The 121,896-nt window shown below is 41.8% G+C and overlaps 3 protein-coding genes across 11 annotated transcripts; all 3 read left to right on the top strand.

Annotated features, from left to right (window-relative positions):
• Positions 1-373: 373 nt before the first annotated feature.
• TOP3B (DNA topoisomerase III beta) lies at positions 374-36,540 on the top strand. Of its 2 annotated transcripts, none has more exons than XM_023937546.2 (18): positions 374-498; positions 25,258-25,394; positions 26,076-26,207; positions 26,427-26,533; positions 26,951-27,025; positions 27,949-28,145; positions 28,795-28,951; positions 30,037-30,150; positions 31,139-31,229; positions 31,504-31,658; positions 31,833-31,938; positions 32,265-32,411; positions 32,793-32,966; positions 33,788-33,916; positions 34,097-34,246; positions 34,659-34,759; positions 34,991-35,192; positions 36,023-36,540. In XM_023937546.2, exons 2-18 carry the CDS (start codon positions 25,325-25,327, stop codon positions 36,502-36,504), a joined length of 2,589 nt encoding a protein of 862 aa, XP_023793314.2. In that variant the 5' UTR covers positions 374-498; positions 25,258-25,324; the 3' UTR covers positions 36,505-36,540. The 2 variants fall into 2 exon arrangements, with proteins under 2 accessions (XP_023793314.2, XP_023793313.2); XM_023937545.2 differs by lacking the exon at positions 374-498 and adding an exon at positions 33,581-33,660 and having other exon boundaries at positions 25,046-25,394; positions 33,757-33,916.
• Positions 36,541-38,659: 2,119 nt separating this feature from the next.
• PPM1F (protein phosphatase, Mg2+/Mn2+ dependent 1F) lies at positions 38,660-64,839 on the top strand. Of its 8 annotated transcripts, none has more exons than XM_086856314.1 (8): positions 38,660-38,977; positions 48,478-48,608; positions 52,114-52,313; positions 53,399-53,587; positions 54,721-54,864; positions 55,764-55,857; positions 56,948-57,338; positions 63,743-64,839. In XM_086856314.1, exons 1-7 carry the CDS (start codon positions 38,802-38,804, stop codon positions 57,322-57,324), a joined length of 1,311 nt encoding a protein of 436 aa, XP_086712440.1. In that variant the 5' UTR covers positions 38,660-38,801; the 3' UTR covers positions 57,325-57,338; positions 63,743-64,839. The 8 variants fall into 8 exon arrangements, 6 of the variants coding, with proteins under 6 accessions (XP_086712440.1, XP_086712439.1, XP_086712438.1 ...); XR_015277803.1 differs by having other exon boundaries at positions 38,699-38,977; positions 56,948-57,439; XM_086856312.1 differs by having other exon boundaries at positions 38,721-38,977; positions 48,475-48,608.
• An 18,925-nt stretch (positions 64,840-83,764) lies between these two features.
• On the top strand, positions 83,765-117,732 carry MAPK1 (mitogen-activated protein kinase 1). Its single transcript, XM_086856305.1, has 9 exons — positions 83,765-84,149; positions 100,000-100,182; positions 101,194-101,383; positions 105,658-105,774; positions 107,433-107,547; positions 108,094-108,225; positions 110,369-110,478; positions 111,195-111,322; positions 113,599-117,732. Exons 1-8 carry the CDS (start codon positions 84,007-84,009, stop codon positions 111,309-111,311), a joined length of 1,107 nt encoding a protein of 368 aa, XP_086712431.1. The 5' UTR covers positions 83,765-84,006; the 3' UTR covers positions 111,312-111,322; positions 113,599-117,732.
• The last annotated feature ends 4,164 nt before the right edge of the window (positions 117,733-121,896 follow it).

Below are 121,896 nucleotides of genomic sequence, written 5' to 3'. Positions count from 1 at the left end.
TGTTTCCAATAACAGTGCTACTCATTGATACCAAGATTCTTATTGCATCTGAACTAATCCACAACATGTCTGTGATGGGTCACAAGTGAAGATATAAAGGCACAGATATGAAAGGAGAGATGTGATAGGGTCTCAATTTAAGGTTTGCCATGGGCTGCATGTGACATTCTTGTAAGTAAACTGACAGTGTCCAGGTTTATAATAGCTAAACTCCTCAGTTTCCTTTATGTAAACATTTCACTCTAATGGAACATTATACCCAGGACCATGTCTCAGCAGACATACATGTATATGAATTGCATAAAGATAGAGCAATAGATAAATAGATATCTGGATTTAATAAACACTCACATTCTAACACTAATAGGCTGGTGAAATCTTACAGAGAGGGAGAGAGAAACTGAAAGAAAATACAAAATACTGCCGAGTACAGGCTGACACAACTGGAAGCACTCAGCATCAAAAGAATGAGGAGAAGGAAAGGCCAAGATGGATCAGGTATATTCTATGCTTATTAGTGCTTTCCCATCTTGTAGCAAGGGATGGTGAACAAGCCAGTGGGGTGGGTGCTTGCTATTTCTTCAGAGGGGAAATCATCCTCATCCAAATCAAAGAGTTTCATTTATGAACTGTGGAAGATTCAGACACATTTTTCCAAAGCCAGAGGACCTCTAGGAGTTTGTATTCCTTGAAAGTCAGGTAAGTACCTTTCAAAATTTTACTTTGACTTCTCTTGGAAGCAAGAATGTTTTTTCCAGTAGGGACTGATTTCTTCAGATCGACTCTTTTCCTGTATACATTTCTTCACATTTTCCCTCCCTGTTGTCTTTCACCAAAAAAGAAGAGGGGGAAGAAATGACAAACTCTATTCCCTCCCAGACAAATCTCTCTTCCAATTCTTGGTCTGGGAACCAAAATCCTGTAACAATGGCAGCTCTCTACTGAACTTGTTGAAACTGTGGCACTTGACAAGATATGGTCCTTATGGCCAGCAAGGAGGATTCTGCATCCTAGAACCTGTGTGGGAGGGCTCAAATAATCCCCTTCAGTTATTTCCCATGGCTTCAGAATTCAAGGTAACTAGGTGAGAAGACGGAAGAACTTTATGACAGTAAATGAGTAGCAAATCAAATAAAAAAAAAAAGGAGAGAAAAAGAATTTCTAATTTCCAGCTTGCCATTAGGGTTTGTCTTTTAAATGAGCATTGCCTGTTACCCAAGTAAGGTCAATGCAACTATTGCCCCAGCCCAGACACCCTTTTCCCCCTGTTTTCACAGTGCTTGGGTTTATTTTACTTCCCTCTGCTTGGCTCCATGCCATTTCTTTGGCTAACATTCACCTTGGCTGCATATACCAGGGAAGGGCTGCTCCCTGCTCTCTCCATGGTGTTCCCAGTGAAGCACACTCTTCCCAATAGCTCGAGCCGTTCATTCCTCCTGCCACCTGTGATTTGGTGAGCCAGCAGCTTCAGAAACAAACCCTCTTTTTAGCTGGCTTTAGTGTTCTGAGCTAGACCAAAGAATATATTTGTGACCTGTGCAAAGAGGAAGCAGTAAAACAAGAGGGCTGCCCAGGGCAGGGAGGTGGAGAGCAGCACCAGCAGAGCCCCCACACGTGCGCGGGCACCGCGTACTCTCCCACCAGGGATCTGGCAATCTTGCATGCATGAATTGCCTTGCAACGGCCACTCGGCTGTCATTCTGTCAGGCCCATTTACAAATCGCATAACAGGTTTAATTTTGAAATCTCTCTCTTCTCCCCCTCCCCTCCTTATTTTTTGCTGAAATGGATTTACAATGAAAGTATTTGAAAAGGAATAATTATTTGTATGAGCAAGAGCAGCACAATGCCTGCAGCGGCAGGGTGGGCTACCATCACAGGAAATTAGCTCTAAGTCTGAAATCTGCTTTTATACGTGTGTACATACTTAAAAAGAGCCAGGTATTTGCAAATACCTATAAAATATTTGATGGATATGGATACAACATGATTTTTAAATTCTTTGGGTATAGATCAGACAGGCAAAGTGTGATTCCCGCTTTTTACTTTTTTGTTGTGCTAAATGCTACATTTTAAAATAAGTCTCCAACCATACCACTGTGTGCATTTTATATCTGAAGTGAAATTCATTAAGAAATTGGTTACCAAAACCTTAGAAGTGCTTTCCAAAGCATTTCAGCCCAATTTATATTTTTAAAAGGGCAGCAGCTCACACTTTCAAAGTGCTGGAGAGCCTGTTTTATGCAGTAGTGGACACGAAGCTGAAGCTTTTTCTATAGTCTCTGTCCATTTCTCTCAGTGAATTGAATCCAGTCAAAGGTCAAACTGGCCAGAGGCACTTTTATTGTCATGGTAACCATGACTTAATCAAACAATCCTGAGATTCCAGGTTTGTGGGAACAGGCAAAGATCTGAAGAGACTGGAATGAATCAATCAAAGGGGGCAGGGAAGAAAATCCTAAGATATATGACTTATCCTTCCAAATCTATTACTCTGTCCTTAAACACACAAGAATTATGCCTCGGACAAAGCCTCTTTTCAGACCAAATACCTCTGATTTTTGTTTTCTTGTCCTTTGCATCAAATTTCCTAACATACCTCTGTCCTACAGCAATCAAACTCAGCCCAGATTTAACTAACAAAAGGAAAAGAGGGGAAACAAGAATTTAGGAATGATGAAGGTTATTTTGTAAAGACCTACTTTAAAAAAAAAAGAAAAAAAAAAAAAGAGGAAAACCGAGGCAAAATACGATCAATCCCCTTTGATTTGAAAACCTATTAAGACTTGTTAGCAGTGATCTAATGAAACTCTACAGGCAGTTAATGCATTTTTAAGGTTTTCCTCCTTTCTGGGCAGCTTCTGTGTCTTCTTGAGATGCCAAGGCTGTGGGGCTTGCTTGTGTCCCAAGCACTGGAGCATCCAGGGGTGCCAAGTTCAGTCAGCCTCTGCTCTTTGCTGAGAGCCTGGTGACTCCAGAGGCATCTGGAGAGTGCTGGGGGCTGGTTAACCTGGGGCTTGGCTGGGGCTAAGGCTGCTTTAAGTCTGTATGTTTTTAAAAACATCTTTGTTTTTATTCCAGAAGCAATTTATGTTTGTCTTAACTCCTGAATGTGCTTGTGAGTCCTGGCTGCATTTCTTGGTTGGAGGAAGAGGCAGACATGTGGCCTCTGCTGCACCACCATAATAATGGGGGAATGTCCTGTGGGTTTTTGGAACCTGACTGCAATCTATGTCCACATGCCATTAAGCCCCTCCCAATAATTCCTGCTTTGGTTCCTAATACAGTTAAGCTCTTGATATGGCTTTCTCTGCCCTGAGAAGTCATAAACAGTAAAATCATGGAGGTATGAGAGGAGTAGGAAACACTTCGCTGAAGTGTTGGTGGCAGTACATTTAACTTGTTATACCTGGTTTAGTGGAAATATCATATGTTCTTTTCCAGTGCTGGAGAAGAATAAGCCAAGAACCTGAAGTATATTTGCTCTTGGAGATTTTTCTGAAATTTGGTGTGTGGGGTTGGCTGTGCAGAGTGTGTGCTCAATTACACACTTTGTGATACACAGTAATGGAAACATGGGGAAGCTGTTGTCATACTGGAAAACTGCTTTTGTGATGTCACACAGAGATGTTCACCTCCCCAGCCTGCCCTCACATGCAAAGCAGGCTATTTTCTCGAGGAGATTGCTGCTGAAATTCTGGTGTATTCATGTTATTTAAGGAATGCAGGTCATGACTTGCAAACCCCAAACCTAAGAACTGTAATGACAATCAGAGCATGAAAAAACTCATTGATCATTGTTTTCAATGTAGAGGTGTCCTTACCAGAAAATGTGTCCTCTCAATGGGCTCAGCAAACAGACTCTAATGGGTGAATTGTCCAGAACACAAGCTTCTTCCTTGCTGCTGGATGATTGGGGTGTCACCTACAGAGATAGACGTTGGTGGGTAAAATATGCAAGAAAAAATTGCATAATAGAGCTTAGCAGATGGACAGAATTCCATGGATACTGCCAGGATACTGGCAGGAAAGAAAATAAATTACTGAAGCCTGAGCATCAGATAGGGAAATGAGTAGTTGAGGAGGTCTGGAAAAAAGAAACACTGACCTGTGTCCAGGGAAGATGTGATTTTCAAGTGTAAGAAGAAAAAGGTCCCCTTTTAGCTTGGCTGTGAGGAGGCCACTGCTACTCTGATAGTGCTTGTAGAAAGGAGACATTTCAATACACATGGGAGGAATGGAAAAGCAATTCAATGTAGAAAAATAGCAAAGTTTAGAAAACAACAGGAAGGAAGAGGCAGAAGGCTGATTATGTCAAGAGAGCCTTTTCTGAGGTCTGTACATATAGGAGCAAACAAAGGAAACAGAAAATAATAGCGGAGATGAAATGAGAGAGAAGTACAGAGAGATCAAAAATGGGAATTAGAGGACTGGATGAACAACTACATCAGCAAAGAGAAAGTGACACATCTGATGTGGGCTTTCTTAATAGCAGAACAAGAAGAAATTTTGAGAGGAAGAAAGGCTATGCAGGGCCTGCTCTGTGAATGAACATGGTCTGTAGTTAGAGATACTGGGATCAACAAAATTGAGGAGAATTCGGATGATTTTTGATAGGGAAAGGCTTTTCTTCATTTCTTGTCCAGTGTCTCAAATAATCCTTAAGACCAGGGAAAAGAGCAGCACAGATAGAGATGAATTGCTGCCTCCTGCAGCAGTGCTGAGCATCCTTTCTATCAGGACTATGAGGAGCAGCAGGCACTCAGCACCACTGGGAAAGAAGCCTCAAATCTTCTCTGCTCTGATCTGTTGATCTCCTCAGGACAAGACTGAGGAAATTGGTGAGATGAGGGACCATGGGCAGGTTATATACAGAGCCAGAACTGCACATGACCTGTGCTGAAATGAAATGCAAGTCTAGTAGGTAAGAGCCCCAGTAAAACTCCTTCCCCTCTGCAGAAATACCCTCCAAGTTAGCTTTAGCACTTAAGTACCATGGTTCCTGAATGCTACCTTTAAAGGTTAAAGCATATAAACTGTAAGAACAGCCAGGGGCAAAAAGAGTCCCGTTTCAATTTGATATGTTGAGGTCCTGCAAAAAGCCAGACTGGGGGGTCTCCAAGCTCTATGTCCTTTCCTTTCCTCCTGAACCAGAGATGGCCCCAAGGCCCAGGCTGGGCTGTGTTTCGCTATCCTTCTTCCTTTCTCTCCCTGTGTTGTAGTAAATTAGCCATTTCCAAAGGGCTCAAGCAGGGGAGGAAGTTCTCCATCCCTGACTTGCCTGCCGCAAAGGGCAGTTTTGCAGGAAGGAACTGAAAGTAGATCAGGAAAGACTGGTGCATGAAGAGAAGAGCTGCACTTCTCCCAAGGGTTCAAAGCTTGGTTGAGACAAACAACATCCCTCTGCCACCATGAGCAGGGACGAGTGGAACTGGTCCCAGTCACCATCACTGTCTTCTCAGGGGGAGCCCATCTGTCTTTCATGGTAGGTCACAGTACACCTGCCTTCCCTGGAGGGGTCAGAATCTGTCACAGCACACTGTGATCAACAAACAGGGTTTTTTTTTTTCCCTATTTCCTGACCTTTACCTTGTCCCTGTGCTTTGGGGCAGGTGCAGGCCTGGCTCCTGCTGTTTTACACCCAGGGCAGGGTAGTGCAGCCCTGTCGGTGTCACTGCAGCACCAACAGCAGGACGGTCCCGCTGCAGCGCGGCTGTTCCACTTGCAGAGACAGGAGAACACCCTGTGGACTTTACCCCACACTGTAATCCAAAGAGTACTCCTCAGTTTACTCTAACCCAAGCCTTCCTGCAAGCTGCTGCCTTTTGCAGTGTTATCTGCTGTGATAGCTGTGGTATTAATAGCAGGAACCCTCCTTGCAAGGAGCCGACTGCAGCTACAGCACGGCTCCCACTGTGCTCCTTGCTTGCACTGCTATCTCTGTGCAAGGAAACACTTCCAGCTTTACTCCACTGCTTACAGTTAATGGAGATCTCCATCCATTTATCCTGCCTCAGCATAAACAGTCCTGTCTGGAGGTGGTGCCTGCTGGAACTTCCTTGTGCTCAGAGATGTAAGTGAAGGTCTCCAGCACTTTCTAGGCAAGAGCAGGACTGTAGGTGACTACTGGGGAACAGAAGTGTCAAATCTTTATGGGAGCCCTGCCATAGAGAGGTCTTCTACAGTTGTGTTTCCCTCTCTTGAAGACATCTCTTTAAAAACCTCTACAGAAATAGGGAGGGGTTTGCAAGCGATCATTTAATAGATCTGAAAAGTCCAACTGCTTGGTAAAGTTCTTTCACCTTTAGTAAAACATGTTGGTACTGGAAGGCTGCCACGTGCTCTCCAGGGCTGTCCTTACAATGAGATGTTTTAGAATTGCTGCTGTTCAGGAAAGAAGAGTAGGTGTGTCTGACTAGGAAAGCTTTCTGAGGGTCTCTTTCAAGACTTGTTTTTCTTATGGGAGCAGAGAAAGGTCCAAGAGTCACTTCTCTGTTACCATGAGAGCTCACTCCTACTGTTGTAGCTGTGTGCAGCTGATGGGCAGGTGCCAGTCCTGGTGAGTCTCTCAGGAGGGAAGAACTCTGAATAATGCTGACTATTGGGTGCTTAAAAACAGACATTCTGGAATACAGGTTTTTTTTTGAGAAATGTTATCTTCACCAAGCAAAGCCTGTAAATTGTGTGTTTACCACACAAAATTTCACACCCAAGTCCTTTCCAGAGACCTTCTCTATCAGATATTTGTTATCTCCATCCTGCCCTCAGTGCATCCAGGGACTGTAGCTTTGCCAGGGAATTCTGAATTCCACAAGTTTCTGCTTCTGCTTATCTCCAGTCTAACACTTCCTAATATCATCATTCAGAACAAAATTTTACTGAGGTACTCTAATTTCCTTATCAGCCTTCATTTGATTTCAAAAATAGTTCTAAGTCATCAGAAATTCTGATCTATAGCACTGAGCTATCTCTACAAAGAGATCCCATGGAAGTATATTATAGACTTCTCATCAGATGTATTAAGGCATAGAAGCAACATTCAAAGATGATTGGAAAACTTAGGCATGGAGACATTTTTTCCAAATGACGGATGTGCAAAATCTTTTATTATGAATCTTGAGCCCCCAGAGAAAGGACTAGGTGGATGGCCAAAATGTCTTGCTAGCTGATGTAGAGAAAGTTCTAAAAACTAGTTCTAAAATTAGTTCTAAGAATTTCATATGTGAAGGTTAGAGTGGGAGGAACTTGACTTAGTTAAGTCAGAGAAAGATGTCTGATATCTAAATATAAATTAATTCTTCATCCTAAACAAAAAAAATAAAAACAATCAAAAAAACCCCATATAAAACCCCAAAAAATCACCACACCAAAACAAACAACCCCTCCAACCCAAAACAAAACCCTACAACCCTTCTAAGCACATGAAAATAGAATTGCACTTCTATATGAAGTGTGCAGTCTTATTCTGACCTCACTTTACAGCAGTGTGTGAATATAAAGTTCAGCAGAAGTTGATGAATTTACACCCCTTAGTGTCCACTTGCAGGGTGTGCAAGTCTTGAACCGGAGCCCCAGCAGTGCGAGCTGTGCAGGCAGGAAGCTGCACCAAGCTGCTTTTGAGGAAATCACACTTTTTGGATAAATATCAGTCAGCTGCAAACATTTTTCTCTCCAGGATGTGTGTGCTTTTCTAATGTCAATATAAAAATGTGGTGCTAGGAATTGGGAATATAGTTTTCAGATATTTGATTACTCCAGCATTAAAGCAGCATGATAATATTAGTGGTAGCCTTTAACATGAACTTTGTTCTGTAACTTCCAGGCTTCAAAAACTAATGAGGAGTAAAATTGGGGGAAAAAATGTCTTCCGACAGGCTGGTCTTCAGCACCTTTTTAATGGATAACAGATTTGCCATCATCACACATCACTTGGAATATATTATGACAAGACACACAGGCTAATATAATGCATTGTCTACACAAGGCTACTATGTATTAGTGAATTTATCTTTAATTTGATACAGGATGGTTCAGTTCCAGTTACAGAAGCTTTCAAACTGTTATCCTGGAACAACCTAAACCCAGCGCAGGTACTCAGTGTAACCAAACAACATCAGGAGCTTTGTTACAGAAGTTGGAAAAAGGTTTCTTTGCTTACACGAAATTCAGAAGGAAAAGCGTGAAAAGAGTGTCTAACTTTCAGCACTTAGTAACAAGCTTTCAGGGAAGCCCGGGACACAGCCAGGCAATCAGAAACATCAGTTTTTCGCAGAACTGGGTTCTGTTCCAAGAGATACAGGTAGCTGACTGCACCCTGAGCTGGGCTTTTCTTCATTTTCAATATTCAGATGTGAATCTTGGATGGGTGTTTTCAAATCCTCCAGCTGTCTGAATGCTGGGGGCTTGGTGTTGTCACAGGTTTGGCTACTAGGGGAGTGCATAGAAAGTGCAAAAGTATTCAAAGTTCTTTCCCAGGGAAAGCAGGGTGATGAAAGAGATATAAACTTAAAAGCAAATATCTTGTCTTGTTTAAAGACTAGTGCATGCAAACCATTGTATATGTATAAAATAATTTTGATCAACAGAGGAAGATTGGAAGATGCGAGGGCACACAATGCAGCAGGCACAGCCATCTCCACTTGCTACAGTCAAGACTCCAAATGTTTTTTCCCTGGCTGTAAATGGCAGATCTGGAAGTCCATCTCTTGTCCTGGTTTTGCCTTTTCAGTCAAAAAAGTATAGGGCAGACTTAAAACATTTTTAAAAGTGTTCTTCAAACTTCCCCAGGCAGGTCGATGGATAGTTGGAACTGCAATGACTCAGGAGCATTGAGTCATATGCTGGCATTTTCCTCCTCCTCTCCACCTCTACAAACAATGATTTCTTCCTTCCTCTTGATTAGCTCTATAATATACTCAGATTATAAAGTGAACTCGATTTTCTGTCTCTTGTATTATCTGTAGTGTCTCATTAGTCTCAGTACCATCATAACCCTTCTCTGAATCATCATTTGTATATGGATGTTTGACATATCAGCTGATTGTCCCTTTTTCTCTTTCCTTCCCCATCTTTTCTGAAAGCCAATGAAGCCATTTCTGTCGATACTTAAATATCACAATTTTTCCTACTATCACTAATAGTATAATGGCATTATGAAGAGCCTTTCTGCAGTGCACTTTTGTGTGACGTAATGCAAACAAAATTGAATTCAATGAAAACATCATTAAATGTTACCCTCTTACAATTCATTTAAGAATGAGCAGGAAGTTTGGACATAGCAAATGTTGTTTTTCAGGGTCTAAACATTGAATGAAGTATTTTCAGGACAGCTTCAGTCAGGGTAGATTTAACATGGAGAAGGCACTGTAAAGTTTATATGCATATGAGCATAAAAAAGGCTTGAGAGCACAGAAAATAGCTGTCTGTGTGCCACTGAGACCCTTGTGTCATAGAATTAGTCCTGGTTTTCTTCTTTTCATAGGGTGAGGTGAGAATAATTTCCCTAAGACTTATAAACATTTCTCCAGATATATGCTAAAATGGGGTTCAATATCTCCTGCTTCAGTATGTTGGACAGTCAAAGTAATTCTCCCTGTGAGCATTCTACTCTCTTGTGATGTAGTGTGAGATTCTTGCATGCATATTGCTTCCTTAATGTTTTCTTGGCACCCGTAGTCACAACCTGTTTTTCTCTTCTTCTGGAGACCTTTGTCCAGAGAGCTGCTACTTTTTAAAATCAAATAAATAAAGGCATTGTTACCTTTTCTTTAAAAAAAAAAAAAAAAAACACACCTCAGGATAACAAATTCTGACAGGTTTTTTAGTACTTGGTATCCACAGGAACTAGCACTGCTTTGCAAACATCCTCAGATTTTCAAGATCTTGTTCCACCAAATACAACCTGCATTTTTCTAATATTTTCCTTTGTTCAGCTTCCCTGTTGTCTCATTCCATGTGGTCTCACTTGAGTCTTGTTTTAACTATGATAAGTTCTTTTGTTTTCCTGTTCTATCTTATCTTCACAACCACATTTATTTTTCCTATGTAAAGCCAGGCAAAATGTCTTGGTGTTACAGTGCTGACGTAGGGGTGCCCAGAAAGCCAGAAAATGCTCCTCAAGAAACATGGCTTATAGATACCAGTGAGGCTGGGTGCTCACACAGCACTTTGCTGGCTTGGGGATTTTCCTTGATGCAGTTTTGCAATGCATTTGAGCAATTATTTTGCTGAAGCAAAGGGACACTTATTTGCCAGGCTTTGCTCATTCTGTGATCTCCTGAAAATGCATAGAATTAGGAACCATCTTAGGAAATTATAGCTCTTTCCTCTACAAGATAAGGAACCTGGAGTTCTGTTGGTATCTTGATGGATTTGACTTCTGCAGGATTTTGTTCTTGCTGGCAAAAAAAAAAAAAGTATCCCTAGTATTTCAGATTAGTTTAGGGGCTTAACTTAAGAGAAGTAGTGCTTGGTCTTGTCACCCTGCCTGGGAGTATTGCAAAAAGTCCTGCTGCTGCATTCCTGCTGCAAAGGTGCTGTGATGGCTCTGCCTGGGCTCTGCCCAGTGCTGGCAGGCAGTGCTAAGGCAGGAGAGCAGTGGCTGCAGTGTCAATGCTTGGGGAAGCAATGGGCACCTCTGCAGAAAAATTTACTGCCCAGCACCTGCCAGGCTCCCTTGTCCTCTGTATGTCCTGGGGAAAGGAAAAACATCGGAAAACAGGGAAGTGAAAGGTGACAACAAGCTCATCTTTCCTTGCAAGGGTGTGAAAGCAGGTGCAGGCTTGAGGCTGTGCTTTTCCAAATGCAATAGTTTTGTCTGTGCATCCCCTGGCAAGCCGCTCACTGGGGACACCCCGGTTCTTATTTTTTTAATTAAGCACTAACATGTGGTTTTTACCTTGCACAGAAATTAGAAGTCTCCCTTTCTATCACTTGCTTTATTTTAGCTTTTAGAATGGGTGAAGATTTGTTTTCCTTTCTGGAGTAGTCACGCTGTTATGATGGAGAAGCTGAAGGGTCCAATTACCCTCCCCTTGATGCTGTTTGTAAAGCAATTAGAATTGGCAGCGTGTGATTAAAACCAAGAAGTTATCACTCCTTTCTTGAGGCAGGAGGGGTGACTGTTTGCAGTTGAATATGCACCAAATCTACAACAGGAATGATTTCCTTACCCAGTATGTAGCCCCCTCTCCTCTGTTACTGACTGCAGGTATTCAGCTGTATAGGTTTTTGCGCATGAATTAACACTTGTAGCTAATAGCAGTAAACTCACAAATGGACTATTACTTTTTATAGCCTTTTAGCAAAGTCAGCCTAGTGGAGCAAAACTGTTAACAAATTAAGATATGTTTGACAGGACTTCAAGCAGGAATCATAACCCAGGAGTCTCCGGTTAGAACATAAATGTAAAATTGTCTGTAGAATGAAGCTGTATATCAGCTGTTGTGTGGTGGCAAGTGCTAAACCACAAAATAAGAATTGAGACCAAGAGTTTATCTTGGAGAGATTTTCAGAGCAAGGAACTGACTTCCTGTAATGGTTGTAAAGAGCTTGTCATATTTGTAGTGCTACAGGATATAAAATAACAACAGTCATAGTAAAAATAAGTTGTATTTGTCTACTTATGACACTGTACATATTTTAGACATTGTATGATGGTGAGGAAATCTGATCTTCTGAGAGGAGTGTCTTTAAACCATGGACAGAATATATTCGGCAGTGCAGATGCAGGGCTTTTGTGGGGTTTGTTACTTGAGCATAAACCAAACTGGAGTAAGAATGGCTGCAGGAACTATCAAATATGTTTAAAACAAGTCACCTTTTCCAGCAGACACCCTGCTACAGCCTAACAGGGTGTGGGATTTCTGGTGTGTGGCTTCAGCTCCATTGTTCTGTTTGTTCTTTTTTTTAATTGAGGGGGTGGATGTGGCTGCACAGAGGCTGTGTTTGCAGAACATCTGGATGAGCGCTGGTTCCTCTGGTGTGTGGGAGTTAACAGAGAGTAGCTGCCCACCTCAGAGCTTTCTGTCTCTCCTCTTCTGTGGCTTTCAACCCTGTCATTCTGCTTTTTATTATAGACTATCTCATATCTCTTACCTCATCAAGTCCCATCTCAAAGACAATCTTTTAGTCAGCTTCAACTTTTCCCTTATTTTGGAATAGGCTGATGGGGCTCTTGCATCTGGCATTGGTTCATTTTCTTCCTCACCTTTCCACTACTCAACACTTCATTTTATAAGGCAGAGATGCGACACGTGTCTTGAAGCCCCAGCATAAGCTGTACCCTACAGGGGGCTTTTCTCAGTGCATTCTTATTTTTGGGGCTTGTTGAATCTGTGCAGCATTGCATCATACAGCTGCATATGCTCCTATTGAGGAGTTCAGGAGAGCTCAGTCTGTCACCAGCTCTCCAGTGGCTATGCTTATTAGTAACTTAAAGCCAAAACTTAGACACATTCAGGCTGATTTTACTCCTCTTTCTCTGTCCTGAACCTTCACTTCCCACTAGGCTTGCTAAAACTTCATTCAACATAACTGAAGACTCATTCTCCTCTTAATACCTTGTGATATTCTGCTAAGAAGATCTAGTGTTTTCTTTCCAACATAATTATATTTTCCCAAGGTGTAAAATGTGTCTGCATCAATAGCTTATTAAAAGAGTGTAATAAAAACTATGACCCCCACAATTCTGCTATTAATAAAACAATTCCAAGCCAAGAAAGCTCCTTGATCCTTCTTATGCATCTGCTGGAACATGGTACAAGAGCAGAACACCATAAGCCAGTTTAATCCCTTCTTTTCACCCCCTAGCAATATACATTGGCCCAAGAGAGTAACATGAATTGAAAGTTTAATTTATTAATATGCAATAGTGATAATGTCAAAAGAACAATATATAAAGCCCACACAGAACAGGATTACACGGTACATAGGGGAAAGCCTAGAGCTAATATTTAATATAGCAAAACACAGCCAAAAATAACTTCTCGTCCAAGGAGCAAAAGAGGGAGAGCTCTGCAGGTGCTGGAGCAGAGGAGCTGTGCAAGCAGTCTCTGCCTTCAAGTGCACAGCTGGACCCAGCCATCCATCCTCTGGCTGAGCTTCCTCTCTGCTGGGAGCCACAGAGATTGTGGTGCTTTTCCCAAGTGCCGAAAGTTGGGCAGTGACTGAAGCTCCCAGCTATCACTTTTCACTTTGACTACTTTAAAGTCTCTCACTACTCCAGTTTAACAGTGCACACCAGAATCAGAGCAGCAACACAGGTGGAGAGCAAGCCACAGCAAAAGGGGAGCCTCAGAGCTCAGAGCACTTCTGCGAGTGAAGCGTGAAACCAACTGTTCACTTTAGCTGAATTGTTCACTTAAGTTTGGATGAGCAAAGTTTCACCAGTAGGCAAAGTACCTTGCAGCCTTAGCAGAGAAGATTAACATGTGGCTTTGCCAGAAATGAGCAATATACCCAGGAGTCTCAAACCAGTAACAGTCGTGTGAGTGGAAAGCTGTTCAGCCTCTTAGGGACTGGCAGGTTTCACACTTCCTAGAGTTTGCTTTCCTGCCCCTTCTCTAAAATGAACAAGGAAAGAAAGGACAAATGTGAAGAAATAAAATTCAGTACTTCTTCAGTATTATTGAGGGTTCAGTGTACAGCCAGGATAGCAGAACTCTTGGAGGACAAGTTGAGAGAGGGGTGATATGGGGAGCTCCCTGGCTTCCCTGCAGGTTTCCCACTCTGTCATGCATTTCTTGAGTGGTGGGATGAGGTACAAGCTGACCTCTATCCTTCCTGCTGCTTGGCACTGTCACCTCTCTGTACACACACACACACCAAAGAAATTGCAACAGCAAGTAAGTACCTGGTCAAAATATGGGACCTACTTGTCTCTGTTGATTGAAGAGTCTAGGTCTGGCAGCCAAGGCTCTCTTAGCTGTTGTGTCTGTAGATTCATCCCGTCTGATTCCTCTTTGAGTCTTCCACAGCTCTAATCTGCTTGCTGTCCTTCCCTTTGCTGGAGCTGATTGCTCCCTTCATGGCGTAGTCTGATTTAGAAGAGCCAGGTCAGCTCAGCAAAGCTCTGCTGCTTGAAACTAACTCGTCTCCTCTTGAATGCCACACAAGATGCTCAGCTCTTATACAGCAATAATTTCTAAAAGTCAGGAGGAGGCTGCAGAGATGAGAAATGAGGGCAAACCAGGAAACCTACCTCAGCTGAAACACCAGCAGCTGGGAAAGGCTGTGTGCCCACAGCCTGGCTCTGCTCCATGTTGTAGATCAGAGTCCACAAGCACAGCAGGAGAAAAAAAGCAGTTGGGGTTGCCCTGCCAGCCCTTCCTGAGGAGGGATAGACAGAGGAGGATGTTTGTAGCAGCAGTTCTTGTATGAGTTTGTTGTCTCTAAAGTTTTCTCACTGGTGTTTTTCAAGTGCCAGAGCCTGGGCAGGTTAACACAGGTCACAGCTGCCCTGTGCGGAGGTGTCACGTCACGCTGCCTGGTTTTTATACATGGGCCTTCTGTGATTTATTTGCTGCTTCTTTCAAAAGCTTTATTTCTCTCTAGTTGGCTAAATTAATGTATTTGTAGTAGTTCGAAATGGGTGACTAACAGCAGGCTGGGCCCCTGGCTGAGCGGAGGAGGAGAGTTTTCCCCCTTCTGCCAGAAGAGAGGGGTCAGGAAGAGCCTTGTGTCTGTCTGGCCTCTGCAGACTTTCAGGGCCTTTGTGATATTCTCCTGCTTTCCTCCTGTGATTGCCATTGCTCTGCAATTTCCTGTACTGTCACAATTTTTTGTTTTTTAGCTTTATTTTCATGCTCATGAAATCTGTGACTATTTTACTTTGCTCAAAGTGTGATGTGTGTCAGGGGGTTTTATCAGCAATAGTTAGTGCATTGGACTGACACTTACCCAAGGGAAAACCAAGGCTCCAAGGAGGAGTTTTGCCCAGGAGTTTATATATAATATGTGGGGCAACACAGGACCAAGTCACTTGGAAGGCCAGCTGTGAATGCTGTGTTCATAGTAACGCAGTCCAGAGCAGGGTGAGAGGTCAGGCAGCACAGTTATGCCCAGCATCAGGCTTCTGGGCATAACTGGGTGAAGCTGTTGATAGACAGAAAGTAGGGTGGTTGTATCTGTTCCAGTGACCAGAGGAACAAGGAGCTGGAGACAGGTGAGTCTCACTGGCAAAGTGAGTTTTGTATCAGTGGGTCTCCTGGTTTCTTCTTCCTCCATCATTAGGTAAGGAAAAAAAAATTGGTTTGCACAGTTTCTGTGGTTTTAAATATCTCATAGTATTGCATGAGTCAGATGTGGAGATATGATAGATGGGGTGAAAAAGAAATCTGTGAGACAGAAAATGAAGAAAAGTGCCATCCTGTTAGTACAAATGATTCTGCCCTGGGCTGAAGAGGGCAGGAGAGAATGACAGGCAAGTGCTCAACCAGAGTTGAAAGGCAAATCTGAACTAGAGGAAAAAGGAGGGAGTGATTCTTCAGTAAAGGAAAAAAATATTAAGATCTGACCTAGATACCAAGATCATTCCCATCCTGCCCCTCATTTGCTAGGTCAGGGGAGGTAATCAGGAGAACAAGACATCCGTAGGACTGCTACAAAATGCCTCCAAGGTTTTGAGCGTACATGAGGAGGCTCACCAGGAAACACAAGGTAGCTGTGCTGCACTACGTGTGAGCTTGAGTCTGCCTGGCTACTGGGTCAGGTTCAGGGGATCTAAACCTGTTCACTGTGTGTCCTCATTCCTCAGCTCCTCACAACACCAGGTAAAAGCTAAGAGGAGGAGGATGGTGCGTGTGGAACCACGGGTGACCGTTCTGTCAGCCTGCAAGTGAGAGGCTTTACTCAATGCTGGCTTAACAGCAGCACCTCAGCTCCCACCGTGCTCGGGATCTGACCTCCTCAGCTCTTTTCATGTGCTTTTCCCCTGCCCTGGGAAGGGTCAGCCTCTTGCTGTTGCTCATTTCAAAATAAGGGTGTGTAGCTCAGCTGAACAAAGTACCCTAATGACAAGCTGCCAGTAGGTGATGAGTTTAAAAATATCGAGAGATATGATGAGAAACAGCAGAAAAATAGAACTAGGAGTAATAAAATGAGGCTGATAAAGGAAGAGTCACCTGAAAAGTCTCCTGGGAGGTCTGCTATGCTAGGCATGGCCTCTTGGATAAATGTGAGCCTTCCTATGAAATCATTTATGAATTATGTGAACTGTTTGCTTTTAAAAGCCTCGTAGCAGAGACCGTCATCCATATCAAGTCACCCATTAACTCTTAATATTTCCAGCCTCTTTTCTTTGCCTGTTGCCAGTACCCTGATTACAAGGCTTTCTTACACTGATGAGTTACCTACTCTTTTCTGGCCCAGCAAGGCTTGCTCTGTATGGAGCTTATCCACAAGAAATTAAAAAAATATTTATTGCTCAAAATTCAAACGGTTTTACTTGGTCTTTGCTATTATGTTTGTATCCTGAACTTGAGGGAAAAATTTAAATGTGCTCAAATTTACAGCTTAATTCTAGCTTAATTTTTAAAAGTGATTTGGATACCTCATTCATGGTGAATTCAACCCATTTGAATTTGGATCCATTTAAATTCTGGACAAGGCTTGGATCACATATACCTCTGGGCTTAGGTCTCTGATTGTAACTGAATCCAGGCCTTTGTTCTTAAACTGTCTGGTGTGAACTGTGAAGGGAAAACATGCACATGGACACTGTTGGTAAAACCTTTAGGTACTTGAGGGAGATCTATTTCAGTAATGTTAGGGTTTTTTCATGGAAAACATTTTACATTTGTTTTTCACTGGTCTTTAGAGACTGACAGTGAACACAAACCCCCTCACACATAACAGGAAAATAAACCTTTCATCTCCTTTTTTTAAAAAAACCATGACATGCAACACTCTTTACCATTCCAGAATTAGAGAAAACATTAATTCAATCCATTTAAGTGATGAATGCCCACAAAATGAAACTTTTTTTTTTTCTGGAATGATGACTTTGGGCAGATTAGAGCAGCTAGGTAAGAAATCCAGCAAGTATTTATCAAAGGCTCCGAAGACAGTGCAAACTCTAGTGAGTTCAAAAGCAAGAGACTTTCAGTCTTCATACAACTGACAGGGTCATAACGTTTCAAGAATGCCAGGAATCCATGTGGCTGTTCCATTAAACACCCCTGATTAGTGAACGTGCTGATAAACTTAGAGAGTCAGAGGTCAACATTTCGGAGCCCAAGGTACCCCAGGTATCTGAAAAAGTCTCCAGAATTCCCGTGCCTCTCATCCAGTTAACCCCTTCCATCACTGCACCCATGGAGGCTTAAAAATGGGAAGAGAGGGTCTCACACACAGCATTTTCCAGACAATTCTGAAGAGATGTTGAGTTATTCTGAAAACTATCGAAAAATTATCTCGGGCACCTCCCGTGGAAGTGTTCATGACAGCTGGCTGTTCTTTGATTTCAGCTCAAGCTCAGAGTCAGTAAATGTGTAAAATCTTGTGTTGCACTGGCTCATCTGGCCTCTCTCGACTCCGGGTGATACCATGATGGCAGCAGGCTGTGCATTAAAACACCTCCAGAGTTATCACACTGCAAGCACGACAGTGGCTTCAAAATAGCCAGGAACAGTCACACCACCCTGTCGCTGCACTGAGCTCTCCGCTCTGCTCACGTTTTACAGCTCTTACTCCTGCCAAGTGCCTGTGGCCAGCAATTGGGAAATCTGTGAAAATATGGGCTGTGTGCCTGAGCAAAGCTTTTGCAGGACATTGGTTTAACTGCAGCACAATCAGGAGGGTCCCAGGAAGGCTGAATTATCCCAGCAGTTCCCCTGGGTGTTAGCCCATTTTCCAGGCAATTGCCCTAACTGGCAAGGCCCCTCCATGGACTTTGCTTCTACCTCAGTCTCCCAGGCAGAGATGCAGAGTTTAACTGGTCCTGCGATACACGGCTTTTCATTCCACCCGCTGATTATGAGCTGCTGGAGGCACTAAGCATTCGTGTCTGCTGAGGGCCACAGCGTGACCCCATCATTTTCTTTGAAAATCAATAGGAAAAATGTTGGAGAATGCAAAGGAAGGAGGAACAGTCAAAGTAAAGACAAGTGATGTCCTGTAATGGCTATAATGATTCTGAAACACACAAGGTCACAGATAATCAGGAATCTAATTCTCCTTTGAAAGAATCTGTCAAGTTACTTCCCTACCTCAAAAACAACTGCTGATTGATGTTATTTATGGGCTAACAAACTCATTAAAGGCAGTCTGAATGGAGGTTGTACAGCCTTTACTATGCAGGTGGAGTTCGGTAGCCTCAGCTGTAGGAAAAAAAACAAACCAGGTGAAGAGGTTTTCATTGTTGTAGTAAAACACATGGATAGGATGTGTTTCAAAAAGTGCCAACACTGCTGCAAGCCAAAGCCACAATGCAGCAGTTCTGTTAATCAAATTCTCAACGGTTTAGGCTTGAGAGATCTCCCCATTTAGCTGCTTCATCAGTTGTTCAGAATTATTGTGAAGTGGGGAGAAAAGACCCAGGAAGGATGGAGGTGCCTTAGGACTGGGCAGAAGTGTGCAGAGAGGTCAGGGCTGGGCAGGCACTGACATGAGCCTTAGAGAAGGAACCAATATTTGTGGCTCTTTCTCAGTGTAGATTGCAGGTAATACTTCAGGAAGAGGATGTTGAGCTCTGCAGGGCTGTATCTGGGGGGATTTTGAAGCCAGTTTGTACCAACATACACCCCAACATGCTGGCTACAGCTACAAAGCAGGACAGTCTGTATCTAACACTAAATGTCAGACCCCTTCCTCTCTGCCACAGTTCCACCCAGCTGCTTTTTGGTTTTATTTCAAATTGTAAAGAGCAAGGGCAGAGATGTTTCCTGTAGGAATGAAGTAAAATGTTTAATTACAGGTAACTGGGTTGGTTGACAAGAGCTCTTTGCCCTGGACCGTGTGTGTGCTTGGAGCTGGAGGTGAGGGATCTATGGCATGGATCCAGATCCAAAACAACCTGCAAACAGTAGAGATGCAAGGCAAATCTGGACTTCAGCACAAGCGTGGATGTCAGGTCAAAATGCATAATGCAAAATCAACTCACAGCTCAAAGGCCAGGGCCACAAGCGGGGAAGTAACAATCCCACAACTGAAAAATCTTGGGATTAGGCTAGACAGTAAAGTCAGCCAGGAGAGGGAAGAGGCCATATGAACCTCTCATGTAGGTATAATTTAAAATACATTTTAATTGTGACCTGTGTTCTGAGAGGTTTCTTGTAATGAGGGGTCTTAGAGTTTGTTGAGGTTTTTTTAAAGCTGGTCCTCAGTTTTTTTCACAGCTACTTCAACCTCAGCAAGCTCGTAGACCTGAGGGGAGATGGGTTGTCCTTTCCAAAGAAAGAGCAGTGTAGCTACACTAGTTTTGATCATTTTAACTTCAAAGATGTGGGGTAGAGAAAGACCATAAGAAAATGTGGTTGCAACAAGGAGAGAACATATGAAAATATTTGATGAGAGAGATGTGAAACTCAAGCAAAGATGAGATTTTGGCTGGCTCCAGCTGGGTTCAGCTGCCCCTTAGCACTGAGGATTCAATGCAATACAAAAAAGAAATTCCAAATTCCAAACACAATAAAAACTCTTGTTCAAAATGAAGCTATTTCTGCAAAGTGACAGGCAAGAATTTGCCTCACCCTTAATTTACACAACTTGGACATTTAGAAAGCAGAGACATGAACAGTGAGATAGACAGTAAACATTGCAATGTCTAAACCTCCCTGTATGGTTATGAATTACAAATTATGTATTTGCTCACATCCAGGTATTATTTTTCTGTCAGTGAGGTTGTTCATGATATGCTATTTTGTTATCTAGATTTTTCTATCATTCCAGCAAGAACTTTGAAATTGCAAATTTGGTCAATACCCAGTGCAGGCACAGTATGGCCAGAGCACATGAGAGTCTGTTCTGCCCTAGCAGTGCTAGGGTTCTGACAGGAAAACTCTCAACAGTCAAGATCCAATGATGTGTTGTGTGTCACGTGTGTGTGTGTGTCCCAGCAATATCCAGATTCATCAGCATTCACCCTTTTCTGTCCCTCCTTTTATTCAAAGTGGGTTTTTTTTCCAAAAAGTTCTTATAAGGGCACAAGCATAACTTTCACTCCAGCACAAAACACTTCATTTTGCTCTGTATGTGGTAGGCTCTGTCTCCTTCTTCCCAGCACTGAAGTATCTGGAGCCCAGATTCAGAGTCAAGATTTCAGGCACAATTTTGTGGCTTCATAGTTCTTATTTAGTTTTTTAAAAGGAAAAGAAAAAAAGCTATTTTAATAATCTGACCTGCATTTGAATGATTTCTAATGTCTGTGGTATCCATCCAGATGTGGTTTTGCCTGCCTGACCCTCCTGTCAATACTTATTAATTTCATGACAATCTTTTCAAGAGTGTTTGGAAACAAACAGGGAAGAGTTACTCTAAGGTCAAGAATGAGCCCAGGGAGGTGAAACAGGAATGATCATGCTCACTACAATAGAGAGGTATTTCAGCAGCTTTTTCTATCTTGCTCTTAAAGTGAGCTCTATGCATTTATCAGTAAAGTATCCCTGAAGAGGGAAGTCGCTACTCGAGTCCTAGAGGTGAGAGGAGGAACTGTGGCATGTTACTGAAGCAAATCAGTGAGTCAGTGGCAGAACAAGGAGGTCCAGGGCTTTAATCCTTCACGAGCTCTTCTGATGGACAAGTGAAACATGAATGTTTCAGTCAGGGTGAGGATTTTGACTGCTTAAATAACTGTGCACTGGAATAACCTGGGGGATAATTGGTGCTGAAAAACTTGGGAATCAAAAAGGCAGCAGGACTGGTGAGGCTGGAGTGTCCACCATGTGCAAAGTGCTTAACCAGAACTGTAGCTTTCTTGATTTGGTACACTTACCAAGTTGATGTAAACCAAAATCTTGCTAATTAATTAAACTTAGAAATTAATTTAGTTTTCTTGGAGAAAACTGCAGGAGAGGATGCTTACTTTGGGGTTTCATTGTTCTGCCCTGTTGGTACAGCTGGAGGGACTTCAGATCTTCAAAGGAAAAGTGGAGAAACACCAGCCAGATCTGGACAAAGTAAAGGATGGGGTGTCACTGTCCGCAAGCTCTGTGGACAGCTGCTGTGCTGCCAAGCACGGACTCTTCTCCCTGGAGTTTCTCCTGTGGAAATGAGGGTGCTTGTCGTGGGACTGGTGGGGTCTTTCTGGAGCCTTCTCAGTGTGGTGAGAAGCACTTCTGAGTACAGGACGGCCAAGCCTGATCTGGCAGTAGCACAGAGTGGCGAGAAGCCTCTGCGAGAGGCGGCGGTGTGAGCGAGGCTCCGCGGGGCTCCCCTGGCTGGCGCAGCGGGCAGGAGCCCATCCCCGGGGAAAGCAAGCGCATCTCGGAGCCGAGCGAGTGCGCCACGCTGAGCCCCTGCGCCAGGGCAGCGCCCCGAGGCATGGCCGAGGTGGGACGGCTGGCAGCGCTGGGACAGGCGGGACAGGTGGCAGCAGTGGGACAGGTGGCAGCAGTGGGACAGGTGGCAGCAGTGGGACAGGTGGCAGCGGTGGGACAGGGGACCGGTGGCAGCGGTGGGACCGATGGCAGCAGTGGGACCGGTGGCAGCGGTGGTAGCAGTGGGACAGGTGGCAGCGGTGGCAGCGGTGGGACAGGGGTCCGGTGGCAGCGGTGATACCCGTGGGACAGGGGAGGGATGGCAGCGGTGGCAGTGCGGGTCCCCGCCCGTCCCCGCCGAGCGCGGCCTCGCCCCGGGGCCCGCGGGCGGCTCCTGCGGCGGCAGCGCCCCCCAGCGGCCGGCCCGGCCCGGCCCGGTCCCGGTCCCTCTCTGTCCCCGTCCCTTCCGCGCTTCTGGGGCTGATGCAGCTCCGTGCCGGAGCACTAGGAACGGCGTGAGGCTTTCCGGACAATTTTCAAAGCGCTTCGAGCGACTGTGTGACCCGATGGTTGCTGGGTGTCCGGCAGCGGGATCCCTTCAGGCCGGAGGAGCCCCTGTGTGGCCCCAGAACCAGCCGCACACGCGTCTGCACCAGCCCGGGCTACGCGGGGACTCAGAGTGTCCGGAGTCCTTCTGCCATGTGGGAGAGAGTCCAGACTGTGCTTTCCCGGGTGAACGCAAGTTGAAATTTCATGTTTCGTTGAGCACTCAAAGAGAAAAGGAAGGTTGGATTTTGTAGAGGGCTTTTACCAGAGGAAATTAAAAAATATGTATATGACATATCTGAAGACTTGGTTTTAACTCGCATCCTGATTGTTCCAGATGTTCCCCAGATGTCAAAAGGATCCAGGCACTGAGACAGCAGAACACATTTGTTTTAATATGTTCTAACTTGAGTATTCCCAAAGAATTAAAAGGCCTGGGTTTGTTTTGATTTTTCCTTTCGCTAGTAACTTCAATATCTATTAATTGTCTACTAATCAAATTGAAGGTGAATTAGTTCCTTTTTATTTCAGACAACACGAGGCTGATATACATCCTGATCCTGGCTGCTTCCCAATCTCTTCTCTTTGAGTTTGTGTGGTACTGAGCAGCTCTGGGGAAAGTGCTATAAACATTGGCAACGATCGATGCACAACCACAGGGGTAAAAATAGAGAGCTGAGCTCTTCCACAAAGTGCTTATAAAATCCATCAACTTGGGGTTTCCCTCTTCAGCTATTCCCTTGATGGATCTCAGGATGTGTGGAAGAGTTGAAAGCTGCAGGAAAGGGTGGAACCAGCTTCAGTCCACTGACCAAATCTCCTTAACTGGGCCCAGCATCCCTGGGAAGCAACAGACAAGGCAAAGAGCCCCTCTACGACTTGGGGAAAGGAGCTGCAGCTCCCAGGGGAAAAACCCCCTGGGGCAGCCCTTGCCTTCTCCCTGGGGAAAGGTGGGATGAGGGAAAGGTGTGCTTCTGCCTGGCCTGAGCTTTCTCTTCCCACTGTCTTTTCTCTTCTTTGTATTTCTGCCTGAGCAAGACATCAACGTTCAACTAAAATTTAATGTGCAAAAAATGCCCTTTTTCACGAGTTATCCAATATTGTTTCCATTATATCATCAGGGTGCAAGGGAACCAGGTGCTCCTAAGGCTCCTAAGGTGAATTTATTTGCAGTGAAGGAGAAGTCATCAGTGTCCAACACCGTTTGTAGTGTTTCAGGCCTACGGAAACTGGAACCTGAGTGACAGTCTGGGCACAGGCACAGAGGTCCATGTCGCAGGAACAGAGCAGATACAATTATGCATCCATGACTGTGTGTTCTCTTAGAGAAGTTTGGTGACATTTGTTCTGTGCACCTGTGTGGATGAAGGAGCGGGGACATCCGTGCATCGTACGGCACGGTACCAGCACCTCCCGTGGCACAGGGGCTCGGAAGGCAGGGGTGGCGGTGCCTTCTGCCGATGTCCTTGTGCCGGGCACCGCGTGTGAGCCGAGCTGTGGCCGTGCCCAGCCCCGGGTCCGGCCCGGCCCCGCTGCCCGGAGCACAGGGGAGGCCCTGGAGCGGGCTGGAGCCAGCCCCGGGAGGGGTCTGAGTGTGAGAAAGTGAGTGTGTGTGTATATGTGTACGTGTGGATGGATGTATATGTGTGTATATATATGTATGTACATATATATGTGTGAGTGCATGTATATATATATGTATATATGTGTGTGTGTATACATGTGTGTGTACGTGTGTGAGTGCATGTGTGTATGTACATATACATGTGTCTGAGTGCGTGTCTATATATGTGTGTGTGTCTGCACATGTGTCTGTGTGTGTGTGTCCGTGTGTCCGCACATGTGTGTGTGTGTGTGTCCGTGTGTGTGTGTGTATGTCTATGTGTCTGTGTCCATGTGTGTGTGTCCGTGTGTCCGCACATGTGTCTGTGTGTGTGTGTGCGTGTGTGTCCATGTGTCCGTGTGTGTCCGTGTGTCCGTGTGTGTGTGTGTATGTCCGTGTGTCCGTGTGTCCGTGTGTCCGTGTGTGTATGTGTGTGTGTCCGTGTGTCCGTGTGTGTGTATGTGTGCGTGTCCGTGTGTCCGTGTGTGTCCGTGTGTCCGTGTGTGTCCGTGTGTGTCCGTGTGTCCGTGTGTGTCCGTGTGTGTGTGTGTATCCGTGTGTCCGTGTGTGTCCATGTGTCCGTGTGTCCCTGTGTGTGTGTATGTGTGTGTGTCCGTGTGTCCGTGTGTCCGTGTGTGTCCGTGTGTGTGTGTATGTGTGTGTGTCCGTGTGTCCGTGCGTCCGTGTGTCCGTGTGTGTATGCCCGTGTCCGTGTGTGTGTGTGTATGTGTCCGTGTGTCCGTGTGTCCGTGTGTGTGTGTGTCCGTGTGTCCGTGTGTGTCCGTGTGTCCGTGTGTGTGTATCCGTGTGTCCGTGTGTGTCCGTGTGTCCGTGTGTCCGTGTGTGTCCGTGTGTCCGTGTGTGTGTGTCCGTGTGTGTGTATGTGTGTGTGTCCGTGTGTGTCCGTGTGTCCGTGTGTGTGTATGTGTGTGTGTCCGTGTGTGTCCGTGTGTCCGTGTGTGTGTGTCCGTGTGTGTCCGTGTGTCCGTGTGTCCGTGTGTGTCCGTGTGTCCGTGTGTGTGTGTGTATGTGTGTGTGTGTATGTGTCCGTGTGTCTGTGTCCGTGTGTGTGTGTGTATGTGTCCGTGTGTCTGTGTCCGTGTGTGTGTATGTGTGTGTGTCCGTGTGTCCGTGTGTCTGTGTCCGTGTGTGTGTGTCCGTGTGTCCGTGTGTGTCCGTGTGTCCGTGTGTGTGCATGTGTGTGTGTGTATGTGTCCGTGTGTCCGTGTGTGTCCGTGTGTGTGTGTGTCCGTGTGTCCGTGTGTGTCCGTGTGTCCGTGTGTGTCCGTGTGTGTCCGTGTGTCCGTGTGTGTCCGTGTGTCCGTGTGTGTGTATGTGTGTGTGTCCGTGTGTCCGTGTGTCTGTGTCCGTGTGTGTGTGTCCGTGTGTCCGTGTGTCTGTGTCCGTGTGTGTGCATGTGTGTGTGTCCCGCGCCCGCCTGCGCCGCCGCAGCCGTGTGGAGCCGCCCGCGCCTTCCGGCGCCGTGACCCGGCAGTGACGCGGCCATGGCCGCCCGCTGAGGCGCGGAGCGCGGCCGAGCCCGGCGGGGCGGAGCGGAGCGGAGCGGGCGGCGGCTCCTCGGCGGTCGCGCTGTGTGGTTTGCGCTGGGGTGGAAGCGGGCCCGGCCGTGCGCTGGGGCTGCGGGTGCCGCCGTGCCCCGGGTCGGGCGGGCTGAGCCGCGCTCTGTCCCCTCAGGCGCGGGAGCCGCCGCGCCCCAGCTCCGCCGGCCGATCCCCTCGGCTCCGCGCCGCAGCCGCCGAAGATGAGGACCGTGCTGATGGTGGCGGAGAAGCCGTCCCTGGCGCAGTCCATCGCCAAGATCCTCTCGAGAGGTAGGGGAGGCGGGGCGGCGGCGGCGCTGGGAGCGCTCTGCGGGCACGGCCGGGGCACGGGGCTGTGTGCGAGCCGCCGGGGTTGCTGGCAGTGCAGCGAGGGTGAGAAACACCCTGGGCAGCGCTTGGTTATCTTGGGGCCGGAGCCTCCTGGGAACGGTGGCTTCGGACAGGTTCATAAAAGAACGGGATGTCCCATCACGTTCTGATTCTTTTTATGGGCTGATGCCTGTTTAATCTAAGAATAAAGGAATTCGGTTTCGATATTTTGTGTAGCTCTAGTGAGCTTTGAGCATGCTGTGTCTGGAAAGTGCCAATCAAGTAGCAAGTTGCTGTTCTGAGATTTTTGAAGTAAAAGTTTAATAAATCTGGAAAATAAAATTAATTAATTATAAGTGTGTGTTCTAGAAAACTAGCTGTATTTTTGTGAGGTTTCGTAGTGGGAGGGATAGGCTGGTGGAGATAATGAATAGTTTAATTTGAAGATGAAATATGCTTTAGGAAAGCCCTGAATTGATACTTAATGAAATAAAAGTTTGATCAGTTACTAAAATTTTGTGATCAGGAAGATCACAGCTGTTAAGATCTAAGAAAAGGGGGATGTAATTTGACAGAAAATAATTTGTTTCAATAGCTGGAGCTTTTTTTACCTCATTAATATTTATGATCCTATTTTCACAGGGAACATGTCCTCTCGCAAGGGACTCAACGGTGCGTGCTCTGTGCACGAGTACACCGGGTCCTTCATAGGACAGAGTGCCCACTTCAAGATGACATCGGTGTGTGGTCACGTCATGACTTTGGATTTCATAGGTATTTGCCTGCTCATCAGATATTTTAACTAATACAGCTTGTAGAGCTGCCAGGTCCTTCAGAAAAAGCTAAGGGGTCCCTTGGTATATAGTAAAGCAAGATGTGTTAGGGTAAAAAATTTTCCATGCAAGTTTTGAAAGCCAAGTGTTTTGCAAAGTAAAGCTGTTTGGTTTATAAATATTTCTTCAGAGCTCAACTTAATATACTTCTGCTTTTCAGGAAAATATAACAGCTGGGACAAAGTAGATCCAGCAGAACTTTTTAGCAAAGCTCCCACAGAAAAGAAAGAAGCTAATCCCAAGCTGACCATGGTGAAGTTTTTACAGGTATTCTTTCTTATGAGTAGTATTTAGAATTGTCAGTTTCTATGTTCCTAAATAAGAATTCCTCCAGGGAGTAGCTTTTTGTCACAGTTAGATCTATTTCATTAACATAGTATAAATGATACTTTATTTTTGCTGGTACTTACACTGTCTGAAGTCTTCATTAAACTCACTTCTGCCATCACCTTCTGATTTTTTTTGACTGAGTTCTTGATATCCGGTTTTTCAGAATTGGAGCATTGGCTGCAAGTTTAGCTTTTATCAGCAAGTGCAAGGCACAGCTTATAAATGCCTTCTTTGAAATAAGTTTTGTTGGTTACTGTTCACAATTCTGCTGAAACCAGAAAAAGAAATATATAGGTAGGGAGGTGGGAGGTGTTTTTTTGAGTTGCTGAAGAACTGTGCTAATTTTTCTCACAGGTGGAGGGAAGAGGCTGTGATTGTATTGTCTTGTGGTTGGATTGTGATAAAGAAGGAGAAAACATCTGTTTTGAAGTAAGGTTTCCATTTTTAAGACTCACAATACCATAATGTATGTCTGACAAGACTATCAACGCATTGTTTTATGAGTATACAGTAACATTCAAATTAAAGGTGTATTAAGCTTTAAAGGCATAGAGGGCCTTGGTGGAAAAACTCACTTGCTTTGAACTTTGTAAGATGTCAGTTGAAGAGTATAAATAAATTTCAGGGGTGTTGCTCATCTCAGATGAATGATCAGGCCTCTTAAATGTTAGAACATACCAGTGCTTCAAGAACTGGTCTGTATTCCACAGCTGGAGTAGGTTTTTTTTTATGTCCTTTTAAAATTTAATCTCTGTTATCTTTTGTTTATTAAGCAATTAGATGCTTTAGAGCGCAGAAGCTGCTTGTAAGTGTATGCTTGCTGCAGAAATTTGGCCTCTGCACATAAAAAGTGTAGAACAAAATCTTTGCTAAGATTTTTTTTTTAACATGCTATTCCCAAAAGTCTACATGAAGAGTATTTGTTTGGGTATTTTCTTTAGTTTAAAGAAAGGTGATTCATGAAGTGATTGTTTTAAGTTCTTCACATACTCCTGTATCATTACTGGTGCCTTAGCAATGTATAGAATAAACCCAGATGGACACTGGTACATGCTCACCAGAAGGTGCTGCAGCTGCACTGGTGAATGCCTTTGCTCTTAGCCAAAAATACTGATTTGCTCCCAGCAGTTGCTGTATAGTAAATAAACCCTTCAGTTTTGTTAATGCTTCCTATGCTCTTGACTGGATGGACAAATACTGGTCTGGCTTATCAGTTAATGTATTGGCATGACATCTTGCTGAATTAAGCAATGACACAGAAACAAATATTTCGTAGAGAGTGTTTTTTTATTTTTAGAGAGAAAGCCTTTATCTTTCAAATCCTCTTTAATTATGCTTCTGATTTTCCTTAGGTTCTTGATGCTGTTCTTCCTGTCATGAACAAACCTCGTGGCACGGAGAGGACGATTTACAGAGCTAAATTCAGTTCCATCACCGACACAGACATCTGCAATGCCATGAATCACTTGGGAGAGCCCAATCGCAATGAAGCTCTGTCCGTGGATGCCCGCCAGGAGCTGGATCTGAGGATTGGCTGTGCCTTCACAAGGTGACAGCACAGACTGCAGAGGGTTTTGTGAAAGGTTCAGGAATGGCTCTGTGCCCTCGTGGTTTAACCCCAGCCAAGCCCCACGCAGCCACTCACTGCCTCCCCACCCCTGGGGTCACCGAGCGTACTGGATAGGTAGAAATGGGAAAACTCATGGCTTGAGATAAAGACAGATTAATAGGTAAACAAAAGCTGCACACACAAGCAAAGCAAAATAAGGCATTAATTCACCACTTCCCAGGAGCAGGCAGGTGTTCAGCCATCCCCAGGAAAGCTGGGCTCCATCACCCATTACATTTATTTGGGAAAAGAAATACCATCACCCCAAGTGTTCCCCCCTTCCTCCTTATTCCCCCAGCTTTATATGCTGAGCATGATGTCACATGATCTGGAATATTCCTTTGGTCAGCTGGGATCTACTGTCCTGGTTGTGTCCCCTCCCAGCTCCTTGTGAGGCAAAATGATTATGTCTTAATTAGCTGTAAGAGATGGTGTTTTTCAGAATGCTCTTTTCCTAATGCCTGAATGATTTTATAGATTACTCATATTTTGTGTATGTATGATACCAAAAACTTCTGCTTTTCATGGGAATGAGGATATTAGTGTATACATTCCTCATTTGTTTTTTTCCCCCCTGCCCTTCTCTTAGGTTCCAGACTAAATATTTTCAGGGGAAATATGGGAATTTAGACAGCTCCCTCATCTCCTTTGGGCCATGTCAGACCCCAACACTTGGATTCTGTGTTGAGAGGCATGACAAAATCCAGTCATTTAAGCCCGAGACTTACTGGGTGTTGCAAGCCAAAGTAAGTTTTAAAGTACTTGATTTTACAAAAGTAATGCATTTTATTTTGTTCATTCATAAATTCGTAGCTGCTGACAAGAATTCACAATGCCTATAGTTTAATCATGTGTTCTCATTCTGTTCACATGTGTGTCACCACTCTCAAGAGCAGATTCCAGGATGTCAGTTTTGTATTAAAGTGCTTATTGTCTGCTGCTTATAAGAATTCTTCAGTGCTAATCATCTAAGCCTAAATTCTGCCAAAAAGACTACTTAAAATGGTTCTCTTTTGTTCCCTGGGGTCCTTGGACTGACTGTTGTTAATTTGAATCCAGGAATTAATTAGCCTGCCAACAAACATTGGCATTGCTGAGTATTGGAATTTTAAAGCAAATAAAATGCTCATTGTGTTAATTGGCAATTGAATCCTCAGAGTACTTGGGCAGCTTAGAGCAGTTTTACAGCCTCACTGCTGTCCAAGCTCTGAGAGCAAACCAACAGGGTTTTATGGCTTGTGATCACAAGGATTTTTTAAGCAAATAAGGGATTCATGGTAAAAGGTTGCCATTTTTGTATTTTAAAAGTAAAAAAAAGTGAAATCTGGCATCTGCCAGATGTCATCTATTGTGATGTTTCTTGTGTGTCTTGCTAGGAAATACTTGGTGCTATTTACAGAGGGGTTTGTGCTCTCTCGTGTTGGTCGCTTCATACTAATTTTTGTACATGGGGCTGAAAATATGACCTAGTTACAGTTTAATACAAATGATTGATTCTGCTAAATCAAAATGGTAAACTTTGAATTTCTCCCTATTTCGGTCTTTACTGTTCCCAGCACTAAATAAGGACAGTATTTCAGTTCAGTCTTGAATAGTTCTGATCATTCCCCAGACCCAGCACTCCAAGTGCTCCACCCGTCTCAAATGCCCCCCAGAAAAAGAGCACAACTTCATGTTTTAGCACTGGTTTCTTGGTGTGGGTTTGTCCTAAATTTGTCCTAAAAAATCCTGTATGTCCTAGGATTTGTTTGCTGGACTCTTGTTGGGAATATGCATTCTCACACTTCTAGGAGTAGAATTGGTAGGAATTAATTTTATTTTTGTCCAATAGGTGAACCCTGAAAAAGAAAGTTCTCTCACTTTGGATTGGGACAGAGTGAGGGTGTTTGATCGTGAGGTTGCTCAAATGTTCCTGAATATAACAAAGATGGCAAAAGAAGCAAAGGTAAGAATATTTACCAAGTGCCAGTAGATCCATAATTTATATAAAGGAAATAAAATTTAATATTTTGCTATTAATATTAATTAATAATTTTTGTTATTAATATTAATTAATAATATTTTAATATTAATAGTAAAATAATAATTACATATTTTAATTTAAAAGTGAATTGAGGCTTTTGGTTGTTTTTGTTAAAGAGTGTAGAATATCTGTATTTTGGTTTTTACTTCATTCACCTTTGTGTAAATGAGAATAAAAGGCAAGAGATTTTTTTATGGCAGATTGTACTGTGCTGGTGTGGTCATCTCAGCAGAAGCCTCTTGTTAGTATTGACTTTAGTAATGCTCATCACTCATGATAGGAACTCTTCATTACTAAACCTGCTAGGAAATACTGTTCAGATGTCTCCAAGCAGACATCTTATTTCCCATGAGACATTGAATAAATTGGAATTTAATTATGTGTAGGGCAGTATTCCTCCAGTTAAATATTTAATCATGTGTATGGTACAGTCTTTATAGCCAATTAACTTATAACTCTGCTCTGTTTAACACTTGTTTGACAGTGTGTTTGGATTTAAGTGCTTATAGACATCAAAGTTCAGAGACTGCTTGAAGCTTTTAAAAATTTGCATTCTTATAGTTAGGACTGTTGCTTGGAATGAGCACTAAATCCTTGTAGCACTTAAGTAGGTGCTGCTGAGGTAAGTGGGAAGTAAAGACAGCAATAAGCTGCCTTGCTATGTTCCCAGTTATAGAACTGATCTAGTACTGGCACAAAGGAACTTTCAGACTTTAATTTTAGAACTTGATAAAATTATCTCCAGTCAGATTTTCTAAAGTAAAAATATACTGGTGGTTACCATTTTAAGTGAACAAAGCAGATATGATAAGAATAGACAATGTAATGTATGATGCATATTTATAGACATGATTAAAAATATGCATTTACCAAATGTCAGAACTTTTACTGTAAAAATGCTGTTTTCTAGGTAGAATCTGTGAGTAAAAAAGAGAAGGTGAAGCAGAGACCACTGGCTCTGAACACAGTTGAAATGCTCCGAGTAGCCAGTGCTGCTTTAGGTAGGTATAAAAGGTCCGATTTTCACACTGTTTTAACGCAAAATATTTTGGCCTCTCAAACAAAACAAATAATACTTCATTTTGGGCAAAGGATCAAGTTTAGAAAGCTGCTTGTCAAAAGTGAAATGTTTGGCAAGATCAAGGTGACAAGAGTCTTATGGAATGGCTAAGCCATAATTTATTTAAATACTTGGGTAAGGTGTACATCCAGACACAGCAAACCATAATCACAGGGATGTGTGTATGATTTTTGTTTTCTCTTGTCCCCTCTCAGGAATGGGTCCCCAACATGCCATGCAAATAGCAGAGCGTCTTTACACTCAAGGTTATATCAGCTACCCTCGAACAGAAACTACCCATTATCCAGAAAACTTTGACCTGAAAGGATGTTTGAGACAACAAGCCAATAATCCTTACTGGGCAGAAACTGTGAGTACATGAAGCAAAAGTTGTATAATTCTCTAGTCTGTTTTAGACTAGATCTTGCTTGGTGTATTATGAACTATAGGCCTTCAGAAACTTTAAATATCTCCAGTTTCTTTTTTTTTTAATGTTGTGTTGTTATGGATTTGATCTAAGTAAGCCGTTTCTCTCTTCACCCAGGTAAAATCATTGCTATCAGAAGGCATCAATCGTCCAAGGAAAGGCCATGATGCAGGAGACCATCCTCCCATCACCCCAATGAGAGCTGCAACAGAAGCAGAATTAGGTACAGACAAATTCGGTGGTGTTGGGATACTGTGTGAGGAAGTCAGTCCCTTAAGGTGCCAGTTTCAAAATCACTGAGTTTCAACAGAACACAAAATTATTTGAATGGCAAGAAGTGAAGAGAGAGCAAACTTGATCCTCACTGAAACTTCTGGTGACAGTGAAGTTCAGAGTTGCTTCAGCAATTGATCCTTGGGACTATAGTACTGCTAAGAAAAAGAAGACAACCTAATGCCTATGTTTCTAGGAGAAATTTTTCCCAGAATAGTAGCTTCCAAGTTCTGTAATTTGATTATATTTTGTGGCTGAGGTGTTGTTTCTCCCCAGGTGGGGACGGGTGGCGACTGTACGAGTACATAACTCGGCACTTCATTGCCACCGTCAGTGCTGACTGCAAGTACCTACAGACCACCATTTCCTTCAGTATTGGTCCTGAAAGATTCACCTGTGTTGGAAAGGTGGTAACCTCACCAGGTAAGACAGATCAGGAGTAAGTATTTGCTGCATATTAAATTTTTTCCCCATTAATACACTGAATGGATATAAAAGTGAAGCTCTGGGGACAAGTGCAATTGGGAAAATTTTTTTGAGCTCTCAAAACCAGAGACCAGATCTTGTCCTAATTTTTGTACTTCATTTATGATAGATAAAGTATTATTTTTCATTTAGTAGTCTCAAAGATTTAATGCCACATTTGCCAGTGTGAAAACCAGTCATTTTACAAACAGTAAATGCCTTTTCAGGGATAAATTACACAAAGGCAGATGTTTTTCTTGGGCCACTGTAAAAAGAATGTAGCAGCACTACTGAGACTTTCATGGTAAACTGACAAGTTGTTTGTTTCTTTACCTACAGGGTTCACAGAAATTATGCCGTGGCACAGCATCCCATTAGAAGAGAGTCTTCCCCACTGTGAGAAAGGAGATCTTTTTCCAATTGGTGAAATAAAGTTGCTGGAAAAGCAAACCAGCCCTCCTGATTACCTGACAGAAGCAGAACTGATCACTCTCATGGAAAAACATGGCATTGGTAGGAACTTGATTAACTTACATTGCTCTGCAGTACATCCACCGAGAGTGCAAAGAGTCTGAGTCACTCCTCTGCACTCTCTGTCAGTAATGAACTCTCAGTATTCATTTGGATATATACAGTGATCATCTCTTCCCCTTCAAACCACCATGCTCATAGCTCCCCTCAGCAGATGGTACATTGTTTCTTCCCCCATGTTCCTTTCCCTTTCTTATCCTTATTTTTAGCAGTTTCTGATTTCTGGCCAAATGTTTCTGGCCAAAGCAGTATCCTTTCATAACGCATCCCTGTCACTTCTCTGTCAGAAAGAGCTGATGTGTGGAAGGAAGCACTTCCTCGTTCTTAGGAATGATTTCTTGTCTTTAGGTCTTGCTTTAGCTTTGCTCTCTTCAGTAATCCTTCTGTATCTTGCTATATAATTTACCACAATTCTACTTTCCTCTATCAGTCTGACTTGTTTCTTTTAATGTATTTTCATGAATTTGCCCCATCAGAGCAAACACAGCCTGTTACCCTACTGTGTTTTTCCAGAGTAAGTAACTGAGAATAGGTGTCTTCCCAATAGTAATTCCTTGGAAGAGATGAAAGGATTAAGGTTAAACCATATGTTTCAGACTTATCAGAACTACAAAGGAACATCAGAGTTACTGGAGAGAGAGAAGTTATGCACTGGAAGTTGGGTGACAGTAAGAAGGTATCTGAATTTAAGCAGTCTTAGGAGACCTGTAATTTGACATTAAACCAGGGAAGCCAGAAGCAAGTAATTTGATGAAAACTCTGTTTTATTCAGGGTGGATATATTGTTTTCCTTTGTGTGTCAGGAACTGATGCCAGTATTCCAGTCCACATTAACAACATTTGCCAGCGAAACTATGTCACAGTGGAGAGTGGTCGAAGACTAAAGCCTACAAACCTTGGCATTGTTCTGGTTCATGGTTATTATAAAATAGGTCAGTTAAACCTTTCCATCCTCTTACCCTCTTTTCCCTTTACTATATTGAAGGCTGATATCAATGTGTAAGTAACATTTCTGTCTCAAATAATGCTTATTTTGATGTCAGCTTACGTATGAACAGTTTTCTACCTCCATTTTTGACCTTTCATTGCTGCTGTCTCTGGTTTCCTATTAGATGCAGAGTTGGTTCTCCCTACAATCCGCAGTGCTGTAGAGAAGCAACTCAACTTAATAGCTCTGGGTAAAGCAAATTATCATCAGGTCCTGGAGCACACCCTTGACATTTTCAAAAGGAAATTTCACTATTTTGTGGATTCTATTGCAGGTAAAACTTTTTACATGTGAAGTTCCCTAGAATTACTTAGTTGTTGCACGGAAAATACTTATCTATTAGGCTCCTTTCAGAGGTTTAGGCTTTCTGAAAAGTTGTGCTAGGGCTGGAAGTTTCCAATCAAATTAATTTGCTCTCCAAAGGCAGTTGGACAGAATCATATCTCCAAAACTCTACTTCAGGTTTATTTTGTGACTGAGTGGTGAGTTTTTGAAAAGTTGAGATTAGTTGAACCATTGTGTTTCTACATGCTCAGTGCAAAATGCTGTGTATTTGTCTTTGTAGACAAAGATTTGTGAGTAAAATATTTTAATTCTCACTTCTTCACAGGTCTATAGATGATTTCATGCAAAGTTTCCTCTTAACAACTGTAATTCTAATGTAAGTGTGATTATTCCTTTTGCAGGTATGGATGAACTGATGGAAGTGTCTTTTTCACCCTTGGCTGCCACAGGCAAACCCCTTTCCCGCTGTGGTAAATGCCATCGTTTCATGAAGTATATTCAGGTCAGTTTGCCTCATACTTGGAATTTGAATTTCACTTGCTGGGGGGCAGTGAGTATAAACTTCTTTACTATTATTGAACTTGGATTTTAATATGGTCATCACAAGTGCCATTCTAAAACACAAAGGCTGATAGGGTTTTGCCTTGGGGAACAAACCAGAGAGCAGGTTTACCACAAGTTTTAAACTCTGTTGACCCTGCAGTTGCTCAGGAGATTTGTGCTCTGTTTCCAGGCCAAGCCAAGTCGCCTGCATTGCTCTCACTGTGATGACACCTACAGTCTCCCCCAGAACGGTACCATTAAACTCTACAAGGAGTTGCGTTGTCCCCTGGATGACTTTGAGCTGGTGCTGTGGTCATCTGGATCCAGAGGAAAGAGCTATCCACTGTGTCCATACTGTTACAACCATCCTCCATTCAGGGACATGAAGAAAGGTAGGAGTTCTGCAAACATGCAGGTATTATCCTGACTTTAAATAAATTAGGTAGTCTATTTAATGGGCTTTTTAGGAGTTTTAGAATCAGTGTTGCTTAGTATAAAGTGCTGTTCAAATTAGACTCTAGATACCTAAAATTCACATTAAACTTACCAAAATTTATTGGTTAACAAATTTTTGAATTTTTTTTTTCATAGAAGAAAAAACCTGCATGCATGACCTTCACAACACTCAGCATGCAGTGAAAGACACCAAGATACTAATGCTTTGCACATTTGAGTAGGCTTGGATAAGAGTGTAAACAAAGACCAGGTTTTGGGAATGTTTTGATAGAGATAAATGATGTGTCAAAAGCTGTTGAAGGATATAAGAAGAGGTAGAAGTTGCAGTTAGTTTAGTAACTGTGGGACTGAAACTTACTTAAAGTAGTGCACTGAAGCTTTTCGCCATGTTTTTATTACCATCTTTTAATTAAAAATATCTTGGACTAACAGTGACTAGTTCAAGTATAAAATAACAGTTAGGCAGGAGCCATACATTTAATTGAAAATGTAATGAGTTTTTATCACTAATCTGTCTAAACTGCCTGTACTGTACAGTGGCAGTATATGGAAATTCTGAAAACCATTATAGAAAAAATTTTCAGCGGGGGATTATTCTGAAACTGTGAAGAGGCAAGTTGCCATTTTGGGAGCAGTTCCTTTCTTTAGTGATTTAGAAAATCTGCAGTATGCTCGAATGTCTCTGGCTTCTGTGTCTCACTTCCTTCAAACTGGGTAGTGTGAGTAGTGAGATAAAGGGTGACATGGTTTCACTCTTCTCCTCCAGGAATGGGCTGTAATGAGTGCACCCACCCCACGTGCCAGCATTCTCTTAGTATGCTTGGAATTGGGCAGTGTGTGGAGTGTGAGAATGGGGTTCTGGTTCTGGACTCAACGTCGGGTCCCAAGTGGAAGATGGCCTGCAACAAATGCAACGTGATCGTGCACTTCTTTGAGAACGCCCACAAGGTCCGGGTGTCACCTGAAACCTGCGACTTGTGTGAGGCGGCGCTCGTGGACGTGGATTTTAACAAAGCCAAATCTCCCTTACCTGGCGATGAGACCCAGCATTCAGGCTGTGTGTTCTGTGACCCCGTGTTTCAGGATCTGGTGGAGCTGAAACACGCGGCCATGAGGCACCCCATGCACCGTGGGGGACAAGGGAAGAGGCAAGGCCGGGGAAGGGGCAAAGGCCGGAGACCTGGTGGAAGACTCAACCCAAAGAAACCCAAGGACAAAATGGCAGCTCTGGCTGCTTACTTTGTATAATGGCCACACAACAGGAAAATAAACTTCTTATAAAAATGTGTTTTCTTTTGAGTTAATTTTTAAGTATCTTTCACTGCTTTCCTGTTTTTAGAGCAGTTAAACACCTTAAGTTGCTCCCAAAACAAACTGTTCTGGATGATCCCTCAGTAACTGAGTAGGCCTTTAAGCTTTTAATTTGGATTCATAGATACAATTAGAGCTCACAAACAGTGGTGAGACTCAAGAAGTCTGTTTGAACTGTTAACTGATAGAAAGGAAATGTCTCTTCTGACATTTTTGGGGCCTTTGTCAGCAATGCAAGCTGCAGGAATATAAGAACTGATTAAGATCAGTGTTATGCTGCTGTAGTCTTTGTGGCATGAGACTTGCTTCATCTGACTTTGAATCTTCAAAAATAAGAAATGATTAGTAGCTGTCAGATTTTTAAATTACATCTGCAGTAGCAAGAGCTCTGCTTCAAGTCTGTCATTCTTCTGCCTAAGTGAATAATGCCAACAGACATACAAAATGAAAATTATAAATGTGAAGGGGTATATCTGCCTTGAGTAGTGATTCCCAAATTACGGCCTGTGCAGACAAGTTAGTGTCTCATGGTCAATGGGGCCCAGTTAAATATGACCTCCTCCTGCTTCTAGGAGACAGATTGAGTATCCATGCTGGTTTATTCCTCTGTGGTTACACAGCAGATTATATCTGACAAAATACAGTTTGTCCTGTCCGTTCCCTGAATTGTCATTTCAATGTTGGTTAATTTTGCTGTCAAAAGGAGGGTGTCCTCATGCTTTCATGTGGAGCTGTATCTAACCACTGCAGCGCTGAGTGCCACATTGCAAAATCTAGTTATACAAATACATAATATTCTCTCCTTTCCTTCCATGTGCTCATGGCTGAGCATGTCTAGTCATCTGGTCAAGTACAGTTTGTGTCATCTGTAGCCCCAAAACAGTTTCAGCAATAGTGGTTGTCAGATGGGAGGTGCAAAGCCTGCTGTATTTCAACACAGAATGTGAAGAGATCGACCTGAAATGGGATGCACTGGCAACAGAGAGGAAAGACAAGTCCCTACTAAGGTAACTTACAACTCTGCTGTTTTAGTTGGCACAGTCTGTGCATTTACTGAACCAGAGAACACAGCCCAAATACCACAGCACCAAGCTTGTTCCTCTGATCAAATGTTTGTTTATACAGTTACAGCTCAAACATGAACTATGTTTTAATCATACTGCTTAGAAGATACAGCCATACGTAGAAGGGTTTTTTTCTGTAGTTCTTTCAGGTAAAAGCAGGCTGGAGCAAATAGCTTCTTTTCATGAAAAACCATGACATTGTTTTAAAAATCAAGTTGATGTGGTGCCTCAGAGTCGCAGATCTTGGTATAAACTACAACAGCTTCCAGGGTGTTTGTACTGATTCAATTGTTCAAGTCCTCCCTTACCTGTAGCCTGGTTTGTACACCAGGAACTGCTCTGAACATACCTGTGTGCCCAGCTGGCTGCTGCTGGGATTTCTGTGATGCTTGGAGATGGTCCTGGAAATGTGGGAAACCTGTCATTGGTCATTCTCCATGGCTTCTGAACTGAGCAGGAGTGCTTTCCTCTTCCTCCAAGCATGACTTTTACTTTGCCATTGTTATTTGCAGACAAACTTTTGCTTGTAAAATCTCTTTGCATCCTTCTTATTTGTGTGTATCTCAGTGCGATTTGTCAGGGTGTGTAATTCTTCATAATCTAATGTAGAGTAAGTATTTTAGGATGGAAAAGCCATTCATCTGGGTCAGAACTCACCATGAATACTGTGTGCAGTTTTGGGCACCACAATGTAAAAAATACATTATGCTATTAGAAAGCATCCAAAGGAGAGCCAAGAGGATGGGTAAGGGTCTGGAGAGGAAGCCATAAGAAGGGTGGACGATGCTGTCAGGCACATGGTGAGGTTTTTGGGGTGATCCTGATGGTCCCTTTCAACTGAGATTATTCTAGGATTCCATAAGTGCTGAGCGCGGGGAGGGCTCAGTCAAGAGTCAAAGCAGCCTTCCTGCTGCTTTCAGCCCTTCTCTGATGGCAGAGGGCGTGTGGAAGGAGCTCCAGAAGCTGCGTTGGGCAGAGGGCGGCGCGGCCGCCCCGCGGGGCCCCGGGAGCTGCCTCCCCGCATTCCAGGAATTGTTTGCGGCCCCGCCCGCCCCGGCCCCGCCCCGGCCCCGCCTCGGCCCCGCCCCCGAGCGTCCCTTAAAGGGGCCGGCACCGCTCCCTCAGCTCCAGCCCCGCCCCTGCCGCCCCTCCCGGCCGGGCAGCGCCGCCATGGCGCTGGAATTGGAGCCGTCCGCGGCTCCCCTGAGCTCCTTCCTGAGGGACTTCCCGGCGCCGCTGGGCCCGGGGGAGCCGCTGCCGTGGAGCTCCGCGGGGAGCGGCGCCCTGAGCAGGGCCGAGGTGCCGGGCGCGCTGGCCGAGCGAGCCAGGAGCCTCCTGGGCAGCAGGTGAGGGGGCGGCGGGGCGGGCGGGGGTCCGGCCGGGCTGCCCCGGGGGCGGCTGCTGTGAGGAAGCGGGGCCGGGCTGGCAGCGGGGCCGCAGCAGGTGCAGGCGCGGGAGGCGCTTCCTCCTGACACGGGGCCCGCCGGGGGCGGGGGAGAGCCCTCAGCGTCTCCACGGAATTTTAGGTTTAGAGACCTATTTGTTATTATTCCCCTTTCTAAGTTACTTTTGGGCACCGTTAATAGCATGCTTCTATTCAGGCCATAGGCCTTCGGCCCCGTGCCTTCATAGTATTGTTTGTGTGTGCTTTTCAAAAATACTTCTCTCCCACTCTCGGTACGGATTCAGTTACAAGCCTGCAATTAGCGCGATTCCTGTGGTGGAGTGCCAGCAGCGTGAATTCAGGTCCCTCAGGGCACCTGTGTGGGTCAGCTTGGAAGTCTGGGCGGGAGGGAGTCCGTGAGGTGCCTCGCTGGGCTGCCAGGGGTAAGAAGCGAGCCAGCTCCAGGGGTGTTCAGCTCCCCAGCACTCCTAAGTGGGATGTGCTTGTGTGGGTTTCTCAAGCTGATGTTTTCTTAAAACTTCAGGATTATAGTCACACCACTGCTGGAACACACATCTACACCTCAGTGATGCTTCTGCCATCCTGTGACTGCATCCTCATAACCTTCATCCTGACCAGTTTAGACTTCCTCTTTAATACTGATAAGAATTTGAATGTTACTTACTTCTTTTGGCCAGTTAGTGCTTCATCAAGAACAAGTTATCTCCCACCAATTTCTTGTCTCCTGATACTCCACTCTCTTACTGTACTTCATCAGTAGGGCCTGTGCACTCCAGCTGTTATGAAGTTTCCACCGCAATCTGCTTTGCTAACCTGCTTTTAAGAGTCAGGAACAGGGGATTGTGGATGGTCTAAAAGAACGTGAGTAGTGATCAGACTGTGCTGTGGTACTGGGGTGTGGAGAAGACTGGTTCTGGTTTGGTATATGCTGAATGTTACTTGGTTATTAGAGGAAATTTATAGATAGTAAACATGATTTGAATTACTTGCCTTTTTAACTATCATCTGATGAATTTATGAACACCAAATAGATTTTTTGTTGTTGTCATTGAAAGTGTATAGGTGATTTTTAGATATTTAAATTATCTGGGAAGTTTGCCTTAAAAATCAAGTTACTCCTACACATTACAGAGATGATTATGAACATAAATACTCACTTAAACGGTATGCCTAAATCTGAAGATGAGAAATCCATACCAAAGAAATACAATTTCTTACTCTGTAGTTTAAAAAGGCCCAGATAATCATTGCATTATTTAGTTGTGCTTTGAATAAATTGCTCTTGAACAAAACACAGCTGTTGCATTCCACAGCGAGATTGCAAATTCATCACATGCATTGAATCTTTGAACTCTGTGGAGTAAGAGTGGTTCTGGGTGAGTGCTTTAAAGAACAGGGTAATGCCAGTCTTGAACAAATATTTATCACATGGCACCCACTGTGCCACACAGGCCAGGCTGATGCTCTCTACCATTGATTTAGAGAGGAAAGTATAAGGCTGTAGAATTATGGGATGTGTTACTCCAACTGCAGTGCTTTAAAAATCAGTATTTCTGAGCTGTGCATCTGCTGACATTCTGTTGTTGTCTGTTGGGCACCGTAACAAGCAGAAACAGAAGAGGAATGATGGTTTTGCAATACTTTCACCTCACCTGTCACGCCTGGTGTTTACACAGAGAGTAGCCTGCCAGTGTCAGAAGCTTCATTTTTCACATACCTGCCCTGCAGCCAGTTTTGGCTCCACAGCCTCTCTTGTGGAGCTGCCCAAGTCCTGAGCTGGCAATAAAAAAAAAAAAGGAAGAGAAAGAGAGCTAAAGTAAAGCAGAATTGAAGTACAGCAATCTAATTATTAATTCTTCTTTTCATAAAATATTTTTGAAAAACAAAATAGATAAGAAAAGTGTTTTTATGAATTGTCATGGCTGGCTGCAGGCAGCTCTGTGTTTGGGTGAAGCCATGAGTTTGAGTGTAATGTAGTATACCTGAAGTGTCAAATGTAGGGATCCCTGCAGAATTTTAACTCAGTTTTCGACTCCTATAACATAGAGAAACCTCATCTTGCAGTTGCAAAAAGGCTGCATTTTCCTGCTGGGTAGGCGAAGTTCTTGCATGTGGAGAAAAAGACTGATACAGCCCAAGGCCAAGACAGGAATCTTGCATTTTGAAATTGCAGGCCTTCCTCTTATAATCCCTGTAATTAGGAACTAAAACTGAAGTCTCTGATTGTGTGAGAAATTGCCAACATTACTTTTATCCCCACCATGTTTGTTACTGTGGATCAATTCAAAGTGCAGCTTTGAAGGCTAAATAAACTTTTCTGTTGATGTGAATCCTCAATAAAATAGATGAGGGAATAGTAAGGAAATAAGAGAAGGATGTTAAAGATTTTAAAGAATGGAAGAGTAAGGGCAAGGACTGACATCAGAAGATATTTAAATGTTTGTATAAAAGTTGAAGATGCAGAAGTGATGCCAGATTAATGTGCAGGAGGCCACTGTAGTTGAGATCCAGCCATCTGCATGCTGTCATGGCAGCATCCCAAACACATGGATGGTGACTCGGTGAAAAACACACACCCTCAAATATCACTGTGTTATTCTACGTAGTTTTAACACTATGAAGGAGTTATTGGATGTACCTTGCTGGCTTCTGGCATTGTTGCTTGATCTCTGTTTCCTGAGTGAGAGATTTCTCTAACACTCCAGCATCACAGAATGTATTTTGCATGGTGATTAGTACTGATGAAGGATTTCTTTGTAGATCAAAGTATTATTGGGAATCAAGTTTGACACTCAGTTCTGCTGTTCTGCTTTTCATTTCTGTGTTGTCAGGTACTTAATTCACACATGCACAGATGTTTGGGTCATGCCCAGAAGGGCCCAAACCAATCAAGGTCCATAGGCAATAAAGGCCCAGCAATATCCTTGGCTCATGAGACAACATATGGTGATGTTTAGCTTGTTCTTCCAGTTGCTTGGAGGCACAAACCTTTGTGCCTTTGCAATGAGGAATGTTGTTCCTCCACTACTGATCAGGATTTCTGTTGAGAAGAGAATGGGCCAAAAAGTAACTTCGGTTTGGTCCAACAAGGAGTTTCTGAATGCTGTTGCTTGCTCCTCCAAGGCTGCACACATCTTTTTATATGGAAGCAGCTGGATACATCAGGCTAATCCCTGAATGTCCTAATCTAAAATGAATTATTTTAATTTCTACAAATGCAGCTACCATAGTGGAACAACAGCTAAGCATTTTGCTCTCTGGCAGGCCTTGCCTCTAAATCACTAATCTAGTGAAATTTTGCAGGTATTTCTACTTTGAATAGTTCATTTAAATTGATGAAACTGCCTGCTGCTAACTGCAGCTAAATACATAAATAACATTTTGACGAATCAAAGCAGCATAAGTAATCTTGATTTGCGGAATTTTAATTAACATACACTTTTGTGTAATTGCTGTGTTCTGGTAATCTATGAAAATAGGTGAACGTGAATGAAGTGGCCATTAGTTACTTCCCAAGCTTTAGAAATTACCCTGAAATATTCCTGACTTTCACTGCAGCAGAGTATGAAATGAGAACAGACCCCCAAATATAGAAATTTCATCTTCCCCTTCATAGGAGCTGAAACTTGTGTGGCCATCCTGTGACATATCCAAAGAACAATGTGAAATTCCTGCAGCCTTCCTGTTGGAGATTTCCTACAATAACAGTTGAGAGACTTGGGTTTCCTGTTCTGCCCCCTCCCAAGCGATGTGCTGTTGCCTCAGCATCCTGTTTTGTGTCTTTGTGCTTTACACTGTAGTGCTTACACCAAGGTGTGGCCCTGGTGTCTTTATTTCCAGTATTCCTTCTTTTAGAGTAGTTAATTCAGCAGTTCTGATATTTTGATGTTTTAATGTGATTTAAGTATGAGGAGGGGAAACGGAATCTTACTTGGCTTCTGATTTCCCAATCTCTTTTTAAAATGCTCTTCAGTCTCTTCCTCTGTGGAAACTACTTTCTACTTTGACCTCTGCTTTTAATAAATTCCCTAAAACTTACTTCCTTATTCCTAATTTGAACAATTTGATGTAATGCACGGGTAGTTCTCCTTGATTTGGAACGTGTTTGCATATTTTACTCATAACCTGTGTGAAACACCCTTTCTGTTGTTGTTTCAGGATAAATACTCAATTTTAAAACAGTGTGTTTAGAGCTTAATTGAAAAGTGGCTTTTGTGGAATTAAGCCTCTCCTGTTCTGCTGTGGGGTTTTTCTTCCTGCTGAGAATGAAATGGGAGTAGCAGGTGACTCTTCATTGCACATTTTGTGTAAAAACTGTTCAGTAATGACTGAAGGGCCTGAACAGATGGATTCTGGATTCTAAAGCTGCTGCTTCTGGTAGTTTCATAAGAAAAGCTGGGGAAAAAACTGCTTCATGTAACTATAAGAGATGGAAATTCTGTGTGTGGCACTGTTTATGTATTTGTTTTGAATTCCCTCTTGCTCATCTCCTTTAATGACCTGATGTCATTAGCACACGAAACAACTTCCTGTGCATTGTAGAATGTCAGATGTTCTCTCCTTAGTGGATATATACTTGTACTTTTCTGGCCACCATCACCCTGGGAACTCTGGGTAGTGCTCTAATAAATGCTAATGCTTAAAGCTGCTTGAGTGGAAACATTCTGTAGTTGATTATAAGAATAAAAAGAGAAAGGGAAATAAAAGTAGCAGTTTGGAGGGAAAATACTGAATACAAGCAGCTTTTGTTTATGAGGAAACTTGTGACCTGCTATTATTTTGGCAGTGTGAGAGGATCTTTCATTTGCTGGAGAACTGCTGGCATTTGCAGATCTGCACTAAACCCACTGCTGATAGAGCTGTAACATGCTAGAAACACACCCTGAGCTGGCAGTGGCAGAGCTGTGCTCTGTGTGATCTTTGGCTGTTACAGAACCCATGGAGTAAATAGGGGCACATCTTCCCTTGGACATAAGTCAGCTGCAGCTGCCTTGTGCTAGAGCTTGTGCTTTCAGATATAGCACTTCTTTCTCCCCAACATGTGTGTGTATGCACACTCTGAAAGGAAAAGAGGATTATACACTGGTGCTCTGGCCTGCAGTACCACTGCTGCCTTCTTGCCATGACTTTGGTAATAATGTCTAGAAACAAAATCATGTCACTTTTTTTAAAAATCTGAAAGATGAGTGATCAATATTTGGCCAGGACCGTTGTAATCTCTTGTGCTTTATTTTATACAGACAGATTTTCTGATAGTACTGTGGGACAATGTGTGCATTTGTGGTGGGGGGAATATGAATTCTTTTGCTTGTGAAACAGGTAAATAAAAATGCAAAAGTCTTTGTGTAAACATGGGGTATTTGCTGTGTCCTAGAGAGGCTGTGTGCCACCCTCCAAGGTGCCACAGAACTCATTCCTCTGCTCCCAGTGCTAAAGAGAAGCTTTTTGGGGTCTGCCCAAAAATCTGCTGTATTACTCTGTGTCCTCAAAGCCACTGTAAGCTGGGCAGGGAGCACTGCAGGAATCTGTCACCTGTTTTCAAGCTTTTGTAAAAAGTTTAGTTTTAGCTGAGGCTCTGGCCAAGGTGTGGTGGCCTGACCTTTGATGCTCTGGCTGCTTCTCCCATACCAAAAAACCTGTTTGCTCAAGACTTCTGAATATACCTTTTAATAAAATAAGGGAGGAGGAAAAGAGGTGGGAACATCTTTGAGCTGGTGACTTGTTTGCAACACTTGCTGCAAGTGTACTGGGCATTTAATGACCGAAATAAAAACGAGTCAGAAGTTATCTTACTGTGTTTCTGCTTACAAAAGAGCATGTATATATTTTGGGTGTTTTCTTTCTGAAGACTGGTACTAAAAGGATCAGTAACAGTCTTATGATTGTCCTTATGTACATGATTACACTGTAGCTGGACACCACTGTGGTAGTGTGACAGTTGGTCTTTTGAAATTAAATAAAATAGATAACTAAATTGTATTGCAAAAGAGAAACAAGGTGAGCAAGAGAAGTAAGTTCTGTTCTGTAACTTATGCCAAATCTAAAGTATGCAAAATATCATAATTGCATTTTACTTCTGTGTGTAACTTTATTTTGGCCCAGAGGTATGTGTATCAGCAGGAACTTTGCATAGCTCCTTTCACCAGTACTGTGTGTGCCCAGTAGTCCAGAATCTTTCAAGGAGGAGGGTGGCAAATAAATTTAAGTGTCATCTTATTAGTATAGGTATTGCTTTAACTTGCCTCTTTTAGCTATACTCAGGTTCTTGAAACGAGTCTTGTATTTTACTGTGAGTTGCTGGATGATACGAGCTCCATGTTCCAGCCACTGTTGATCTGACTTCAGCTGCTGGTGAAGCTATGATGCCTCATCTGCACTGTTACGACATGCTTTAATTCTCTTGAAATATTTTTAATTGTGGTCAAAACATACCCTTTGTTAGCAAAGAAATAGCCTGCAGCAAAGAAATTCATGGTCTGTTTACTACTAGCCTGTGTGTGCTGAGGCTGAGTGTTTAGTGATGTATGTCAGAGAGATGGGGCTAACATGTTTCTTCTAAGATTCTCTTGAAGTAGCATCCTGTGCATGGGACACACCCCACCAGCTTTCCTCTTCTTCCCAATACAGTTGGTTTTCCACTTAGGAAACAACTACAGTGTTCCTTCTGTTTCATGGAGATTAAATTATGCTTGGTTCAGCTCATCACCGGGGTTTCTTGGGCTTCTTTGAAAGGAAGATTTTAACAATAAATGACATTCTTCTTTGCTTACAGGAAATGTTTGAAGTCTTCAATGGTAATTGCAGTAGGTTACTTTTACACTGGTTGCCATAGGTACTGTGGCTGTTTCCAGATACTCTCCAGCCAAGTGAGACCTTGTAGCTCACAACTAAAGCAGCAGTCCTTGCTGTTTTTTAATGACACATTCTGTTAACTCTTAAAAAATCTCTGATTTAGAAAGTGAACTTAGAACTGGTGAACTCTGGACCTGAATGAAAGATGCCATTCCTTGGAGCTCCATTTACTTGAGCTCAAGTGAAAACCAGTCTTGCCAATACGGTAATGTGATAATAAAGCGTTAATAAAGTAATCACAAATATGTTCTCTTTGGAACTGAAATTGAACTAAATAGGTTTGGTAATTTTTTAGTCTTTGTCTTTTTTTAGTGTGTCAGAATCAATTGTTTGATGTTGCTGTCTGCATAACAAAATCCCAATAAATAACCACTTTCTTACAGATTTGAAGAACTATGGAAGGGGAGGAAATAATTAGGAAGCAAAGATGAAGCATATCCGTACTGAGGAATCACTGAATTTCCTTCTTAGGAACTGGGTGGCAGCTGGAAAAAGTTGAAGGATGTGACATAATTCATAATTTTTTTCTTTTTTTACAGGCATCCTGGAAGCAGAGGTTTATACAGGACTTGTGCATTATAGCATTTAGTAGATTTCCTTTTGTTTAAGCTGCTTTTTATGGACCCAGTTCAGCAATCCTGGACTCTGGAAAGCAGAAATGTACAAGGTTTAAAATCAAAGTATTAAGCTCTCTTCTGATGCTGAGCTGTGAACCCAGGCGAGATTTGATTTTTTCCTCCAGCATAGCAGAGAAATTCTGAAGATGTCTGAAGCTGTGGCTCTCACTGCGCTGTTAAATGCATTGCTGTTTTCTTTTTGTTTCTTGTCTCTATTCTTGGAGCTGAAATGTGCTTTGACTAAAGCTTCTGACTTTCAGTGGTATCAACAACACATCTGACATTGTTTGTGGGGCTTATATTTTTGTAGTCCTTTCTTTTTCTCTTATGCAAACAATAACAGGAAGAAAGATTTTTGGAGGGCAGGGGGTGCCATATCTGTTTTGGGTGTATTTCTTGCCTGACCTTTTAAAGGGCTGTCTGTCAGTGTCAGAGTTCTTATAAGCAGGCATTGTTACTTTAACTGAGCTAGGAAAGGAGCTGACTCCCCTAAACATATTAGCCTTAAAAAAGAAATAAAAAGTCACATTCTGTTTTCCCTTGATGTGACATGACTGCAGCTAGCACTGAAAGGACTGCTAACACATTGCCATCTATTTGAAGTACCGAAATAACTCATTAAATTGGGCTGTCACTGCCACAGAATGCGTGGCATAAAGCAGGCCTGTGTTGGAGCCTGCTGACTGACACAATGCTTTCTGTTTGCTGCCACGGGAGGTACTCATACACGGCTGTGAGGATGTGACAAGGCCCCTCTTTCAGGAGCACAATGGCAAAATGCATTTCAGCTTGTTGTCACTGGGATCTAAAACCCTGCAGTCTTCCCCTCCCTGCCCTTCTGCACGCACTAGCCACTCATTGCTGAGCAACATCACAGACCAGTTGCTTCCACCATTTCATACTCCCCAGCAAACCAGTTTTATGCAGAACTTTCTAAATGTTTCCTGGCAAAACAAAGTCTTGTCCTTGACTTGCTGTAGGTGCCTTAAATGTGATATTTGCTTTGGTTCTGTAATTTGATACCGTGTGGGAGTCAAACACTCCATGAACAATGGATAAAGTGGCTTTTTATGGATGTTGTTGCTTATTCTTCATTGTGCTCATAGAAAATGGCTGAAACATGTGTTTTATACTGTAGTTATTAGTGCTTGCCATGAGACTATAGTGAATATAGGAATTATTTTATAGTAGCTGCCTTTTGGACTTGGACAGGACTTATTCGTTTACAGATTCAAAACCATTATAGCAAGTGTGTTCTTCTTATGAAGCATGTGGCTTGAATAAAGCATTGAATGAACAGGAGATGTTGAACAGATCATGTAGCATTGTCTTCTAGATGCCCACCTAAAAGCTTTGTCTAAATCATAAGTCTTGGAGTCTCTTCTCATCCTAGTCACAACTCTTTGCATCTTTTACCTGGGTGGTTTCTTTGGAAAACTTCCAGTCAGAATAAACTGAATGATAAGGGCTGGAGGTTAGCACTAAGCATGACTTTTCTTGTGAGGGAAAGGAGAGTTCCAAGTAAATTTTTAGAGATTTGCATCTACCACAATGCTGAGATCTTGCTACTGTCTGTGGTGAGATTGTTGACTGCAACAAGAAATGCTGTGTAGTAAGTAGAAACAAAATGTGTGTGTTTAGAGGCTGGAATTGAAGGTAGCAGTTTCCATCTGAGAGCTCAAGAGAGAGGTACCATCTGTGACTGGAGTGTGAGGCAACAGTTTGAAAATATGATTCATGCACTTCTTCCTCTTTACATTCTTGAGAAAGCAGTTGTCTAACTGAGGATCTTACTAAAGATTTGTGTGAATAAATATTGAACATATGGTTTGCTCTACTAGTTTACTAATGAAGTTTGTATTATCATGTAATGATTTCTGAGTCTGAGGTTACCAGCCATACACTGTGAGGTTGTAGCTCAGTTTAAACTAATGCAGTCTATTTTGCTTTCCCTTCCTTTTCTTACCAGCAGAGATGTTTCACCACTTCTTGCAGCATCATTGATCCATGCTGCAGTTGATGAAGTTCTCCAAACAGACTTGACTGAATTTAAGCTGCAAAATGTGGAAACAGAGGGAGAAGGAGATGAGGAAAGATTCACCTGTAAGTATACTTCTTCCAACTGTGGTTTTCCCAGAGGCTGTCTTTCAGAAGACTTCAGTGTTTTGAAATGTTTCCCAGATTTATTTGGTTAGACTGCCTGGCAAGCAGCAGTGAATGGAACTTGATTTGCTTTTGCTGTGTATCTGTGGGATGAAAGGAAGCTGTGCTAGTTTTGTGGGCAAAATGCAAACACAGTGTTTGGAGCCCTGATTGATCCTGTGGATTGGCTTTCTGGAAGGGAAGAGTGTGTCATTTTCCTTTTGGTGTGACCTTAGCTAATTACTCCTGTGTTTTGACATTGACATAACCACAGTTGTTGTACGGTCAGACCAACACCTTAAACTCACCCATATAAACCATCTTGCTTTTGTCTTGGCAACCAGATTCTGACTTCTCCACATCTTGAACATCCTGAAACTTTAGATCTTTCTCTCGGCAAGTTGCTCAGTAGTCTCTATTGAGGATTTCTTTTCTTCCCACTCTCACCTATAAAGGTGGGATGCTGAGGGAAAAGGAGCCTTGCATATATCTTTTACCTGATGCCTGCATTTTCTCCTGAGTGAACTGGAGAGAGAACAGACCTTGTTGTCTGAGTACTGGGTTTGTGCCTTGTGTAACAGATGGTCCTACTGCATTTACGTGCTGGAGTGTTTAACATTAGACTTCACCAAACCTTCAGTCCCAGTGCCAGGAATTTAAATGGAGCAGGATGCAGGCAGAGTAGAAGATAAAAATGGAATAGAGATGTCTTAGGCAAACCAGTCTGTTCTGTAAGAGAGAATACTCACCCTCCTATTTCCCTAGGATGGCTTGAAAGACACTTTAGTGAGCCCCAAACAGCGTAGTGCAATGACCAGGATATGACATTTCCCAGAAACTTCTTTCAGCATTCATGTCCAGGTCTGAAACGGCAGGAGGGGGAACTCAGTTAATTAAGTCATGCTGCACCCTGATTGTTATCCCTCACCTTAATGCCTGTGGCCTTCACTTACTGCAGCTAACCTGACCTGAGGCAGGACTCTGCCTTGAGGGGGAGCTGGCAAATACATGAATTCAGTGTGACCAGGTCACTGTAGCCTATACAGGAAAGTCAAAGGCAGCATATTGTTACTCACCTAGGATAATTATGTCAGTTTGCACAAAGCAGTTGGAAACTGTTATCAGAGCATCCTGCAGTCTGTGCTGCGGACTCTTTGTTGAGTCCCATGTAATTATCTTTGAAGTGAACTATAGCAGTAATGTAAGACATGAATCCTATACACTTGTGAGCCTAGGATTGTAATCTCTAGTTCTGTGTTTTATGTAAATCTTGGGCCACAAACCAAAATTAATCCTATCTGAATAATAAAGAAATAACATCTAGAAACAAGGAGTAATGAAGAACTTGATAGGACATGGATGTTTTCTTGGTCACAAGCATCTGATGTCTCTGGTTACTATATATTGGGGATATTTGTAGAATTTTCAGGCTGCTGTTTTACTCTGAAGGCCATAAAGATAGGACTGGAGTCTGCTTTTAAGATAGTACAGACACAATTGGAAAATCCTTGGATGAGTTTCATGTTGAACTACTTCACATTCTTTCTCACTATTCCTTGTTGACATATGCCCTGGAGCCCTTCCTGTTCTGATGGTTGAAACAATCTTTAATTTCCATTCTATATATTCCTGTCTATTTTGGTTGTTCATTCTTGTCACCATTGTCATTTAGATCAAATCTCTACTGACCATTCATTCCCCTATTGAACAGGACGGCAATCTGCTCTTTGTTCAGGTACTTGCATTGCCTGATCTCAGTAAGGAACAGCTACTTTAAAGGTGTTCATTTTTCTGCACCCTTGGACTGTGCTTGTTTTCCCTTATCTTGTAATTGCTATTACATCACTTTAACTGTACAACTAGAAGGAAAGCTGTTCCTCGTGCTACAGCACAGTATGGACTCTCTTCCTGCACTGCAGTAATAAATCTGCCAAAAAAAGCATTCTTGGAATGAAAGAGAAGTGATTATGTAAAAGCAACAGTGGGGGTGTGTGTGCACGTGTGAGTACCACTGCTTGTGGTACACTGCAGAAGCATTTTTGCTGTTAAGGTACTAAACTCTTTGTCAGAATTCACAAGCTTAATATTTAAACAGCAGTATGTATCTTTGAGTCAGTTTTAGTGTAGACATTTACAGATCTGTAAAGTAACAGCTGTAGGCAAGGCTGTCTGAGATGCTGTCCTATTTTGTTATTTTTTGTATGGGATGATTTAATATTTGAAGGTTTTTATAGCTTGTCCATTAACACCTACATATTAAGCAAATTAAAAGTAATTTTGGTTAGTATGTAGTGGCTGCTAATCAAAAGTGTGTGTTTAAATTTAAGCTTTCAATTCTCCAGGCCCAAAGATGCATTTGAAACTGGCCAGCCACTGTTGCTGAGGGGAAAAAAAACAACTTTAGAACCAGGAGTTATAGAAAGGAATTCTGAGGCAGCTTTAATGCTAGTAATATTAGCAAGAGTCAGGATAAAATAGATATAGGAAAGATAGTGCATGCACTGCAGTTCTTTAGATTATACACTAGTGACCAGCAAATTATTTTTGCTCTATAAATCTTTTTTCAGTGTGTTTTGAAGTTAGTTGATTTAGCATTGAGGCAGGTTTCCTATTCAAATAACAAAATTTTATATTGTTACCTGTTTAGAGGGATACTGTGTTGCAAATCTAGACACAATGCCAAGCACCAAGCCATTCAGTCTGATGAACAAGTTTGGGTTAATTGATCTTTGGGATCTATCCAGAAAAGGATTTGAGTGTCTAGCTGGAGCTTTTCACACTGTGCCCAATAGTTGTTTACAGTTCTGCTCTGTAATGACAAAGCTGGAGAGTAGTGGAAGTGTTCTGTCCCTGCAGCTCCTACAATCACGAGTATTCAAAAAGGTAAAGATAACAGCTTAAAATTCTAATTTGCTCAGCTCAAGTATGAGTCGAGCTATTGACCTCAGCAAACATTTTCAGACTTCCTTGCTGTTTCAGTGGAAGTGGTTCAGTAGGACATAACCTGACCCAAAGCCAGGCCAGTGCTTTTTCATCCCTTGTGTCCAAGGCAACAGCAAACTCATCTTGAAGGTTTTTCTGCCCATTTGATGATTCCCTTTTCTTTTTCAGTATGTATGAACTCCTACCACCATATCTTACTAATTTTACTTAATAATATTTGTGTCTGATTTTTGGGGGTCTTTGTTAGGATTCTTGTAATGTAATCACCTACTTGACAAACCTCTACTTTGAAGAACTAGCAAGTAAAGAAGTTCCTATTATCCTTAAAGTTACACTGTTTTTCCATTGCAACTTTCTCTCCACATTATTCTCAGGACCTCATTTTAATTCTTGCAGAGCCTGTAAAGGCAGGGTGCTGGCAGCGTGTACGTAGCTGTAGGGAAAGAAACTTGAAGGAAAGACAGGCCAAAAGATGGGGTCATAGTGGGACACAGCACTTACTGTTTTGTCTCTGTGCTGTCAGTGCTGGATGGGGAGTCGCTGCAGCGCTGCTTTTTTAACAAGCTGCGGGACGTGTGCTCCGAGTGGCAGAAGCAGTTGCCACCGCTGAGGCCCCTGACACGCTTCCTGCTGGTGTCCATCCACGCCATCCGCAACACGCGGCGCAAGATGGAGGATCGCCACGTCCTGCTCCCGGAGTTCAACCAGCTCTTCGGTCTCTCGGTGAGTCTGGACACAACAGGGGAAGCTGGCTGGGCAGCTTTGCAATATTGCTGTAAGCGCAGGGCCCTGGTGATGGACAATCTGATCATTTATTGTATGTGCACTGGAGCAAGGACTAAGTGACTCAGATTGCTGGGGGCCAACTACTGCCCTGATAAAGAAGTGATGCAGGGAGGATCTTGTGACTCTGGGATTTATGTCATAAGTTAGGAGATGGGAAGATAGAAAGCTCACCTAGTGTTATGTTGCTGGAGTTAAAATGTTCTTGTGACTGACACAACTTATATGTGGATTGAGAGCAGCCCTGAGGAGCAGGACTTGGGGGTGCTCGTTGATAAGAAGCTCAATATGACTCAGTGCTATGTGTCTGCAGCCCAGAAAGCCAAACATGTCCTGGGCTGAATCAAAAGCAGTGAGGGCGGCAGGCTGAGGAAGGGAAACCTGCTGCTCTACTCTGTTCTGATGAGATTTCACCCACAGAGCTGTGTCCAGCTCTGGAACCCACTATGTAAAAATGAGATGGACCTGCTGGACTGAGTCCAGAGGAGGCCACAAAGATAGTGAGAGTGCTGCAGCACCTCTGCTGTGAAGACAGAGAGCAGGGGTTGTTTAGCCTGGAGAAGGGAAGGCTCTGGGGACACCTTATAGCAACTTCCAGTGCTTAAAGGGGCTACAAGAGAGGCTTGGAGTAACCTGGTCAGTGGAAGGTGTCTGTCCCATGGCAGCGGGGCTGGAATTAGATGGTCTTGTAGGTCCCTTCCAACCCAAACCATTCTATGATATGGAGAACAGCATTTGTACAAGTGCCAATTCATGAAACTGCTGGAGGGCTATGTAACCAGCAGTCTGCTGCTTCAATGCCAGGTTATTTTGAAGGACATTAAGTGACTAACAGCAAACAAAGAAAAGTAATTGGCCTGCCAAGTACCCACTTTATCCATTTTGTACATGTGTAAATGGACTTTAATTGCCATTTGTATGGAAGAAAGCCCAGAATAAAAAAAAACTTTACTTGTTGGTACCAGTCTGTGAGCTATTTTGGTTTTGAACATGAATGTCTTCCTCTCCCTCACTCCCTGCAAAAGGATGACGTTGATCGTGCTTACTTTGCGGTGTTTGATGGCCATGGTGGAGTGGATGCTGCCAATTACTCAGCAACCCACTTACATGTCAACGTTGGGTTACATGAAGAGATTGTTAAGAATCCAGCTGAGGCCTTGAAATGCTCTTTCCAGAAGACAGATGAAATGTTTCTTTTCAAAGCCAAAAGAGAGGTGAGTGGGTAGAGATTAATTCCATTGTATTTAAATAACACTGAGAACTGTTGGACAATGTGGTATTATTCAGAAAACTTTGACAGTACAGTTTATTTGAATCACTGGCTTCTTTATGAAATTATGCTACATATGAAGGTTTTGTTTGATCAAATTATTTTGAGGAAAACGAGTGGTTGGGAGTGCAAGATGAGTAATTGAAAAGAAATGCTAAAGTGATTTAAATGATTCTGATATATCAGTTATTTGAGAGAATATATTTAATTACTGGTGCCTCCTTGTCTAAACCAGGCAGCCTCTAGATGTTCTGTTGTCCTACCTCTGACCTGGAAAAGAGATTTCTTTCTTCCTGATAATATGGTTGCTATCTTCCTCTTTCTTGTCCCACCATTAGTGTCACTGGTGATTATAGGTGAAAAATGTGCTCTTGGATTTAAATCAGACTCCTCAGTTCATTAAACCTATTGATTAAACCTTGTATTAAGTTGCTACGATGTACATTCTTTCTTCAAATCTACATTACACTGTTTGAAAACTCTTACTATACCAGTACTGTGGGAGTACTAGTTGTCAATGTCTTCATTTCTGTCAATGAGGTATGAAAGAGGGACCAGCATTTCATAAGATCTGACTCTCACTAATCTTCACAGGGAATCTAGCACAGTTAGATGTTTTTCCTTTGTTGACATTCTCATTTAAATACCCAAGGGTAAGGAGATCTGTGTGAAGCAAGAGATCTGTAGATGCTAGTGGTAGAGAATGTGAAAGGGATTGGAGGGACGTGTTTGTTTGTGAAATGTTCATTCTACTGAAATCCAGATCCTCCTGCTTTTCTGCATGTCTTTGTTTTAAACAACAGAGCTTTTAGTCTTCTAGATCAGTTTTGGAATTAATAGCAAGAGAAGGAGGAATATAAGAGACAGTATTAATCATCTGCATATTAGAAAATATGTTCATAAATAGTTTATTTCAAGTCTCTCTTCTATCTTGTACCTTTTTTCAAGTATGTGATTTAGGATTAGCAGGTCTAATCTACTGCATTTAATATGATTAAACCTAAGTTTTCAATATTGCCATATATCCTAGTAGGGTTCATTGAGTATTCACCTGACACACCTGTTTTCCTTCTGTAGAAGCTGCGGAGTGGCACAACAGGTGTGTCTGCATTGATTGTAGGGAACAAACTACACATAGCATGGCTGGGGGACTCTCAGGTGATGCTGGTGCAGCAAGGGAAAGCTGTGACATTAATGGAACCTCACAAACCAGAAAGAGAAGTAAGTCTGACTTGTTTTTTTCCTCTTAAGAGTGTGAAGTCAGATTCTCTCTTGAAACTTTTTGGAGTCAAGCCTTTTAAAGTGTTTGGTACTTTACATTATTATGTATGTATGTTAAGATGCATAGAATTAACAATTTCTTGTTTTACATCCACTCCTGTGTCTTGACAAGGTGATCCCTGCGCCTTACCTACTTGGAAGTACTAATGAATGGTACTGATAGTCCTGACTTCATTTCCTGCTCAGACTATTCAAAATTTGCAGTAATTTAAGACTTTCACAGGATTTTTGTGTGTGAATTTAAATCTGCCTTTTACAAAACATCTTAATAATTTCAGATTAATAGCAATTTAAAATGTTACCATAATGCAAATCTTTCATTATATGCAGTACTGTCATTGAAAAGCTAATGCTAATCTACTGGCCTAACTGGCTTAAAGTACATTGCATTTCCTATCTATTTTAAATAGCCAGATATTTTATTCCATGAAATTGGATGGGGACTTTGCAAGTTTAGCTGGCATTGCATGACCCTTTGCCTTCATTGCATAAATATTTGTAATAACTGAGTCATTAAAGGAGTATCAATGCAAAGACCATTGTTACTTAGCTTAGTTATCATGTATTTCATTCTGAACATTCACCCAATTGCTGTATGGAATGGGAAGAAGTGGCAGGAAAATTTACTCATCCATATGGGAAAGCATATGATGATACAAAAACTTGAGAATTCTGCCTTTTTCTGGACAAGCCATAGCAGGGATGGAAAGTAGTGGCTTGTTTCCAGTAATCCTGTGTGTACATTTCCATGCTAGATTCTGATATGTGTGTTTGCTATATTCATTGTAGAAATACAGAAGCTGGAGCAGCAAACAAAATGTATTCCACTTTTTTTTCAGGATGAGAGAGCAAGGATTGAGACTCTGGGTGGCTGTGTAACCTACATGGACTGCTGGAGGGTTAATGGTACCTTGGCTGTTTCCAGAGCAATTGGTGAGATAAACCATCAGAATCAGTAAACTTTGGATTAAAATTGATTGAAACACACCACCTGAGACTGTTTACTGTAAATGGTGTCTTGTTCAGCATCAAACAAATAGTAAACGACTTGCTGCCTTTGCCATAAGGCAGGGACTTACATGGCTTGCAGCTACATAAATATATTGGTTTTACCATGAGCATCAAATATTGTTTTATTTTACATACTAGCCATGATAGTCCTGGTTTTTTTTCTACAACTAATGCCTAAACTACTGTAAACAAATATGCAGATTTAATTTGTAAAAGTGGAGGAAGTAAATGTTTGTCTAGCCTTTTTATGTGCTCAAATATCTGAATTGTGAGGGAATTTTGTCCACTTTAATATGAATGTATCTTTCTCCTGGCTGTGAATCTTTCTGCTTAAGTCAAATCACTGCATTCTCCTTCAATAGCCAGCAGTTCAGGGCATTTTAATTGTAGTATTCTCACAATCTTATTAAACAAGCTTACTTTGCTAATTGCCAATTTGGGCAAAAAGAGGAAAAAACGCTGGGCAATACAATAGGTAAATGTATGAATGGGAGCAGATTAGTATGGAATTTGTATAATGCTGTTTGGATCAGTAATAACCCATGTTTGGTAAGTATGTCCATACAAAACTGATACACTAAACACAGTGACCAGATTCTTTGGGCATTGTGATGTACATCTGGATAGGTGAGAAAAATCACATTTTCATGGTATTCTGAAGGATGTACAGAAGGCACATCTGCAAAATGAAGGCCTGACTATCTCCTTGCACAAATGTATTTCTGAGAGAAAAAACTTGGGAATAAATTCCTTATTTTCCCTGCAAAATTAGGGGAGCGTAAATTAAAGTAACTCCTTAGAAACCCACTGGATTTAGGTAGGTTCCAAGCATCCTTAAAGAAACAAAAGGCTTCCATGCTTATTCCATGGTTTTTGTCTACTCTTGTCCTGCATCAGGTACTTCTGGAACATAATCTGGCTGTCCATGAGGATGGTAAAAGCAATTGGTGTGTAAAGAAGTACCTGTATACATCTAAAGTAAAAAAGCCTTTGCTTTGCTTGTTTGTCTCAGGTGACATCTGCCAGAAGCCCTATGTCTCTGGTGATGCAGATGGAGATTCCTTCGAGCTGACTGGCTCAGAAGATTACCTGCTCCTTGCCTGCGATGGATTCTTTGATGCCATCAAGCCCCACGAAGTTGTAGACTTGGTCCTGGATCATTTGATGCAGACTAAAGGTGTGGGGCTCAAAGCAGCAGAGAGACTGGTGGCTGCTGCCAAGGAAAATGGATCCAGTGACAACATCACTGTTCTGGTGGTGTTCTTGAGGGATCCTCAGGACATCCTGGCAGATTGTCTCAGAGACTCTAAGAGCCCTAGGGTTGATGGTGATGCTCAGAGCTCACCCTTTAACTTCCTCAGCTGCGAGGCAGTGACAGAATCTGTTTAGTCCAGAATGTTCAAGTAAGTTCATGTAAGGAACTGCTTTCCACTGAAGAAGTCTCTAATACAGAGGGCAAAATGTATCAGGAAAAAAGACAAATGGACAAATGTGGAACAGAAAGGCAAGATCCCTTTTACTGAGTCCCCATTTGTCTTTTCCTTCTCCTTTTTTTCCCCCCTCCCCTCAAAAAACGCTGAGCAGATGTGAAGATTTGTACAGCTATTTCTTCTCTGGGAGCAGACACTAAAGTGTGTCCCAGGGCTGTTGGTCATATCCCTCTGTCCTGGAAGTGGTAAGAAACTATAATATAGGTATAAGCTAATGGATGAAAATACGCATTTCATGAATTCTGAGTGAAAATTTGAATTAGTGCTTAGAAAGAGCACTGTATGTTGTACTTAACTGTGATGTTACTTTGGAAGGTGGAGGGGAGAAGCTGTCCCCACCAAGAAAAGCTTCTTCCTGTGTGTGTTCTGTAGGAACAGGCTTGGGGTGCAGGGACTGGGTGACACCAGTGTGCTGTGTAAGGTGCTTTTGGTTTGTACCAAAGATACTACAAGAATGATGTGGCCTCTTTATTCAAATAGAAACAGTTAACATTTGTGTATATGGAGAGGAGAAAATAAAACTGGATCTCCAGAAAAGCAGAAAAACTAGCTAGAAATATCCCAGGGAAAATGATAGAAATCAGCTGCTTTCTGGGATGCTCTGGTTTATAAACTGGAATCTGATATTTAACTGCACTGGATTATGTCTCCCTAACAAACATGCTCATTGGCTATTTGGCAACCTGAAAAGACCCCCTCTTGTGGTATTTGAGAGAGATGTTTACAGTTTGTGTGCTCAAGCAGGTAAATGTGCTCTTCCTGCCACTATTTTGTGTACTACAGCAGATGAGAAATTTATTTTTATCGTGTTTATTTGTTAATTTTCTGAACTTCACATTTGGAGGAATGTTTTGCAGTGTTACTTTATTTTGTTGTGGTTTTTATTTAAACTGGAATTTTCAAGTGGCTCTGTCTTTATTATCTGGTGTACAAAAACTGACTACCCTCAAGTGCCTTAAATATTTCACCCAAGGATTGCTGGCTGCTTATCATAATCTGGTGAGCCAGTTCCTAATTTTTAAAATGTGACTTTTTGTTTTCATTGATGTACTTAAATGTTTCAGTTTGTGAATTATTTTAGTGGTAACTAGGTTTCAAGAAAACATCTTTCATTGTTGCCAAATCTTGTGGTTTATAGTAAAAGCTTCGCTTGACTTTCTCCCTGCCCTGTGCAGAAAGCTCTAGAGATTTAATCATATAATAACAATCTGAGTAATTATTTCATTTAAAAAGTAACTTTTGGCCTTCACAAGAAAATTTAGTAACACAAACTAGAAACAGTTTAGTCACAATTCTTTATTAATTGAAGGTTAATTTGGCACACTTCATGAACCTCTTGGGTCTGAATAACTTTCTAAGGAACTGCAAAGCTCAGAGGATGAAAGAATTGTAATGAATATGTAAGGGTGTTACACAACAGCTCTATTCATGATGTGCTAGAGCCTGTGGTTGTGTTTTGTCTTGCCTGGCTAGCAGGAATCAACAAGATCTGAAGGCTCAATGGTAAATTTGTTATTAATTTCAGTGTCTAAACAAAAAGTGCTTTGCATCTGGCAGCAAGATTGTATGCCACATTTAGAAGCACATGTCATTGCAATATGTCAGTCCTGTTGATTAAAATATGGTGAGCATTAATGTTGCTTGGGAAGGAAGTTTAGGTAGAAGAGCTGGAATGGCTCAGAGGAAGAACAGAGCAGCACTATGTCCATAGTCTCTGGATCCTTTGTGGGATGATGCAGTGACCCAAGGCTTTTGCTGGAATTCCTGTGAATGATCCTACAGTTTTTAACGTAGGAACTCCTCAGTGACCTCTCTCACAGCAGCTCAGACAGTGACTGCCTTGTTTTGCCACAGCAGCTTTTCTGTCTTAAAATATATGGGGAAGGATTTCCCTTATGGCAGCCTGGTGGGGTGGGCATCAGTGTTTGTAGTGAACCTTCTTCAGTTAAGGAAGCCCTTAGACTTGTTCAGTAATCCCCTTGGATTTATCAACTCCTCTCTCTTTGACTTCTAGCCAGATACTCAATTGTATGCTAAATCCTGATGACCACTAGTGTCTCTTGGTGTCTTGGAAATAGTTCTATTATTAATATAGTAAGAATCATGCAGAATTGTTTGATTTCATTGTTATCTGAGGGTTATCAGGAGAAGGAAAAATTATTGTATTTATGAAGGAAGATATGAAATGTTGGTAAATTCATGATATGGTTTAGTTTCTGAAATTTGTCAAATTTCCTTAAAGGTGAAGGGGACTGAACAAGCCAAACTCTTTGTAATGTTTTTTTTTTTTTCAACCCTTTCTGGGCAGATTTGCATTACAGAGGAAAGAAAGTCTTAATTCTTTTGATGGTTGCTTGAATCTATGTGAGAATATCCTTTTTTGTTTCAGATTTGATAATTTCTGTTTTATGAGAGCTAAGTGGAATGGGCCTTTAGAAAGCTGTCTGTGGCAATCATAAAATCTAATTCTCAAGCAATGCTCTAGGGAAGAAATTCTGCATTCTTAAAAGCAGTTCCTTTACATTTGCATTCATTCTGACTGACATAGTGCTTCATTTCTTTGAGATGTAAATGGATAGGAACAGTCTTTGAGAACTCAGATTACAATGTGGATTAAAAGTATTTCTCTCAATTTCAGACTTCTTACTACCTTTGAAAAGTCTGGTCAGGTCAACAGAAATTGTAATGGGTCAAAAAAGGCAGTTTGTATCCCATTGCTAGAATAAGTAATTCCTAATGTGTCATTTGCAGGAAAATCCCAAATACGGTTTGGGGGGAAGCTGTAGAAATTAACTGAAGTATTCAAGACAAATGTTGAATAATTTTCGTGCCTTACTAGACTCCGAATGAATGTCTGCTGCTGCATTTTAGCACTCAGCAGAAGAAAAATCGTTTTTTAAAGGAGCCTGAATTTTTAAAATAGAGCACACTTAAATTCTTTTGTTCTTTGACTGGAAACTAGCTTCAGTTGTTCTGCTTAGTGGGTATCCAACACCTTTTTTGCTTATTCATGCTTCTACCTTCCCTTCCTTTCCCCATCTTCTCCTTCCAAGCCACACACCTATGACAGTGAATATTCTGGGTATGACAGAGACAAGATTAAAATTTTACAAATAACATTTGTTGGGGGGGTTCATTTTGGCTTTTTTTTCCTAAGAATACAGATGATAGAAACATGGAAAAAAAATTTAGAACAGAGGGAGATTAAGTAAAATCCACCCTCTGAGTGATGGAGGAGTGAAAGAGAGAGACAGGAATGCATTTAAGTATTATTAATGCCTATTTTAAAAAGGAAGTGGGCTGGAAAATAGAGCTACAAATGTCAGTTCTTTAGAGTGAAATACCAGTGCTTGAAAGAGTTAGAAACACACCCATTAAAAAGGCAGAGCTCAGCTGTGGTAACTCTGTCTTCAAAGAGCCAAAGAAGAAATAGCCCTGAAAGTGTCCAAGGTGATTTACTGTGACCCCTCAATGCTATCTTGGTAGCTAATGCTCCTAAATGGGTTTTTCCAAACATCCTCCCATGTAAAGTGGTGCTAAGAGGGAGCACCCAGCCTCTGCAGTTCCTGGTCACTGTGCAAGTGCTGCTGTGAGTAACTGTGGAGTGTGTTAATGAGTGGAGGGGATGGTTGAGCCCTGCAGGATGAGTAATTGGGCACCAAGTGGTTACAACAGTGCTGGCAGCAGAGTAGTGTTAATCACAGTGATGACTTTAATAGCATTCAATAGACACTTAATTCAAAGTCAGATGCAATACTGCTCTTTTACAAAGCATTTCCAGTGTCATTAACCTTCTGTCATGAGGAGCCACTAAAATTTCCACTTTTTTGTTACATGTTGGGAAAAGTGCTTCTCTTGCTTTCTGCATCCTGGAGATAATTTGGCTGATTGCACTGAAAAACCTATGTTCAGTTGATAGCTTAGATCACTTCTTTGGGGTTGAAGCTTCCCTCCCAGACAAAAAAAAAAAAAACAACAAACAAAAAACCCCCACGTAAAATTAACCTAAATACTTGAAAAACTAACCTAAAAAAGATATTTCTAAAACAAGTGGCTAAGAACTTTTGTAAATGTTATTTGTGAATGGCATTGCAGAAAAGATGAGCAGCAAATACCCTTAATCTATAAAGGGCATAGACAAAAAAGTCAAAGTTAATATTCCAGCTCTATTCTTAGTGCAAGTTTGCCTCTGTTGGTTAAATTATTTGTATTCCTGTGGATGCAGGTACTGAATGTGCAGCACCAGTCATTGTCTCTTTTTACTCTTATAGTGTTGAAGTATCAAGGAAATGCTTTAGGGAGAAGGTGGGGGGATGTTAGCCACAACAGAGCAGATTGCAGATGATTCATGTATAATTTAACTCTGGTTAAGCCTGAATTAAATTTTCCTGCTTAGTTCTATTACTGTCCCTTTTGCAATTGGGTCTGTGCCTTCAGACAGATTCCTACTAGGAAAAAATTTCCATTTCCTACTAGTAAAAAAGTCCATTCCCCCTTTTTGAGGAGCAAACCCTTCTGATGAACAAAACTCTACCCAGGAAGGATTGAAGAAGGAGAAAAATGAAATTTCAAATGAATGCAGAACTTCCCAATCTGCATGAAGTTATGTACTCTCCCTAAACACAAATTTATAGCAGGTCTGGTTGCATTTAAGTAGTGCTGGAGACCAGGGAGATTTCTGCCAAGCTCATCATAACCTTTCAAACAGCACCAAAACCGAGAGGCTGGTCCTCTCTTCATTACTAAATGTAGCCAAACAACCAGCCAGCCCTATGGAATATTTGTTTTGCAGCATTGACAGCCCTTAAGAGCTAAGCCAGACGTGCTTTCTGTATGTATTTTGGTTGGGCTTAATATATTTCTTGGATTTTATTTAATTTAAAGCTATTTTTACTTACGTAAGTCATGTCAGCTGAGAAGTAAACAAATGGAGAATTGAAGGAGAGACTGTTCCTCTGAACATGTGTCATAGACACTTGTTAAAATAATGCCTTAAAATGAGCTGGTAGGTTTTTGTGACAGATAACCTTATCTCTGCATGGAACAGAAACCAAAATCTTCCAGAGAATCACTTAAACCTTTGTTTTGGTGTGACCCATCAGACCTGAACACTCACAAGCGTATCAGTGTCCCTGGTTTAATGTGTGTTCCAAGCTGTGCATGCTGCTGCTGGTGCACACAAAAATAAACAAGGGACAGCTGTGCTGGCCACATCGAAAATTTAGCAAGATGCAGCTTTTGTTAAGCAGAGGAGGATAAAATCAATAGGAAAAGAAATGTTTTCAAGCTTCTTGGAATGCAAACAATGGAATAAAAAAAAAGCAGCCTAGAAGAGTTGGCAGTGCGCTGTCGGCTGAAAACCACTGTTTCAAGCAAATTAATTTGGCTGTTTTGTAATGTCTGTTTTATTTTGATAACAAACTCCTCTCAGTTAGTTTTATGTCTTATTATGTGCTCTTTAGTGGAAGAGACAAGATACGTTCAGCTCCTTAGAAAGTTAAATATATCTGGGCTTTGTGACTAGCTAGATTCTGATTATGGAATTTTCTTTCAACTATTAAACCTGATTACTAATTTCCAGGAGATATTAATGTATCAAATACTGAAGCTATTACTGATTAAATGGTTCTGGATTTCCATGCACAGGAATGTCATTGGTCCTTCCTGATCCAGTGGATCACTCCTTGAAGTTATTTATCCTTTTTGAGGCCATACATTAGGCAGGTAAAAGGTTTGTTGCTTTGGCAAATAGAGCTGAAATGTGTGACCATCATTCCTGCCAGGAACTATTTATCCTTTTACTTAAGCAATGATGGTTCTTTCTGGGTGTCCAAGGCTAAAGATATAATAGGTAGGAAACCAGGGTGATCCTATGGGGACCTTCTCAGGGCAATAAAAATACTTCTTTTTTTTGTGGTGCCCTTTATAACTCTGTGAAAAGGCATTCAGCTGAATATTGCATGATTAATGCTGCTTTCTTTGTCTGTTTTTTGCACTTTTTTTTCCTTCGGTGTATTTAATAATAGCAAGATATTTGTTTTATTTGGGGTCAAAGCTTTATACTGACAATAAAAAAGGCCAGTATAAAGTTTTTAACTCTAAGTTCCTTTAACTTAATGACTTTACTTTTAACTTCTTCTGAAAGTCAGTTTTGCTCTGTGTCCTCTCTGTTTTCTTCCCAATTTTCTTTATCTTATGTCCTTTTACATTGTCGCCCTCTCCCTCCCTAAAATGCTGCTTTTTATGCTATAAAATCTGTTGGCTGTTAAGTTAGTTTAGTTACCACTTTGTAATTTTCACTTCATCTGTGTCCATAGTGAATTTGGTCTGATCTTTGGAGGCCTGCAACACCAAGAGTGTGAAAAGAACCATGTCAGCTAGGAAGATAAGAGACTACAATAACTATTGCTTTGGCATGGACCAGTACTGGATATGTAAGAAGAAAATCCTGTTATTTGTATTGTACTCCATAGGAACACTTAAGCTTATTTCAGGTAACAATAGCTCTCACCCTGATTACCGGACTTCAGAAACGTTCTTGTCTCTGTCCTTCCTTATTTCTGCAGATTGTTTGTGTTTTCAAACATTTGCACTGTTGAGAGTGGGGGGAAAACTTTCTGCCTTCCTTCCCCTCCCCAGCTCTCTCTCCTGCCCCAGTTGGCTGAGCAGTCAGGATAGGAGCAGCAGCACGAGCCTGAGACTCAGCAACCTCTCAGTCAGTGCCATTCTTCAGGGTCTGCCCTGTACTGTAATGCCAGCCTGTGCTTGAGGAGTGGTGAGACCTCTGTAACTACTCCTGCTGACTTAAAAATATATCTTCTTATCAGTATTAAAATAGTACAAGAGCAGAGCTGTTTCTTTAGGCACATTTCTTGCCACTGTGTTGGCTGATGAACCTTGAATGAAAGTAAGAGGGCCAGTGACTTTGAAATAGGAGCTCTTAGCCAAGTTTTGTAGAATCATAGTCCTTATTTATTTTGTATGCTGTCTGCACTTGTGACCCTGAGCAGAAAAGCTGCAGTACAGCAGGTTTTATAAGCTGTGGCTTAACCAGTTATCTAGTCTCTTAAAACTCTTATTTAAGCTGACTGGTTTTATGCACAAGTCAAAAACCTGTTGTCATTGATCATTAAATGCTATGCATATTGTACATTCATTTACATGGATTGTTCTAATAGTGCTTGTGTGTATTATGCTACGTTACCATATTTTTTCTATATGTATGTATTGCATGAGGTTTAATTGCTGGGAATTTTTTGTACTGTCACTTTTGTATTCACACAATGCCTCATGTATCTATTTGCATATTGCAAGAAGATGTTTCAAAACAGTGATTGGAAACAGGTGGGGATAAGAACTTGCCACTGTAGGATCCAATGGTTCTGAAGTATTAATAAAGTATAGTGATTTGAAACACTGTTTGTTTATTTTCTTAAAGATCTATTTCATTCTAATATTTCAAATACCTCATGTTGCAACTTTTTTCATATAGGTCCTGTTGCACATCTTTGAGTGGTTGCCCTGTCTCACCACCTTACCTTCTTCCATAGGGCTTTTCTGGGAAAAGAGATCAGTGGAAGCACTAGAAGGAAGTAATCCTTGGGATTACACAGTGTGATTAATTGAAAAGATGAACGTTACTGAATCCATTTCAGGACTGTGTACTTCTAATTCATTGATTTGATCTGTTCCTTCTTTTTCCCAGCTGACCACAGTGACAATGCAGGTTAAGTGGGGTGTACTGCCTGTGTCTTGCAGCAACAGGATAATGATCTGAAAGACCCTGTTGCAGCCAGAGATGGTGACAATTTATTTACTTGCATACTTGTTAAAGAAGTGGTCTTTGACCATTGAAGTGGAAGGCTGGGGCATGAATTCTTGGAGTATGTTAGGGCTAATATATTACAAAACACAGAAAATTCTAAGAGGGATAGTAACCTGAAATACAAGTAAGGCTTGGAAGCTAAGCTAACCTGTGATTGTTTCTGAAGTGCAGGTGTTCATATCCTCAGAAGAGGAAGACATAAGGATTGCAAGACAGAGATGGGACACTTGACAAAAGGCAAGGTTTAACAAGGGGATCTGAGAGATGCAATCTTTCAGGAAGTTTGTCTAAATGCTTTTGTATTTATCCTAGAGAAGAGAATAAAAGTCTACAGGAGCCCAGAATGCTGCATCACAGAGAAACAGATAAGGATTTCTTGAAATACAAAAATAAGTATAACCATAATGAGTCATCAGGTGTATTTTGGTCAAGATGTTGTGGGCATGTTTGAACCTACTTCAGATCAAGCCTCAAGTCTCTTAAAAATATCATCCATTTCATGGTTCTAAATGTCTTTTTTTGTTTTTTTTTATTTTATTTTTTTAACAGTAAGAATTGCAGGGGTGAAACTTCACTTTTAATAATCTCTAAAAAAGCAGCAAATTCCCAGAAGAGTGTAGGCTGGGGATTTGCTTGACTAGTTTTAGCAACAGTTTTCCAGCCTGTGATTCACTGGGCTCACCAGGGAGCACAAGCAGCAGCTGACTACCACTGTTCTTCTCTGGTTTTGTAAAGCAGCTGTGGGAATCCATCAGCCAGGTAACTCCACAGTCCAAAGGCAACTACAGCTGATCTTTGCCGATAACACAGAGCCGAACAAAGTCACTCCAGTGTCTCATGGGAATCCCTGGTGCTTCCCAACAGAGGGCGCTGCATTCCTCTAGGTTTGAGCCCATTCCAGCTGCAGTTGAGAACAGGACTGGACACCACTGTTGTTTCTTCTTGCTGCTGCTCAGTATTGGCTTTGCTGTCTCCTTTTGAATAATAGGAGATGAAATGCAGCTATTGCTGATTCTTGGCTGTGCTGTCATACTCGTGACTGTTTTCCTTCTCATCCAACAGATCCCCACCTCCCATGTGTTCAACATGGGGCTCAGAGCCAACCTTCTGCTCCAGAATTCCAGTCATTGCAGGCTCTGTTGCAATGTTGTTGAAGGTTTGAATAAGAAACAATAAGCCTATGGAAGTGAATGTAAAGGAATAGCCCTTTGGCCAGTTTGGTCAGCTGTTCTGGCCATGCTCCCTCCCAGCTTCTTGTGCACCTCCTCACTGGCAGAGCCCAGGAGACTCAGATGTCCTTGATTTAGAGTAAGCACTGCTTAGCAACAACTACAGCATCAGTGTGTTATCAACATTACTCTCACACTGAATCTAAACTACAGCACTGTCCCAGCTACTAGGAAAAAAAAAAATTAACTCTATCCCAGCCAAAACCAAGGCTCTGCCAACAGCCTGGAAATGCCTGTCCTTTCCACCTGGGAAACGGAGTAAGCAGAAGTGCTTCTTCAGAGCTGGGAGGACTTTAAGAAATAGGGGTTCTCCTAGTAATGCAGACTTCACATCTCTGCCATTTGGTGAGGGATAGATAAAACATTTTCTTCATCTAGATAATGTTTGCTATTAAAGTAGCACTAATGTAGATTACAGGTTTTCCTCTTACTGTCGCTAATATTTTTTTTTTAAAAAATTGATAATAACCTTGAATATGCCATTCAGAAAGCTGTTTGTAAATTACATGTAGAGACTGTAATGGGTATTTACCTGTTTCACCAAACCGATGCTGCAGTTTTCGTCATGTAACTGTGCAGGTCTTTTATGGTCAATATCTCTTACAGTAAAAAAAAACCCCGAACAAAACAAATAACCTTGGTGGGTTTTTTCAAAGTGTTAAGCTGTTCTTGCATGCTTCTGGTTTGGATCTCTAACAAAATCTGTTATTGGTTGCACTACAGCAAATTCTTAATATCTTCTTAGATGCTTTTTGATGCTTTTGTTTTGGGTGTTGTTTGGTTTGTTTTGTTTTTTTTACTGGAGTCAAAATGTTTTGAAGTTTGGGTTTGCCACATTCTCATGTTGTTATGTTGAGCTGTTTGGAAAGGATCTTAAGTTCTCATTAGAATGAGAAAATATTTAAATGTTTAAATGCTGCAGCTGTTACCTAGCCTTCAAATAGAAGTAGCTCTTGGAAAGAACTATTTTGAACAAGCCTTGACAAAGATAAACCTGCTCATTTTATTCAAGAGTTCACAGTATGCTTGAGGCACATAGTAAGACAAAACCAAGACCTTTTTACATAGCCTAGAAGAAGAAAATTCCAGCTATACTGTGATGAGCCAGGCTAGCTCCAGAACTGCAGTCTGCACTTTGGTGATGTTCTGTTTTCCTTGAAAGGCTTGAACCAACCACAAAAAACAGATGTCCCACATCATGTTTTGGGCTGTAGAGTAAGCGCTTCCAGGAAAAAGTCTGGGACTTCCTTGTAGCCAGCCTGATTTTCTGTGTAGGCCTTCAGCTGCTGAGCCCTTGCACGTGCCAGGACAGCGCTCCTGTGCCAAGGACAGGCAGGAGGGGCTCGGCGTGGAAGAGGCAAATGGCTCAGCAGGTGCCCCGTGTCCCTTCGGGGCTCTGTGTGCCACCCCTAGAGGGCTCCCGCCTTCCTTCAGCCGGAGCGAGCCAGAGGGCCTGGGAGAGTGTGCGGGAATTGGGCAGTGGCCACAACCTGCACTAAAGAGCCCCGTGGTGTCCTTCCATTAATGTTTTCATCTTGCGGGTGGGCACTGGAAAGCCGAGTGGGAAACGTTTCTTTGCATGATAACACTTTCCTCCCTCCCCTGTGTCTTAAGAAGTTGCTGTTTTTTCTGGCATTAATTGTAGGGTTTGCTTTTTACTGGTTGAGATTCAACCAGTTGGTTCAGGCTGGGGCCAGCTGCCCAATTCTAGATCTCTGATAACAGCAATAATTTGGGGAGAATACAAAAAGCTTTTTAAATGGGAGGCAAGAAATAAATTGTTCTTATAAGGACTGGGCTAAACATGTGCAGCGTAGAATGATACTCCTTTTGCATCTCTTAGTCAGAATTAAAAAATTCTGAAGCCTTCTTCCTCTTTATATAGGATATATAAAGTGTTTCCCTGTGTGTTTTTCTACAAGAGATGTCGGTTTTTTAATTTTTCAGTTGACAGCCCAGCTCCTTTATGAAACTACTTTCTTGTGTCAATGCAGAGAGAGGAAAAAATATGATAAGACACTTCAGGCTTTCTGCATAATTAATTACAATAATATGAAATCTTGAGCAGAGTCTATGCTTGGAGAAGTTCTAAGTTATAATTAAGCCAAGCTGCTACTGATGGATCTAATTGTTGGGTTACAGAGAAGCACAGGTAACATGATTTGGGCCACTGACAGCAGATATTTTACCCAATTGTTGATGCAGCTAGTTCCACACAACTGTTCCAGCAGCTGGAATGGCCAGCATGGGGCGAGTGTGGAATGAACATCAAGAATTTTCCCTGAGAGACTTAACTGTCCCAAGGTCATTGGTCTTTACGGGTACCATGTCCTCCTTAGTGCTGGCTGTCAGAAGGCTCCCTGGGGCACAGCTGCTTTAGCCCTGCTCCTGTTGAACCCCTACCATGACAGACTTGGAGATGGGAGAATGGATCAGCTGCTGAGATGACTCTGCCAATTCTCTCTTTCTACCCCATATTTTCTGAAGAATGGAAATATTGCTATTGAGATGCCATTGATTCAAATTCAGCAGTGCAGGCAGGCCTCAGTGTTGCACTGGTGAGTCCGCTTTTAAAACCAAACAGTAATCCTCTCCATCTCTCTGTCCCCCCTCCAGAGGACTTCCATCTCTTCAGAGTGATAGAAATATCAAATCACACATGGACAGACCTTCCTCTTCCTGTAGATCTAGTGCTGGTAGCCTGTACAATTTTTAGTGTCCTGATGGATCAGGACACTAAAGTGAGGATCAAATTGCAGACATTCAGTATTAAGGTTAAAGTCTAAATAAAAGGTGTTTGAAAGTTACCAGCTAAACCACTGAGACACTGCTCCTGCTGCACAGTGCAGTGATACCAGAAAATTGTAAGGAAAGTGTTTCAAGTGCTGAATTTTGTACTGACACTAAAACCTTTGGAAAATAGTTTAATCTTCCTCCCCTTCACCAATTATGTTCTTCCTCATGGAAAAGTTTATAAGGCTGGGTTTTGCCTGAATTGTAGCATTTCAATTTGTCTTGGTTTTGTTTGCTTTCTAAGGTAAAGAGATTATAGATCTGTGTTCCCAGTATTAAGCCTTTGTAATTGGCGGTTTGTACTTTATTTCCTTGGCAATGCTAGCAAGAGACTGGGAAGGGCTGTTTTCTACGGGGCAATTTAGACATGAAGGGGATCTGAGCAATTTAGTGGTTTTTACTTCTAGATATTTTAAGGAAGAGCTAATGAATAAGCACTAATACAAATACTAATGAGAACTGTTTGTTTCTTTCCCCTACTAATAATCACTGTTTGTAATGGAAGACATGTTGCAGAGGCTGCCCTGCCATTAGAAAATCATCTTCTAATATTTTCTTGTTAATGACCTTTTAAGTCAGTGAGCTATTCCCACTAGCAGTTGGCCAGGCCAGGATGTGCATTAGCAGGCTAATGGCAGGCGTCCTGCCTTGTTGAGGACCGTGTCTCATGGCAATCCTCTGGAGCTGGCTGCATCACTCGGAGCACTTAATACTGGCTTTAGCTCTGCTAAAGCACTTCTTGTGCTCCCATCACCTCCTTTGGGAGACTGCTCCATTGACTAATACATCTCATTGTCAGGAAGTCTTTCCTGTTCTTCAGTGTTACTGATCCCAGCTCTAAAATATATAACTGTGACTTCTTTGACTATTCTTCAATGGAAAGTTAAAAAAAGAAGTCATCACACTTTAATATAAAAAAAAATAAACTGAAAGTAACCTAGGTTTCAATCTTCACTGTAAAATGTGTAAAACTTGGGGTTTTAGTTAAATGCTGCCTGCATACATTATTGGCTGATGGCAGCAGGATCTCGAAGCTGGCTAGCATTAAATCCACTCATAAATAAAACTACTCTGCCTTTGGCTCTGTCAGGGACTGATGTGTGTGCCTGTGTCATGTTCAAAAGCTGGCAGCTAATGAAAGCCACACAGAGCTGCTCAGGGAAGTTTGTGAGATTACACAATGCACTAGTTGAGATGTTACAGGAAAGCCAAGGGCTGGGGGTGTGGAGGGAGGACCACCGGGGCTGCATTTTGCAGAAAAATGGTGTCAGCACAAGAGCAGCCTGCAAAGCTCCTGGGCTGGGCAGTGGGAGCTGCCTGCAGCCCTTGCCAGCCCGGGAGAGAGGCTGGTGTGCAGGAAGTAGCTGAAGAGAGGTTTTCACAAGGACCTGTTGTTTGGTTGCTCAGATTATATCAGTGTTCTGGCTATTGAGAGGGATTTGGCCTTTGGATTTTGCTTTCAGCTTTATTTATTTTTGCCTGTTCTCAATTCTCTTTGTGAATACCAATATTCTGAGTCACCCAGAACGATTTCTGCCTTCATTAAATATTCCTTCCAGCTCCCCTTCCACTGCCTGTAGGCTGGTGCCTGCCCCTGCCTCCCCTTTTGCACTTTGCTGCACGTTTAGCTCTCAGTATTCTATCACATCTCAACTCCTGCAGCTCTGGCACCTGAGTACCTTCAGCTAAACTGTACCTGTGTTTCTTTGCACAATTTCTGCTCTTCATCTTTTTTGCACTGTCCCTGCACTGTCTTGCATGTTTCCCAGCATTTGAGATATGGTATGAGGCCACAGTTTACCCCAGTGCTACAGCAGCTCTGCTTAGAGCTGATTGAGTGAAATGCTTCAACCTGGAAACTGGGCATCCAGAGCCTTTGGACTTTGTTACACAGCTCCTCCTTCTGTGTCACCCTGAATTAATCAATTTATCTAATTTGCCTTTGTTTCTTTGATATATAACAGTGTTGAAATTGTCCATGGTATCTACACCAAACAGGGCCATGTTTCTCTAAAACCAAAATTAAAAGATGCACTATACAAAAGATGTAATTGTATAGTGCTTTAAGGGGTGTTCCTACATGAATTGCTGAGCTCTGTCCCATTCTAAAGCTCATGTGTAAGAAATTCTACAAATCAATAAAGAAAATAACCTGGGAAGGAGGATGGGTCACTGTGTCAATACTGTAGATGCTTTAGTGCTCGTTAATGACTGTTCCTAATGGTATTCAAACAATCTACATTTGCTTTAGCTTTTTTCAAGGTCCAGATGAGCTGCTCAGAGCTCTCTTAATGATGCAAATTATTTAATGCTCATTTGTATGCAGTATGTTCCTGCTTTGAAAGTACTTCACAGAACTGGAGCCAAATTCAGCCTTGCAGCTCCACTGAAGTCAGAGCTTGTCTGTGCATCTGTTGGTTGCTTATCTTTTTGGTATTGCTTGAAGAGTTAACTTCTTGTTATGCTGATAATATTTTTTTAAAGGTAATATCTGCAAAGGATTTTTCATCACCCTTCTCTCCTCCCAAAAAAAGCAGATGTAAGTACAGAAGCAGTTCTGCTGATTCTCACATCTCCTTCCTAACCCCTGAAAAAAGCAGGACAGACTAAGCAGAATACAATTTTGGTGTTCTTTTCTTTCCCTTACTTTGCACCTCCTAAGCACAGTTTCAGTGATATCTGGCACTTCTCCTGAAAATCATCCTGCAAAGAATCTCTGCCATCTGATGTATGCAACATATTCTCTGTGGCCCATTTCTGGTTTAAGACAACATGAACTGGAGACCAAAGCCTTGTACAATTCTGCAGGTTGGTTGTGCTCAGTATAACAATGACAGGATGTATTTTCTTGTGATTGAGAGCAATAGGCACAGGAGTCTACCTGAAATTTTTAATTAAAGTGGCTGTTGAAAGGTGGAATACACACTCTTAGTTCAAGCACATACTCATTTTTAGTTAAACTTGATAACTGCAGTATTCTTGTAATATAGTTTTTCAACTATGTTTCTAACATACACATTGAAGAAAATAATCATCTGCAAAAATATTGTTCACTTCCTCTGGGTAATGAGTAGGGCATGATTTTCAGCTTGCAGCACAGACCCACAGCCATCTACTGCCTGCATGGAGAAAGTGGGAGTAATGGAAAAGCATCCTTTCTAGCTGTGCATTTTACTAGAATGGGCAGAGATGTTTCTTGTCAGATGTTAGAGATTTGCTGGCAGCACAAGGATGAGTGCTGAGACATGGGAATAATGGGTTCATTTCCAAGCTTCACAGCAGATCAATCTAAATGTCCCATTTCCCTGTTTTACATAATGGAGTGTATGACTGCTTCCCTCTCCCTTTCCTGCAGTACTTCCCTCCAGCTCCTGCCTGGGTTAATTTGGATGTTCTCTATTGCTCAGTGGTTCCCTGCTCCCTTCAGCTCCTCCCTCCCCATTGCTTGCCCATCCCTTTTGGCCTACATCTCTTCCCTCTCTCCTGCTGGAATGGACGTAATCCCCAAAGGAATGTGGCCCACAGGCCTCTGCAGGACTTGGGCGTGTGACTCTGGAGAGCCACTGATGCTGAATGCAAAGCAGGAAAAAGCAATCTCCCATCACCTGGCAGCACAGGGAGGGAAGAGCTGGATATTTGTGGGCTGTTCAGTGTGCCTGGATGTCCAGACATCAGATGAAAAACAGAGGCCAGACTTTTCGGCTTCATGTGCCATTTCCCTATTCATTGTGTCTGGGTGATGTATTCTCTGCCTGTGGTTTGAATAAATATCTTTCATAGCTACTTTCTGCTTCAATCCCCCTTGGGACAGCTCTTTCCAACTCATCTGCATCAGTGTGCTGAAGACGTGAAGTCCAAGTGTGTGGAGCACATGAGGTAAGAGAAGAGAGAACTTCATGCAGAGCACCTAAGAAGCTTTAGCTTCAGTCAAATCTCTGTGAAAGCTGGTGCACATAACACAAGCCTCACCTGCAGTGCAAGTTGCACACAACTCTCTTAGTCATGATTCTTCTTCACTTTCTTCTTTGTATTTATATGCCCACAGAGCATTCAGAAGTGCTGAATTGCACGGAGAATCCCAAGATAATGGTAGGACCCAAACTTGCAATGGTTTTTTAATACAGCTTTGCATTTGGGATGTTGCTGTGTTTTAGAGAGTATCCTGGAAAAGTAACAGGGATGTAATGGGGGGGGGGGGGGGGGAACCCCACACAATTTTGTATGGGGAAACTGAGTTTTGTTTTATGTAGTAAGCACCCACCTCAACCCTGCTACAGCAGAACTAACCCCCTTCTCTAGCAGAAACTCGAGTTGTTGTTAATTAACGTCTTGCTGAAAACTAAGTCTTTGCCATCTGTTCCACCACCTCACTACGAACGCTGCTCTCATGTTGATTATGTAAGTAAAAATGAAAATATATTTTGGTAGAGTGCTGCATGGCACTGTGCTGATTCTTCTCCAGTTTCTATTTACCATTCCCTGCCCCCATCCCACAAGGAAAGGAAAAGGCGACAATTGTTTGACTCCTCTCCTCGGCAGCTTTATCCTGGAGCTGCCCTGGCTGCCAAGCCCTGCATGTTGTGGGAGCAGCCACCTCACCCCTGCTGTGTTTGAGCTGTGAGCCCTTTGCAAACCCTGTTTATTATTAGGTTCATGAAAAAGCCATGGCAGAAAGATGCCCCTTAAGCTGAAGCTGCTCTAAATTCTTGTGAGGGGTTAACTTGAAATGCATAAGAAGAAAAGTGAAAAGGAAGGCCCGGTTACTCCATAAGTGATAGCCTGACCTCTGGGAGCAGCCCACTGCTCCTGTTACAAGCGTGGCCTCTGTCTGTCCAAGGGTGGAGAAGAGAAAGAGGAGGGGTAGCTTTCCTGTAAGTGGGTTAGGGCAATTACTGAGGTCTCTTACAGCAAATGAAGTTGTCAGTGTGAGTCACATTCCCTTTTTTCTCTCACTGCCAAGTTTTAGGCACTAACCAGACAGAGGGAGAAAAAAAAAAAGGAAAAGCAACAATGGGGAAAAGTTGAACTGGAACAACCCTTCATTCGGGGTATTGTTTGATGTTTTAGCTCTGATTGTACATAGAGATAAAGGATCTATAAATATCCTGTCTGCTGAAATTCCTTATCACAACATCGCCTGTCAGCTGAACAAATAGGTTAGGTTCGCAAATAATACATAATTACATATGTAAATACAAAATTACTGATTAAATCCCTGCAATGCCACATGCAATGGAGCCTCATCACTGGAGAAGACATTAACCTCTTGTGGTGCACTAGGGCTGCCTCGGCCTCAGGACAGCAAGTGGCACATGCAGCTGTTACTGCTGAAACAGCAGGAGCTCGGAGACTGGGCTGGAATAAGCAAGGAGATATTTATCTGCATGACTAGACTAGATGAAAGCATCTTCTGACACTTTTTGAAAGTATCTGAGCATTTAGTTCTGTTTAGCAAATGTCTGGAAGCTTTTCTACTCTGCTTTAGAGCTTTTAATGAAGCATTGTGATTCCCATTGTGGTCAATTGTTTGACACTTTTATTATTACTGGTATGCAGAGCGTTTTTTAATGTTTGACAGCTGGAGAAAGAAGTATTTTGTGCATTGAAACTTTTAGCACAAAGCTGCTGTTTTCCATTCTGCCTTTGTCTTTTATTCTTGCTGATGCAAATCAACGAAAGACAGAACTGATTAAATTACATTTGTTTACTTCTTCCTTGATGATAATAAGACACAGCCTGCCTTTTATAAAAAGCAGAAATAGAGGATGTGACTGTTTCTGCAGTATTTCTAGAAAGGCCTTTTTTCCCCCTTACAATATAAAGGCATTTATTTGTTTCTAATGTCTTGATTTACCAGATAATGTGCAGCTTCCTAATGTGTGTGGAACAAGAATAGAGCGATGAAGGACAGATAGCAATGAATTCCATTTGGAAAGCTTCTATCTTGTTATTTTTATTAATCCAACAGTATAAATTAGCAGAACACATCACAAAACAAACACAGCAAGACACTTCTGTCCTTCACAGTAGGGCTGCTGATCACTGCACAAAGCAGTGCCCTCCATTGCAGGCTTTGGGTTTATACAGCCACAGTCCTGCTACTGGGTCCTGCCTTCAGGGCACTGGTACCACTGGAGAGAAAAGAGAGGCACAAATAGGATCCCCAGGATTGTTTTGGTGAGTAATGTGCATGTCTTGGGGATTGTGTAATACTTTATTTTTTTATCACTTGTCCTGAGAAAGGAGGACTGGGTTTGTCTGTTTCGCTTGTGCAATTTGCAAGGGAAAATATCCTGGATCAGGAGGGTATTTCTAGTGGAAAGGAGCTCCTGATCCAGGCTGCTTGTGAGAGGGTAGGACAATGTCACTTAGGAGCACGGAGAATTACAGCAGGGAGACTTTGGAAAGTGTAAATGGCAGAAACAGGAGAGGCAGCGGATGAGCAGAAAGGAGGTGGTTAAGGAAGTCATTACAAAACTGCCCTCATGGTTGCTTTTTCCTGCATTTTTCAAGAACAGAGAAAAGTGCAGCAAAGGATGAAAAAGGCAAAGGAAGTGTCTGAAGGCTTCTCAGCAGTGCAGCCAAACCTCCTGATTTTACAGCTGAAACTAGTCTAAGGGAGTGATATCACCTGGCAGCTGAGCCAAATCTAAAGGACTGCTGGTATCAAAATGATGCTTCTGCTTCCAGTCCTGCTGCTTTCTTTGTACAGGTCTGGTGCTTGTCTGACGCATTAATGAGCTCATGCAGCTCAGTAAACTGCAAGAAAATGAATTCAGTAAAAAAATATACCAGCCCAGGAAAGGAGAAGAATTGGACACTGTGAGAATGGAGACTGCAATGAGTGGGAGAAGTATGAACATTAGAATTTTGCTGCACATTTGGAGGGTGCCTTGCTCCTAGTTGATGCTTAACCTCCCACTTCACCTCCTAGGTGGGGCTTCCCTCAAAAGGGCACAGGATGAACATGCCTGAGCAGGGAGGCTGACAGGAGAAGTGAAGGAAGGTCACCCAGCAGCACCAGCCCTCGGGGCAGAGAGAGGACTGAATGGGACTGCAGCAGCCCAGCAGGAAGTTGGCGTGGGGAAGAGCGTAGTGCAAGAGGAACCAAGAAGGAAAGGGGACACATGCAGAGTGACAGAATGTTACTGCCACATGCACTGGGAAAATGCTTGAGTATAGGGCACTGGTCCCATCTTCCTAATCTAGCTCTTAAAGGGTTTATTCTCATGTATCTGTGTAGCTGCCCCTGAAGGTGCTTATGTCCCTTATTTAGCCATACATTTCTCTAAATTGGGTTTTGGTAAGAGGACAGCTGCTGCATTTTTATTATCTGTGATAAGCTGCAGTAAAATCTGTTTAGAGTTCATGATGGAAATGTATCCATATATTGGCATTTTTCCAGCTGCACTTCACAAAGGTAAATGGGACATGAGAGTGGTGCACTGCCCTCTTTTAATCCATTTTCTCTAGACGGGGGCAGTTTGCCTCTGTAGGAAAGGCCAGCGCAGCTACTGTGCTAATAAACATTCATTCCTCACTGCAGCATCTGCACTTCCCAGACTCGTAAATCCAAGCAACTTGTAGCTGAATAGCAATTAAATATCCATGTGCACTTCCATACCACGGTCTGGTGCACAAGGCATAGGCTAAGTGGCTGCACATCTGCTGTCTGCTCCCCCACACGTGCTGCTTGGCACAGTGTGATCACTTAACCTTATCCTGCCACCATTAATGGGACATGTAAACTGGATGCAGAGCATCATCCTACAGATATTTTGCCATATCTTTCTAAAAGAATTATGTTCTTTCTTGTGGGTTTTTTTTTTTGTTTTTTTTTAAAGCAGCCTTTATTGTCTTTCTCTCAGGATTTCCAGGCCAGGGACTCAGGTGGGCTGTTAACGTCAGTTGGAAATGAGACATCATATTGAAAAGTTAGTTGAGATTCAGGGTACTGATATATCCTCACAACAATTTTGTGTCACTTGTACAAAACCCAGAGACTTGCTAATACAGTAAGATAAATGTAGTGCCTGATTACAGTGGATGTATTGCACTTATAAAAGGCATCTCTTATCATGAGGCTCTGTGTATCTGCAATAATAACCACCATGTGACAAGTAAGACAAAGATAATGTGAGCCAGATCATTTTCCCATTGTTAAAACTTTCAAAATCCAAAGAGCTACAAATGTCTTAATTATTAATTCAATTTTGCTACATCTAGTGCTGGTAGCTGGGGGGGATGTCTTTCTGAGGTTCAGTCTTTCCTTGTGTCTGTGTCTAACTGGTAACAGTCTGTGTGGCAGTTTTAAATGCTATAGCCGTTTAAAGGAGTAAGAATTGTACACAGTCACTGCCCATCTTGCATTTCCATGCAGCAGGATTTTACCACATGAAACTGAAGTTCAGATGTTCCCATCTTGAACAAACAGATAAGCCTTGTAATTTGCTTTGAACTTGACAGTGAACTTAACAGTGGCAAAGCTGTATGAGGCACCATCCTGTCTCGTGTCTGACTGTACAGTGTTGTTGTACAGTTACCTATCAAAATGCTTATTCCCCATGGAACTGGCAGAAACCTTGAATTCCCTCTCCAACCCCCACCCCGTGTGTCTGCCAGCTGCAGACCAAGTCCCAGCCAGATCACAAGAACATCCTGAATCAGTCACAATAATTTGCATTTCCTTGCCAAAGATTTTATCTGCTGGGGGTGTCAATTGTGTTATCAAGGTTGCTGGTGTTGTAAAATCTACACCCCTCTGCTCCCCAGCCCTTCCTTTCCCAGCTAGGTTAATTTATCCAGAAAAATTAATTGAGGCAACAAAGCTGTCAAGTGAGAAAGGCCACACAGCAAGACAGCACCACTCTGAACATCTGCACAATTTGTATATTTGATTAGGTACCTCAGCACTGGCAGATTATTGTTGTTAAAAGCAAATCTTATTTTTGCCATTTTCATACAAGACTCTCTGATGCACTTCTGCAGATGTTTGTTCTCTGTGTCCCCACATTGTTTAAAAAATGATTAATGATGATAGTAAAAATTACACTTGCTCATTCAAACATCTTGCTGTTTACATATAAGAAGAATCATGTGCTGGGGTGCAATGACCTAATGAGAGATGCAACATGGCCTTCAGCAGGAGCTGGATGGGGCCCTCAAAATCTGCTGCTTTCACACAAATTGTCCTCCAACATATGTAAAGAAAACCTTCTTTTGTTTATAATGACAGATGCCACAGGGGTTGTATATTTGGATATTATTTTTTCTCCAGGAATGTTTATTAACAAATGCTTGCAAGTTTTATGATGTGGTGAAAACTATATCTCTCATGATAAACAGGAAGTGCTCAGAGGTATTGCATTACCCCCTAATGCAACACAGATTCCAACAGCTTGGCTCTTTTTCTCAAAATATGGTGACACCGTTTCCTTTAGGAAATCTCTGTTCTCTTCACAGCTTTTATCTGCTACAGATATGCAAAATTGCAAAAGAAATACTTGTTTTTAAAAATGATGATTCATCAGTTTTGGACTGTAGAAACTGATGTCTATAATTAATACAAAATCTTCTAAAAATAAGCAGAAAAGGCCCTTTGGGCTGTCAGATCAGTGGATTGAACAAAGTGCGAGGAAAGGAGACTGATACCTGCCCGCTCTCCAGCAGCATTGGTGTAGACAGCAAAGATGCAGATTTCCCTGCAGCCGTAAACCTGGGGCTGCCTCTTCTGCAGTTCCATGTCAGCAAGGTCAGGACCTGCCCCACAGAGAAGAGGGAATCCTGTTTCCTTGTCATGTGCCCAGGAAAGCTCAGTGTGACACTTTGTGTGTGGAACCTTCATCCAGAATTGCTGTGCTACAGCCTCCAGCTTGCTCCTAAAGGCTGCCATGCACTTGTCATGGGATGTACAGCCATTAATGCTGGCTGAATGTCCAAGTCTGGTGAAAATCTCAGAATGCCATTAGTGTACTGTCCCCTATCTCTTGTTTCTGTTCAGCCACTGCCCATGGTTTAGATTACATCTAATAACAGCAGACAAGTAGGACGTGTACTTGTGCCATCAGAGTCATCAGCCACACGCATTTGTGATGAACGTCACCCCAGCAGACGCCAACTTCAGGGAAAGCAAGTCCTGGTAAGCTCTTTTTAGAAGGCCTGGCATCATTCCCCAAACTGGTTCTCCATGAATAGACTTGTGTGTCTGCCAGGGGCTTTACTTGCACACAGCCAGATGCACTGGGGTCTGGGTATCACCCCTCCAACTCCCCTTCTATTCTCACAGCCCCACTACCAGTTCATTTTACTTTTAATTTATGTTCCTCCCCCTCCATATTCTCTTTTATTCATCGTTGCATCACCCTTTTTCCTCTGTCCCCACATCAGCATTACATTACAAAAGTTCCCTACATTTTTAGCTATGAGCGAAAAGCATTAAAAATGCAATATTTGGACAACATAAAATCCTAATAATCCTGTTTCTATATGCTTTGACTTCTGCCTCTGCTGGAGGCATCACTTGTCCTGCCTACAGCTGAACCAAGAATAAGTGTGGGGGAAACACACTGCATGTTCTAGTATTTGTAAATTATTAGACTTCTGAGGTTATGTAATGATTTTATCTTCTTTTTTTTTATACTTTCTTAGTAATCAATGATACCAGAAATGCAGAGATCGAGAGACTGATATTAGGTGCTACCTAATTCGTATTGTAAGAACTTTATAGACTTCCAGTGTATGAAAGCCTCAGCACAAGAAAACAGGGGTCTTGGTAGGAGGACCTCAGTGAAGACTCACAAGTCACTGTAATATGCTGTGTAAATACTGAATATACATATGTTTTGTTTTGTCAGTCCTGTAAAATAACTTATCTGGTGATTCAATTCTCTTATCATCCCCAGCTTGTTTACTGAATTTTAAGTCTTGGGCAAGATGAAGCAAGCTCATGAGGAGTAGCTGGTTTTCAAAAGATACAAGCTCCAGATAACCGAGGACAAGTAAGGCACACAACAATATTGAAATCACTCAGAGTTTTATTGCAGCTGACTGAGACAGAGTGTGCTTTGAGGCTGGGAAATTTCCATTACTGAGCTGCAGGACAGTGCCTAGATACTGCTACTACTGCAGTTGAAAAATAAAAGCAACTTAATTTTATATAGACAGCAACAAAATGTCAGTATAATTAAAATAGCTAGATTAATATTATAAGCTTTTAAGGTTGCTGTAAAATTGATCCCTTTAAAAATATTTGGAGTACGATTGTAAACTTCTTGTTCAAAACTAAGGAACATAAAAATGACTTGAAATTGCAACCGTGTCTTCAAGCTATATTTGTGAGCAGCAAATCTAACCAGAACATGATAGATAATACATCTCCTACAACACTGACAGGTTCTGACAGTGACAGAACGATACCCAGTGCAGAATCAAGGCTGTTACTGACAGAATCATTCTGCAATTAATAATCTTTTGTGCTCCCCTTGGCATGCACAGAACAACCGCAACAATCTGTTTACTCATCTTAACTCTGTGGTGTCTAAGCCACAGTAAGCTCCATGCAAAGTCCATCAGAATGTTGAATGCAGAAAAAAAAGAAATACTGAGGGGAAAAGTAAATTTGTTCTGGCACCAAGTTCCCAGCAATTTGGATGAGAGACTGTTTTTAACCTCCCAGCAGTACAAGATTACTGCGAGAGCCTCCTTTTCGTTGAGGTCGCTTTACGCCGCCAAAGCAGTGGTCGACATTCAGATGAAGATCAGTCTCAAGGGATTTCTGCTGTGTGTCACCCGTTCAGTCAAGCCCAGGGAGGTACTGACTAGAGGTTATTACCAGCTGATGCTCTATCTGAATCTTAGGATAGTTCCCTGTGGATCAGAGCTCATATCTAAGCAATTTCAGGAACCATCACCATGGTTCCTGAGTGCCTTAGAAGTTAAAATATATCTTTATAAAACATTTCAACATGTCTTATTTCTTTCTCTCATCACCCCCGCACAAAGACTTGAGGTCTTTTTAAATAATTCTGGTAAAATGGTATATACCTAATGCCTGTGTTTTGTTGGGATGGCGGGGAGGTTCAGGTTCATGCTGACATACTCGTACAGCTGCTACCAAGAAAGCCCATGGCTGCAATGTCCCACGCAAATCACACAACGGCGTAACTATGATGATTTTGGGAGATGTGGCTTCAGTTTTAAATTAGCACAAAGATCTGAGATGCTTCCCACCCCCACTGCAGAGGGGCACTGTAGGGCAGCTCCATGGTCTTTGTCCTCAGCTTGACCCAGCACTGCTGATCCCAGGGCTCTGGGGTCTAGTGGTACAATGTTCCCTTTTCAAGAGACCTATTTACAGAACAAGAGTTAACAGTTAAAGCAGAAAGGAGTAACAGTGCAGGGAATTTTGAGATCCTGGTTGTAGGATGAACTCATTCATATGACTCCTGAACCTGACTGAAGATAGAGGCAGTCCAAACCATGGCATATTTACAACTGATTTAGCTTATGGCTTAGCTTTTTCTTAATATTCCTGTTTTTGCTTACACAAACTCTTCTTAGCAGTGTTTTGATTTCTGTTTGAAATAAAAAGGTTTTTTCCTCCTGCTTATCATTATCTGCTATGATTTTTTAGTAAGTATCACCTCTTCTCCCCCAACATAGCCCTTTATTTGATCATGGAACTCATTATTTTCTTAAAACACATTTATGTGCTTTCCAGAATTGAGGCTTTAATGTCACCTCGTTAAGGCATAAGACCCAACATTAAGTGCAGGTAATGGCAGCGTATTTAAGTAGGCTGAAAACCGATTGATACCACTCCCATCTGCTCTGCTATCTCAGCAACTGCAGAGCTTCCCTGAAATACTGCACCGAGTTCTGCCACGGGAGAAGTTGCTGGGAGAGCATGCCATAGCCTCTGACCACTTATTCTGGCTTAATTGGATTAGACATTTATTTGAACACAGCACTCAAAGGAGCTGACAGTCCTTCCACAATTTCCTGGCCTGCCTGGTCGGTTTCCTTTTTGATTAGACACATCCCAGTGAAGGTAGAAAATAATCTAGATACACACCAGTTTTTAATTAAATTTGGTATGACAGGCTGTATTTAGGCTACATTATCCATAATAATTTGTTTTGCATTTGCTGATGACAGATTTTTTTTATGTATGTAATCAGAACTGCGAGCAAATTTTAATTTTTAGAGTTAAAAGAACCTTTAAAATAATATTTTACTTGGTTTCAGAAAATTTAAACACATTTAGTGCTGTCTAAAATTTCTGAGAAAAATATCACTGCGTTTGTGAAGCGCAGAACCACAACATGAAACAAAAAGCACTACACACACATAAAAATTAATACATCAGAAGCATCACCCCAGTCAAATACACAAAAACACAAGCTGTAGAGTTGAATGCCTGTTAAATACAGAGAGGAGTTTATTAGATTTTGGTGCTCATCCCTGCCAGCTTTCCCTCCATCAGCCTGGGCTGGGAGGCACCCGGAGCTTGCCCCAAGGGAGAGGCCTTGGGGACGCCTGGGTGTGCGGCCAAACAGGGCCGGCCCTCCCCAGCCCCGGGCAGAGCTGGCCCGGAGCCCCGCGGGGGCGAGCGAGGGGTAACGAGGGGGCTGCACAGCTGGATACAGGTACGGGACACTGCCATGGCTTTTGGCTGATGGCAAAGGAAGCTGGTCCGGAGCAGGAAGGGCCAGAAGAAGGTGGGACGCCAGAAATGACCTCGGGGAGTTGAGAGAAGCGAGACAGGGACATGGGTGGGGACAGCTTCAAGGCAGCGACAGATGAGAAGCAGCAGAGATGTTGGTAGTGAAAATGTCAGCAATAACCAGGGGTTAGTATTTGTTGTCAGGGTCATTAGAGAACCGCAGAAAAAAGGCAGAAGTGGAGTTAAGAACCTTGAGCGTAAACTCCTGCAAACCAGGAAAAACTACTTTAGCAAAACTCTGCCTTACAGAAAGGCAGAAAAGGTACAACACTGTTGCAAGCAGTGACCAAACCACAAGAAATCTTCAACTGAGATCTTACGTCCCCTACAAAGTTTATTTACATTTATACGGGAAGCAACGAACAGGAAAACGTAATTACACATAAAAACAACGTGCTAAAAAGGGGTTGCAAAACTGTGCGCTGAAGACGGGGAGTGTCACAAATGAACCGGTCCTTACGGCAGCCGCCGAGCTGTGGCGCACGCAGCGCGGTGGGAGCCGGCCGGGCGCTGAGGGAGCGGAGGGCGCTGAGGCCGGGCCGGGCGCGGCTCCATTTCCCGCCCGTCACCTGACGCCTCTAATGGCGCCGCGCGCCCACGTGACCCGCCGTGCTCCCCACGTGACCCGCGGCCGCCGCGCCCCCTCCCCAGCGGCTGCGGTTACCGCAGTCCCCGGCCCCGCCCCTGGCCCCGCCCCCTGGCGCGCGCGGCCCCGCCCCGCGCCGCTCCCTGCGCGCGCGCCCCCGCCCCCCCCACTCCGCTCCCCCTTCCACCTCCCGGGCCGGGCGGTGCGCGCGCGCGCGGCCGGCGGCGCCTCCTCAGAGCGGCCGCGGCGGGTTCGGCGCCGACGAGGTCGACGGGCCGGGATCGGCGGAGCGGGCGGTGTCTCTTCCTCCCTCCTCCTTCTCCTCCTCCTCCTCTCTCCTCCCTCCCGCATCCTCCTCCTTGCCCCCCTCCTCGCCCGCCTCCGCCCCCCCGCACGCAGGCACCGCGGTTCCCGGCACGGACAACATGGCGGCGGTGTCGGGGGCAGGGGCTGCGGGCGGCTCCGCCAGCGCCGGCGGCCCGGAGATGGTGCGAGGACAAGTGTTCGACGTGGGGCCGCGCTACACTAATCTCTCCTACATCGGCGAGGGGGCCTACGGCATGGTGTGGTGAGTGCGGCCGCCGGGGCAGCGCCCTTGCCCCGGACAACTCCCTCCTCCCTTCCCTCCCTCCCTCCCGCCGCCCTGCCCGACCGCGGGCCCGGCCCGCCCTTGCCCTCGGGGAGGGGGAGCAGCTCTGCCTCGCTCTCTTCGGCTCTGCCTCTCCGTCCGTGTTCCCGAGGTTGTCCCTCTGGCATCACCCTTCTTTCCTCTTCCTCCCTGCACCCCCCCCACCATCCCACCGTCGGTGGGTGCAGCTGAGCGTCTCGTTTCGTTTCGCTCCTGCGTTTATTTTCTTTAATATCTCTGCCTCTGGAGTTGGTCGCTCTCGTTATTTCCTCCGTCTCCGTAGTGCGATTGCAGATATTGAGGAAGGAGGGGAAGGTGGTAAATCTGCTGGCAGCCCCGCGTCCCTCCCAGTGCCCTGCGAGGGCTCACCTGGCTGCAGCAGCCCGAGGTCGAGGGGGATAAAAAAGGTGAATCTGAGCACAGGAGTTGCTGCCGCTGCCTGACTTTGCTCAGGATGTGCTGTCTGTGCTGCAGAGCCGGCCGGATTAGTGCCTGCGTTAACGTGTGCAGGTGAAAGTTCTCTTCAGCTGTCCTGGCTCTAAATTATATTGCATTATAAAGACTTAGACTGAGTCTCACTAAAACGCGATCGTGTATGTTTGCTGTGGGTAGCATCGGTCTTAAAGAGTGAGGTGAACGAACTACAAAACTAACTGGATTAAGAGTGTGAGATGGATTTTTTTAGCAGTCTCAATGAGCTGGGGTGATGCCGTGTGATCTGTGTATCTAATGACTGGGTTATTAACCTGGCATGCTTAGTGATCTTACTTAGGATTTCATATTTTGTTTTTCACTAGTAAAACCCCTTCCATTAGTTAAAAAAAACCAACCTGTAGTCCTGAAATAACTTAAGGGATGCAGATGGAAAACTCTTTTTTGTTGCTGTTTTATCAACTTTCTTGCAACACTGCCTCTGTTTCTTTAGTATGGTTTTTGATCAGAGGTACTAAAAGCGACTTACAGGCTGTGACTGTATGAAAGATTTATCAGCAATAATTTCTCCCTCTGATGAGGAATCTTTAGTAAAGCAGTGCATTTCTCAGCGAAGACACCTCACAGCCTTCAGCAGCGTGTTACAGATTTTTATAGCTGTAGGTTTTTGCACATAGTCACTGAACTGTGCTGGCCTGTCAGGATGAAGTAATTGTTTGTTTCAGGGAGGGAGCTTTCATAGAGGCCTGAGTCTAGCTGGGAAATGAACCTCTCTCTTAAGAGTTTTGTGTTGTGGCCTTCACTTTTTTTTTTTGGTGTGGGAAGAATTTTTAAAATGTAAATCAGAAATTCTGATTACAGTGTAAAAATATCCTTGTTATTGTTTCAGTGTTAGAAATCGCATCAATATATGCAGTTCAAAACTTGTTGATGTAGCTTCTGGTACAGGCTGTATTTTATTATGGTTATTTTATCATCTGAGCCAGGGCAAGGAAATGGGTGCAGATAATCTCAGTAGGGGCTGCACCGGTTTGTATGCACAGTCAGGTTTTTGAAGGTCCTGGGGAATAGCATTGCCAAGGTGTGTGCTGGGAACAGTTCACCTCAAATGGCGTGTTAAAAACTGTGTTTCACAAACAAAGTGAAAAGCTAAAATGTTTCACCACAGATCAGGGACTGCAAAGAAGCAGCACGATGGCAATTGATGCCCTTTTTTGGCATCCCTGTGCCAGTGAGCAGATACAGGGGAAACGGGGCCACTTCTGCCCCTCCAAATTGTGTGTGGTAAACTTATACACTGAAGCTGTTTCCCCTCCAAATGCAAAAGGTTATTTGAAAACTTCATCTGATACTTTATGTGTGCTGTGAATGCTGTATAAAATGACTATCAAAATTTCCAGATCTCCAGTTCAGTTGAAATGTGCACTTGGCTACTGTGTTTTCTATTGTAAAATTATTAACATAAAATACCATGTTATGTATTTTGTGCTCTTGATTATTGATTTTGTGCCTTGTGTATGAAATGACAGGGAGCAGAGTCTCAGTTTATAGCATGTACTTGGTCAGGAAAGTGTTGGATGCACTTGTAGCTAATGCCATAGCAGCTGTGCCGTATTGTAGTGACTGCGATGAAATGCGGTTACCTATCAATCCCAGCCATGCGGGCTGTGCAGTTCAGTGCTCTGTGTTTCGTGTTTTGCTCTGGTTGCTAATGCAGTGAGGATCCGCAGAAGCTTCTCCCTCGGGGGGCGGGGTAGAGGGCAAGCCGTGAGTGTGCAGATGGAGATGTTTCCTGCAACTGCAAAATCCATTTAAATTTGTACACTTTAATAAAGGAAAGCAAAGCAGGCCCTGTTGGTTTTGTTTTAGACGCACAGCTAATGTGGACCTCTTTGGAGATGATGGTTATTTACAAGTGCACTCTGCCATAAGGCTTATTACATGACAAACGAGTGTCTTTTGACTCTTAAAATCCTTTAGTCTCTTTCTCATTTTTATCCTAATTCTTATGTTTCTAGATTACTGGATTAGGGATTTGAAAACAATAAAATGCTTTCAATTATATGAGTAAAAGGGCAAATGAAATATTCTTAGGATAGTGCTGTTACGGTCAGTCTTCCATTTTGATTTTGCAGCAGAGAGAATAATGTTTGAGGAATATTGATCACAACATAAAATACCAGTACAGGAAACAGAGGAAGATGTTGGCTGCAGAGACTACGTGAATGTTCTCTCATCTGGGTTTGAAAACCCTTAAAGGCATTTAACTATTTTTCCTAGTGCAGTCATTTTTTTACATAATCAGGTTTTGAGTAAAAATAAACTCAGCAGAGCAGTATATTTACTGCTGTGTTGTGGTTGCACTTTCTCAGCTTCGCAAGCAGAAAGGGCACGGTATCAGGCCAAACCCCATCCTAATGTCCTCCAGTTCAACTCTGCCAGAAACGTTCAGCCTGTGATACAGGCTTGTGCCTTACTCTTGTTGCAGAGGGTGAAGTGGTAGGAGGTGGATCCCTGTCAGAGCCCCTTTCTAACCTGTTTTTGTTTTGGTCATTCTGCATGTGAAACTAGGGGCTGAGCACAGAGGAAAGTTTGAGCCAAAATCCTCAGCACTTCCTAGGACTGCAGGACATTGTTTGAGCAATTACTTAGTCATACAGTCATGTTTGTTAGTCTGGCTTAATTTATCCAAATATATGTAAATGTTGTGTTGTCGTCTTCTCCTCTGCTTTCACTTAAGAATTGTTTGTTGTTTTGAGGGTTGGTGTAAAGTTCTTTAAGTGACTTTCCCTTTCATTCAGCGATAAGGAGTTCTCAACATCAGAGTCAGATGGAACCCACTTTGAGACCAGGTCTGATAGTTTCAGAATTACCTTTTGGACACAACAAATTTGGAAAGGTAATTGGAGTTGTTTCTTTCTCCTCTTATATGTGGCTTTTATTATTAGAAGTAGTATTTTTTTAAAGCAGCCTATTAACAGGCCATACTTCAAACACACTGGAACAACAATAAAAACAGGATAGAATTGAACCTTAAATTTCCAGGGTGACTTGTTCTTCATCCAGGTCATCAGTGGTAATTTGGCAAGGATGATAATTTGACAGCAAAAAACAAATACTCATTTTGGAAATAAATGGCGAATTGAATATGATAGGGATGTTCTCATTTTTATCCTAGTTTTTGGAAGCTTTTTTTGTCATCAAGCTTATATGAATGTGAAGAAATATCAGTGCTGCAAATAACTTCTTATAAATAAGCAGTTGAATGCAGATGAGTGCAGTTGGAAGAAAATAATCTGCAAGCTCAAATCTTGGATTTCTTGATCTGAATTTGCTGTGTTACAAAGAGAGCTTTGTGTTACTGTTGTGTTGTGGAAGAGTGATATTGGAGGTTTAGGTAGTCAGTAGATAAATTTTAAAGTAATACTGAAAAGAATACTTAAAACATTTGGCAGAAGATTATTTAAAGTTACACTTCTCTCTATTGTCTCATGGAACAGCCCTACTTTGAGAGCATCAATAATTTAAAATGAAGAGAAGCATATTAATAAAGAAACTAAAACCAGCATGAAATCAGAAATAGAATGATCTGCAAGGTATAGATATTTATATAAAACATGAAAACTTGAATGGGATTGATGGTTGCATAATAGTTTCTTTAGAGTTACATAAAAAGGTGGCTTTTGCATCCTCTGTGAGGGTCAGCCTGGTGGCTTGGGGTGGGCTGCTCAGTGGCAGTGACCAGAAGGAGCCTGTCATGTTTGTTCTGTTACCTCTTGCCTTGATCCACAGAGACAGAGAGCTCTTTAATGATGGAGCCAGTGCAGGGATCCGTGCCCCTGTTTGTGTGCACGTTTAGGGAGCTCAGGTTGGGTATGGTGTCCATACCTGGTAATTTACATGTTCTGTCTGTGTGATAAGGAGAACAGCGACCTGATACAATTTAGCCAGCCCGCCCCAGTGCAAGGATCAGAGGAGGGAATTCCGGAGTGTAATTGGTGGCTAGTTATCAGCTTCTTCCCTCTGGGGAGAAGGCAGATGTAAGCACTTCCCTTCAGTCACTCAAGCTTCTAGCACTTGCCTAACCTGGCGTGGGAACCCAAAGGAGAAATCAGAGCTGCTTTTCCTGCTCTCCCCGGTGATGGACAGGTGGCCCCTTGCAGGCTGTGCAGCAGAAATGGGCAGCAGCCACTCGTCCTGTGCCAGAGCTGTCTTCGGTTTATGGACAATCTGAGGTAGCAACTTCTGCTGTCAGCCCACAGCAATGGGCTTAGCTGAAGAGTGCACCTCATGGACACTTGCATTTTATAAATAAATACACATTTTTGTAGCACAGCATGCTCCATCTCGTGGAAACAGACGGAGAAAACTTACGGGTTTTCTTTGAAGCATGCTTTATTAAGGAAGTAAGGCTTATATGTTCACAGCATGCATATTTGGCTGCATCAGTCCATCTCCCATACCACTACAAACAATCCTAGTACCTGTTGCCTGCCTTCCATCAAATCTGACAGATGGTAAAAGTCTTAAAGATGGAAAGTTATTCTGCAGGTTTTGCAAAAATAGGTATTTTGCTTGAGTGAAGAGATCCTGTATGCTGCTCCACTGGGGAAGAGACTGTATCAGGTCACATGTGAAAAATCAGACTCTCCGAGGAGACATGACATGCCCCAGTTTCACAGATGAATTTATTGGTACTCTTGAGACTAGAAATGTGTATTTGTAGGACACCAGGCTCTGTTAGTTCAGTGGCTTCTTGTTCAGGGGTGGGGATCTACAGCCCACAGAAGAGTTGGTGCTTTACCAGCTGAGTAGGTGGAGAGCTCAGCTTGTGTTGAAAACTAGTACTTCGCCAACATAGTAATGTTTTTAATGCTTTTTCTGTTGATGCTTTGTCAGTTTTCAGCTGTGATCTAGAAATGAAAATAACTGATTGATTTGGTATTTAATGAAAATATTTTATGACATCTTGCTATGGAATATATTGCAGCATAATGTAGTTGAAAGAGACTTTCTGAGGTCTTGTAGTTCAACCTCCTACTCAAAGTAGGGCTGATGTCAAAATTAGATCAAGTTGTTCAACCTGTCCACTCAATATTTCCAAAATCTCCAGGGATCGAGAGTCTACAACATATTTGTACAACTTCTGGCTTTAGTGTTAAACCATTTGTCCAGTGATACTTTTCCTGTAAAGACATGAGAGTTTGCCTTGCTGCAACTCAGGACCATCCCCTCTTGTCCTTTGTACTCTTTGTCTCTGTGAAGAATCTGGACCATTTTTCTCAATGATTCCCCTTTATGCAACTTAAAAGAGAAGCTGGATGTTTTCTACCATCACCATCTCTTTTTACTCTCCTAGCCTATACAAACCCAGTTTCTTCAATTTTTTTTCTTTCATGTCACATTCTTGAGCTCCCTATGGATCCTAATGGTTTTCTGCTGGATTTGGTCCAGTACTCGGAGGGAAGAAAACTGGATGCAGAATTCCAGATGTACCCTCACAGCAGGAGTCAATTCCCTTGACCTGCTGGCTGTGTGCATAACACAGCCCAGTCCTTGGTCAGCCATCATTGCTGGGAGCTGGCACTGCTCATGGATGAAGTTGGATGTTGTTCTGATAATTTGGAGAAGTCTTTCACTTAAAGTGAAGTATTTTTGGAACTTCTAAAATAGTATCTGGAAAAAAATCCCAAACCCAGAAACATTTTATTAAATTATTTCAATTGTATTTAATTTTGATCTTCCAGATCACTCAAATGAAGTGTATGGAACTATAAATGTATTCAAAAATATAACTTATATGTAACTCTGTTGTAAGGTAAATAAAAATAATAGTGTAATAATGTGAAATTCGGCGGTATAGTTAATTTCAGGTGATTTATCTGTGTGAAATCTATGTTCTGTTAATTGGCAGGAAAATGATTAAAGACACTGGTTCGCTTGTGAATGAATCTCCTTTTCAGAAGAGAGCTTGTTTTCCTTTGCTTTAGTGCAACCTTTGGGTGTATGAAGAAGCTAATCTCAAACTCATCTTTTTGCAAGGTGCACAAAAAAACAAATACAGTTCACTGTCAGCTTTGAGCAGGTAGATTAGTAAGATCCAGCTCATAATAAATATCACTGATTCAGATGGGGTTATTTGATGAGCTATTGGTAGGTCCTTTGGCAGGGTTTCCTGTGCTCCATCAGGGTGCAGGAGTTGGTTTCTGTTTCACAAGCATTCCTGTCTCCACCCGTTTCCGCTGAGAGCCAGCGCAGGGACAGCCTCAGGTCCCCCTAAGCCCCTTCTGCCTGACACCCTCCTGGTGTCCTGGCTGCCTGTGCTCATGCTGTGCCCCACCAGCCCAGTGACCTCTTAGTGGTGGATTAAATACTGATTTGTGTATGTATGTCTTGTAAAAAGGCTATAGTAGAAATATTTTTATGTTAGATTTGGGAAGAATCTTCATGACAGTCCAGTTTTAGCAGAGTTGTGCACATGCTTTTACTGTCCATCTGTTTGCAGGACCCAAAATCACAACTGCCTAAGTTCCTCTAAGAGAAAATATCTTCTCTTGGAAGTTCTTCTTTTGTATTTTAAGAGAATTTTCATAAAATACTGAAATACTCTGTGGTGATTAAGATGCAAATTAGAGTTTTTGTTATATGGTGGAAAGTAATTTGTCTGTGTTGTGGGTATGTTTTAAGTACGAGCAACTTGCAATTAGGCTTAGAGTTTATAATGTGCAATTACTTCATTTTGCAGTTTCTCTTAAAATTAGCAGCTGCCACTGCAGTACCTTACTTCTTGCTGGTTCAGAAGGAAGGCAGATTGCTCCAAATATTGCTGATGTGCCCTGAGTAAGATTTCAGGTCATTTGAGCGCTCCAAATCAATACTCCCCAAAATACTTCAGTATGGAATTTGACCAACTTTGTTGGGATTTGACCAATTTTGTTGCAAAATATCCCAAATGACATTCAGGTTGACTTTTATATTGGAAGGGGTTTTTTTGAGTGTTTCATAATTGTGAAGTAGCTTCCTCTTAGCTACTGTAGCCAACATGTTTTAATGCTGATACCTTCTCTGAACAAAACACCAAGCTGTGAATATGCTGAGGGTTTACTGTTGGCATGTCTTGTTAGAAATACGGAAAAAACACAGAAAATGCCTTGTAATCTTATACGAAGGGAATTAACTTATGATAGTGGTGAGATGGTGGCTGGGTTGCTTTACTGTGTTTTGGTTTGCAAGTGAAATACTGAACTAACCATGGCAGAGTGGACAGTAGCAATGACCTTGTTTTCATCAGTGCTTTGGGATAGTTTTCATTTTGCACTGATGTTTCTACATCAGATTTAGGAAAATCTCTGCTTTTAAGTGTACATGGATGATTTTGTTCTAATTTCTGTTGGAATGAAATACTGTAAACTATCTCTTCTGAAGATGTATATGGTGTGGAATCAATTAAACAAGCTATTTATATGGTGTGGAATCAATTAAATAAGCTGATTTTAGGAGGAGTATCTGGGATATAAGTCAAATTAGAACCTTAGCAGACAAAAGACTAAACCACACTGGAGGATTTGTTAATCCCAGCACCACTCACAGCTCTCCGGTAGTGCTCTCCCTTCTCTCTAGGAAAGGGGAAATGTTTCCTGCACACATTTATGATCCCTACTTTGCTGCTTGGGATGTGGGGGTTGTATTCCAGGCTCTGGAGTTACAGTGATGATGTTACTGACCTGTCCTTTGCTGTCCTGGTGTCTTTTTGTTGCCCCTTGGGGAGCCTTAAGCTCAGGTGGGCACCTCATCAGCTGTGTGGAGGCCGAGATCTCCCGGGAGGCCCAGACACCCGAGCTGAGCTTTTCAGGGCTGAGCCTTGCAGGCTGGGCTGTGCTGATCTTGGGCTGTGGTGATGCTGCAGGGGCAGCTTTTCCCTCCACGCCTCTGCTCTGTCATTCCTTCCTCCTCTCTTATGCTGGGGCCTGCACAGCTGGAGCATTTGCTGTGCTGAAAGCTGGTTCAGCTGAAGAGTTACTTCATAAAAAATGAAATTGAAAGGTGAGAAGTTGAAATGATGGACACAAAGTCCTGTGAGTGCTGGTGCTGGCACAGGAAGGGAATAGGACTATGCAGGTAAAGGCTTCTTTACTGCTCCTGCTTCAACTTGGAGTTGCTTTAATTCTCTGAACTGACACAAAAAAGAGCACTGCTCCAACCAAAAAAGTGAGAAAGGACAGGGATGGGAGGCATAAAAGGGAGAGTGAACCACAACTACTCCTTTGAATTCACCTTAGGTTGTCTCATGTGGTCGAGCTCTTACAATCTTAGCCCAAAATTAATTCCCACAGGAATTTATATACAGAGGAGAAAGAAAGTGATATTTAATATTGTTATGTTTTATCCAAAGCAGTGGGTGCCTTTGGAGGGAATTTATTTCACAGATGCCAAAGGGCCTTTAAATGTAGTGAAGTTTGTTAAATTCTGCATCAATGCTATCAAAGGAAATACTGGCAGTGGAGAACCAGTGACCCTCTAAAACAGGGAAAGGAAATGGGAAGGGAAGAAACAGATAAAATGACATCTAAGAGTTTTCTATATTCTAAAGGCTAACTTGAAGTGGCATAAAACAGAGTAGACATATGTAGTGGTTTGAAGTCAGTGTTGTACAGCTAAAGGTATGGAAAGAAAAATACATATTAGAAGAGATGGAGAGAATTGATTTTTTTTTTCAAACAACTAAGATTAACCAAAGCACCATAAAATTAAATAACATCTTTATCCAAACAGTGCAGAAACTTGGGTGAAATAGCCGGTATTTTTCTGATGCCAGTAATAAGGTGTAGTTCTAGAGCTGCTGCTCTTCATAGTTCTCTTTAGTAGGTGTTAACAAAACACAAATCATCTGGTCTGCCACACCCAGGATTATGAATTGTCTGAGCTTCTGGCAAAAGTAATTAATTTAAAAGACTCCATTTTGCATGACTGGCTATTCGTTTTCAAAATACTAGGAGTGATCTAAGGAATTATACTATTCAGTAATAATTATGTGCATAGTAAGTGGCTTAAAATTGAATTTTTTGCAAGGATCCATCAAATACCACTTTTCAAATTCTGAAAAATAAAATTGTGCCTTTGTAACCTGTTAGAGCCTAGAATGGCGTGAGTTGGAAGGGAGCTTAAGGATCCAGAGCCAGCCTGCTTCGGGGACACCTTCCACACAGCCAGGTTGCTCCAAGCCCTCTCCAGCCTTGTCTGGAACATCTCCAGGGATGGGGCAGCCACAGCTGCTCTGGGAAGCCTGTGCCAACGTCTCACCAGTATTAATTAGAATTATTTGAGCAGATACAATGAAATGAACACATATCTCCTTTGGAGGTTATGAAAGTACCTTAAGAATTTGTGGTGTGAAGGGCAATAACCTGTAGTAGATCAGATCTGAGTAAAATCACTTCAGAGTAATTATTCACCTTTGTCATGGGAGGAAGGAGTTGGCGTAATTGTAGCAGGAAGCTTTACTATCAGGATTGATTTGGATTGTTAAGAGGAAGATGACTGAAGTAGTAGGTGGTGGAGGTGAAGGCAATGCTGTTCCAGTTTGACCCAGTAAGCCTCAGAGGTTAACTAAAAGCACAGTGGAGTCTGCAGGGGTCACCTAGGCACCTTGCTATGAATTTGTGGTAAAATAAAGGGCACCGATTTAGAAATTATGTTTATTTTCTCCCTTGTTGGTTTTTTATTTGTTAAAGAATCTAATAGTGAGGTAGCTTCTCCATTTTCATGGGTCGCTGACTTTCATACATGGTAGGAGTTAGTCTATAAAACTAAATCTTTAAATGAGGAAAAGTAGAAGTGTATTAAGATGCCCCTGTTTCTATAATCTATCTCCTGAATTCTCAGCTGACAAACCTGAGAAGTGCTTTGTTATTGAGAACCTCTTCTAGAGAAAGCAGAAAAATCAAAATGAAACTGAGTGTAACACGGGTTGTCTTTTCATAAACTGAGGCTTCTTGCAACATGGCAAATGTATCCCAATATGAGTAGGCACTTGCTCCTTCTAAAACCAGGTGCAGATTTTGTAAAATAGTGCTAATAAAAAAGTCTAATGAATAATATACTTGTCTTCAAAATATTATGAATAAATGGAGGAAAGTAAAAATATTTCTAGTAAACGTAGGTGTTTACAGTTGGCTACAAAAAATACATTCAGCAGTGTAAAAATGATGCATTACTCAGTGTCCTCGAATAGTCTTTGACTATTTTCATCCTTTTTCCAGTTTTTTCTCTTTATTAAAAAAGTCATACACTGTAGCTGCTCTCTGTAGTTTAATCACATAGAAGAAGAAACTAATTATTCTGAAGAATCTGGAAGGGTTAACATCTGATTATTAAAAAGAAAGCCCCAGACAAAAAATCCCAAAACCCTCTGCAGATCTGCATTTCTGCAACCATCTTCCCCCACCCCCAAAAGTTGTAGTGAACAGTCTGTTAGGGTGGTTGTTACTGTGTCATAATATTGCATTATTTTATTTACAGCAGTCTTAAAAATAAGTTTAAGCTATTTGCATTGTAACTTGATAAATGTCAGCGTGTTGTGGAAATATCCATGATTGAGCTAAATGTAGACTGAATGAAAAGATTAAATCCATAGATCAGCTTGCTTGCTGGGAATTATTTTTGCCTTTCCTATTCTGAGTGTAAGCAGAATTATCCAATATCTCAGAAAGATTCTTATCTCTGGATATACCCTTGGAATCCTGTTTCCACAGCAACACAAAGCTAGTGATAAAAAAAAAAAATAAAATCCCTTTTAAACTTCAAATCAGTCTTTTATTTAGAGTTGTAATTAAGATGTTTGCCAGTAGCGTTGTGTATTTTGTGTGTGTGTGCTGAGAGCAGTCTGTAAAACAGCCACGAGGCGAATAATCCTCCAAGTGTTGGAAGAACATCCCGTGGAGGGGGAAGCCTGCAGGCAGCGTGGCAGAGGAGCAGGCAGTTGTTTTTCAGTGTGAAGGACCAGCCCTCTGTGGGATGCAGGGACTGCCAGGAGCTGGCTCCTTTCCTGCCGGCAGCTGCAGCGTGCTCTCACTTGTTCCAGTTCTGCCCCAAATGAAGCATGCGAGGAGTAGGAATGGGTGGAAGAACATGCAGCAGGCATTGTGGGCAGAAGGGGCTGAGCTCTGGCACTCGGCCACGCGTGCCCGGTGAAAGGTTCCCATGCCTTGCAGAGGTGATGGCAGAGGGGCTCAGAGCTGCCTTCCTGGGCACTGCTCTTGGAAGCAGCCCCACCCTGGGCTTCTGTTTAAAAAGAAAGTTGGTACCAGAGTAGGATAAAAACTGGCTTTAAAAGTTATAAAACTATAACTTGGTGCAGTTTCTTCGATTTTAAATGCTCATTTGTTTATTTTGTGCCTGATCATCAGCTGTGCCTGATGTTTTACTTGGTCAAAACTTTGTTAGGCATTTACAAGTCTATAAGGTAGCTATTACAAGATACTTAAAGTCGGGAATGATAAACTTTACTGCTCCGGCTTGTATTGATTATCACACGATGTTGCAGAAGTATCTAAATAACGATGCTGTTGCAGGTTGTCACAGGTTAGTAACCACAGCTTGAAATAGGAATAATGTTGTGGCTACAACAGTTGGGCAGTTGCAAAATCTATATTTAAATTTATCACATTACAGATAAATAGCACTCACTGCTGAATGGTTGCTTCAGCTTGCAAGGCTTCACATGATTGGGGTGGAAGTAAATCCTTCTCAATATTTGAAGTGTTGGTGACTAGATTCATCATAATGGGACAGTTCTGTGGGTGATGATCAGTACATATGCCTAACTATTAGAAACTAAAAGCTATAAACTGGCACTCTAAGAGTTGTTAATATGGGAACTGTTATTCCCACTTCACAGATTTTTATCTTCTGTGGAAAAAAGTCAAGATAATAGAAAGTTCCTGGCTTCAGAAGATGTCCCAGTTAACTGCTTTATTGCAAATGTAGCCAGTTGTTGTGAGGTTTACTAGAAGCTGACAGCCCAGACAAATAGGTTACACTGCACACTGTGACAGCACTGCCAGAATGCAAATAATCTAAATTTAGGATGCGCTGCGAGGCAGATGGGATGTGCTGTGGAGCTGATCCTGGTCGGACTGCAGGGGGAGCACGGGTGATCAGGAGTCGTAAAATGAGATCAGTAATTGCGGCTGCGGCTGGAACCCGCAAGGATGAGCCGGTGCATGGGCTGCAGCGGGAATGCACCAGGGCCTGCATTTGCACCTTCAGAGTGGTTTTGTTTGCAAATACTGCAGTGCACACTATGAACAGCATATTTCTTCAGCAGAGCTCTGGGGAGGAATGTGTAAATTTGGTGCTGGTGGCAGGCAATGAATGGTTGGATGGAGGGAAAGCTTGGGAAACGGTTCGGTCTGCCTTACAAAGGACCCGGTTTTGTGAGTTTATGGTGTTTCCTGCATAGTCAATCAGTTATTTCAATAGGGCTTCATAGGCCAAATAGGGGTCTGGTTCAGTTCCACTAAAGCTCAGTCTAATGTGCAGCTTTTACACTTTTCTATAGCGCGTGTCAAATAGAGAAGGCATTTTTAAAGGGTCACAGAGTTTACTTAAAGCAATATGTGCTTTAAGGGCTGTGGCTGAGAATGTGAAATGATGTTAACTAGATAATACAGATTCTCAATGTACCTGTATTATGCATGACATTTAAAGTATTATGCACCAGCAAGTGTACCTTACTGCTTGCATGATTAGTTTCTTGCTCATAGAAGTTGAGATAATCTCTCGGATGTTTAATCAAGTTACAGAAAGGCTCATCTTTCAAAAAGTGTGACATCAGAAATAAATCTGGTGTCCCTTTTAGTATTTCAACTATACAATACTTCAGTTTTGCTCCCCTCAGCTGAGGCAGTAGAAGGTTAGCTGTGTTAGTGTGGGGAAATCTGATACAAACAGAAAGATGACTGTATGGGGAAGGTACCCTGGAGAGGAAGCTGATTGCATCATTATTCCAAATAGGCTGCTTTTTTCCTCAGTGAATCATGTGTGTTATAGCTGAACCATCAGAAAGCAAAATTAGCCATCCTTTTCTAAATAACAGCATAAACCTTTTGCTAAGAAAATGCTTGAAGGACTGTAGGTGAAACAGCTACAAGAGAGGAAATCTTGGTATATTTAATTGATGAATTCATGTTCATTTCTGTACAAGGAATGATAACGTATTTTCTACCAATAAGCAACCTTTGCTTGAGAAGCAATAACTGATTTATCAAATATTGTAAGACACTGGGAGCTTTTTATTTAAGCACCATTAGTGGTAAATATTGCATTTTGCCTTTTTGTACTCTACATAGCTGCTGCTGTCCAGTCCTTTGAAAGGACATAAGATTCTGCATTGTGGCAGAAAAAATGCTCAGGTCAGTACAAAGGAGGAGGCAGGAGGTTTGTTTATAATGATGAAGTGGCCATAGGATTCTTTAATTTCTTTCCCAAATCCAAGTTATTCGTGCTTCAGAGTTATTTCTGGCTTTGTTTTCTGCTTGTGACCGACCTCAGTGGTCTATTGTAAACACCACAGGTGATGAGCTAAGAAATTACTGGAGCCCAAGTGCTTTTGGAGGCAATGCCAGGTTCCGCATACTGCACTCGGTTGTTATCTATTTTAGGACTGAGGAACTGCTAGTGTGTTATCTATACATACGCAGTAGCAATAGTTGTAATGAATACTTGCTCAGCATGTGGCATTTCAAAGCTCCCCGTGGAGCATTTGAGTTCTGTGTTTCTAGAGGCAAATAAATGGTGCTGTCTGTGGGTACAGGCGAGGGTTTGGGATGCAGGCAGGTCAAAGGGATTGTGTGAGAAAACCGTGCAAAAATGATGTTGTTATATCTCCATGTGCTGTATGGAGATCTTACTGATGACCCTAATTGACTGAATTATATGTCCATTTTAATAATGAAAGAGAAATTTTAAACAGTTGTGCATTCAGTGGTGACAGTACCATCTAAAAAGCACCTTGTTGTACTATATCTCTGCTTAGTTGTAGAAGAGCCTTGATATGGCCAGACAGTTGAATTCCTCTGAGGTCTCATTTTCTAATTGGATTTTTGTATTTATACTGCATTACCTGGTCACCAGGTACCTGGACATGTCAGCAGAGCATTTCTGGGACTCAGTTATAGAAAATTTGTGGGATGTAAAGCCTCCTTGGCTAGTATGGTTATATTTTTTATATGAAATAGTTGAGGCTAATAGAAATGTATGGAATGTAGGCTTGATTATTTTTTAATTTCCTAATAATGCAGTAGTGAGCTTGAGTAGGGATAAGAATTATATAAACACATATAAACACAGAATCATATAAACATATAGAATTATAAATTCTAATCAATTAAATTACCATTTACTTCTAATACAGTAGAAGTTATGATAATGAGATGCTTTGTCATTCCTATGAACAAGACCATAGAAGACATACTAAAACTTGTTAGAATTCATAGTCCAGATTTTAGAAAATTAGGTATGTTTTACTGAGACTTTTAATTAGATTCAGGCTGTGATATTCTTGATGAATATGTAGTAGGCATGTTGATCAGAAATACTATTTATTGAACCTGTTTATTGGTGTAGCTGGGAATGGAGTTCTGAGCTCCTGGAAAGAGTCCTGTAAATGCAGGAGGCAGTGAGCTCCTTACCATGGGTCACAGTCACTGTGATCCTCATTGTGCTGCTGCCTGCTTCCACTCCATGTGTGTACCTGGATACAGCTTTCTTTCCTCAAACTCTTGTTATCGCTGGAATTGATCTTGGAAAGATTTTGTCACAAATTCTTCCATCCCTTTTGTTCTTCCGTGTCTGTTGCGGAGGTGCTGACTCTGTAGATCGATGGAAGTGTGAAAGATTGTGATGACTGATATTACTTGTGGAAGCTGGACACAGGATGTGGAATTCTGCTGCTTAAAAGATGATTTCTGAAGGTTTTTCTGCACCCCAAAGAGAATGGGTTAACTCAAGATGAACTTTCTTAAACTTCTGATGATTGCAGCGTATAGAAGAAACCTCAGACTTGGTTGTTGCACAGGCTCATAAAGAGGAGAAATAGTTTTTCCTGGTGCAGTACCACTGACTCTAAGTCAGCTGGGAAATCTAACGGTTGTAGAGACCCAAATAGGCCGGTGAAAGAACAACAGTGTTCTGTCAGTTCACCAAACTAAAAGACTTGTCACTGTCACCTCTCTCCATCTGATAGAAATAAATGTAAACAAAATGCACCACCCCTATATTCAACTGAATTAACATTCTTTCTTTCTTAATTGAATGAATTTAATGCTCCTTGTAATCAATGTGATTGATTCTCTTCTAGTTCTGCTTATGATAACGTCAACAAAGTCCGAGTTGCTATAAAGAAAATCAGTCCTTTTGAGCATCAGACATACTGCCAGAGAACTCTGAGAGAGATCAAGATCCTACTGCGCTTCAGGCATGAGAATATTATTGGAATAAATGACATTATCAGAGCTCCAACTATTGAACAGATGAAAGATGTGTATCCTTTCAAAGTGTTATTTGGCATCATTAGTAGCGGTTGCCTCCCTCTTTTGATTGTTTCTTCCCCTTCATCCTCTTCCTTCCTAAATATTAATAAAAGTTGGCTTCTATTATTGTAAATCAAAAGGGAAGTTAAAAGTATTTGATCAGTTTATGGATTTGGTGTAGATGAGCACTAGTTTTATTCTTTTTTTTCCAGGTAAAGAGAAAGATGTTAATTTCTGTCTTCCAAAGCAAAGATAACAACATTGGAGAGAAGATTTAGTTTAGTCACATAATTCTAAAACTATATTTGCTCTTAGTAGAGCTTCTGTTAGAACTGGTTGCTTTGAGGAGAAACTAAAATGGCCAGACTCTACGATAACTGTCTCAAATTTTCTTGAATTAAGGGGAAGAAAATTTTACTTAACTCATTCCTGTCAAAGCAAAAAAAAAAAAAAAATCCCTTCTTTTAATTTCCATTGCAATCTTACTAAAAGAAAATCATCTGAGTATATTGGGATTTAATTTTTGTAAGAGAAAGACTGTTGTATTCAATATAGCATAATAAATATATATAGTAGAGAAGAACAGCTGAATTTTTTAAGTTGGGAGATGGTAGAGAAAATAGATCAGAAATTATGAGATCTTCTACATTCCTGCTTTTATGCAACTGCAAACAAGTATCTTGGGAGCTTATTACTCATTAACCAAAAAACTACCCTTTGTTTCTTGGCAAGCAGGATAAGAATCAGATGAAATTAGGATTCCAATAAAAGTCAAGCTCTACTGTAAAGAAATAGAGGTTTATGATGATTAATTTGAGAGGCGGTGTTATTCTATAAAGGGCTGCATCATGTAACAGGATTGATTGGATTCCAGCTTCTAAAGCAAGAATCAACTACACGGTTTCATAATTGTCATCAAACAGAAAAATAAGAGAGAAAAAATGTTCTAGAAGTTTCCTTGGGTACTGTATGTTGATATCTGACTTATGTTTTTTTGCTGCCTTACATCTAATGCCTCACAGATATATTGTGCAAGATCTTATGGAGACAGATCTTTACAAGCTCTTAAAGACTCAACACCTCAGCAATGACCACATTTGTTATTTCCTTTACCAGATTCTGAGAGGGTTAAAATATATCCATTCAGCCAATGTGCTTCACCGTGACCTCAAACCTTCAAATTTGCTGCTTAACACCACATGTGATCTCAAGGTGAGTTGAAATTTCTTTCAGATTTGCCTGCCATGGTCTTCATAAATGAACTGCTATAACTGTGAGTGTGAGTTTTTACTGGGTATTAATGTGCTTTTTGTCCTGGAAAGATTGCCAAAACATTATTTGGTTTGATAAAATAATTATCAAGATTTGAGTGACTAAGAATCTGTTAGGCTGCTGTAATGAGTGCATCACTGTTTCCATCTGGAGGCTGACTTGGAAACAGCCTCTTTGAAAGCTGGGTGAAAATACTGATCTGAAGCAGTATCATGTTTACCTTAAAAGTAAACTCGGAACTGTGTATGTTTCAAGATTTGGTTTCTTTGTTTACACTGTTAATGTTTTGTTGTTGGAAAAGGATTTTGTATTAGTGGGCAGCTAAAGTGGCACGTGAGATTCAGTGCTGATTAAATGCACGGCAATTACTTAGGGAGAGAATGTTCCTAATTTGCATTTCCAGTGATGGGCTCTGTACTTGTTAATACTACAGAAGGATGAGCTTAGAGCTGTTATGATTCTTGGAAAATGTCAGCTCAATGCCTAGTGGCATTTAGTAAAGCAAACCGAGTGTGAAGGATTAGAACAGAAATAGAGAATAAAACAGAAAACATGCCATTCTGTACCTTTCAGTTCGCTTTGAGTCTTCAGTGTGATCATAGTTATCACACTTCTCCTTGTGATATGAGGAGAGCAGGATTTCAAAGTACCGCTCTCCATATCACAAAGAGCTGTTCAGCCTGAGTCTCCTCTGCTGGAAGATACTGCAGGAGGAACAGAGGAATCCAATAGAATTTGATAACATTGATAACATTGTCAGTGGCATAGGGACACTGAATAGGGAGCAGTTGTGTTAACTGTCCCTACTTACAGAAAAGGCTGGGGGGGAGGAAAGGAGCAGGTGAAGTTTACTTGAAGCACTGTTAAGCTGTGGAATTTGGTATCACAGAGAACTGGAGATACTGCAGTTTTTAAGAAACCACCAAGCAAGTTAGCAGAAATAAACCCTTATTGAGTGCTCCCTGTGGTTTGGAATCCCACAGTGGCAGACCCACAGAAGATAAGAGGGATTGGAATATGTTCCCTTTTACTCTGTACATCATGTATTTGCTGCTGGCCACTGATGGAGTGGAGTTGCAGCGGTTACAATGCTTGATCTGAAGTGATACAACTGTGTTTGTTGAATACTGTGTTGCTCCTAATTACTCTTTGTTTTGTAGTGTAGCTCAAACTTTCTCAATAAAAAAACCACAAAACAAAAATACCCTCTTCAGAGTGTGAACCGATTGTGGACTGTACAGGTTTGTCACAATTCAAGGAGTGTCACACAATTCCTTCTGTTTGTGTGCTGGTCCATTCTAAAGACTGACTACATGATCAACTCTGTCTACATTATGGAAACTCACAATTATTAAAATGACCAAGAATTGTTACCTACTGCAACAGGTGTGCAAAGAGGGTGATGAGGGAGAGATTTTTTTAAGGAAAGCTGCAAGTTAGTGTTTGTTTCAGGATTTTACCAATTACTCTGGAGATGCAACTGTTTGAACCACCATCTTATCAGTAACAATTAAACTTAATATCTCTGTTTTCTTTTATACAAATACACAGAGGCACAGGCTACTCAACAATACAACTGCAGATATTTCAGTATATTAGTAGTACTGTTGGTGTCATTTCATTTGCTTAGTAAATGGTCGTATGTACATGATCCTCCTAAATCTTCCCATCTGCTTGTAGCTTCATCCAATTTTAAGCCATCTCTGTTTAAAAAAACCCTGATACTGATTGTAAGAACATTGTTTTCACAAAGTGGAAGCTGAATATATAAACAGCATGCTGTAATTATTTATTTATTTGTTTGTTTATTTAATATTTAAAAATTTATTTAGCTGCAAAGTAATATTATCTGTCTCAGAGGCATCAGTTCTGCCTCTCCAAGGCATGAAGCACTGACTGACATACCTGGATCTTTCATTATGCAGATTTTTATTCTTTGCTATGACTTAGTCAAAATGACAAGAAAATGTGTCCATTATTGTATTACTCTCCAATTATTTCTTTTATTTTTGTTATTGTCTTTATTCACATGGAGAAGCCTAAAAACCAGCTCCTGGTGCTTTGCCTGCTCCCCATCATTTGCATGGGTGCAGTGGCCCCGCAGCCCCTGCAGCAGGGCAGCTGCTCTCACTCATTGTGTCCCGTTGGCACAGTCTGAGAAGTGTCTGCCCTCCCCAGCTACAGCCAGGGCTGTGCCCATCCTCACCTGGGGCTGCAGGCAGAGCCCTGGATCTCCAGCTTCCCTTTCACTCTGTGCTATCACTCCTGTCAGCTCTGCAGCCAAAACCTTTTCCTTGCAGCTTCAAAAGTCCTTCTCACTAATGGTGTTTCTGCTTTTCTGCTTAACCTGTTTCTGCTCCAGTCAGCAGGGGCTTTTTGTCATTTTAATGAGCTCTCTTTGTCATTATTCTTCCTTTCTGTCCCATGAGCATTTTTCTACTTGAGTTGAGAGATTCAGAGACATCTTCTGTAATTCAGTTCTTGCTTTTCACTGTGGACCAGAGTGTCTTTCTTCTTTTGTTTTAATAGTAACAAACCAGAGTGCTTTGTTTTGTGAAATACTGAAATTCTGCACAAGTCTCCTTGCCTGTAATCTTATCTAGCTTTTTCCGTGGTTAGGAGGAAGAGATTACAACAATTTCGCCTGCTGCATAATTATTTTCTGAAGTCTTTAAGCTGTTCTCTACAGTTTCTTGCTTTCTGTCTTTAGAAGAGGCTCTTCTGATTTGTACTCAGTCTTCATGTAAGCTGCTAATTGCACACAAGGCAGCTGCTCTGTTCTTGTAGCCTGGGAGAACCTTGCCATGCTTAAAAAAGGTGCTTTTGGGGTTGTTTTCTAAGGATTCAGGGAGCTGGGTTTATTTTTTTAATATGTAGCTTTAAGTGATGGCAGGCAGCTTGGCTTATGACATTGATCATTACATTTTCTTCAGACCCTCTGTAACAGTCAGCTGCTGAATCTTGTCTTTCAGATGTAGCTTTTAGTCAGCTGAAGTATTTCTTCCTTTACTGATCTATCAGTTATTTCTCTGACAGCCTATCCCTACAGGAAAATGAAGAAATATCTGCCAGGGCAAAGTGAGGTTTCTGTGGTTTTGGTAGGATTTTCCATTACTGACTTTATTGACTACAGCCTATTTTCACTTCACGTTTTCAATATAATCACTGTACACAATTAACTAAGAGTAAATATTATAAAACAAATGTAGCAGAGGAACCTCCCACTGTTTGCCACTCCTACATTTGATGCTTGGTTTTCCTGAGAGTATGAATTCTTCCATGGAAATACACTTTGTGTGGCAATCATAACCTGGTATATTTGGGGGGGCAGCAGAAGCTTGTGAATGTGTCTGATGTGCCAGCATTAGGCAACCTTGCCATTGACCTTTGGGATGGTAAGAAAGGAACAGCTGCTCTCTCTATAACAGTCTTTCTTCACATTTTCAATTTTTTAAATTTCTCTCTAGACACTAAATAGCTCTGAAAACAATGGAGCCTCCTTACCAGAGCATAACTAAAACAACGTTTTTTCTTTTTGCTGAACTCTCTAGTCTAAATCAGTGTTTGGTTTTGTTTTCATAGTTAGAAAAAGCTGTTTTCCTGATACGGGGTTGAGAAATACTTTCTTGCTTGTGTTTTGTTTTTTTGTTTTGTTCTTTTGGGGTTTTTTGTTTGTTTGTTTGTTTTTTGTGGTTTTTTGTTTTTTGTTTTTTTTTTTTGTTGTTGGTTTTTTTTTAGGCTTACGCTTCTTTTAACAGCCCATAATCTCTCCAATCCACCATTATCTCATGATTGGATAGGTTGTTTCTCATGCAAAGATGCAGCTTTTATAAAATAGGGTGTTGAACTTGGTTACAAATGTGTTGGTTGCTAATTATGTTTTCTAGAAATCTTTATTGCTTTTCTTTTTGTTTTCTGGTGAGTTTCTCAGAGGTTGGAGTAATGTATCTTTGTTTGGCAAAGATGCTATAAGGAAGCCCATAGTGGAACATAAATTTTGAACTGGCCCCTGAATGGCAGTTGACTATTCTTTGTAATTGATCCAAAACATTTTTCTTCACTTTTGTGCAATAATTTGTTTCTAAAACCATACGTTGCCATCACTGCTTTTGTGGGTGTTACAACATTGATTGGGGAATGGTGAATTAGTAATGTTATAATATTGGGAATGTGTCTAATGTGCCACTTTTTTCTATTTACTTCTCTAAAACCAGATCTGTGACTTTGGATTGGCTCGCGTTGCAGATCCCGATCATGATCACACAGGATTCCTGACAGAGTATGTGGCCACACGTTGGTACAGGGCTCCTGAAATCATGCTGAATTCTAAGGTAGGGGCAACAGTGAGCTTCTGGGGTGCTGCTGTTGCTGCTTATTTCCTTCCAACTATTCTTCCCCCTTCTGTGGTTTTAGGATCAGAATGCACGCACAGTCTTGGGGAGGAGTGGGCATGGGTTTCCAGTAGAGCTATTGGCTTGCAATAATTGTGATTCCATAATCAGTTATTGGGTACTAGAACTGAGTAATCACGTGCTTGACTTCCCACACCTCCAGTTCCCTGCCAGTCATGAGGCTGCTTCCATCACCTGCTGTGCCACTGAGCAGGACAGGAGCGGTAGGAATGAGCATTCCACTGCTGCCTCCATCAAGGCTACAAATGTTGCCATGATGTTATCTTGACATCTTAATTTAGGTTTAGAATGTATAATGAGGGTGAATCTGATTCTGAATGAAGGCATGTGATCCTTTTTATGTGTCAGTCTTAATTGCATTTCCATAGTCTTCATTAAATCATTCCTTTAGTTTTTATATATTTGGAATTACTGTTGTGTTCTGTGGCTGTTTTAAGGTGCATCCAATCCCTGTGTGGATGGTGGTGGTTCTTCAGAACCCCTGTGTTCACTCCCACAGCCAGACACTTGTTAGCAAAAACCTGGGTGACACCTGAAGCTGTATTTTATATTCTGGGATGGTTGTTGTTCCTGTAGGATTTACAGCTTTTCCAGTTGGTGGGTTTGTTTTGTTATGGCAGTAGCATGTCCAAGGCACTTTAAGAAAATAGACATCTGACCAATTGAGGGTTTTTTTCCCCAGCTGCTTGTATTTTGAACTTGCATCTTGTATTTTAAACCCTCAGCACTGAGGCTATCCACATCTACTTATCAAAGGCTTTCACAAAGAAAATATATTGTGGTTCTAAGAGGTGGTCACCTTAAAAGTTCCTGGCTTATTGTGTGATTCCTTTTATAATTCTGGCGCCTTGAACACAAGTGGTGAAGGGATGACATCCTGAGGAGCTGGTGTCTGGTGGCTGTGGGGACAGAGCCTTCCCAAGGGAGGGGCAGTGGCAGCAGGGGACACAGTGGGGCTCTGTCACTGCTGGGTGTCACTGCTGCACCTTTTCCTGTGGGTGGCACAGGTTATCCATACCCATGGATATCCCATTGTTCCATTCCCACTGTATCTCAGTGGCCTCTTCCCAGCATCTTCACCTCTTCCTGCCTGTTGTGTTGTACACAGCAGCCAACCAACAGCCATTGTTTTGGCCATTTCCCCCTTTGCCAAAGGGCCTGTTCTGGAATGCTGCTTAGATCCCCTCAGGAAGGACAGCTGCTTTCACACGAGTTCAGCACTATGTTCATGGGCTGTGCAATTCAGAGTACCTGGTTTCCAAATGTTTTAGTTTAAATTTGTTATAAAATTAGGGAATCTCAACAATTTGCAATTGGTAACAGATTTAGCTAAACTTAAAGAATCCTTTTGGAAAACTGTGTCTTGGAGACTTCAGTTTTTGCTACCCCTTCAAGGTAGTGTTTTGATATATGGCTCTTAATTATTTCATTTGTACAGAAAAAACAAACAGCATGAGCAAGCATGACTCATCTGAAAAAGAAAAAGATGATTTGTGTGCACTTTCAGTTTGCTCAAGTAACATGTTGCTGCTATTATGCAAAAATTTGACAAAAATGTATTTCTGCTTCACTTGCAGGGTTACACCAAGTCTATTGACATCTGGTCAGTGGGCTGCATTCTGGCAGAGATGCTCTCCAACAGACCCATCTTCCCGGGAAAACACTACCTTGACCAACTTAACCATATCCTTGGTAAGCTTTATGGAGCATTTCCACATCATCTGTCCCTCTCCATCGTTTCTGCCAGCTGGGCTGGTCTTTCTCCAGTGGGTCACTGTGGAAGGTGTGGATCTGCAGGTGTGGCCACTGTCCCCTCTAGTTATTTTTGCAGCAATTGCTACAGGTAATCATTGCTTTGGGGACAGCTAAAGAACACTTACTAATTTATTTACTACATCAGAGATATATTTTTAAAACAAAATTAAAAAAAAAAACTAGAATCTCATGTATTATTAGGTCCAGGTGAAATTCTTTGAAATGTCTATAGGTACACCACTTACTGGGTGTAAGATTCTTTTAAAGAGATTAGAGATCATTAGGAAATCAGACCCATTTATTTTTTTTAAGAATGTTTTTTAGTAAAAGTTTCTAAAACTCCTCAGGTATTCTGTAGCCTTAAAGCATTTGATCTGAAATCTCCTTCCCAGAAATTTTAATCCTGAGTTCTAGCAGATATGATACAGCTGTATTAATGTGTTTTTCATAGAATGCACTGTTGTTTGTATTTGTATTTTTTAGGTATACTTGGATCCCCTTCCCAAGAAGATTTGAATTGTATAATAAATTTAAAGGCCAGAAACTACTTGCTTTCTCTACCACACAAAAATAAGGTACCATGGAACAGGCTGTTTCCAAACGCTGACCCCAAAGGTATTTTATACTCTGTTAAATTGTATCAAAGTAATGGCAGGATGGGAGCTTTTATAACCTAAGAATTTGTCTTTATATTGGAAATAGAACATGCAGATGCCTTAAAATAGCACTGTTAATCTAATATAAAATCATAAATCAGCATAAAGCCCTCACACTAATTTATCTTTTTAATGCAATTTTTAGTAACTTTAAGATTACCTGTTGTGGAGTTTGGTCTTTAACTTACATGTGAAATCCAAACTCTTGTCACTGTCCTTGGAAGCACAGTACATTTTTCAAGTGCTGAACATCAGTACTGGATTTTGGCACTGACATCAACAGTGTCTAACATCAGATAGGAGGCAGCTGCTTGCTGCTGCCCTGGGTAGAGTTTGTGCAGACTGCATCAGTTGTAGGTCAAACAGGGTCTCGTCAGTGAGTGGGATCCTTAGGTACCATCAGAGCTTAGAATTTAATGGGTTAAAAAATTCAACTAGGACATGTGGAGCAAAAGTTATAAAAGCAAGGAATACAATAATTGTTAACTTTTCTTAATAAGGCTTTCCTAAAGGGTAAATATGATTTTGTTTTGCTAGATAGCTGTTAATTTACCTTTTATACTCAGCTTCATACAGTTTAAGGGTGGTTGTGTTCACAGTACAGCGCTCTTTTACGTGCTCTAACACAATTCATAAGTTACTTCTTTTTTAACTGACATGATAATTTACTCTTAGTGGATATGATCAGGTACTGAATTACCATGTTAAAGCTGATTTCTGCAGATGGAACTGTATGGAGCTGATTATCCCTGTCATTGAGGAAAACAGCAGTGATTTATTCTGCTTTTATAACAGTGCTCATCAGTGTGAGAATCCTCCCCGTGGGCTTTGACAGCTCACTGGCAGCCATGCTGGTACCTCAGCAGAGGGGGAATGTGCCGTTTGGTGCGGCACCTTGGCAGTGACACCCCGAGAGCAGCTGTGCCAGGGCAGCTTTCGGGAGCTGGCTGTCACTCAGGGCAGGAACAGCGCTGTGCCCGCCGCGCTCCGGCTGGGGGTGAGCTTGGGAGCTGCCAGTGCTGAGGGAGCAAAACACTGAGTGATGCTTTCAGTGCAGCTCTGAGGCTTTTGGAGTTGCCCTCAAATGCACTTGGGTCTCTTGTGCAGTGCTGGGTGCTGCACAGACCCAGAGGAGCTCACTGCAGTGGTGGGTTGATGGTGGTGGTGCATCCTCCCTCTCCAGGCTGCGATGTGACCTGAGGTCACAGGTGTGAGCCTCATCCTGCTGAAAAGCTGCAACTGCTGCACTACATCAAGAAGCCTCTGTTAAACATCTGGTTCATAAATGATGGGGTGAGGAGAAGAAACGTGATGAGATTTAGGATACTGCAGATATCTTAGGGCTTCTTGCTCCTATAATCAGTTTTTTTCTCTTCTTGGAAAAGGGAAATGTGTTACAGGCAAAGTAGCTGACCAGCTGCAGTAGCACTGATTTGTGATGTCTGTCCAGAATTTCACCAGACCTCACTCTCTGTCTTACTGGATCTTCAGGTTCTTTATGGATTCTTTATGAGCTCTCTTCAACAGATTTTCCCTGAATCTCATGAATATAAATGTATTTGTATCTTCTCTGGAGAGTATCTTCTGTGCTGCTGGTTGTGCCAGAATATTTCACTGCGGTGATCTAGAACTCCTAATGACTTCTGGATGATACTTTCTTCTGTAAACAGCCAAGTTTTCTTTTCAGAATAAGAACGTATGCATAATTACTTATTTCAGAAAAGCTCCATCTTAGTTTGGGTTTTGGCACAAAAATCCAAAGCATTTTTCTGAGAGAAGAAAAAGTCTCATCTATTTAATTTCTGTTGTAGTCCAAACCAGATTGTACCGTAGTATTCTGTGTGTTTCTTGCCTTACCATCCGTTCTGGGGCTGAAGGGCCTGTGGCAGGGTACCGCCTCCACTGGAGCAGGTGGTGCCCAGGAATGCCGAGAGAGGGGCAGGCACAGCCTCTGTGCCAGGTCCCAGCTGCAGCAGGGGAGCTCCAGGGGTGCACTGCCATTAGCACAGACCTTGGGTAGTTGGTTTGTCTGGGTAAGGTCAGGCTTTGTAACACTTTCGTGGAGTGTGTATTAAATTCTTGCTCACTTTTTTTCCTCTTAGCACTTGATTTGTTGGATAAAATGTTGACCTTTAATCCTCATAAGCGGATTGAAGTGGAGCAAGCTTTAGCCCATCCATATCTGGAGCAGTATTATGATCCAAGTGATGAGGTAAAGATGTTGTTAAAATGTAAACATTGATAAAATGATACAGCTGATTATTTTCTACTTTAGTTTAAGGGTAGTGTTTCTAGTGTACTAATCGAGTTGAAGAACAAATTGCATCAATTTACCAAAATGTGTATTTCTCACTTTAGTGCAACACTTAGGAGATGCCACACAATAAATAGATACTAAGGTGCCTTCCCTCTCCAGAAAATGGAGATTCTCAGCTCATGTGAGGCCTGGTTTCATAATGTCTGAGGTAAAGGAGGAGAATGACTGTGTTTGCCATCAGATTAAAAATCCGGAATCAGGCCTGGCTGTAGTTCAGGTAAAATTCTGAGGAGATTCCTGGCTCCTTTTTGTAAAGAAATAGGGGAGGAGGAAATAAGCTAGTTTTCCTTAAGGGCCAGATATGTTTATTCCAAGAAATAAAAATGTTTAAGATAATTTTTTTTCCTTCACATAGATTTGAGCCTCAAATAAGTATTTCAACTTGTGGTTTGGATTTGACTGGCCACTTACTGTGGTTGATGTAAAATTTGGTAAACTAATACATAAAGCTCACATAGGACTAATAGGGGGAGTTCTGCCTTGAAGACTGCTCAGTGTTGGATATTTTTGTGAAAGACATTTTCAGATTTTTTTCCCCATCCATAAAAGAACTGCATGAAATTCAACAGCACAGTGACATTAAAGTAATCACATTTCTTTGTATCATTAAGCCTGTAGCTGAAGCACCCTTCAAGTTTGATATGGAGTTGGATGACTTGCCGAAGGAAAAGCTGAAAGAATTGATTTTTGAGGAAACTGCAAGATTCCAGCCAGGATACCGATCTTAAATCGTGCATAGGTAAAGTCACAGCAATAGGGGACACTCGAGCACGGGGCACATTTGGGACTCGGGTGCTGCTGGTGAAATGTAGGACTTACCTTTCCCAGTGCCCAGTAGTTTCCTGTCCAAGGACTTGACCTCAGTCTTGTCCTGTTTCTGAGGAGTTTTTGTTTGCCCACAGCATTGAAGTGTCCACATGGAACCCAGGCACCTGTCTGAGGTGCTTACCTTGTTTGTAGTTTGCATTTAGGGAATAAGAATTGCATTATAATAGTGCTGCTTAGAATAAAAGCAATGGTAACACTTTGAAATGCAAATTTTATTGAAAAAAACATTTTAAGGGGCAATGTTCTTCATATATTACAGATACATAATTTTATCATATGGCTTCAAACACATTTAGAAAAAACTCCTCCTAAATGTAATGTACAAAGGAGAAATCTCTTAAACTATTTCAAAGGAAAATCCCCTTTTTTTTACCTGAAACTTTAGTATGACCTATCTTTAGTTTTAAGTAGCTCCCAAATAGTGTAAGTAAATAAGAATAGGTATTTAACTAGTCATAAATTAATTATAACTAATCTTCCTAGCATTTTGATGGTCTGAAAGTTTAATTTAAAATGAAATATACTGATATTCACTGACTCTGACTCCTTTTTTTTAAATCTATTAACTTAATTGGTCTTCTTGTACCACAAGGCTTACAAGTCTCAGGAGTTTCATACCAAATTGGTCAAACACTGATTTGATTGGAATACCTGTGAAACTTCTGTGATACTAATAGGGGAAAATATCAAAGTTTTATGAGTGGAAAGGTAAAACAAGCCAAAGGCAACAGGCTGCCCTGGGCTGCCTGGTTTGTGCTGTCTGCTCTCGTCCCTCAGAGCAGCATTCTGCAGTCACTGCTTTGTGTGTGGGCAGTTCCAGCGGGAAGGTGAAATTTTGACCCAGGGCACTTCCTTGCTGCCAGAAATCAACGACTCTGCTGGCAGTATGCAAGAGCTTTGTGGCTTTCCTATAAACAATAATTTTTCTGCACTAAAAAAATGTGATTTCATTTTCTGCATTGGATATACCCCCAGGTTTTCATTTAATTATGAATTAATAGGAAAGAAAAAGAAAAAAAAAGTGGGGGAAATGTAAAAATACAGTTTTTACTTTAATAGGATAACTGCTGTTGCCACTGGCTTGAATATTTAGGTGTATAGAACCTCACAAATTAACAAATTCCAATTTTTTCAAATACTGCATTTTGTTTATTTAAACTTGCTAGGTGATATTGGAACTGTTGTAGTAATTAAAAGGTAGGGAAATCTGAGGTTCACACACTGGTTCTATAAGTTTGCATTGTTAGTAGATCAGACCTGGGACACAGTAACTGGCTGGTGTTAATGTCCTACACATCCCATGTTTTCTGTGTGAGAGCACAGCTGTGCCCGTACACATGGTGGAAGAAAGTTACATAAATTTTTAGGAGCAAGATGAAGCCTGATCCTAACAGGCTGTAATCACAAGGAAGGGCAGCAAGTGGTTACTGCTATGGTAAATCATAGTTCGTGATCTCTTGCTTCCCTCTTTGCCCAGGCCATACTTACCTAGGTTGTGTTAGGGATTAAGGGATAAAAAGATTAGGGATAAAGATATCAGTGATCCATTGCTAGCAGAAATTTCTGGTTTGATAAAAATGCTACTATGCAGAGTTGATTTGGCCAGCACAATATTGAAATTGAAATATTGTACTTAGCTTGACAAGGATATGCTGGCAATTTGTCCAAGTCATTTGTGGTTAGGATTGCCAGCTATGCCACAGCACAGCAGTTTAAACATAGCTGCTTGACATCCTAGTGAGGGCCAGTCCCCAGGAGCTGGCTTCAAATGCACAGTAACGTGTCCTGCTGTGCATTCCTGTTCCCCTGCGTGCTCCCCCCTGTGCTTTACCAGCCAGCTTTTCTCACTGGGCTGTTTCTCCAGATTCAAAGTGTCCCCTGCGCTGTGGGTTTTGGAATTGAGAAGCAACATGAAAATAACAGATTTTTGGGTTCAGACAAACAATGTACTTCATTGACTAGTTATGTTTAATCTTCCTAATACTTTATATTTTAATTTCAATTAATATTTAATTTTAATTTAAGAATTACTAGTCTAAAATTTCTCCAGATTCTTTTTTAACATCTGTAGATCCTGCTGGCTGTGGCTCATGGTAAACACGGTGTGCACAGAAATAGGAAAGGGCTTGTTTTAAAAGGTGGTGTTAAACTTCCTTCACTGAAATATATCTCTGCTCTCTTTTGTAGGACAAGGACTTAAAGGACTGGGCGTGCTCAAACGTTGCTGTTCCTCTTCCCAGTTCTTTATTGTTGGTCATGTCTTGTGGCCTCTCTCAGCTTATCCACTAACTCCTTTGAGCCATTCAGGAGGGCGGTTCCTGGTAGTTTTGGCTTTTCATGCTTTCGATGAATCTTTTAAGCCTGAAGAATTGTAATTGACACTCCTATGCGTAATGCCCATTGTTGACCTGTTGCAGTACTGTACTGTACGTGCACCTACTGCTGCCCGTGTTTTAACTGCTTGCTTTCTGGTTTGAAAGATGCAGTGGTTCCTTTCACTCCTGGATCAATATCCAAGAAGAGAGTTCATTAACTTGTAAGACGTTTACACCATGAACTATGTTTTTTCTGACTTTACTGAAGTCGCTGGCATTTTTTTTTTTAGAAAAGCTACTATTCAGGGCACTTTAAGTCAGTGACATCCCAGATTTTTTTTGCACGTCCTTTTTAAATAGAAATGGTTGGTTAGCATCCAGCAGAGTGTACCATTATGCTATGGATTGCAGCATAAGTTGTGTTCATGTTAATCTTGCTTATGCACTTGTTTGGGTGTCCTGTGCTGTACATACAGGTATTCTATCCAGTGTAAGAGCCACATAGGAGCCCAACTTAACTGAACTCATCTAAGAAACATTTTTCCATGTATTGACAAAATTTGTACTTTTTTTCTCCCTGCTTTTTCTAAGAGAGATCATTTAAAGTTTACCCACGTTGGAGGCATAGTACTCCCAAAGTTCCTACCATGCAGTAGTGTCTGTACGGCCTGTGCAAAGGCAAGGTGGCAGCTGCAGCTGCTGTTTGCTCCCTGAGTGCTGGAAGGGTTAACACAGACCACGATGGCACCATGACCCCATGGCCAGTGCTTTTCCTGGGCAAGGCAGCCGTACCTGGTGGCAAGCAAGAAACCAAAATATGATGTTAATTAACTCAGTCTGCATCCTGCATACCAATGAAATGCTTCAAATGAGGATTGATAGTTTTGACATTTGAATCTAATCACTGACATTCAGATTCTTGCAGAGAGGAACACTGCATCTTCAAATGAGAAAGTTTGATTTCACTTTTGCTCCTACAGCATGTCAGCATCTCAAGTTCATTTCTTGCAACCTACACTATGGTGATTTGTAATCAAGCCTCCATGAGCTCGTGACATGAAGTACTGTTCTGTTGTCAAGTACTATCAAACTTTTCTGATAATGCTGAGTTATGACAACCAAACAAAGCTAGCACTAAATAACGTTTAAAATTGTATACCTTTTAATGATCTTTTCAAGTATTTGTTACTGAAATTGTATAATGTGGAGTTTACTAGGTGTTATGTTCCAGTGCAGTGCCTCCTTTTCTTTCCCCACTGCTCTCTGTGGTGAGAAATTTGCCTTGTTTAAAATAATTACTGTGCCCTCGCATGACTGTTAAAGCTTTCTGTGCAAAGATGATTGTCTAAGTGCCACATGCCTATGATTGAGAAAAAAAAATTAATCTATTGTTACCTCTGAGTTGTGTTCAACTGAAATGCTATTCAACAAATAACTTAGGAAAAATAGTTCTATTTTTAGCTTTTCATATCTCTGCTGTCTTTTTCTCATTTTATTTTGGCAGCAGTGAAGAATGGATTGTATAAAGACTGCTTGCTAATATGAACAAAATGCACTTGTAATTCCTGGAAATAAATTTAAATCTTATATCTTCACATTAACATTAAGAATTAGTTTTTGGTTTCCTCTTGGGTAATGTCTATGAATGGAAATCAGGTTCAATTGCTACTGTAGTACATAAGGATGCTGGCTGGTTAATAACTCCAGGCTTCCTCATACCACTTAGTCTGCTCTTCAGAGAAATCTAGAAAGCCATTAACTTAGACTCCAGTAGATAAGGGTGCTTACAAGATTCCATTTCAAAATTTTCTTTTTCCTATAGTTTAAGTGTTAGTCTGCCAAAATTAATTTTTAATAAGCAAGGGTTCATCATTAAAGGGCATTTTCTATTAGGAAGTTCCTGTGGTACATAAATCTCTGTTGTGGGGAACAAATTTGGAGCATTGTCAGGACACTGCACAAGTGATCATGGAATCGTTTTATGGAACCTATGCTAAAAACATTTCTATAGAAGAAATATGCACTTGACTGTTGATACCAGTGTAGAAATTTCTCTTGACCTTTCTACACATCTTTACCAAAATGCTTTTCTCACTCAGTTTTGAAAAGTTGAAATATTTCTAGAATCTCTGCTACTTGCATGATCATCATTACAACAGGAATCATTTTTGGCATGATTGGAAAGATGACTGTTACTGAAATTAGTTTGTAACACCTCAGTTTTAATTTATTAAGGAAGAACTTTGGCAGCTTACTTCACCCTTCTCTTTCCCAATTATTTTCTTTTAATAATTTCTTTAATTTGGGATGTTTGGGGAGGTGTAGACATACCCCTGCATCCTGTCTCTGTGAGTGAGAAGCCGAGGGTTTGCTTTACCTAATGTCTGGTGCTTTTGGGCTTTCTTCCTTAGCTACTTTTGCTGAATCCAATTGGCATCCATAATAACCACATTAATCAATCTTTTACTGAATTCAGTAAACATTGTTGGGTTGAATTTGTTGATGCGTCAAATGCTGAAGCATGATTATTTTTTTTTATTTTTTTATTTTTTTTGAAAAACAGATTTTGATCAGATTTTGAAAATAGTTGAAAGAAGGTGCCTCTAACAACACTGTGTTAGGTCAGTTATTTCATAATTTTACATTGGGTTCTTTATGCAGTTTTTATATTTTAGAGCAGAGAACAGCAACTCTTAAAAGTAGCATGCATATTTCATGGTAAAGATGCTTTGGGAATAAGGAATGTAAACAGTTCACTGTCAAAAACATTCCAACCTTACTAAAGAAAAATATGCAAACACAAAATTCTCATGGATGCTTTGGCAAACAAGCGTCTGACTCTGCTGTCCTGCCTGTGGCCAGACTCTTCCTCACCCCGGTGACACCAGAGCTGGGCCGCCTGCGCCGGGAGCTTCCGGGAGTGGCAGTGGGGACAGAACTCGGCAGTGGCCAAACAAAACCTGAGGAGCTGAGCAGGGCTTTCCTTGCAGAATGAGAGAAAGAAAAACCTGTTGTTGCTGCCCACTGTAATATGCTATGATATATTTATACCATGTCGAAGTTGTTTGCTGAGCAACTGTACTATAGATTTAAACTTTATTAATATATATTTGCTTATGTTAGTGTAGTTTATATAGTCCTTGGTTACTGATAAATTTATTGTGTTGTTACAGCACAGTGATATGGTATAAATATAGGTCTATACATACACACCATATACTTATGAATTTGGTCCCTTGCATAGTACTTTTATATTTGTACAGCAATGTCTTCAAGCAATCCCAGATTTTAGGGGAAATATTTTTGTAAATGCAGTGGTTTAAACGAAAAAGTCCAAACAATCCTTTTACTAAGTTTTAAATACATTTGTGGTTCAAAATGGTTAGTTAACAATTGAAATCAAGACACTAAATTAGTGAAAAGTGCACATTAGTAAAGTGAAGCTTACAGTGGTTTTTGTAGCATGTGCTGTGATCAAACCAAGTAACACATCGGCGGAAATGTAAAAGTTGGACTACATGTGTAAATCTAGAACAAATTTCTAAAGGTTGCAGCTGGTTTACTTACTATTGTTGCCTTTTCTTGTGTTGTATCAGTGTAGAGCACTCTTAAAATACTCAAACTGCTTTGTCTTTGCTTTGTACTGTTGGTGCCTTCTTAGTCATGTACCCCACAAGTCCTGCATAGCTAATTTAGTTAATGGTAAGTTTAAAATAAAAAAGCAAAGGAAGATTTTATAAAAAATAAATAAATCATTTTCTGTATGTTCTTATTCATTGTAACAATTAAACATTTATATTGTGACAGATTTGTGATTTGGTTAATCTGTATAGATCAATTGTAAGTAGCAAAGGTTTATATTTCGTCTTATTCTTTTGATGTTGTAAACGTTTGTGATTTCCTTTTTTAAATCAGGTAACTTAATGTTCTGTTTTGTTTTTGACATCTGAATCTTGTAAAAACAAATGCAAAGAAAATCATTAAATTGTGTCCCTGTATTACCAAACCAGCATAGTTCCGTGCATGTCTAGAACAACTGGGACTTTGCTTTGCCCTGAGCTGGTCCATTGGCTGATCCAAAACTGCCCCTCCTTGGAAGTGCACAGGGAGCAGCCTGCAGGCAAGAGCTGTAACTGCTCAAGGTGTGTGTGCCCCTGTGTAACTGTACCAGCTTGCAATTAAATTAGGGAAGCCATAAAAAAAAACCAAACAAAACCACAGATGAGCTTTCTTTACAGACAGGCAGAAATGTTTTATCTTCGGTGTGAGAAAATGATGAAGTCTTGACCTGCTGAGTGATGCAAATCAATTTCAGTGTATCTGTTGGTTCATGGGCTTTTTTGACACTCTTTAATGGATATTCGTATTGCACGGTTCCCATGAAATCTTGAAAATTACTTGCATGATCCTTAGAAACCAAATGTTTTCATTTCAATATAAAAAGGTTCTTCTCCAACCAGGGGTTGGAACTGGGGGATTTCTGGGAGCAGTGCAAGTTCATATCACTGTCATGGACTTTTAATTCTTCTTCAAAGAACTGAACTCTTAAAAGGTGTAGCTGGATAATGGCAGCTAAAAACTTCTCTAATTAATATGAAAAGGCAAAAAATGTGACCTGAAACTAAAGAAAGCTTAACCATAATTGAGAGGTCTGTAACAGCTCTGAGAACTGGCTTGTAAAAATTCATCTCGCATTCCCCTCCTTGGCTTTCACTGCAGGATACAGATTTCTTCCCCCCGCAAGAATAATACAGAATTTCATTTTCACCATGTTTTCTATGTGTTCTTACATTTTGTTGGCTGTGGCTGTTCCTCTGGCAGAAGGTGTGTTCATCGTAGCATGCGCTTCAGGGTGGGACCTCAAGGTACAACTGTACAGCTGCTTGGCTCCAGGAAGGTTTTGACAAGCAACTGATTGATTCAAGGTTGCTGTGATCCTTGTTTCAGTGGGATTAGTTTGAAATATTCCCCAGAACTGGCTGTAAGTTCTCCATCTGTAAGCTTCAGGTGTAGTGGGCACTCCTGAGCTGTTACGCACACGGGTCAGGGTGGAGGTTCCAGTGAGCACCCCCGGGTGCTGAGCAGATGCTGCACTTCACTCAGGAAGGCTGGCACAGAGCTGCTTTTGAGTACAAGCCATGTTTTTTGGAAGAGATTAATGTAGGTCTGATGGTATCAAGCTGTGTAGAACTCTGACCCAGGACTTTGCAGACCAAAGATAATTTTGTGTTGCGCATGTTTCATCTTCAGTTATCCTTTCTACTAAATAGCATATATGTAACACTGAAAAGCTTAAAAAAACCCAAAAAAACATTGCAGGTATGTAGGAAACTCACAAACGTCGTCACATTGACATACGCTGTGTCTGTTGGTGGTTACCTTGCTCTGATGTGTCTTCTCACCACACGAGTCCAGGTAGCTTCAGGAGGAGTTCTAGAGCTTCAAGTCTGCTTCCAAAGGCAACTTCGGTGTGTCTGCTGAACACCACCCTGGTGTCAGAGGTGTTCACATCCCCATCAGAAAGGCGGCCCCACTCAGGAGCTGTTTCTGTGAAGCCTCATCTTGGGACTTGGATGTGAGAACTGTTCTGTAACCCCTCTGTCTTTTCCCTGTAATTTGTAAATTACACGGGTGACTTTCCTTCATGTGTTTTCTAAAACTCTGCCTTTTTTTTTCAGTATGTCTTGCTATTGGCAATTGACTTCTCTCTGTTTAAACTGAAGTCTAAACAAGTTCCAGTTGTTACAAAAAAAAATCTTTATGGGATTTGTCAGCTTTCTGATGGTAAACAGTAGATTATTGATCCTGTTAAACTGATGTACCTTGTGAATACTGGAACCTTCCTGCAACTTCTCTAAAGCTGCCTCTCGTTTTCATGCACATACACAGAGCCCATTTTTCCTGAAGTTCCTTCTCTTTCCAGCTAATTAATTAGTGTGGTAGAGAAATGTGTGATCCTTCTAGCTTAGTACAGAGGCAGCTTATGTTTGTACCTGAAGGCTGAAGAAAGGAGACTTGAAGTCTTCCTTTGCCAATTTCCCCGAAACAAGCAAGAAATACCTTACCAGGGTCTTGGGTTTGCAGTGTTTTCTCACCTAAAAAGACAATAATAAAAATACTTGATTTCTCTTGCCAGTCTGTGAGTTTGTGTGCACTCAGCTGTTGGCTGCTGCCTGCCCCGTCTCCTTGCCTTGCTGTTTGCACTGGCCTGACCTTTGATCTGAGTTCCTCTTCCAGCGACTGCTCTTCCTCAGGGGTTTACACTTTCCATGTTGGGATCTTTCTCTAAAGTCCCTTGTCTGCTCTGGCCTGGTGACTTCATTCCTTTGCTTCTTACTTTTCCTTACCTTGCATGTTTGTAGATTCCTGCAGTCTCACAGCTCTGCTTTTATTTGCTTCTTTCATTTTTTGCCTGTAGAGCTGAGCCAAGGACACAGCTGTGCTTCGCAGAGCTGGGCCTGGGTACAGACAGCTGACCCCGGAGCCCTGGGATAAAACCCAGATAGCGCACAGCAGCTCCAGCCCTGGGATGGCACCAGCAGTGCAGGGATCCCTTATTCCACCTTGTGATTTTAATTCTGACCTTGAACACACAGCTTAGAAATACTGGAAGGTGTTAATCTCTATCTGTGATGTGTGATCTGTGTCTGAAAATTCAGGCTTTTTAGCAAAAAAACTCCAACAAACCCAAAGCTGTAAGAGACTCTGCAGAATTTTTTGAAATTTGCTATTACTAAGAGACTTGAGATGCACCTTTTAGGGGGTTGTTTGTTTATTTGTTTTTGTTGGTTTGTTGTTCGTGATATTTTGTAACATCCAAGACTAAATGGCTTGCTGTGAACATCTTTTTCTGCCTTAAAACTGCAAATGTAAAAATGCTGAATATTTAGAATTTTGGCTTGTGACTCACTGAACTGATGATACCGCAAGAGAGCTGGAACGTTTTTTAGTCAAGCCTTTCTCCTAAGTCATCTTTAATTTTGATACTAGTATTAAAAAGGAAATTTGGACTAAAAAATCCTTTTTTTCTTCCTGGAAGTGTTAAAACTCACAGAAATTCTAATTTACAGTTGAGGCACCACAGACTGAAGAGTTCAAACTTTAGACTTTTTTAATGCATTCTGTGTTTTTAAAAAACTTTTGGTTAGTTTTTGTACACATACATACTTTTGCAGGCTTTCTGAGTAGGTTTGCACAGGTGTGGAGGGGACACAAACTTGCAGGCCAGTTTTCCCACTCAGAAATATTTCAGTGGGTGTTGTGCTGTCACTGTAGCTCTGTGTTTTGATTCTGTTTGCCTTTGTGCAGTATAAGCGCAGCACTCCAGACAAAAGTGGGGATTGAAAACAAAACCATTTCTTAATCATTCTGTTGTAGCTAAACTTAATATAAACTTGGATTTGAGGATATGCTTGGTATTTTGGAAGAACTGTGTTAAGCTGTTTTTACAGCTGACTTGGTGACATTTCTGTAAGTAAAATATGCTGTTGTTCCAGCATGGCAAAGGTCTGCATAATTCATGTGCTCAACTTAATCACTGGTTTTCTTCTTGTGACAATAAATGGCATTGTACCAAAAGCAATATATCCTGTGTGTAGTTAGTAGTGGAAATAATTATTACTGTGCAGCTTGTATTTTCATTGTCTTTGCAGCCACTAGCATGGATTGTGTGCACTGACAGTCGCTCCAGGCTATTAAAGATGTCTGGGGGGAAAACCAAGTCCTGAATAACACTTGTTTGCTTTCTGGAAGCTGGTGGTATACTTTGAAGCAGAAAAGGGTTGCAGCTGGTGCTGCATTAAGCTTATTTTCTTCTGAGTCTTGTCATCAGAATAATCTAAGTCTAGAGTGTTTCTCCACATTTGCTCCTCCACATTGTTCCTCTTGAGAAAGGCCCAGGCTCAACACCAGCATCATTAGAGCCAAGGATGATAAGAGAGCAGAAGGGCTTTTTTCTCTGCTTGGTTTTGGGATTCTGCTAAACTGTACTCAGCTTTAGAGCACGGCACTGTAAAAGGACTTGTGGAATGCTGCAACTGGCTTTGCTCACCAACTACTTAAGACCATGTAAGACCTCACAGGCAATATGCAATGCTTGGGAACTCTCTAGTCATAAGTTATGTTCCCTCCTGCCCCCCAGTAGCAATTCTGCACTACTGGCTCTGCAAAT

The sequence above is a fragment of the Cyanistes caeruleus genome, chromosome 18 (genome assembly GCF_971803275.1).
Source record: "Cyanistes caeruleus chromosome 18, bCyaCae1.hap1.1, whole genome shotgun sequence".
NCBI lineage: Eukaryota > Metazoa > Chordata > Aves > Passeriformes > Paridae > Cyanistes > Cyanistes caeruleus.
The sequence above is the reverse complement of the archived record's forward strand: the minus strand, read 5'-3'. Positions and strand labels throughout refer to the sequence as shown.

Bases quoted from the DNA above. Each gene is read 5' to 3' on its own strand.
- PPM1F (XM_086856312.1), top strand. From the start codon at position 38,802: ATGGCGCTGGAATTGGAGCCGTCCGCGGCTCCCCTGAGCTCCTTCCTG. The intron at 38,978-48,474 runs GTGAGGGGGCGG...TTTTCTTACCAG, and splicing joins AGGAGCCTCCTGGGCAGCAG to CAGAGATGTTTCACCACTTC. The intron at 54,865-55,763 runs GTAAGTCTGACT...CTTTTTTTTCAG, and splicing joins CTCACAAACCAGAAAGAGAA to GATGAGAGAGCAAGGATTGA.
- MAPK1 (XM_086856305.1), top strand. From the start codon at position 84,007: ATGGCGGCGGTGTCGGGGGCAGGGGCTGCGGGCGGCTCCGCCAGCGCC. The intron at 84,150-99,999 runs GTGAGTGCGGCC...ATTCTCTTCTAG, and splicing joins GGGGCCTACGGCATGGTGTG to TTCTGCTTATGATAACGTCA. The intron at 100,183-101,193 runs GTATCCTTTCAA...AATGCCTCACAG, and splicing joins ATTGAACAGATGAAAGATGT to ATATATTGTGCAAGATCTTA.
- TOP3B (XM_023937545.2), top strand. From the start codon at position 25,325: ATGAGGACCGTGCTGATGGTGGCGGAGAAGCCGTCCCTGGCGCAGTCC. The intron at 30,151-31,138 runs GTAAGAATATTT...GCTGTTTTCTAG, and splicing joins AGATGGCAAAAGAAGCAAAG to GTAGAATCTGTGAGTAAAAA. The intron at 35,193-36,022 runs GTAGGAGTTCTG...CTTCTCCTCCAG, and splicing joins ATTCAGGGACATGAAGAAAG to GAATGGGCTGTAATGAGTGC.